This window comes from Lygodium microphyllum, chromosome 16, assembly GCF_053477565.2.
Source record: "Lygodium microphyllum isolate KBCC chromosome 16, Lygodium_microphyllum_v1.1.10, whole genome shotgun sequence".
In the NCBI taxonomy this organism is placed as follows: domain Eukaryota; kingdom Viridiplantae; phylum Streptophyta; class Polypodiopsida; order Schizaeales; family Lygodiaceae; genus Lygodium; species Lygodium microphyllum.
Window position 1 is genome coordinate 134,068,714 of NC_141150.1, and position 144,179 is coordinate 134,212,892.

At 41.6% G+C, this 144,179-nt stretch overlaps 1 protein-coding gene across 10 annotated transcripts; it reads left to right on the forward strand.

Annotated features, from left to right (window-relative positions):
* Positions 1-18,827: 18,827 nt before the first annotated feature.
* Positions 18,828-83,846, forward strand: LOC148023463 (type I inositol polyphosphate 5-phosphatase 2-like). 10 transcript variants are annotated; one of them, XM_087696431.1, is made up of 11 exons: positions 18,828-18,968; positions 20,336-20,483; positions 20,873-20,978; positions 21,079-21,183; positions 21,395-21,911; positions 22,094-22,315; positions 22,554-22,744; positions 22,835-22,943; positions 23,143-23,279; positions 23,505-23,656; positions 83,435-83,840. In XM_087696431.1, the coding sequence occupies exons 1-11, from the start codon at positions 18,939-18,941 to the stop codon at positions 83,512-83,514; spliced, it is 1,797 nt and encodes a 598-aa protein (XP_087552557.1). In that variant the 5' UTR covers positions 18,828-18,938; the 3' UTR covers positions 83,515-83,840. The 10 variants fall into 10 exon arrangements, with proteins under 10 accessions (XP_087552557.1, XP_087552561.1, XP_087552560.1 ...); XM_087696435.1 differs by lacking the exon at positions 18,828-18,968 and adding an exon at positions 19,658-20,123 and having other exon boundaries at positions 82,943-83,846; XM_087696434.1 differs by lacking the exons at positions 18,828-18,968; positions 83,435-83,840 and adding exons at positions 19,658-20,123; positions 82,723-82,926.
* The last annotated feature ends 60,333 nt before the right edge of the window (positions 83,847-144,179 follow it).

Below are 144,179 nucleotides of genomic sequence, written 5' to 3' on the forward strand. Positions count from 1 at the left end.
AGGGATTTAGCATTTTGTATATAAAGTTGAAAAGTGAATGAGAAGCTCATTCTTGTGTGTGGCCAAAAGTAGCTCTCCTCTTCTTCCCCTTCTTCTTCTTGTTCTTGCTTGCTTGAGCTTGTGCTTGAGAGAGGGAGTGTGAGAGTGTGAGAGAGTGAGTGTGTGAGGGTGAGGGACCGTGGTGGAGAAGCTCTCCATCTTCTCCTCTCTTCTTCTCTTCTCTTATCTTGCTCGCGGAAATGGAGCTTGGAGTGTGGAGCTTGAGGATCAAGCTCGCTTGAAGCTTGCACTTGGATCGTGCAGCTACCGAAGTGCTCGGGAGAGGAGGCAACTCGATCGAGCATGGAGGTAAGCTCACTACACTTGTAGAGAGAGATAGCCCGTCGGCTATGTGAGAGGTAGCCATTAGTGCTCGGATTGAAATGCTTGAAACAATAAGCGGTCTGTGGGTCTTGGCAGTTCGCCTCTACATTTTGGTTGTTATGTTGCCGGGACGAACGGATTCAAGCCTTGAGCGCTTGCGCATTTCGAATTGAGCATTGAAGTAGGGTTTTCGCCGAACCGGTGCTTGAGGTAGATAGGTAGGAAGCGAGGGAGTTTGAAGAGGTATTCGATCTCCTTAGCAAGTAGGTTTTTGATTTATTGGATTCGAAAAATTAGATCAGAGTAGTGCAGAGGTTTTCTTTGTGATTTGGATGCATTAGGTTAGGAAAAAACAAAGATAAGAAAGAAAAATAGGCACTGAGGTTTCTGATGTCATAATAGGGCAAGAGGGTTTGATTTGTTTGGCCGATTTGTATTTTGGAGTTTATTTGCTATTCTAGGTTTACACAATTCTTCATTAGGGTCTATTCTTACGTTCTGGAAGTTTATGCGACCCCTCATAACCAAAACTGTTAGAATCGAGTTGATTTTCGTCATCCCTAAAACTCGTCCACAAGAATTGGACATTGTTACCAGAGTCAGATTCTCAGAATCGAACTCGGACGATCCGATTCCCAGAATCGGACAGTCAGATTTTTGGACTTGGTTAAGCCCATCCTATTAGATTGAACATACCCTGTCTGATTTTAAAAATCGGACATCTCAGAATCAGACACACAAAAATCGGACCAACCAAAATTAGACACTCCAAAATCGGACATCCCAGAATCCAACGCTCAAAAATCAGACCAACCAAAATCGAACACACGAAGATTGGACATCCCATAATTGGATGTTTGATTCCCAAAATTGGACTCCTAGAATCGGACACACAAAAATTAGACCATCCAAAATCGAACACTCCAAAATTGAACGTTTGATTCCCAGAATGGGACGCACGAAAATAGGACCAACCCATAATCGGACCACTTGGACTCGAATTGTCCAATCGGCCGATTGAACCCACCTAGAATCGGACATCCGATTCTGATAATGGGACTCCTGAGAATTGGGCCTCTGAGAATTAGACAAAAAACTATCAAAATCGGACATGTGAATAGAATACAGATTTGACACATCTAAACCCTAAAACCTACCCAGAGACTAAATAGAGCCAAAAGCACATCATAGATCTATCACCGAGTTGAAATCTAGAGCAAGCAGTTCAAAACTTGGCTACGAACGATCCTTCAAATCGCGCATGTTGTTTAGCGTAACGGCCCTATGGGCCCCGTGGGGGGGGGGACTGCCTCCCCCCCCTAAGGACCCACGCAGAGGGGACTTTGCCTCCTCTGCACCTCCCCCAAGTAGGCTGGAGAGAAAATATGCCCGTGACAGGTCCTCCAAATTAGATCCTAGTGTAGTTATGGCTCTACATAAGCATAGATTCTCACTTGCAAAACGACAACCAAAATCCCATACCCGAACAAAGACAAACAGAGACCTTAGAACCTCAATGGGCCAATCCGGCCAACAAGGGCAAAAAGGCCACACCACAAAAACATGTATAGGTTGCATTTGGACTGCATCTAGTCAAAGCGAAACACAACAACATCAAGTGACAACTGCGAAGATGACTAGACATGACAGTCGTGACGATAAATGCATCTTGAACAGCACTGCATAGACGACCCAAGACATGAGTGGAGAATCCACATTTGGTTGTGCAGTTGGAGACTCAAACGCATGTATCAGAAGGCTTAAATTTATAAGCCAAGACTCGGAAGATGAAGGCATAATACCTCCTGCTTATCTTCAGGTCAAACTCACCGCAAAAAGGGAGCACTGTGTCGATGCTCTCATTGATGAACAAGCTGATTTTAATATCTTGACCTATGAAGCATGGACCCTACTAGGCCAACCAAAGCTCACACCAACTGATGTAACTCTTAATCCTTATGGGGGACACCCACAAGCACTTATAGGAAAGTGCAAAATCCTTGTAGCTATTGAAAACTGAAAGCTTGCCTATCATATTCCATGTTCCTCCAAATAGTGCTAATTATGGAAAGGAAACCCTCCTAGGATGACCCTTTAAAAGGGCGACGAAGTGTGAGGCCGATTACGTAGCATAGAGGATACACTTGACACTACTAGGTGTGAGGATAATCACAACCTTTAGTAAGGGTGACCTCATCAAACCTCGAGGGAAGAACAAGGAACATTTTGACATACTAGGCAAGTCTAGTGATGAGAGAAAGGACTTATTGAAAGAGTTGATACAAGCACATGTTGAGCAAAGAGAACCAGTGAGTGAGGCCATGCTTGAAACAAGAAGGTCAAAAGACAATGCTAAGGATAGGCTTTGGACTTATAAGTATCGTAGAAGACCACAAAAGAAGCCCAATTCCTATAGACGAAGGTATCGATGGAGAGCCAACACAACGCTGCGATGGATATCCAAAGCGTTGCTACGTGCTCAAGGGTATTACGTGGGTAACTGATGGATTTGGGTACCGAAACCCCCTGCTAAACCACCTCTATCAGCTGAAGGCCAAGACGTATCAAGAGCAAAGAATCCCAAGAGGAAATCTAAACGAAAAACCAAGTCTCGAGTCAAAAACATTGGAGTGACCGAGCCCCTCACGATTGAAATCAAGAAACCAAACGGGACTATTCAAAGGGTAGATCCTTAGCCTAGGGTGCTTAACAAGTGGATATCAAATGTAATCGTCGAGTGTGCATAAAAGCCACTAGTGCCCAAGGAGCATTTAACTTCCCAAGAGAATAATGAGCACCACAAGCACAATGTTGCTCATGATAAGGCTAATTTCTCAACAAAGCAAATGGCAAAATCATCTAACAACCATGAGCAAATCTTCCAGCCAGTGCCAAGTCCACCTAGGAGTCCCAATTCTCCTACACCCTCTTTTCCTAAATAGACACAGGAAGCACAACAACAGTCGTCGAGTGTAGCTGGTCAATCCCTATCTCAATCTCCATCTGAGCTTCCAAATGTCCAAGATGCGGGACATGACACCATCCCTAATTCTCAACCTAAGGATATGCCTGTGCAATCCACTGTGACTAGCTGATGCTCGATCTGCACCAGTGAATGCACAAAGGGAAACAAAAGGAAAGACCACTTTTGATTTTCTTAAGGACTTGATACCATAGTCTACCAATAGTGGCCAGTCCACTAAACTAGCTACTACTATTTCCAATTAGGAATCACAGCAGTCACAGCCTTTGGCCGTGATGATGCCCCTTGCAGAACGTGTCCTTAGCAATTCACATGTGGAAGAGGTGTCACAACCAACATCCTTGACACCTCCAGCACAAGCACCTAAAGCCTAGGCTTGAGGAGAAATCTCTTGAAGATTTGGCCAAGGAGATGGCGCATCTGACCAATGAACCAAATATGAAGTGCATGATGAAGCTTGATCAAAAGCTGACAACCATCACATGTGCATACGTCCATGTGGACATTGGAAGGCCAACACCAAAGTACACAAAGCTCATAGCCAAACCCATGACTTGAGATGGGCAACAATATGTTTGCTCCCGCTATGTAGCTATTGCTGAAGAAGTCATAAAGGATATTCGAAAGGCCATGGCTAGAGAATTGTAATTGATACCCTCACTCTATACTGCTCAATGTGAGAGAACAAGGAAAAGCTCGAAGCAATCAAACAAAAAGGGAAAGTACAAGGCAACTTTGTGTAGAAATAGTACTCCAGCTAGAGTTTGGCAGGCTGAAATTGGCCACCGACTAATGACACTCGTTGAGAAAAGGAAAGCCGTTTGGACATCACTACATGATCCCATGTATGTTTCCCCAACCTCATTAAGAGTGTTGGCAATGGTCCATGAGGTCCAACTTTTTGTCAATGTATAAAAACATCCTTTTTACGAAAAACTACTTCTAAAAGAAGATCTACACGTGGCTAGCAAGCTAGGAGTAGGGAGCATGGTACTTGATGTTAGCGCATATGTCTTCTTCCTCACTCAAGACTCTGCAATCCTAGATCTCTATGCTTCCCATCAATATAACTCTGACTTCTTCAGCTAGTTTCATCCAAGCTTACATGACAAGAATCAAAAACTGTCTCTTGGTTTTACAGTAGAGTCACCCGAACCTCCAAAGCAAGAGAAAAATAGTTCTAAACACAATACTTGCTCTGATAAGAAGCAATGGAGGCATTCTCCAACGGGTAAGTACAAGAGCTTGGAGCAAACACCCAACCAGGAGCAACTACTAATGCAATCATACAAGGGATCAAACATGGGAGAATTAGCTGAAGAGCTAGACTCTCCAAAAAGAGAGGCAATTGTACCCTCACAACCTAGCGAGGCTGTTCAACAGGCCATGGCTATGTCCCATGAGGACACACCAGAGAAAGAGAGGACCGAGGCCCAACCAAGATATCAACAAAACTAACCTAGTTCAGGGTCTTGAGTCTTTAAAGGATACACCTCAATCACTCAAGAAAAAGAGGAGAAAACAACAAAAACAATGGCAATTGCAAGTGGCTATAGATGCCAAGAAGATTGAGACCAAGAGTGCTGAAGAGCTTAGGAATAAAGCATTGAGCCCACCCACGAATGAACCCATTGCCATCCCTCTTAACAGTAGTGAAACCTCAAACACATCCGTGTGTTCTGATAAGTCAAAGCAACCATTACCATCAACGGTTGCTTGCAACACTCAATTCACCGACAACAGAACTTGCATTGACCAATCAAGAGTGGATAGAACACTATCACAACAGGTTGACAAAAGTATACAAGTCACATCCGAGGAGAACTATAAGACAATAGTAGCAAAGCCTCAAGAGAAACATTGACCAATCTTGCTCATCTAGGCCCAAGCCCCCAGCTATGCTAAAGCCTAGGGAAACTCCCAAAATTTTACATAAGATAGCTACCGAGCGAGCCTTCATAGAACATAGAAGTGTCACAGAGTGCTTGACTGAGTTGGGGGCTAAACTCAAATTATTCGCACGTGCTTACATCCTTGCAGATATGGGCACATTCCCTAGGGAGCAGCTTGAGGAATACTTGCCATATCCGTTATCCTACAAAGAGCAAGAATATCTTAATGATCACTATGACAAGCTCCTACATGAACGCATGCAACTCCTCTCTGACGAGGAGGTCGATAAACTACCCTTAACTGTGACATTCAACAAAGCACTTTGCCAACCAAATCTCTTAGAGATAGAGAAACTAAAGTGACAATCAGAGGATCAAAGTCAATTTGAAAAACATTGGTTTGAAAACCACGCTACAATGGCCGAACTTGGAGCTCAGACTATGACAGTCTTAGAGGAGCAATTGGCCAAATGATGGTCTCAAAGAGACCCGACCTATGTGGCGCCAACTTCCTTTCAAGTACTGACTGCCGTTCGGGGTATGGACTTAGCTGGAACTAGCCAAGAAAACTGTCTGATTGATAAAATTCTCAATGAGGAGGAGCTACATGTTGCAAATAGACTTGGTCAAGGTACCATGCTACTCGATGTTGCAAAATATCTATTGTTATTGAGTAGGCTGCCACGAGTACTAGATGGGTGTGCCACACTCTAGTACAATCCTCAGTTTTACAATTGGTTTTTATTCTCACGATGTGGCATGCATTTATAAACGTGTATATAAATAAACAATGTGTTTTGTGACTGTGTATAGATAATACAAAACAAAAAAAACAAACAAAGCCAGCACACACACAAGCAATGATAATCAAGCGCAGGTGATATGCATCGAATTCAATACCATGGGCTTCAGATAAGTGATGTCTCTTTGAGCTGCACCTGTTTATTATGGTTGAAGAATATGACTTGCATGTACTCTCACGAGTTGCCAAATGAATGCAGGATGGCATAGGTCTTTGTACAAAAGTGTTCAATGTCCAAGTCACCACAATACCACCAACCCTAAAAAGAGCCATTACAGAAAAAACAACAAAAATACTAAGAACAAAGAGCCATGATGGAAGCCCTATTGCTGAAAGAGAAAATCACCCCTATAGATAAAGCACACATTGCATTTGAACATGGCCCAAAGCATAGTCATTGGCTACTCTCTCTTTCTTGGCCAAACTCTACATCTGGCTCACTGCAATTGTTTACTACCTCAATTGTATCGATGTCTCACATGTGACAAAGAGGCTTGCAAAATCTCAAGTGTATCTCTCCATCTCAACAACTCTTCCTCTAGCATCGAGGCTAGTAACACAATCATCTTTGTAATATCCATTTTTCACAACCTTTGGATCTCGACATTTCCTAATCCAAATGAAAGGTTAATAGCCTCAACGTATTGCAATGGTTGTATTCATTTTATCCCAAAAAAAGAACAAAAAAATAAAATAAAAAGCACCCACGATCACAACACTGCACCTAGGGGTCCTCAAATTAGGTACGTCCAATGACCTTGGTCGACTGGCTCCGTCCCTAATCCCCTATCCCTTTTACACATCTCCCATAATTATTTAGGGCACATCAAGGGTAGGACATACCTAGGGAGCTTGTCTCGCGCCTATGGTTCGACTTGTCATCCTGAACCATTTGCACAATTCTTTTTCACACTCCATCTCAATGCCATTACAGTGGTAAGCAAGGCATGGAAGACCATGGAAAGGACTTTGTACTCTTCAACCACTACAAGTAGCCACTAGCTACCAAAGTTAAGGCATCAATGAGATCAATTATGCTACATCGTGTTGTCAAAATCACAAATGATGTCTCAAGAAGCCTTCAAGTGTTCTTCTCCTCAACATCGACAATTTTTTCCATCGAACCCTTGCTTCATCCACCCATTGCTACGAGGAACCAGACCAGCAGTCTTCTAACTATGTAATATCTAAGTATGCACGTGCACTCACATAATATCTGCACCACAATCTAGACATAGTTTGGGTCCTCAAGTGTAGGACAACACTCTCAGCTTGCTCAGAGCGACTTGTCTTCCAAACCAATCAAAATATGTCTTGTGCACAATAAGAAGACTAGCACTACCCCCAGGGAGAGACCACATATGAGAGGTTTTTCAATTGTAGGTATTGAAGAATCCAACGAAGGTACCGCCAGCTCTTCATCAACACTCAACTCTGAATCCTTATCCTTTATCATCTTGAAATCCCACCAAAGAATCCTCACCTACAGAATCCCCAGAACATCAACACCTGTGCCAACCCATGAGTGCACCTCCCAACCAAAACCAGCCCTATCACTACCTTCAACAACCCTATCACCGACCAATTAGGCCAACAACGTACCCCCAACGACCTTCATCCACACTATCACCAAAACTCCTCCCTGGCAAACAACAGATGTCCCTTCCACCCATGTCTTCAGTGCATGCCAAAGCCTGTTATTTACGATAATGAGTGCCATGGGACTGGCACTCATCTAGGAGGGGGGTAATGTTAACCCTCAGACGAACAAAGTGGAAAATCCATAAAATATAAAGGAAAAGACAAGGCCAAGGCAAAAGTGAAAAGGAAGACGAAAGTATGCCAAGAAAAATATGGAAACACAAGAAGTGTAGAAAAGTCCTAAATCAAGGAGAAATGTGCACAAGAAAAAGTGCAAGTCAATACTTTTGTAAAAGAGCACAAGGCACATCATGATTTATTTTAAGAGTGTCGGTCTCTCACCTCGTGCAAATTGTAAAGGTAGATGGGTGGTAGGAAGGAAGCTAGGAGGATAGGAGGACAATGGGAAAAAGGGCCTACGACTGGCCATGTAAAAAAGGGGATAAGGGGATTGTTAGATATGATCAATGCCCCACCCCTCATTAGGTGCTACCAATGATCCATGGTGCTCAAAGTTGTAAGGCCCCCATTATGAGGAGAAGCCAAATGTGAGCCCGGACATTGGTTGAGTCCTGACTTGTATATCAGATGAGGTCTATGTGACCGGATGGCAAAAAGGTGACTGTTGTGGGTCTAATCTTTGGGTTAGACGGAGTGGTTAAGCTGGTAGCAACTCGAGGCACATTGCATTGAGTTGCGTGGTAAGGGAGTTAAAAGGGGCCCTCGATGGTAAAGGGAATATTCCCTGGAATATTCCCTGGCCGACTAGTGGAGGCTCATATGGTAGGTCGGTCAGCAGGCCGACCTAACGACCTTCGCGGGCTATAAAAGCTAAACCCCTTCGCAGCCATCTGACACTCATCTTTCACCCAGTCAGAGTTGTTGTTCCAGCTAGCCTTAAGCTCTTCACCTATCTTCTGTCTAGATCGCCATCTAAGCTTCATTTAGTGGAAGCGCACGGGTGGACAGAGCCATCTTTGTATCAGTTGTTTGGAGTTAAAGAATTTTACTGATTCTCCTCTTATCTGTTGTGTACTCTCTATCTCTTTCTCAGATTCTGTTCGCTGCGCCGTGTAATATTTTACATGGTATCAGAGCCCAGGGGGCTCTAGAGATCGGAGAGCGTGCAAGAGGCAAAGGCTTCAACAGCAAAGAGAAACGATGTCGACTCCGGGAAGCAGTTCTGGCGCATCAGGAAGCGGTGCAGGAGGTGGTGCTGCTGTACCGGCTATTCAAACACTGAGGATTCGTCCACCAACCTTCAGCGAAGGCAAGTTAGATGGTACAAACTACACCTTGTGGAAGTTCAAAATTACAACTATCCTTGATTCTTATGAGCTTCTGGAGACTGTGCTGGGGACTGACGCAGAACCACAGCCTATCCCCGACCCATCAAATCCTAGTGTGATGATTCCTCCGAATGCAGATCTTCTACGAGCTTGGAAACGAAGGAATGCAGATGCATTGTGTGCCTTAGTTACAAGCTGTTCTGACAGTGTTTTGACTCTGATTCAGCATACAACCAAAGCGTCAGAGGCTTGGAATGTACTAAGGAGTCAGTATGAAACACGAAACCAAACAAGGATTCAAAACTTGGAGAATCAACTAGCAGCGGAGAAGTTTGCTGAAGGAGAGACGGTTGAAGCATTCATCACTCGGATTAAGAATCTGCGCGACCAGATGGCTGGCGCTGGGATACAAAAGACTAGCGAAGAGCTAGCTCGGAGGTGTCTTCGGATTTGTCCACAAAAGTTTGATGGACTAGTAACTGCCCTTAATACTCAGGTGAGACCTCAAGCTTTGACTTTTGAGGAGTTTTGTGCATTATTAATGGAGGAGGAGTTGAGGCTGAAAGCCCGAGAAGGAAGCAACAATGGAGATGCTGCATTCTCTGCCAATGCAAAAGGCAAAGGTGTTTCCTCCACCAAAAATGATGGTGACAAAAAGAAAAAGGGCGGCAAGAAGAAGTTTCAAGGAGAGTGCTTCTACTGTAAGAAGAAAGGACATGCGATTGCAGATTGTCGTGTCAAGAAGGCAGATGAAAAGAATGGTACCCTTAAAACTAAAGGGAAAGAGACAGCCAATACGGCTGAAGCAGAGTTGGAATTATTCATGGCGACCATTGAGGAAGTGTGCTCCTCGGCGCAAGAAGAATCTACCACTGACTCTTGGGTGTTGGATAGTGGGGCCTCCCGTCACATGACCAACAAGAAAGGTCTATACAGTTCTATGCAGCCTCTACAAGAATCCATCACTGTGACGGTTGGAAATGATGCTAAATGCCCTGCTGCGGGCACAGGTACTATTTCTTTTGTTGCTGCAAATGGTGAAGTCAAAAAGCTTTCAAATGTGTTGTATGTTCCCGAAATCAGGAGAAATCTCTTATCAGTTGCTGCCATAACTGATCTTGGTCATGAAGTGAGGTTCAAGAAGACAGGTGCAGAAATTATTGATAGTGCTGGCACAATTGTTGGCAAAGGAGAAAGAAGGAACAACCTGTATGAGCTAAGTGCTCTTACAGCCACCGCTGGAGTGGGCACAAGTAAGCTTTGGCATGAAAGGTTTGGACACATCGGATTTGCAGTATTGAAGGAGATGCAAAAGCAAGGTATGGTTGCTCACCTACCTACAATAACTGAATTGAAGGAACCATGTGAAGCTTGTATGATGGGCAAGCAACAGAGAAAGGCATTTCCACAAGAAAGCAAGAATAGAGCACATGCTCCTCTAGAGTTGGTGCATGCTGACTTGTGTGGTAAGATGCCTACACAGGCCTTGGGGGGATCTTCTTATTTTATGTTGATTGTCGACGACTACAGTAGGAAGATGTGGGTGTACTTCCTTCGTGATAAGGCTCAAGCTTTTGGTAAGTTTAAAGAATGGCTAATACTTGTTGAGAATGAAACAGGGAAAAGTGTGAAGAAATTTAGAACAGATGGTGGTGGTGAGTTCAACTCAAAGGAGTTTGAAGGCTTTTGCAAGAGCAAAGGGATCAAGCGTCAATTGACGACGCCTCACACACCTCAGCAGAATGGTGTTGTGGAACGCAGGAATCGTACCATTGTGGAGATGGCAAGATGCATGCTAAAGGGCAAGGGATTGCCTAACCATTTTTGGGCTGAAGCTGTTAATACTGCAGTCTACATTCTAAATCGGAGCTACACAAAGGCTCTCAAGGGAAAAACACCTCATGAGGCTTACACTGGTAAGAAACCATCTGTTTCACATTTCAGAATTTTTGGATGTGAATGTTATGCACATGTTCCAGATGAGAAGAGAAACAAGTTACAACCAAAAAGCAGAAAATGTATCTTCTTGGGTTATAGTGATGAGCAGAAGGCTTACAAGTTATATGACCAAGAGGCAAAGAAGATCATCGCGAGCCGTGATGTGGTGTTCAAGGAGGAGCCGCATACAGTGGAGGAGGAGAAGGCAAGGTCTTCCACTTTATCATCAAGCGAAGAAGTAGTCCACTATGAACCTGTCCCGAGAGCTATCCCTATCCTTAAGGAGGAGGAAGCATCATCTTCAGATGATGAGGAAAAAGTTCACCAACCTGACATCACCCCACCGGAAAAGCCATTGCCGCGCTGGGTGAAGCAGCTCTATGACCACAATAATCCTATGCCTGCATCTGTTGAGGAGAAGGCAGACGGACCAAGGAGGTCTCAGAGAATAGAGGAGCAAAGGAGGGCTTCTGCTCACATAGTCAACATGGCCTTGATGGTTGAGATTATGAGAGAAGTAAAGGAGCCAACTGACTTAGAAGAAGCACTTGCAGATCCATCATGGAAGGCTGCTATGCAGGCAGAGTATGACAGCATAATGAAGAATGACACTTGGGAGCTAGTGGATCGGCCAGCAAAGCGGAAGATTATTGGCACCAAGTGGATCTGGAAGGTAAAGTACAAGGCTGATGGTACCTTAGAAAAGTACAAAGCTAGACTAGTTGCCCAAGGATTTTCACAAGTTGAAGGGTTTGATTTTCAAGAGTCATTTGCCCCAACTGCCAGAATGACCACTATTCGCACGGTACTTGCAGTGGCTGCCCACAAGAAGTGGCCAGTGTACCAAATGGATGTTAAGTCAGCGTTCTTAAATGGTGACCTCAAGGAGGAGGTGTACGTGGCTCAGCCACCAGGGTTTGAGGCCCCCCATTCTGAGAACAAAGTGTGTAAACTGAAGAAGGCATTGTATGGGCTGAAACAAGCCCCCAGAGCATGGTACCAGCGGATAGATAGGTTCTTTTTAAACCTAAACTTCAAAAGATGTGCCTCAGATGCTAACTTGTATGTTTACAGGGATGGTAAAAAGTCTGTAGTGATTGTCCTATATGTGGACGACCTTCTTATTACAGGTGACTATGAAGATATGATCAACCAAACTCGAAAGGCTTTGAGTTTTGAGTTTGAAATGACAGACTTGGGCTTGCTGCACTATTGTTTGGGGATTGAAGTCTGGCAAGAGCCAGGAAAGATCTTCATCTCTCAAAAGAAGTATGCATGGGAGATCTTGAAGGCATTTGGCATGACCGAGTGCAAGGAGATAGCTACACCTATGGAGGTGAATGTAAAGTTATCCGTTGAGGATACATCAGCACTAGCAGACATTGGGAGGTATAGGAGGTTGGTCGGCAGTCTAATCTACTTGTGTAACACCAGACCAGATATCAGTTTTGCTGTTGGTGTTTTGAGCAGGTTCTCAAACAAACCTCATGAGAGTCATTGGAAGGCTGGGATGCGGGTGCTCAGATACTTGAAGAAAACTCTTGACTATGGTATCACATACAGTTTCGGAACTTCTCTTGTGGGGAACTATGACTCAGATTGGGCAGGAGACATTGATTCCAGGAAGTCAGTTTCTGGTTATTGTTTCTCTTTGGGTTCAGGAATTTTCTCTTGGATTAGTAAGAAGCAACCAACAGTGGCATTGTCTTCTACCGAAGCAGAGTACAAGGCAGCTTGTTTTGCTGCATGTGAGGCCGTATGGTTGAGAAGGATTCTATGGCATATGGGAGTGCAGGATGAAGAACCAACTGTGCTGAGATGTGACAATCAGAGTTGCATCGCCATTGCCAAAAATCCAGTGTTTCATGCACGCACCAAACATATAGAGATCCAGTATCACTATGTGCGTGATTTGATGGAGGATGGGATAGTGGAATTGGTCTACTGTCCAACAGAGGAGAATGGAGCAGATATCTTCACCAAAGCACTTACGAAGGATCTGCTTCAAGTTCATCTTCAGAGACTCGGCATTGGGCCGAGGAGATAGTTCACCTATGGGTGGACATTGAGGGGGGGTGTTAGATATGATCAATGCCCCACCCCTCATTAGGTGCTACCAATGATCCATGGTGCTCAAAGTTGTAAGGCCCCCATTATGAGGAGAAGCCAAATGTGAGCCCGGACATTGGTTGAGTCCTGACTTGTATATCAGATGAGGTCTATGTGACCGGATGGCAAAAAGGTGACTGTTGTGGGTCTAATCTTTGGGTTAGACGGAGTGGTTAAGCTGGTAGCAACTCGAGGCACATTGCATTGAGTTGCGTGGTAAGGGAGTTAAAAGGGGCCCTCGATGGTAAAGGGAATATTCCCTGGAATATTCCCTGGCCGACTAGTGGAGGCTCATATGGTAGGTCGGTCAGCAGGCCGACCTAACGACCTTCGCGGGCTATAAAAGCTAAACCCCTTCGCAGCCATCTGACACTCATCTTTCACCCAGTCAGAGTTGTTGTTCCAGCTAGCCTTAAGCTCTTCACCTATCTTCTGTCTAGATCGCCATCTAAGCTTCATTTAGTGGAAGCGCACGGGTGGACAGAGCCATCTTTGTATCAGTTGTTTGGAGTTAAAGAATTTTACTGATTCTCCTCTTATCTGTTGTGTACTCTCTATCTCTTTCTCAGATTCTGTTCGCTGCGCCGTGTAATATTTTACAGGGATGACCGCCCAAAAGGGATTTAGGGTTTTGTATATAAAGTTGAAAAGTGAATTAGAAGCTCATTTTTGTGTATGGCCAAAAGTAGCTCTCCTATTCTTCTTCTTCTTGCTTGCTTGAGCTTGTGCTTGAGAGAGGGAGTGTGAGGGAGTGAGTGTGTAAGGGTGAGGGACCGTGGTGGAGAAGCTCTCCTCTCCTCTCCTCTCCTCTCCTCTCTTCTCTTCTCTTCTCTTCTCTTCTCTTCTCTTCTCTTCTCTTCTCTTCTCTTGCTTGTGGCAATGGAGCTTGGAGCTTGAGTATGGAGCTTGGAGCATGGAGCAAAGAGTCAAGGAGCAAGAAGAACTCATTCAACATCTTCTTGCTGACTTAAGAAAAGAATAAGCTGGTAAAGGAAACCTTGGTCACAACAGAGACGAAGAGAAGGAAAAGATCTTTTGAAGATGACATTGGAGAATCTACTATTAGCACGTATTCAAGAAGGTGAAACTAAATGAGTTTAACGATAAAAAGAAGACAGGAGAAGATTTGGAAGCATGGCTTAAAGAGCTTGAACATTTCTTCACACTATGGGAATTTTTTGAAGAATCAAAAGCCAAGATTGCGATTCCATAACTATGCAATGTGGCAAAGCTATGGTGAAAGTCCTATATGCAAACTAGAACTCAAGTTGACCCTATCACATGGGAGGAGTTTTGTATGTAGGTGGAGAAGAGGTATTGTTCTCCTCACTACAATATGGAAAAAAAAGAAGGAATTTTATCATTTCAAGCAATTTGAAGAGGATAAGCATGATCTTTTTGTTGATGACTATTTAAAATTTTTCTTATAGCTCCATAAGTATGCTCTTGAAGTGACTAAAGATGCCCTGAAAAGCAAGTTCATTGAAGGATTGAAGGAGGACTTGGGAAATTAGGTCAAGGGATTAAGTTGTACTAATTTTCTTGATGCTATTGTAAAGGCAAAGAATTATGAAAAGATACAGAAATACAACAAAAGAAAAACAACGAATTTCTCTAGTCTATGGATTTTAACAATAGTAGAAGCCAGAATACGATGTAGAGAGGGCCTATACAAGGTTCTCAAAAAGAACCAATCTAGAATTAGAATATCTTCAACAATAATAATCAAAACAAGAGACAACCTCTTCAATGGTAGCAAGATTTTTATGTACTTGACATGGAAAAGAGATGTGATAATTGAAATGGATTGGTTAATAGAAAATTATGCCTTAATTGATTATGAAGAGAGATCTTTTAAAAAAATTTAAAAAGATAAAAAAATTCATAAAATTTAGGGAAGGGAGAGATATTGCAAATCTTTGATCATTTCAGCCACAAAACTTTTAAGGGGAATCAAACAAGGATGTGAGACCCTTTGCTAGAGAGTTAAAGCCAGATGAGATAGAGAGGGATCTTGAATATATAGAGAAATTGTTAGATGAATACAATGATGTTTTTTTAAATGATCTGCCATGTATGCCTCTAAACCAGTTGACCATGCTACAAAGTTGTATCCAAGAACAAAACCCTACTCTAGAGTACCTTATCAGTTCAATATAGAAGAGTTGAAGTAAACCGCAACTTGACGATCTCTTACGAAAGGGATTTATCAAACCCAATGTATCTCCTTGGGATGCTTTTGTATTGTTCCAAAAGAAGAAGGATGGGACATATAGACTTTGTATTGATTACAGAGGTCTTATTAAGCAACCATAAACAATAAATATCCCCTTCGATATATTGATGCTTTATTGAGCCAATTAAGTGGTGCAAAGTTTTTTTTAAAAATAGACTTATGATCGGGTTACCAAAAAATTCTTATAAAGTCCAAGGATATTCCAAATACAGTATCATTATACAAATTCATAGTTCTAGCTTTTGGACTAACTAATGCACCAACTACATTCATGTGTTTGATAAATAACATTTTTCATTCACATCTTGATGAACTCATTCTTGCATTCTTGGATGATATATTTGTATATTCTAAAGATCATCAAGAACATGAGATACATCTTAGAAAAACTCTCCAAATTTTAAGGGAACATAAACTTTGTTCTAAACAAAGTAAATGTTTCTTTGCAAGAGATAAGATTGTTTATTTAGGAAGAGTTATATCTAAAGAGAGAATTCATATAGATCTAGAGAAAGTAAAGACTATTGTTGATTTTCGCATGTATCAAAATGTGTGAGAGATGTGAGAAGCTTCTGAGAGAATTCATTTTCTATATTTTTCTAAAATAGATTGTACTTTAACTGAACTGACTAAGAAAACTAAACCTTTTGTTTGGTCACATGCATGATGGAAACCTTTGAAATGTTGAAACGGAAAGTGGTTGAAGGTTAGATATTAAAAATTCTTGAGATGGAAAAACCTTTTGTATTATCTTATAATGCCAATGGGGAGCAATTAGGATGTGTATTGACAAAAGAAGGGAGAGTAATAGCTTATGAGTCTTGGAAATTAAGGTGCCATGAGAGATGAACTATCATGTATATGACTTAGAACTTACTACTGTAGTTCATGCTCTAAAACATTGGAGACATTTATTACTTGGTATAAAATTTGAATTGAGAACTGATCATCAAAGTCTACAATACATTTTTACTCATCCTTTGCTAAATAGTTGACAAAAGAGATGGTTGCAATTGTTATGTGAATATGACTTTGATATTAAGTATGTATTTGGATAGGAAAACAATGTTGTTGATGCTTTAAGTTATAGATCTATGTGTAATAGTTTATCTATTATATGAAATGACTTGATTGATGATGTATGATTTGAAGTACAGGATGATCTTATGTATTCTAAAATCACGTTGTTCTTAAATAAAAATTTGGGATAAATGTATGATGGGACGTTTCATATACTTAAGGAAAATCTTTACTATATGAATCACTTGTGTATTCTTACAACTTCAAAATTTAAGAAAGAAATTCTTAGGGAATGCCATAACTTGTCTTTCTCTACTCATTCTAGATTTTCAAAGACTTACAACAAAGTCAAGAACTCATTGTTTTGGCCAGGGATGAAGAAGTACATTAAAACATGTGTGAAAAAATGTTTGAAGTGTCAACAACTAAAAGTTGAAGGGTGAAATGCAACCATTGGATATACTTGATCAAAAGTGGGAATCCATATCTATGGATTTTATCACTAAGCTACTTGTTGTTAGGGGAGGGTATGGCACTATCTTTGTGGTAGTGGATAGACTCACAAAAATGGCACATATCTTTCCCATGAAAAGATTGACATAGCTTTAAATGTAGCTAAATTGTTTGTGAAAGAAATCTTTTGTTTGCATGGCATGCCCGAAAGTATTGTTTCTGATAGAGATTCAAATTTTAGAGTCTAACTTTGGAAAGTCGCATTTAAAGCCATTGGAACTGGATTAAGGATGAGTGTTGCATTTCATTCACATGCTGATGGAGAGACAAAGAGAGTGAGCTAGGCTTTAGAGACATGCTTACAATGCATATAAATGAAAAACAAAACAACTTGACTGAATATTTGGCCTAAATTGAATTTGTATACAATAGTTCATGGCATGCATCGATTAAAATGACTCTCTTTGAAGCAATGTATAGTTACAATTGGGTGACTCATGTTCATTTCTTTGATGCTTTAAATAGAGTAGGAATTTCAAAATAAATACTTGACACAATGGATGAGGAATTAAAAAGAATGAAGAAACACATTAAAGCGGTATAACTAAGGCAAAATAAATATTGTGACAAGAAAAGGAGACCACTAGAGTTTATTTTGCAGGACCATTCAAAATTCTAAAGAAGATTGGTTAACTTATACATAAACTCGAATTGCCATCTCATGTCAAGGTTCATCTTGTTTTACAAGTGAGTTTATGGAAAACCATGTTGCTAACTCTAATCATGTTTTGCAAGATAAGTTTAGATTACAAGAATATGAAACATTGAAGCTTGAATCAAAATAAGTATTAGATCATAAAGTTAGACATCTTAGAGGTAGAGATATTGTGGAGGTGTTGGTGAAATGGGATACATATCCTATATAGGATGCAACTTGGGTTCATCTAGATAGTTTGAACTACAAGAATATCCATCTTTCCAACTCTGAGGATAGAGTTTTTGGGAGAAGAGAAGAAAATGATATGCCCTAATAAAGTCATATTGAACTTTTTTTTACATGTGTGTAGATAGTATTTGAAAATGATTTTTAGATTATTTTTTTTGTTTTGAAAAATGTTGGTAATGGTAAATTTTTGGTCAAATTTCTTCTAACTTTTAGACATAAGGCCTATTTTAGAAGCTAATTTTTTATCAGACAAAGTAGAATTTGGTCAAAGTTCCTTCCCACGAGGTTCAAAGAGGAGATCGAGGAGAATATTTTGTCATCTCACGAGCTCGATCCAATTCTTCATTGTTTTGGAGATTTGAGCCTTCGAAAATAAAAAATAAAAAAAAATTGATAGTTAAAAAAACATATTATTGTGCTTTTTGGTTTTTGGCATGTTTGTATACAAGTGATGATTTGGGAGGATCGTGTTAATTTTGGCACATGCTTTTCTTGGGAAACATGCTATTCTTGGAAAATCCTATTTTGGACATGTAAAGCCGTTTTGGTAGAAAAAGCTAAATGAATAGTCATATTCATTATCTTCATATTCTAAAATTTGAGATTGAAACTGTGAATGTGATTGCGATCAAGATTGTGAGTGAGAGTGAGATTATGATTCTTTTCATGTACATGAAATCAACTTGGGGGTGGTCGAGAGGTTCGAGCTCCGCATCGAAGTGTAATTTTTGATTGTGTTATCTATTGTTCCTTTGTTTCCTTCAAACTAAAATGCAGGTTTCTCTTTTTTTTGTCTTCTACTTACATCTCTCTTTTGAAAATTGTGTTGATTTTTATTAAATTATGATGACTAGTCGTGTTACATGATGGGTAGGAGTAACAAGGGTGGGCAGCCATGAAATCAATGAGTGCATAAGCATGAGGCATGCACATCAAGGGTGGGTGGGTGTGGAGGCAGAAAGTGAGTGGATACGAGAGGAATGAGTGGGCAAGGGCTTGTGGTAGTGATGAACTTCACACACACACACAAAAGGTGGGAGAGAGAGAGAGAGAGGGGGGGGGGGGTGAAAGAATTGCAAGAGAAAAAAGGTGCTAAAGAGATGGGATATAAATGGATAGAGTTAGGGGGGAGACAAAAGAGAAAAGAGAATCCTAATGTCCCCAAGTCTAATATGTGGGGTACAATTGACCTAGCATTCTTTGCATGTCAGTAATTTTTTTCTGAACACTTGGCACTTGTTAGAAAGAGTCTCTTTTTGCACGCAAATGGTACTACAATGGATGCGAGATAGTAGGGTAAGGGGGCCAACTATAGAACACCTAAGGAAAAAGATGTATTTTTTCAGGGGGGGATTTTCACATTTTGCAATGTTTTTGAGATTTGAATATATAAGCATGTAAGGGATATCAAGAGGAATTGAACAAGTCTAATATTGAATTTGTTATTATAAATATATTTTATATAATTTAAAAATATAATTATGGGATGTAAGAGTACACTTGAGAACAAGTAATGTAACACTTTTTTTCAAATCAATGAGTAACTACTAACACCTAACCAAGATTCTCAACATGTTCCTCTTTTTTTTATCACACATCACTAGTCCCAAAGTGTTTGCCTTTTAACACCGGTTTCAAAATTGGACCCCTTATCGTGGTAATGGGAGATTTTTGCACCGCCTTTAGTAACTTTCCTTCAATGTGCAAAGTTGAGAAGAAGAAACACATTTAAAACCGTGGGAAAAGGGGAAGTATGCCCGTGTAAAACCCTTTAAGCTTTCCAATGTGAAAGAATGGATAGACTCCAAATCCTTGTCCGGTCGTCAAAGGAGAGTTACTGGGCCCCGCCCCCCCGTCCCGCGTAAAATTACTCGTTTCCATCTCTCTCTCTCTCTCTCTCTCTCTCCTGCGCGCGCGCGCTTACCTTTTCTCAGTTCACGAAAGGCTGAGGCCGGCGCCATGCAATTTCCTTACAGCCTCTCTTACATGCATTTTAGGTGTAAAAGCATGTTTCTGTAGTTTGATCGACACAACTTTCAAACTTTCTCTTACATACTCCATCCTCCAACGTCCTCCTCACTCCATCACCCGCCACGCAATACACGTATCCCCCCTACCTCCTTCCTCTGTTTTTCCATCCCATTCTTCTCCCATTTGAACGCATACAGCTTACAACCGTGTATCTCACAACCCTTTATATGGCTAGCCTGCTGCTGCAAACCATCGTTTGCATCTGTCTTCTACTGTAGCCATTACAAAGTTCGTCGTACCCGTCTTATGTAGTGGCACCAGCTCGGGATTCACTCTAAATTAGCGGTGCGCCTTTAGGGTGCTAATCAATATCATATCGATAATTGATTGCAGTGCAACGCGCGCCCGCGAGAGAGAGAGAGAGAGAGAGAGAGATAGAGAGAGAGAATGAGGAAGATCCGAAACAAGAAACTGGCACAGGTAGAGAGTACTGCCTTATCGTTCGAAACATATGGGATAGTAATCTGTGCGCTCTAGACGTGTGACTTTATTGTAGACGTGTTATGTTCTGAGATAAGAAAAGGAGGCAAAAGCTTCTAAGTTCTATGTGTGTGTGTATGTGTTAGTGCGTGCGTCTGTGCGTGGCACACACACATATTAATTTCGGGAGATATTTCATTAATTTGTGACAGATTGGGCAGATCCTGTGGCCTGACAAGCTTAGAGTGATCAAGTGTGTCTCCTTCAACCGAGAGGATTTTAGTGCAGATGAGCTGGAAGAAGATTCCGATTCTAGTACGACAGACTCCTTAACGTCGAGATTCGAGAACAGCTGCGACTGTAAGTCTCTATAGTTGCTTATAGTGTGAGTCGTGACCTTGATTATTCAATCTTAGTCGGTCAGCTTTAATCAGAAGTCGTCATCTCATGGAGATGAGCTTTGATTTTTCAATCTTAGTCAGTAGGTTTTGATCACTGACTCATAATTTAGAGGAAATTAATCGTCCTGCTAGCGTTGATTAGCAAGCAAGACTTAAACTCACTTGATTAAGGAACTAATAAACTTGACACTCTATCGATTAAGCTTTGGGAAATGTTTGAAACTTGATCACTTCCTTGATTTCAGAATAAAGCAGCTTAAACGTATACAGTTGATCGAACATGTATTAGGCCAGCTCAAATCGAAAAACTTTTTAGAAGCTCAGCTCTGATTACGGCATAATTTGCAGCATCGCCTGAGATATCTTATGATCATAGAGAAGCTTCTGGGAAACCCTTAGAACGAGGACTGTCGGAAATCCTTCGATTGCATTGGACTCAAACACAAGAACTCAGGTCAGCCAATACGCATCCGATGCAGTGGAATTCATCTTCACACAAACTCTCAATTCACCATTCTTTGTTAAGCTGATCATTTGCACTCAATGATTGACAGATTAGCTGTGGGCACATGGAATGTAGCTGGGAAATTCCCACCTTCTAATTTGTCGTTGGATGATTGGCTTAAAATTGAAAATCCAGCAGATATTTATGTTATAGGGTATGCCGGATTCCCACTCACAGTATAACAACATGGAAGCATCATGTGGAAGCTGTTTTTGTTGATGTGGATAATTAATTCATGCCATTTCTTATACGTACTATAATAGTCAAGTGAGCTTGTTGGATTGCAACTTCGCTCTTGAGACTATGAATCTGTAATACTGCTTTCCTCATGGCCAACATATTATTGCTTACAATTTTTAATGCAGGTTTCAAGAGGTAGTCCCTTTGAATGCGGGCAATGTACTGGGTGCCGAGGACACACGCCCGACTGCCAAATGGGAGAGCTTGATACGCCAGACATTGAGCAAAGCACGAAACCCAGTTCATGCACAAACTTCCAAAATATGCCGAACCACTCCTTGCTCACCCTGCAACAGTTCAGTGCTCAGCTCACCAGAAGTCTCGCCCTTGAGGCATCGCAGCAATGCTTTGAGGAATCCCGTTCGAGACGAGGAAGAACATTCCATGGACAATTTATCAACCTTGCAACACTCTAGCTCTCAAGGTTCTTCATCAGTGCAGTCTCATGTGACCAACAGTAAGCAACAATTGAATCAAGTTTACAGCAATGGAGAACAACTAGGGCTGCACCGGTCCATAGACAGAACAGAGTCTCAACCAGCAAATCGGTTCACAAAGCTTGCAAACCCTCAAAATGGTGATGCCAGAGCTACACCTCAAGGGGTTCAGCTTCATGGAGCACTAGATACCAAATGTGTCGAAGTATGTAAGGACACATGTTAGTTTTTCTAGTTATAAGATATGCTGCTGAGCTTGGGATTGTCACTTAGCTTGAGGTTGTTTGCCTTTGTTTCGAAAAAAGAAATGCTTTATCATGCCTGCAACTACGTGTTTTGTCTGACCTAGTCTTGCCTTACTACTTCCGATACATTTGGGTGATGCAGCAGGAAACAGAAGTCGAACATTTCAGGTCTAAGCTATACCCCACAATATTGCTTGAGCGGAGCCGAAAGAAGCAAAAAGTTGAGGAGTATGTGAGGGTGGCAAGCAAGCAGATGGTGGGCATTCATGTATCAGTATGGCTGAGGAGAAAGTTCAGGCAGCATATAAGAAGCATTCGAGTTTCTACAGTTGGAATTGGCCTTATGGGCTACCTTGGAAACAAGGTACCACTTGATTCTTATTTATGTTTGTGATTCATCACATTAGATGATGAACATTTGATAAGATTGTGTGAAGAATACCAGTGAAAGCACATCTAAGCATTACTTTATCAAATACTGCAGATTTTTGATTGGCATGCCTACCAAAGGACTGGTACTGCATGGGCAAATAAGCTAATATAGACCTGATCAATTTACAGCCACTCACAAAAAATTGAAAGGTTTTCTTTTATTTTCACAGGGTGCTGTGTCAGTAAGTTTGATTCTTTACCAGACAGCCTTTTGCTTCATTTGCACGCATTTATCCCATGGGGGAAAAGAAGGGGATCAGCTGCGCCGGAATGTAGACGTGCTCGAAATACTTAAGCGCACACGCTTCTCTTCTTCAAAGGAGCATAATGAAATCTTACCCAAAACAATAGGGGAGCATGAGTAAGTCTTATATACTTTACTGATAATATATGTTTTTTAAACAACAGGTCGTGCTGTCAAACTCTTTGTAATGCATTTGAATGCTGACAGACATGTGATCATGCTGGGCGACTTGAATTACCGGATAAACTTGTCTGATGCAGAGGCTCGAATGCTTGTTACGCAAAGGAAATGGCAAACACTACTTCAAAGTGATCAGGTAACGGCATGATGAGTGATGGCTTTCACAACTCTTTTGAGTTTGTAACATGGTCCTTGCTGCTGCACGTACATATGCATTATATGAGCAACCTCAATTTCAAGAGGTCTAGATGCAGTATAAAAATGTAAGTCATGAAATTTTATAATTGAAGTTCTCAAGAAATCTCAACATAACTCTTACCATCCTTGTGGTGCAGCTCAAAAAGGAAATTCACCGAGGAAAAACATTCGAGGGATGGTTTGAAGGGCCTATTTGCTTTGGGCCAACCTACAAATTTGAGATCGATTCAGACAAGTACACAACTACTGGCGAGAACTCAAGGACACCTGCTTGGTAAGCCAGTCCTGATTCCTACAGGCTACTGCTCATATTATGTGAAAGTAGAGAATCATATTCTAACTGCATATTAATCCATTGTGTCATGTAGAAATAATGAAGCTACAACATATCCCGATTCTGATTCCCCATGACCTCTCTCTCACTTATCAAATTTAACATGCGCATGCCTGTACCTTACTGCCTTGCCACTCTTGAAAGTACATTTTTAATTATTGCCAGGTGTGATCGTATTCTTTGGTCTAGTAAAGGCCTCAAAATTCTTTCTTATGGGCGTACTCCCTCAACACTCTCTGATCACAAGCCTGTGAATGCTATGTTTCTAGCCCAAGTTGAAGTACTCTCAGAAAACAAGCTCATGAAAATGTTACAAGGTACCTACCAAACTTTTTCCAAAAAGGTAATAAGTGGGTTTTTAAAAAAACATAATCTATCGCGATTGCATACCAGAAAGCGATGTTCAGTAAATTTTGTTTTCTATTCATGGAAAGCAAAAGCTCAAATTCTGACAAAATGTTGGAAGATACAATGAGCATTCATGCTTCGAAAGGTTGCAGGAAGTCGGAAGTCATGGACCTATCATCTATGCATTCAAGTCACGAGTCCGCACATGTGACATTTTTTGATAGCTTGCATAGATTTTGGCCTAACGTGACCTGAACATGACCGCTGGTTTTCAGATTTCAAATGTTAAGACACATTTCCGGGATGCCATACTGGTTACCTCCAATTCTGAGAAATAATATGATATATAGTTGACGCCATTGATCAGTTTTACACATTGACATGTCTGGCTGCTGCTGTTACCTCACACTTTCACGTGCACGACCTGCTGGATGACCTTTTCGCATTTCAGGGTAAAATAGCCCACTGATTTAGAATATGTCTAATCTGATTCAATTCAAAAATCGGAGCCTGATTTCTGAGCCTTCAAAGTGCTTCTCCCTATTAATTCCCTTGTCCACTCTCTGATAAAAATCTTAAATAACCATAAAATGCCGAAGGTGATAAAATGGCCTCATTTGAGGCCTAAAAGCTCTTATCTGACCATAAAAGTGCTCGAACATGCAGGAAATGTGATAATCACAACCTATCCCATTAAGACTGCTGCCATCTCTAACTGGTCAAATTGTATCTGAAGATTGCTACTACGGAAGAGAGAGTGAAGAGGAACCTAGATAGGCTCTAAAAGCTGAGGAATGGCAAGGACTGTTGAAGGAGTATACTGCTGCTAGAAAGGATATTTGAACACTGAGAATCGCAAGGACCAATATAGAAGAGAAACCTATGAAGATATGCTAGGGTTTGTATTGAGGAAACACGGCATTTACGACCAAGTTTGAAACAAAAAGACTCAAATAGAGACAAGCAAAACTCAAACCCTAAACACAAAATGCAAAAATGAATGCCGTAAATGAATGTAAGAGTGTACATGATGCCTAAGGGTAGAGCTATGAAATGTAGGAGAGTGACGATCACGGAAGAGGGACCCCAAGTGCAATAATCACTAGTCAGAGATGAGAGAATGCTGAAAAGGGAAAGGCTAAGTGTGTGGCCTATGATGAGATACTCTAAATACTAAAACACAAAACCAATCCTATGACAAAGCACAAACTGATAACACAGAACATAGTTAGGGTTAGGGTAACTCACAGACAATGAACATAGATAATAATGAAATGAATGACTGTCAAATATATAATGCTTATGCCCCAAACACACTATGCAGAGTGAAGACTATACTACAAACTCTAATATCTTGACGATTAGGAAAGGGGCAATAAGCTGGAGAGTGTGTCGTACTCTGAATGGATCCTGAAATGGAGCAAGGCAGCCCTTGGATATCGAATACCAGCAAATGCAGCCAAGGAAGATTGGATTTGATACAGATGGTAGCACAAGGGAGCGAAAGACTAAAAACACAAGTGAGAAGAGAGAAAACTACAAAAACAATCCATTCAGGCTGGGCAACAGTTGCAAGGAGAGAAAATTGCCAAACACATCTAGCAAAGTTGGGCAACAGCCTACAAGAAAAGGCAATAGCTGAGGAGAGAAAAAATTGTACAGGCGATAGCTCTAGATAGCAAATGTTGGAAGGTTGAAAACATGCACCAGATTGTTGTAGATAGTAACGGACAGCATGGACCGCGATGTCCTCTACATTCAGGGTATGGGCAGCAAGCTAAAAGACTTAAAATTTGCAAAAACAAGATTGGGAAGAGTAGAGGATAGAGTGTCTATTTATAGAAAGTTTGAGAGTCCCCACTTAACTCTCTTAGACTGTCCTCCATTTAGGGTTTTAATTAAAATAAGCCTAAAATAGGTATTAAATAAGCTGTTTTGGGGCTGTCTAGGTAGCTAATGACATTTCTTAGCTCAACACCTCCTTATTGATTCAAAATTGGTCTAGAAAAGTGGGCCAACCTAAAGTTTTGTGTACCCTAAGGTGTCCCACACCAAAGCAACCACTAGGGCATCGAACAAAGGATGCACGTCGTCTGCCCAATGGCCTACCAAGACTACAAAGGTGATGGTTATCTTACCAAGGGAGCCCAAGTGATCACCCTAGAGAGACTATAGCATTAGACCAAGGGTGCACATCGATTGGCCCAAGGGCCTACCAAGTCCTGCAAAGGCAGATGGAATCAACAAAGGGCTTATGTTTTTGTTTTGTTTTTCTTTTTTGAAATACATAAGTAATGGAGGGGCGACGATCCATTAAGTATCAAATAGGGAACAAATACAATACCTAAAAAAACAAGCAAACCTATCCCACACTTTATTAGGATAAGTGCCTGAGGATAATGGAAGTGTGTGTGTGTGTGCCAATCATATGGGGAGTATGTGGGGAGGCAAAAAGGATGATGGTGAGCTTAGCAAGACAAGCAAGGCAAACAAGCAAGCATGGGAAAACTGTCGGGGAGAACTGCCATATGTGCAACGCAATTGATTTGCATAACCGCAAATGGCAAGCCATCTGAGCATGTTCCATTTGGTAATCCTTTATAGCTGAAAGTTCTCCCATGAATACGGTGGATCCAAAGGCGATCACTCATGAAAGGTTGAAAAGGGATAAATGTGCATATATGCACGTTTACATGAATAGAATGCAAATGTATGGGGTAATGCAAAGAAGTATGCAAGATTTCATGTGCATGAAAAATGCGATGTAAGGGTGCCATTGGACAATGTCCTCGCATGGGAATTGTTCACTTGTCCTAGTGTCCTTTTACAATCATGTCATCTTGATAGTGCAGATGAAGCTACAAATGTCCTTAAGTATAATACAAATAATAAATGGTTGAGATGTCTAAAGCTAAACTGCAAATGTTATCGCTGTCACACTGATCGAGAGGAAAAACCACCTCCTCTCAAATTGGAGGGAGAAGCAAGAGAGAAGCACCCTCTCCTTGTTAAGATGAAGAAGTAGAGGAGGGTGGTCCGAGGTAGAATGTACTGTAGGATCAATCAATTGATCGCTTTGGTCAAAATGTGTGAAAAATTATCACTTGAAGGCACAAACTCTAGGCGAATAGTGCCTGGCTCAACCTACTCTCTAGTGAAGTGGAATTGGACTCCCACATGCCACGTCTGAGGTGTGATGCCAGGTTGTTTGCAAGGGCAATGGCACTCTGGCTGTTGTAGTAGATAACTATATGAGAATCACAGGGGACCTGAAGCACATCCATCAACTCCTTAAGTAGATGGCCTTAATGGTACCATCAAAGAGAGTCCTGTACTCATCCTCCACTGTGGAAGCTGCCACCATCTCCTATTTACAGCTTGACCAAGAAATGGGATCTATGCCCAAGGAAAAGAGATAACCGCCATGGGAATGCCGGGTGTCATGATCTCCCATCTAGTCAGAATTGATGTAACCTTACAAGCATAAGTAATGTCCATAAGTCAATTCATAATGAAAAGTACATCGCAAATATCTCAACACATGAAGACAAGTAATCAAATGTAGCATCCTAAGTGCTGAAAAATACTAAGTACACTAATTGAGTATGCTAAGTCTAACCTAGTATGAATCAACCAAACAAGCTTCCCTACAACAAATCGATAGGTGTGTGCATTGAAGGGTTGACCTAGGGTATCCTTCAATAGATGAATAGTGGGATCAAGAGGTGTGGCCACAAGCCGTGTCTAATTTGTGTAATATTGTTCCACTACCTAAAGGGCAAACTTCTGTTGTGAGACACAAATACTTCTCCCAGAATGAATTACCTCCATTCCCAAGAAATAAAATAACAGACCAAGGTTAGCCATCTCAAAGGTAGAACAAAGCTTGGCCTTAATTTTCGCTATGGCAGTAGAATCAGAGCTAATGATAAGTAAATCATCTACATACAACAAGATGTAGCTGACCCCCGTGCATGTAGTGCGTATGTAGAGATTTGAATCATAGGGGGTAGAATGGTATCCATGATTTTGTAAGAACTCGTCCATCCTTTGGAACTAAGATCTGAAAGATTGCTTCAACCCATAAAGAGCTTTCCACAAACAAAATACCTTATCCAAACGGTTTGTAGAAGGAAACTTGGGTGGTTGCTCCAGATAGACTTCCTTCTCTAGACAACCATTTAGAATGGTGCTCTTTGACACAAGTCACAGATCTAGAGCATGGTAGATGCCTTGGCGGGTGGAAGATGAAGACCAAACTCATGATGACATAGATAAGTAGAGACAAATTGTTACACAAGTAAACTAGGTTCCAAGATGGTAGCTTGGACTCATAAACACAATCTTGTGTAGGACTAACAAAGACAATACACTTAACTGGAAGTACAAAGCATCATGACATTGTATTCATTCCATATGAAAGTGATAGTCAAGTACAATTCTTTATAGAAATTGGGTTTTTCACTCTCCTCATTGTGCATATGGGATTCAGGACAGCTCTTCCTGGGATCATACATCATTTGTCATTTCTCAACATCCCCCCTCAAATGACGAGTTCCTACCCTTGCTGGCTTTTGCCCCCCCTGCATGTAAACATGGACGAGGAGACTAGCTCTTTGGTAGCCTAGTCAAGTTAAGGCTTGAAACTTTACCACTTGGTAGGTTTTGTTACATAAGTAGATCCACTATGGGAACAAATTCCTTAGAACAATCTGTCAGAGTTGTTGATAGTTGCGGAAGCATCTTCTTCTTCTTCTTATTCTTCTTCTTTATTCATGAATTGGTTTTGGTGGTGGTTATTCTGCATCTATTGTGCTCTTCTCTTGTAAAAACATTCACTGGCAATATGGCCAATCTTACCACAATAATGACATGTCATTCGACTTTTGTTGTCAGTGTTGAATACTCGACCTCTTCCCTTAGGTCCAGTAGCTCCTCCTTTGGTGTATAAGAGTTTTTCCCTTGAGATGGTCTCTTTTACATCTTTTCTTTTAAATTTTCTTTTTCCATCAAGCAATGAGTGCTCAATATCTTTGAGTGAGAGACTGGGAACATTACTTAGTGTTGAAACAAGGTTCTCATATGGTTCATGATTAACATTGGCAAGTGGCATTGCTATTGCCTCATCGTCATCAATGTTTTTTTTAAGAGTTGCTAGCTGAGTTTTAAGGCTCTTGAACTTATTGATGTGTACAATCATAGATGAACTGTCTTTTACATCCAACTTATAAAACTACATAGGTAATTTTACATTTGAGTTCTTTGCTTGTGTACCAAAGATATTGTCAAGTTCTTCCCATGCCTTCTTTGCATCCCTAATGTCGAAGATGTGATGTAATACATCATCTGATAGACCCCAAGCAATAATACCTAGAGCTTTGTTGTTCATCTTCTTCCATGCCTTTGTTTTAGGCTGGTCTTCTGCAGTATCTTCTTTCTTGTCATCTACATCTTCTTCCTCATCTTCAAACAAGTCCCACAAGTCTTTCCACATAAGGTGGTACATGGTCTTCTCCTTCCAGGCATGAAAGCCTTCACCATTAAACTTTGCTATTTATTTCACTTCAGTCATCTTACTAGGAGGTCTTACCATGAGAAACTCTTGGACAGTGTCTATCCTTTTACAAGAAGATTGAGATTTACACTGGATTTTATCAATGTGACTTTAAATCATCACACAAACTAAGAATAATCTTTGGAGCATGAATCAGAAGGTGAGTTACTTCTTGAACATGCTATCAAGCACAAGTGAGGGGGCAATGTCAGATCCCACTATGTAGTATCAAAAGATACTATGGTTTTGAAGATGATGATTCTTATTGCTTGACGGTTGATGTTACCCCTTTAGTTTGAAACCCCTACTTGATGTTAAATCAATTAAATATTTGCTGGAAGACTGAGTGTTGTAGCAAATCTTGAATGGTAGGAACTCTACTTGACTGAAATTGAAGAGCTAACAGATTTGTAGTAGCAATGATGTTGTCTTGTTGAGCTTTGATTTCTCCAAATCTTCCAAAGTTTGATGATTGGTCGATGAAATATTTGCTAAACACTGAGTGATTCCTCAGTTCAGAGTGGTAGGAGCTTGAGTGTGCCAAGAGGAGTGAGAAAATGAAGAAAATGGAAGCTTTAAGTAATCTTGGCTATGGCTTCCTGGATTAGGGTTTTGACCCATGCTTGGTTTTTCGCTGATAGTGGATCATTTTGAAAACTTTTTTTATGGAAATGAAGCTCTCTTTATGCTCTATAAAATCTTCATGATCAACGTCTTGATCAATGTAGCTCGTCACATGCAGATTAAATAAACGTAGGCAGGCGCAATTTTAGACAGCAATGGCGAAGTTCAATAATGTTGGGCTAAAGCAGCATCAATGTCGAGACGTGATGTACCACAAAGGTACCTAAAGTCAGAGAAGATTCCCCTAGAAGGAATCATGATGAATAATGGCTTGTAGTGTGAGATCCAGGGGCTCCAAAGTGACTAGATACTGGCTGGCTATGGAGGCCACACATGACAAAATTTGAGAGAAAGGACAATGTTGAGTAGTAGATAGGGCAACACCAAGTTCTTATGTGATGCAAAGAAGCCTTGGGAGTCAAGGAATAAATCTTCAGAAGGGAGCTTGGAGAGATATGCCATGTAGAGAAAGTTATAGAAGCTTTAAAGAAGCTACATGCAGACCTGACTATGGCTGCCAAGGTGGAGCAAGTAGAGATGAGTTGAGAGATGAGCTCATTGAGCTAACTTGAGGTTAAGATGGACTAAGAGAGTAGAGAAGGGAGTCATGCCATGCCCGATGGGATCTGATGCCATGACACAAGTCGTAGATCTAGAGCATGGCAGATGCTATGGCAGGTGGAAGATGAAGACCAAACTCATGATGACATAGACAAGTAGAGACAAACTGTTACACAATTGAATTAGGTTCCAAGATGGCAGCTTGGACTCATAAACACAATTTTGTGTAGGACTGCAAATACAAGACACTTAACTAAAAGTACAAAGCATCATGACATTGTATTCATTCCATATGAAAGTGATAGTCAAGTATAATGCTTTATAGAAATTGGATTGTTCCACTCTCCTCATTGTGCATATGGGATTTAGGACAGCTCTTCTTGGAGCATACATCAATTGTCATTTCTCAACACTCTTGACATCCATCTGGAATAGCGGCCAATCGTGGTGAGCATTAAGTGCAACTAGCAAACGGAAAGATGTCATCCGAGCAGTGGGTGCGAAGGTCTCCTCATAATCAATGCCTTGCTTTTGACAAAAACCTTGCACTGCAAGGTGAGCCTTATACTTGTTAGAGTCTCATCAACCTTTAGCTTGGTCCTAAAAATCAACTTCGTCCCAATAACCTTATTGTGACTAGGATGATCCACCAAGGTCCAAGTCTCATTCCGGGCAATACTATCTAGTTCCTTCTCCATGGCCTCACACCACAGAGGGTCCTAGGGAGCCTCCTGCCAAATGTCCAGCTCAGAATGTGCAATGTAATCAGCCATGAAGACTAAAGCATATGGAGCATGAGGGACAAGTCGAGCAGATCTTCTAGGGCCCTTTGAAGAGTAATCTGGTGGAAGGATCCTTGAATTCTGTATAGTCTATTGATACCAACGAGGTAATAGGTCTCAAGGAGGGGGCTTCGAAGTAGTAGACCTGACTCAGAAGGCATAATGTTTGATGATGTGGACTAAGGTAAGGACTCGGAGTGTGGTGCATAAGATTGCACTATGTCCCCCTCATCAAAGATGACCTTCCTCCTAACGATCACCTTGTTTGCTTGAGGATCAAACAAATGATAAGATTTTGATTAGGAAGAATAACCCACAAAGATCAACTGATTAGCTTGAGGAGTGAGATTTTCTACCTTATCGTCATGCATGTACATGTGTGCATGACTTTCGAAGACTTTGAAGTGGGAAATAATAGACGTCTCGCCAAAGAATGCCTCATAGGGAGTCCATCGAGGGACTGTCACGGTTGGGCATTGGTTGAGGATGTGTAGTGCAGTGCTAACAGCCTCAACCCATAGATGATCAGGAAGCTATGCTACAAATAGCATAGAGCATGCCATGTTCAAGACTGTTCGATTCCTATGCTCTATGACTCCATCCTAGGGAAGGGAATTTGGTAGAGGTGAGTTGGCAAGAAATGCCATGCTTCTGAAGAAACTCAAAAGACTCGTGGGAGATAAACTTGCCACCACTATCACTCCTCATGGTACCTACACAATGTCCAGTTTGGTTATGAACCAGCAGCACCCAAGCATTGAAATAGGTGAAAGCATCAAACTTGTGCTTGAGAAAGTACACCCACATGTATCGAGAGAAATCATCCATTATAAAAAAGAAGCAAAGTGTTCCATTTAAGCTGGTAGTGGGCATCGGGCCACAAAGATCAACATGAATCAATCTCAATGGAGCCTTAGCTCTATGAGTGGATTATTGTGGGAATGGGGTACGGTGCTGCTTACCTAGTTGATATGCTTAACAGATCTCTTGAGATAGTTTTAGGTGGGAAATGCCATCAACCATCTCGCGATGCGACAACTCATAAAGAGAGTTGTATCCAATATGTCCTAAGCGGTAATGCCAGAGATACTCAGTGCTCAAAGGCTCACATGTAGTGGCTAAATCTTGGAAGCGATGGAACTTTGAGTTCTCGATTGTCGGCAACACAGTAAAAGGAAGTGCGACAGGTGATGGAGGCCATTAGGCTATGCCTTATCGCGAGCAATGACTAAACCAGTCTTGTTAGCAGAGTGACTTTGACTACAGTCGATGTAAAGAAGATTTCTCACCCCAACTAACAAAGTTGCTGAACAGACAATAAGTTCACCCCAAGCTGGGGGACATGATAAAAGTCATCCAGCATAGTGAGATCTTGGCCCGCATCAATGGCAAAACTGATGCAACCATAAGCTTGAATCTCGGCCAAGGAGTCGTTCCCTATTATGACTCTCCCACAGCTACATGATGTCTAGTGAGAAAAATGTCATCTGTGTAGGGGTCATGTGATGTGTAGCTTCACTGTTCACAATCCAAGTAGGAGCAGAAGTGCTCTACTGTGACAAGTGGGTCTCTCCAATTGTCTTCTCAGAAGGAAACTTACATATATGGATGAGGTTCGTATCTAATGTCTCTAAAGAGATGATGTGGGCTTCTGCAGACCAGTCTGACAAGCCCTATGGCATTGAGAATGTTGTTCACTGTGATGGTTTACCAGTGAGAGCGTGAGACTGAGCTTTCCATGGCCCCTAAGATTGGTTGCCATCACTCTGCTTCCCTTGCTAGGGGCTACCTTGCTGGGGTGTAGGGGTATGAGACTTTGATTTTGGTTATGTGCCTCTTACCTTTGATCGACACTCATCATCAAAATGGTCAGCCTTCTAACAATGTTTCTTCTTAGGTACATTCTACCACCCTAATTTAAGAGAGGATTGACTTTTCTCTTGGGTCTCACTAGATGAGATCTGAGTGGAATTTTGAGGTTTCTTACCCCTCCCCTTCTGAGAAGCGGCAACAAGGGTCTGTGCTACAGGAGATGCCCCATGAAACTAATCAAACAGTCTAGCATAACCCAAGAGGTGACACTCAAATTCATAGAATGTGGGCATAATGGTCTGTGAGATGACCTGCTGCACAAAGTTAAAGTATTTACTTGGAAGCTTGTTTACTACGAACAGTGTGACCTAGTCATCGAGGGACTTAAGAGCCGCTGTCGTAGAGAAATCAATGAGGAATCTCTGATACTCATAGAACTTGACCTTAAGGTCATCCTTATCATTAATGGTGAAAATTTGAAACTCATGGTCAAGATTAATGCGACGGTTGAGCCGCATAGTGGTCAGTCAAGTGTGCCCAATGCTCTGAGACTAAGTCAAAATGTTGAAGCTGAGAAATAAACTCTGGTAGTAAGCCTTGCATCAGCTCAACTATAGCAGAGACATTATAAGCCTTCCATGAGCGAACGATCTCGTATGAAACAAGTGCAAGATTGAGTTGGGATTCCAAACCTTGCAAAGATTCCGTAGGTTATGGGAGTCTAGGATATGCCTCATCAAATTAGACCAAGTGGTATAGTTAGACCCGTTGAAATGAGTCTTGTCATTGAATGAGTTCTTGGTAGATGAGGAGCTAGAACCATGAGGTGTTAGTGGAGGTGGATAAGTGTCATGAAGGAAAAATACAACATTAATATTTGCACCTTGGATTAATTCCAGCCTTTGTAAATTTAGCTTTAGCCTATATGTACATGTGTGAACAGCCCTTAAGTTTGGAAGAGGGTTAGAATAAAAGGGACTAGAGGCCAAAGGCAAGACATCTTTTTGGATCATTCAATAATCTTGGCTTTACCATTTTCTTGGAGTTAGCTTCTTTCTAGCCTATGAAGCACTCAGCCATGGCCGTCATGTATTCTTGAATCTCCAACCATTAATACATGATGAGGATGTCTTGGTGCAATAGATTTGTTAATTCTTTGTTGTAGCTTAGTTAATTTTCAATTTCAGTTAGATTTCATTCCATGGTTGATTTCTTTCATTACATTGGTATCAGAGCAGTAGCTTAGATCCTTGCAGAAGTCATTTTCAAGTACTAGATTCAGTTTCCTAGGCTAGAGAGAGCAAACCATAGTTAGGAATTTGAGTGACAGGACTTGACAGGACATGAAGATTTCAAACCGGAGTTATATGTGAAGGTCTGCTACAAACAAGGATGAAGATGGTGATTCTTGGCATTACCAAGGGAAGAAATGGAAGGCTCCAGCCAAAATAGCAGGACATGATCAAGATTGAGCCAAAATTTGGGGTAAGTGTACAAACAAATGGTTACAGGACATTTTAACTATGGTTACTTTTGAGAAGGAAGGGTTTCTTCTTCCCTTTCCTCATTTCTTCAAGCTTTCCACAAGAATCCATGGCCAAGACCACATTAGATCTTCTCCTTCTCACTTCTATCATGAGAATGGGTTGGATGACCTCTTCCCCTGCCTCAAGAGCTTCAAGAGGAGTAGCTTATGTAGCTACTTAGCACCATTGCTGATTTCCAGGACGTGAGTATGCACTCACGCTGTTTGCGCCATCTGAACATACTCCTATACTGCATGAGAAATTCAGATTGATGACCTTCTTGATGCATTGCTATTGATCTTCCAACCTTGGACAAGAGATATCTCACCAATTTCTTCAAGATCCTTATCAGTTTGGAGTGTTCCCTCTTCTTCAAAACCCTGGTTATGGAGTTTTATGACAGTTCTGGACAGCACTCAATTTTTTTTCAGATTTCTTCATCAAGATCAAAGGGTTTTTGTTCTATTATACTCCCTGAAGCCTCTACATACATCCTAGTACCAACATTGACCGATCTTGAAGCTTGAAGCTTTGTTGGAGCTTGGATATGGAGATTGCAAACTCTATGTGTAACAGTTTGGGACAGCATTAAAGATTCCTGAAATTTTTAAAGCAATTCATGGGGCTTTTGTGGGCAAAGCATCTCTGAAGCTTCCTCAACCATTCCCCCTCAAGAATCCATCAACATTGGACCGACATTGAAGTGATTGAAGCCAATGGAGGTCTAGGTGTTCAATGGATAGCCTGAAGCTTTTATGCCATTAAATTTTGGCATTCCCTCTCAAATTTCGGGATCTCTTGGACACATTGAAGCCCTCTCTAATACCTATTGCAACCTATTTCAAGTAGAGAAGGTAATTGGTCTTCATCAATCCACATTTGGAGCATTTATGGAGTCATGGAGCTTTCATGGGATTAATGGAGCTAAAGCTTATCAAGGAAGGGATTATCCTTGAATATTGAAGATCTCTTGGACTGATTTTAGTTGGATTATCAAGCTCAGCCCACCTATGTCAAGCATTATGGATTGAAGGTCATTCCATCAACAATGCTCTTCTCCAATCAATCAAATGAGGTACTCTAATCACTCTTAATTTCTCTTTACATCCAATTGTTGCTGATCTCATTTCCAATTGCTGAAGAGAAATAAGAGGATTAAATGAAGCTTTCATTCATAGCCTAATGCATTACATGAAGCCTATAGGTTATCTCAGTCATTGTCTTTACTAAACCTCTTCAATTTACTGGAATGGCTATCTCTAAATGTCTCAAACTCTTCCATAATGAATGAGCATTACCCATCTACTTCCATTCATTGAAATCAGTAATTTCTTGAGCTTCATTACTCAATCTTTTATTGCCTAACCCTGACATGAAATTGATTGCCTATTTTGCCTCTTGATCATAAGAAAATCATTACCCAATTGGTAAGTGAGAAAAACTTTGTAAGCAGTGAGTCACTGCTGAGGTAAATACCTCTCCACTTCTCATTTACATTTCAGCCTTTTCAATTTCAATCTTGCATATCATGAAAAAGGGCAAATGAAAGGCAATTGTATTTCCTTCCTATTCCATGCATATCATACTGATTTTTAGAGCTAGAATTCACTTGCCATGTACTTGCCCACGAGGAAAAAGTGGATGCCGGGCGAGTCGGTAGGACAATAGTGAGGTGACCCTCCCCTACCAACGAGGACCCTGAAGGGGAGCGCAACCCGGCCCGAGAGGGAACTTTGCAAACCCCTCGGGTCTCGGATCCCACGTATTTTCAAGTTTAGGTGCAGGTACAAATCTCAAAGGCATTTGAAATCAGCCTACAGCATGAGTTATGGACAGTGAGTTCTTGTGATATTGGCAAATGTATGGTATGGCAAATGTATGAAGACATATGGCTACAATAAAATGTATACATCCTATGGTAAAGATACTATGGTTCAGTCTGAAAGATTGGAACAGAGTATGTATACATACCCTCATTAAAGATTGCAGTCTACTTTGAGTCAGACAGCCATTTTACTGGTTACTGAGGTCATTTTCAGTATGGGCAGACGTATGAGACTCTCCTACAAGGTTATGAAGTTGGTACATGCTGGGTATTGATGGTACAAGCCATTAATTGACTAGAACAGGGTATTCACTGCCTGCAGAAATTTTCAGACAGCAACAGAAAATCCCTTACAGAAATTTATGTACTCATCCATTTTCTGCATTTGATAGATCATTGGATAGAGGGCTCTTCAAGCTTTGAACAGAGCCAGAGACCTCGTAATTTGGAGCTCTAGAAGTAAAGATAATCAAGTTTTTCTACTATAGAAATTCAGGACAGAAATCAACCCATGACTAGAAATAAGAAGAGAGACCCTGTTTTGGATACTATCAATGAAGAATTGAAGGAATATCAGCAGGATAGGGATGAACATCAACAGGAAAGGGGTGAACATCATGACACTTCTCAAGATGCCATTTATCAAATGCATTATGAGAACGATGAGGTCGATGCAAGCTCCACTCACTCCCCTACCAATCAACCCATAGAGACGTCTCATATCTCAATGAATTCAAACAGTTTTCAGCAATTGTCAAATGACATAAAGGATATGAAATCAGGTTTCGAGGGTATGAGGTTGGGTATTGACAAGCTTGTAGCACTTCTTGGTGAGAAAATGTTGCCTACAGCTGGTCTTAATATCCCACACCCGCATAGGGCTGAAGAACCACCTAAACCACTTACTCCTAAGGTGGTAGGTCAATTTGAAGTTGGAGAATCATCTAAAGCTAAGGATTTTGCTCATCCCACTTCACTTCAGCCACAATTCCATCAACAAAAGGGTCACTTTCAGCCACATGGGCAGGATCTTCAAGAAAGAGTGCAAACAAACTCAAAGCATGATGAAGACATCCATGGGTGCAACTCTTTCTACAAGCAATTTTACCCTCAAGCAAATGTTGGTGGTTATGAGCAAGTCCATATTAATTCAACCCCAAACTCTTATTGGGCAGCCACATGGACATGTGAATTCAGCCCCAAATGCTTTTGGACAGCCACAACATAATTTCTCTCCTCAAGTGCAGGCCAATAGGCCAAGTCCCATGTCAAATCATGGTTGGAATCAGCAAAATAATGGGCAGCAACCACCTTTCAATTCACCGATGCATGGACAACCTCCCAATGTGAGCAACACATACTTTCATCCTCAAGGACATTGTTTCCAGCCACAAAGTCATGGTATGCATTATGGACAGCAAACTCCTTATGCACAAGGGCATGGAAATAATGAATATCCTAGGCAAGGACCTTTTGGCAATTCTTTTGGGCCACAAAACCATAGTGGGCAGCAGCACCCTAATGGACAACCTCCTCAATACGAGAGAGAGTACAAGGAGAAAATAATTATCTCAAACTTCAAGGGAGAGAATCCTTCACCGATGGAGTTGAAGGAGTGGTTTGACAAGTTAGAGATGTATTTTTCTCTTTACCCAAGGCCCGAGAATGCCAAAGTAAAATTCGCAGCCCTTCATCTAGAAGGCTATGCTCACACTTGGTGGAGATATATGGCGAGGATGGGACATGACTTCTTGTCTTGGGATGCATTGAAAAATGCTATGATTGAAGTCTTTGTTTCCCCTATTGAAAAAGAGCGGTTAGAGAAAAAGTGGTATGCTCTTGAGCAACGTGGTCTCTCGGTTAGAGAGTACTCAAATCAGTTTTTGAACCTCTCGATGTATGTTCATGGGGTCTCCGATAGTGCCAAGTTGAATAAATACATATTTGGTTTGGAACCTATTCTTTCTTCTGAAGTTGGAGCCATGAATCCTACATCCCTACAAGCTGCCATTCAATTGGCTGAACGTTATGGGCAGAAATACAAGGGTTTTCAGCCAAAAACAAGGCATTCTTTTCAGCCTACGCAGTTCTCAAGGACATCAGGCCATTATGGGCATGCTAAAACTGATTTTCAGCATATTGGGAAGCCATCAAATACTTACAGCAATACCTACAGCAAGATACCCACTTTTCCTACTGTGTTTGGGTCAAAACAAAGCAGTAATTTCAGACCTAATGCTGAAAATAGATTTGATGGAAAGAGGACTGATATAAATGCCAAAACTTCAGTCTCTACTCAAGGCAAACATGTATCGAATGATAAGCTCAAAGATATGTATGCTAAAGGTCTATGCTACAAATGTGGAGAGAAATGGTCACCCGATCATAAGTCCAAATGCAAGGCCAAAAATATGAAGATTAGCATGATCATCGAGGATGATTCCGATGGTGAATCTATTGAAGGAAGCTTGGCTCAGCTTGATGTCACAACAACTCAAGAAGAGGCGCATGAAAATGAAGAGAATGGCCATGAAGAGTTCTATGATCCGATGGATGGGTTTCCTTTCGACCCGGGTGGTCATTATTTGGATGATTCATGGACTGATTTACATCCATCGCTATGTGCCATATCAAGTGATGCATGGAGTGGTTCAAGAGGGGATAATACCCTACGCCTTAAAGGTCAAATCAAGGGAAGGACCGCTCATATACTCATAGATACGGGAAGTACACATAGCTTCATTAATGCTAATTCACTCAATGGGCTGAAATTGAATACGCATGAAATGCCTACGTCACTCAAAATCCAAGTGGCAAATGGAAATTTTGAGATGAGCAATCAATGCTGTCCAAATGTACCTATCACTTTTTCTCCATTGTGCACTACATCAGTGAGTCTAATTGCATTAGAAATGGGTCCCATTGATATAATACTTGGCTGCAACTGGCTGAAATCTTTGGGCAGATTTACCATGGATCTCAACAACATGGAAATGGAGTTTAAATGGTGTGGACAACAAGTAACACTACATGGAGCTGAAAAGAAAAGAATGGAGATGATCAGTCCCAAGAAGGTTAAGAAAGAGATAAATGCAAAGGCATGTATGTTCACCATTCTTCTTTCCAAGATTGAAGAGGATCAGCCCTCTTCTCCTACCAACAATATGGACCCATGTCTTTGTAATTTGCTGAAAGAATATGATGATATTTTCCAGCCACCTACCTCTCTTCCTCCCAAAAGAGAAGTGGATCATCCCATTGACTTGCTGCCCAATACAAAGCCCATCAACAAACCACCATATCGCCTCTCCAAAGTGGAAAGAGAAGAGGTAGAACGCCAAGTCAAAGAGCTTTTGGAAATGGGTCTCATTAAGGCAAGCCAATCACCTTTTGCTTCTCCAGTCCTTCTTGTGAAGAAGAAAGATGGCTCCTTTCGAATGTGCATTGATTACCACGATCTCAACAAGGTCACTATCAAGAATAGGTATCCCATACCTAGAATAGATGATCTCTTAGATGAATTGAAGGATGCCAATGTGTTTTCAAAAATTGACTTGAGATCGGGATATCATCAAATACGCATGAAGGAAGGGGATGAATTCAAAACAGCCTTCAGGACGGAGAGGGGCCTTTATCAGTTTATGGTTATGCCTTTTGGGTTGTCAAATGCTCCAGCCACATTCCAGTCTCTCATGAATAAGATACTTCAGCCATTGCTCTTTAAAACAGTTTTGGTATTCTTTGATGACATTTTGATCTATAGCAAGAATAAAGAAGACCATTTGCAGCATGTAAAAGAGGTCTTTGACATATTGAGGATACACAAACTGTTTGCCAAGGCCACTAAATGCTCTTTTATGACAAAGGAAGTGGAGTACTTGGGTCATATAGTGGGAGAAGATGGAACCAAAGTGGATCCTAAGAAGGTTCAGTGCGTCAAAGAATGGCCTACACCAACCAATGCCACTTCATTAAGAGGGTTCCTTGGTTTGTCATCCTTTTACCGACGGTTTATGAAAAACTATGCTCATATTGCAGCTCCTCTTACCGATCGACTGAAAAAGGAGGCCTTCTTTTGGGATGAGATCGCGGACAAGAGCTTTAATGAGCTGAAGCAATTGCTTGTTTCAGCACCCATACTAGTTTGCCCTGATTTCTCCAAGACTTTTACCATTTATGCAGATGCCAGTGGTAGAGGTTTGGGAGCAGTTTTGGTATAGGAGCATGGTGTCATTGCATTTGAGAGCAGAAAATTTGATGACAAAGAGAGAGAGATGCATGTTTATGAGCAGGAGATGCTTGCTATTTTACATGCAATCAAGAAATGGCACCACTACCTCTATGGGACACACTTCAAAGTCAAAAGCGATCATAGGGTCTTGAGATATTTTCTCTCGCAGCCCAATCTTTCTCCCAAGCAAAAGAGATGGTTGGCTACTTTGCAATCATATGATTTTGAAATATCATACATGGCTGGCAAGGATAATGTGGTGGCTGATGTGTTATCAAGAATGTGGGCATGCAGTCTATCTACTGTGTCCACCATCTATAAGGAGTGGATTGAAGACATTCAAGAGGAATATGTGCTTGATGAGCATGCTGCCCATATTTTACAGAAATTACAGCAAGGGTGTGATGCTGAATTTCCAAATTTTAAAGTGCATAATGGCCTCTTATGGTTTAAAGGTAAAGTGTACTTGATTCCCAGCAGTAAATTCAAGCTGAAGGTGCTTCAAGAGATGCATTCATTCGCCAATGGCTGGTCACTTGGGCCTTTTCAAGACGTTTGATAGAGTTCATCAAAGTTTTTATTGGAAAGGTTTATGGAAAGATGTTAAAGAGTATGTATCTCAATGCTTGGAGTGTCAGCAAAATAAGGATTCCACTCTATTACCAGCTGGCTTACTTCAGCCTTTACCTATACCTACGGGCAAATGGACAGATATTTCCATGGACTTCATAACGGGATTGCCTACTACCAGTCATGGATGGAATAGTATCTATGTGGTAGTTGATAGATTGACCAAATCAGCCCACTTTATCCCAACTAAAGTCCAATATTCAGCAAGACAAGTCGCCAAGCAATTTATGGAAGGTGTGTTCAAACTACATGGTATGCCTATGAGAATAGTATCAGACCGTGATTCGAAGTTTATGGGAAAATTTTGGAAAAGTCTATTCTCCTCTATGGGTGCTTTCCTCACTCCTAGCACGGCCTATCACCCTCAGACTGATGGGCAAACGGAGAGAGTAAATCATTGGGTGGAAGTGTACCTTAGGCACTATTGTCATGACACACAAGCTTCATGGGATCGTTGGATCCACCTTGCTGAATTTTGCTATAATAACACGCATCACATGAGCATTGGGATGTCTCCGTTTGAAGCACTTTATGGGTATAAAGTTCAACTTCCATCAGTTTTATTTCATGAAGACATCAACCCACAAGCAAAGGAAGAGTTGGAAAGAATGGAGTTGCTCATGAGGCAATGCAAGGACAGCATAAGGAAAGCACAAGACGTAATGAAGGTCTATGCTGATGAGAAAAGAAGACATTTAGACTTCAAGGTTGGAGATTGGGTATTTCTCAAAGTGCCCAATACGCATTATGCTTCACTAAAGGGTGGGAATAACAAGCTTGCTCATAGGTTTTATGGACCATATTTGATTCTAGACAAAATTGGAGAGCTTGCTTATAAACTTCAGCTACCATCCTCCACTAGAATACATGATGTATTCCATATTTCACAGCTGAAGAAGTATGTTGGGCCCGATGTACAAGTATTGGAAGAGTTACCACCATTGGATGAGGCAGGACTGATCATATATGAACCTGAAAGCATTATTGGAAAGAGAGAGAAAGTTCTCAGAAATCGTATTCTCATTGAGTATCTTATTAAGTGGAAGAATTTGCCCATTGAAGAGTCTTCTTGGCAACCATCCACTTATGTCAGTAACTTTCCTTGGCTATTACAGGATGATATATGATGCAGTATGTAGTGACTGTGCAGAGACAGCTTGCTGTATGAAATTTTTGCAGACAATAAAACTGTCCTGACTTCATCAAAATTTGATTCTGATGTTATGGGGTGATGCTTGGGAGTGTATACTTCGTTTCCACACCTCGTACGCCATATTTGGACCAATATATCAAAAGTTATGGCAGTTTTAGTGAATCAGCCCTGTTTGGACAGCAGCCAGTTTTCTCACAGTTTGGTATGCAAAAGGTCTTCTTTTCATGGACAGTGCTTTCTTATCATTTGGAAGATGAATGGGCATGATTACTATTATTCTTGACTTGGATATAGGCCCTTACTTCTTGGTTTTGAGGACAAAACCATCTTCAGGAAGGGATGGTTTGTCATGAAGGAAAAATACAACATTAATATTTGCACCTTGGATTAATTCCAGCCTTTGTAAATTTAGCTTTAGCCTATATGTACATGTGTGAACAGCCCTTAAGTTTGGAAGAGGGTTAGAATAAAAGGGACTAGAGGCCAAAGGCAAGACATCTTTTTGGATCATTCAATAATCTTGGCTTTACCATTTTCTTGGAGTTAGCTTCTTTCTAGCCTATGAAGCACTCAGCCATGGCCGTCATGTATTCTTGAATCTCCAACCATTAATACATGATGAGGATGTCTTGGTGCAATAGATTTGTTAATTCTTTGTTGTAGCTTAGTTAATTTTCAATTTCAGTTAGATTTCATTCCATGGTTGATTGCTTTCATTACAATAAGTGTGATGTGGTGGTGGATATTGGAGGACAAGGAGGGGGATAAGAAATAGGATAGACAAAAATAGGCTGTTGATGTTCAATGAGTGCAGATTGTTGCGGCGGCATTGGAACAAAAGTGTTTCCATAAGGTGCCAAAGGTGGAGGTGGAGGCATTGGGACATGGTAGCCTTGTCTTAAAGTCGGTTGGGGCACACCAGAATGACCAAGTGGTCCACTAGGTAAATCCATAGATGCAAACTATGGTATCAAATGGTCCACACTTGAAGAATGTCGTAGAGGGGAAAAAATCGAAAGTGTGTGTATGGGAGATCTCCCATCACTGTTACACCACTTGAATAGGAGAAAGGAGTCCTAAGCTTGTGTCTAATGGAGAACCCCCTGGTGTGGTGTGTGGTGGAAACATGGGTGCACTTAATGGAGGCTAAAAGGAATGTGTAGCAGAAGATGAGGGAGGGATGGGTGGGAGCCCAAATGGATTTGTGATGGGTGAATATGAAACATCATTGGTTCCTTTTGTCCAGTAAATGCAACAAAATGAGATGTACCTACTTCAGTATGACCATGAGAAACAAAATTATTTGAAGGAAAAGGAAGAGAATGGATATTTACAAGTTCTTGCTTCTTTTTCTTACCTTGTCTAGAGTTTTCAAAGAAATATCTATCTTTCTCATTACTTCCAAACCAAAAAATGTTATGTACTACATATTCTTCAAGAGGATCTCCGAAACCATGAGGAATAAAAGAATCAGATACCACAGAATTAGAAACAAGATTGTGCATGCTTGGCACTAGAGAAAAGAAATAAGAAGGAAGTGGTGTGTAATCCGTGCTAGTTTCTACTTGAGGATGGCCAATCTGAAATGGAGATTCCATCATACCTGTATGGTCAATAGTTCTGTGCACCGAATCTAAAGGACGAAACTCAAGCTTCCCTTCAATTTTCTGCTGAGCATGATGCATAAGGATGAGATCATACTTAGCAGTTGAAATCTTGTACGATAGATGGACTGCATGGTAGTCCAAAGTTTCTCCACCCATCCTAGATCTAGGAGGGGCAAGTTGGGAGGCCCACTCCTACTCGTTTCTTAACATGCTTGGTTGTGGAGTCTAGAGCGGTGTGTCGGTGTTCAAAGTCATTCAAACCTTTTGTTGTTCTTGCTTCTGTGACAGCAGGTGAGCTCTCGAATCAAGTCCAATGTTTCTCAAAGAGAACTTGGCTGTGATACCATGTGACAAGATGCTCTAAACAAAAAAATACAATGCTAATTGTATGACAAAGCACAAATTGATAACACCAAATACAGTTAGGGTTAGGGTAACTTAGAGACAATGAATACAAATGTAATGAAATGAATGATTGTTGAATATACAATGCTCATGCAGCAAACACATGATGTAGAGAGTGAATAATGTACCACAAACTCCTATATCTCGAGGATTGGGGTAGGGAGAGTGTGTCGTACTTTGAATGGATCTCAAAATGTTTCAAGGTAGCCGCCGAATGCCAAACATCAGCAAATGTAGCCAAGGAAGGCTGGATCTGATGTGCTGACAGTAGTGTAGGATAGAGAAAGACTAAAAACGCAGGTGAAGAGAGAAAATAGCAAAACGTAGCATGTTTAGGTTGGGTGACACATGCAAGGAGAGAAAACTACCAAACATAGGCAACAACCTATAGGAGAGGATGATAGCTTAAGAGAGAGAAATTTGTGTAGGCGGCAACTCTATATAGCATAGGTAGGTTGATTGATGATGTGGCAAGTTGGCGATAGCACAGAAAACCAGTAGTAGTAGTCAACCCGTTGAAATCAACTCCGAAGAGTGGATGGAAGGTTGGAAATATGCACCAAACTATTGTAAACAACAATGGCTAGCTCAAACCGTGATGTCCTTTGCGCCCGAGGTGTGGACGTCAAGCTAAAAGACCTAAAATTTGCAAAAATAAGATTGGGAAGAGTGGAGGACAGATTGCTTGTTTGTAGAAAGTTTGAGAGTCCCCTACTTAACTCTCTTGGATCTCACCCCATTTTAGGGTTTTAAGTAAAATAAGCCTAAAATAGGCATTAAATAAGTTGTTTTGGGGTTGTTTAAGTGGCTAATGACATTTCTTAGCTCAACATGGCCACCATCACGTACACGATGAGGTGGGGAACTGGTCCTAGAAGGTGTAGTAGATACCCTAGGAATGAATGCATAAAGTGCAATAAGTGAGCCACTAGCAGACCAATCAGTCAATCCTTCAGGAGTAGTGAAGAAGATAGACTGTCGAGACTATCTGTGTGCCACATATCTAGTAGTCACTAGGATAGATAGTGAAGATGGTGCAGTAGTGGGAGGCGTAGCCCTATGGGACTGGCCAATCAAAGTGGAGGCAATTGCAACAGTCTACGATGGTTATCTAGGAGGAAGACCATGGGCCTTAGTACGACACTCCTTGTCCACATGGCTTGATCTATAGTAGTGTGTGCAAAACCTATTTGTCTTAGGAATTTGTTGTCAAAGGGGTCGTATTTCTTTGGTTCCATCAAAGGAAGTGGTGTCACCCTTGTTTTGACTTACTTTCACATCTTATGAGTTCTTGCCATTGGTGGTTTTTCCCCCCAAAGAAGAGGCGACCAACCCTCCCACCTCTGAATGGATGTGTGTGGAGGACTTCTTGTGGACTTAATCATGCAACCTTGCATAATGCAAGAACTGACACTCAATCTCGTAGAAGGTTGGCAATCTAGGGAGTGAAATAATGTGCTAGATAAAATGGAAGTATTTGTCGGGAAACTTGTTCAAGAAGAACATGACCTGTTGACTTTGGGGACCCAATAGTGGCAAACTCGATGAGTCACTATTGATGTTCGGCCAACTTGACTTTCAAATCATCCCCTTTCTTAATGGAAAACTCTTGAAGGTCAAAATTGAGCTTGATACATTGAGTGCAATGTCAAGCTGCATAGCAATCAATGAGATGACTCCAATGCTTAGATGCGAGGGAAAAATGTTGTAACTGAGAGTGGAATTCAGGAAGTAACCCCTGCATTAATTCAACATTTACTCAGTACCAATGATGAGGTCCCAAAGTCCTTGAGATTCAAGCACTTGTTGCAGGAAGTTTGACCAAGTGGGGAAATTTGATCCATTAAAACGAGTCTTATCCATGAAAGCATTCTTGGGCGTTGTAATAGGACTGGTAGTGCTAGGAGATAGAGAAGGTTTGTAATGAGAGTAGAGTGGATAGGGGGGAATAAGATGGGGGAGTGGAGTACACTTGGGAAGAAATTCCGAAGTGCCCACCATGCATACGAGAAGTGTGCATAGCGGATCCAAATGTGGGCAAGGGTAGATTGGGTATGCGTATGGTAATCGCATGTGGAGCTCAAGGTGGAGGGATAGGGACATGGAGAGTAGAGGATGGAAATCCTTGCGTAGGAGTGACCCAAGGGATGTGTGATGATAGTCCATAAGCAAATAATGGATATCCTTGTGTCTGAAAGGTCATGTGGGGGTTTGTGAGTGTTTGGGGATAGTGAGGGGGATGCCCATCATAGCCATCCTAGAGTGAAAGGATGTGGTAAAGTGGGGGTAAGTGGAAGGTATAGTGTTAAAGGGTGGCATTTCCCCTAATGATGCACCAAGAGGTGGAGTGAATGGAGGGTAGGTAGATGATGGGATGGAGAAAGAGAAAGTGTTAGAAGCAAAGATGGAAGATCCAACCCCTAGTATGCTTTGAGTGGAAGTGGAATGTAATCCAAGATTTTGGAATGAAGATGTGAGTAGATTAGAATGTGGAGAAGATGGTGGTGGTATGGGAGGGAGTTGAGAGGTGTGGTTTACTTACTCAAATGAAAGAGATGGCAGAGATATACTTGATGAAGGGTATCTGCTTTGAGAGCCTTCTCTATTAAAGTTAACATACTAAAAATCATGCGGATTGTGCATAACAAAAGAAGAAGCATGAGAGGGTTTTGGCTCATACAACTCAAAATGGTTATATAAACCTGACACAAGGCCTAGAGGAGATAAAAGAGGTTGTCAAACATGCCAAATGTCATAATCCCTCCAAGGTTAGAGAGATGGCTAGTCTCACCAATCAGTCCCAGATGGAGTAGTAGCACTTGTTGGAGGAGTGTAAACCAAACTATACGTGATGTGCAAGCGCTCCTCAAACTCTTCATTTGTACGATAGCCTAAATAAGAAGAAGATGATGGTAAAGGTGAAGGCATATCTACCTCCTCATTGAGACCATAGTGCCTTCTCAAAGCCTCCAATTATGGGGAAGCCTCATAGGGCGGCATTAGATCTGAGGAAGAAGGTGCCTGAGACATTATGAGTCAAAATCAAGTCGTGTGTGAGTCTCATAGAAAGACTAGTCTCCACAATCAATGCATGATACTCTTTAGAAGAGCACTAGCTCTGATACTGTGTGAAGATATGCTAGGGTTTGTACTGAGGGAACATAGCATATATGACCAAGACTAAAATACAAATTCTTAGACACAGACAAGAAAAACCCAAACCCTAAACACAATGCAAAACACAAAAAACCCAAAACTCAAACCTAGAGAGAAGAAACTTTGAAGTGAATGAATGTTGTAAATGAATGTAAGAGTGTACAAAATGTCCGAGGGTAGTGCAATGAAGTGTTGGAGAGTGACGTCCAACAGAGACGGATCCCAAGTGCAATAACCACTAGTTGGAGATAAGAGAGTGTTGAATAATGAAGAGCAACAAGCTGGTCACCAAAACACATCCATAGCAACATGTTTGGTCTAGGGGAAGGAGTTGATTTCTAGATTCTCTAGAATCTCTTGCCCCATGATCGAAAGGATCTGTGTGGCGATTGTTGTTTCCATTTGTCTGCTACTTGCATGATCCATCTAGGATTACTCTCTTCTAGGTTCTTCCGCTCTTGAACTTTGGCGAGAGGCAATCCTTTGTTGGTACTCCACTCTTTCCATGGTTTACCTCCCTACTACTATAAGCACTAGGCTTGTTGGCCTAGGCATGGAGTAATTGTGCAATTAATTTATCTCATGGGCTACGCATTGATGCCCTTTGATCCATGATCCGTGCTTCCCACGCATTTAAGCTGTCATTAAATGATGTTGCTCCTAGTATCCTAGCACTAGTGTAACACTAAGTGACACTAGGGCTAGGGTTTATTTTAGGGTTTCCTACAATGGTTAAGCCATTAGGGTTTCATATTTTATTATTTAAAGATAGTTTGTGCCTCATTTTGCACATGTGTGGCATTATTCAATGTGATTGTCTAGAGCATTGTACTCTCTCTCTCTCTCTCTCTCTCTCTCTCTCTCTCTCTCTCTCTCTCATTGATTCATTACTTCTCATTCGTGATTGAGGATTGTTGTGCATCGGTTAATTCTTTCATTCTCATTCCATTAAATTAATCACACAATTACTCCACTCTTGGGCCAATAGTGGTATCAGAGCTTAGGTTGTTGAGCTTGGGTGGCATTAGGACCTCAACCAAGGTGTGGGTTGTTGAGGGGGGGTGTTGGAAATCCAATCCACGCTTGCTAGAGAAAACTAGCTCACTATCGATGCAACGATGATGTGTTGAGACTAGGTTTGAATCTAGGAAAAATGGAGGAAGATTTCCATAATTGGATAGATCAAAGGTCATCCATCAACTTAAGGTTTTGGGGGCTAGTTTTCTAGCCCAATTATGGGAAAGTTCCAATTAAGCATGCACTGGCGTGAACAATACTGGGATGGTTGACCTCCCAAGAAGGGGAGATATAAGGGCCCCCACCCAATTTCTAACTAGGCCTTTCTTCCTTGAACCTCTCCATAGTCTTCCTCATCCATTTTGCTTCCTATTGGTTGAGTCCGAACTGTTCTTGAAGAGCTCTTGGTTGCTTGAACTACATAATCCTTGGATCCCAAGTGTGTCACTATGCAAAATCTCATGATCACTGCCCATGGTTCCAAAACTGTCATGTTCTTTAAGCCATTACAAAGATCATCTTTGTGCCTTGTTACTTAACGGCTCCAGGCCTGAAACCCCCTCCTTAACAATCCTTTGTTCCTAGGAAATTTCTAGCCATGCTCTTCTCTCCTCATATCTCCATATGAAATCCCTAATGTTAATCTCCCCAACCAAGATTCAATGAATACAAACATGGATGCCATATAAACATTGACAAGGCCAGGAATGTATGTGGTATCATTAGCTTCCCGGCCAGACCTGCAGTCACTCCATCCCATCTTCAAAACTTATTCTTCACCATGCTATGGAACCATTTGATTTTATCCTTCATTGTGACAACTACCCCAATGGATAGCCTAGGTATCTGAAGATAATGTTGGGCCCGCTTAATTTGAAATGAGGCCCAAGTATCCATTAACGGGGATCCTCCCAACCAAGGTAGATTTACTCTATTTTGGGAGAATTGATCTTTGATATTGAGAGCTTAGCAAAGTCATCATACACATTCTTTAACACCACTAGTAAATGCTCCCTCTAGAGCAATCACATTGAAGTTGTTGTCAGTGAACATTTGAGCCACGAACTTACACCCATCTAGAAGGGTATGGCATTCCAAGGAGTCTTGGACGGCATCGCTTAGAAGTATCTCTTGATGGATCACTAAAAATCATGCCATTGTGGGTTCCTCAATCAAGCATGTCATAGGCACATTGACCTTTAAGTGGGAGATTGCTGGGGTAAAGGCTAATGTGTTTAGCCATTCATCTTACTATAATAATCCTAACTACACATATACATAGTCATTCTTTATTCTTTGAGTCATAAGGAAATAAGGCGCTACCCACAAGAGAGCTATTGGAGGCACCACAAATATAACATCTTCTTTGTGTGTGTATGTACACGTGTGCATGCATGTGTGCATGCAATATTCATTCTCCTTGTAGCTTTATCATCACAAGAAATCTAATTAGATTACTTATCAATGTAATTGTGATTTTCTCATCGACTCATACATCTTGCTTACCCTTTATTATCAATTAAGTTGAGGTTTTTGGGCTAGCTTCATGTGTTGACAACAAAGGAGGAGAATAGCATATGGTTAGGTAAGTAGTGTCCTCTATTTTTCCATGCTTCAAAGATTAGGTTTTGAGGCAAATAGTGAGGAATATGAATCTCTCTCTCCGCACGCACGCACGCACGCACGCACGCATGCACGCACGCACGCACGCACGCACGCACGCACACACGCACACACGCACACACACACACACACACACACACACACACACACACACACACACACACACACACACACACACACACACACACACACACACACACACACACACACACACACACACACACACACACACACACACACACACACACACACACACACAAGTCCAAGTCATGAATTGCCTTCTTTATTGCAAGTAGACCTCATGTGCTCCCTAAAGGCTTTTCATGGAAATGTTATAATGCATGTCTTGCCTTTGAGAAGGGGTCTACTTTAAAAGTCTCTTTGATAGATTTTTGGATAGGTGTTTGCTATATGTAGGTCAATAGATGTAGTATTTTGATGTGAGGTAGGGTTCGATCAACAAGGAGATTGCAAAAGGGATTTCTTTTAAACATTTTGTGGAGATAGTGGATCTCAAACCAATCAACTCATCCCACACACTTTTTCCTTACACGTACAGAGTATGTTCTCAACATCTCTTTCTTTGCATGTAAAAATTGACCCTTTAGACCATTCTAGTGTAACTTATGTGTGTGGGTGCTCTCAAAGAAAAACTAAAACTATTGTTCCATGTTGAACATCAACACACCTATATTGAAGGTGGTGTATACAATTAGTTAAGGTTTGTTTTTTCGTGTAGGTCTTTCTTGAATCTCTTTTAGTACTATACTTCTAGAGTTAGGTTAAAGGGGCCAAAGCTATGGGGATGGGAGATGGTGAGTAAGTTTTGATAGTGCAAAGGTAGCCATCACTAACAATACTTTAAATGCAACTACTAGATGTGCTAGATGAGTGGTTGGGAAAACGGGTAGAAGCTCAAGGAAAAGGGATGGTAACAATGGTATTCCTTCTCCCTCAAGCAACAAGTTTGTTAAGAAGACTACTAGGGTTTGCATTGAGGACACACAGAGTGTACGACCACGACAGAAACATAAAGACACAGACACAAACACAGAGGGAAAAACTCAAACCCTAAATGCAAAACTCAAAACTCAAACCCTAAATGCAAAACTCAAAACTCAAGCATAAAAACTCAAACACAAATAGAAGAAGGGAGAGAGAGAACACAACTTTGAAGTGAATGAATGCTGTAAATGAATGTAAGAGTGTACAGTGTGCTCAAGGGCAGAGCAATGTCAGAGTGTGATGTCCATCAAAGACGGATCCCAAGTCTGTGACCACTAGTCGAAGTGTAGGAGTACTAAATAGTGAATGGCAGTAGGTTGGTCACCAAAACACAGCAGTCTGGAGGCTGAAAATTGGTAAACGCAGCAGTGTACCACCGATCGGGGGTTGGAAACTGTGCACAGTCTGCTGTGTAAACAGTGTCTGAGAGTGTTAGGGCCTGCAATGCTGAAAACTAAGGCTGGATGACCCTGGAGATGATAGATACTAGGCTGAACAGTAGTCTGGGACAGTTTGGAGTAGTCGCTCTAGCAGCTAAGAGCTATCGCCCCTACAGCAATGGACAAGCTGAAGATTATGTGGCTGCAGTCGATGATGGCTAGACAGTAGATGGAGGTAGGCTGCAGGCTAAAAATTGGGCACCAACAGTAGCAGAGGGTGTGTGGCCTGGTGTAACCTACAAAACAAGGATGATTGCTAAATTGGGGTAGCTTGTCTATTTATAGATGTGGAAGGGCGCCCCAAAAATTAGGGTTTTCACTAAACTTTCTCAAACCACTCCCCATTTTAGGGTTTCCACTGAACTCTCTCGAACCGCTCCCCATTTTAGGGTTTTACTCTAAAAGAGCATTTTTAGTGTGTTTTGGAGCTGTTTAAGAGGCTAATCAACAGTAATGCATATTTTAGCTCAACAAAAGTGAGATGTATGAGGTGCAAATTCTTTTTGTTCATTTTTATCATTTAAAGATTGAAAATGAAAGTGTGAAGATGATGATACACCATGTAATGAAGTGAAAGGAACACCAAATTCATTTTGATTATGTGAAGTAGACAGAAAAGAAGAAAGGACAGAAGAAGAGTTACCTAGCTTTTTCCTATAATCCCTACGACGTGTGTTAACATACAAGAATTGGTCCTCTAGAGAACCTTTTCCATAGTCAACAGACTAGACTCTTTCCTTCCACATGATCTCTACCAGTATATTGCAAAACAGAAGATATAAAAGAAGAAGGCACAAAAGACGAATCAAAAGTACATTGCACTGGAGAGGACGAAAGAGTCTGAAAAAATGAAACATACTCCGGATCTTGCTCTCCAAGAGGGGGCCCATCCCTGATGGAGGTCTCGACGACCCTGTAATATCATCAGACTTACGCGCAACATCTAAAGAGTGAAATCCATGCATACCTTCATTTAGAAGCTTTTCTTGAAGGGTAATCCTTCGGTCGAGCTCCTTAATCTTCTTTTGTCGATAGGCTATGATCAGTTTATATTCCTCAGAGGTCAGCTTGGCCTATCTTTTCTTAACATGGTAGCATAGCTTGGTACTCTTTGAGAAACCTAGGCCTTTGATCTGAAAGCTATTCACAAGAAACAAGAACAATAGTAGGTTCAAATGACTTCGAACACATCAACACCAATTCAGTCTCCAGATCAGCCAATGCCTAGAACCAAGTGACAGTGAGCTGATCAGCTTGCTCCACAAAGTTTTGACATGATGGGAGAAACATCTGCACTAAGGACACACAGAGTCTACGACCATGATAGAAACACAAAGACACAGACACAGACACAGAGGGCAAAACTCAAACCCTAAACGCAAAACTCAAAACTCAAACCCTAAACACAAAACTCAAAACTCAAAACTCAAACCCTAAGCGCAAAACTCAAAACTCAAACACAAACAGAAGAAGGGAGAGAGAGAACACAACTCTGAAGTGAATGAATGCTGTAAATGAATGTAAGAGTGTATAGTGTGATCAAGGGCAGAGCAATGTCAGAGTGTGATATCCATTGAAGACGGATCCCAAGTCTGTGACCACCAATCAGAGTGTAGGAGTGCTGAATAGTGAATGACAATAGACTGGTCACCAAAACGCAGCAGTCTGGAGGCTAGAAACTAGTAAACACAGCAGTTTACCACCGATCGGGGGCTAAAAACTGTCCACTGTCTACTATAAACAGCAGGCGGATACAATGTCTGAGAGTGTCAGGGCCTACAATGCTAAAAACGCAGGCTGGTTGACCCTGGAGATTATGGATAGCAGGCGAAACAGCAATCTGGGACAGTTTGGAGCAGTCGCCAGCAGCTAAGATCTGTCGCCTACAGCAATGGACATGCTGAAGATGATGTGGCTACAGTCGATGATGGCTGGACAGTAGATGGAGGCGGGCTGTAGGCTGAAAACTAGGCGCGAACAGAAGCAGAGGGTGTGTAAGATGGCCTTACTTGCAAAACAAGGATGATTGCTGAATGGGGACAGCTTGTCTATTTATAGATATGAAAGGGCGCCCCAAAAATTAGGGTTTTCACTAAACTTTCTCGAACCGCTCCCCGTTTTAGGATTTCCACTGAACTCTCTTGAACCGCTCCTCATTTTAGGGTTTTACTCTAAAAGTTTTGGGGCTGTTTTATAGGCTAATCAACAAGTAATGCATATTTTAGCTCAACAAAAGTGAGGTGTATGAGGTGTAGATTCTTTTTGTTCATTTTTATCATTTAAAGATCGAAAATGAAACTGTGAAGATGATGATACACCATGTAATGAAGTGAAAGAAACGCCAAATTCATTCTAATTATGTGAAGTAGATGGAGAAGAAGGAAGGATAGAAGAAGAGTTACTTGGCTTTTTCTTATAATCCCTGCGACGTGTGTTAACATACAAGAATTGGTCCTCTAGAGGACCTTTTCTCTAGTCAACAGACTGGACTCTTTCTTCCATATGATCTCTACCAGTATATTGCAAAATTGAAGATATAAAAGAAGAAGGTACAAAAGACGAATCAAAAGTAACTTGCACTGGAGAGGATGCAAGAGTCTGAAAAAATGGAACATACTCCGGATCTTGCTCTCCAAGAGGGGGGCCCATCCCTGATGGAGGTCTCGATGGCCCTGCAATATCATCAGACTTACGCTCAAAATTTGAAGGGTAAAATCCATGCATACCTTCATTTAGAAGCTTTTCTTGAAGGGCAATCCTTCAGTCGAGCTCCTCAATATTCTTTTGTCGATAGGCTATGATCAGTTTATATTCCTCAGAGGTCAGCTTGGCCTATCTTTTCTTAACATGGTATCTGAGCCTCTTTGAGAAACCTAGGCCTTTGATTTGAAAGCTCTTCGCAAGAAGCAAGAACAATAGTAGGTTCAAATGAATTCGAACACATCAACACCAATTCAGTCTCCAGATCAGCCTATGCAGAGAACTGAGCGATAGTAGGCCGATCAGCTTGCTCCACAAAATTCTGACATGGTGGGAGAAACATCTGCACTAAGGAGACATAGAGTGTACGACCACGACAGAAATACAAAGACACAGACACAAACACAAAGGGCAAAACTCAAAGCCTAAATGCAAAATTCAAAACTCAAACCCTAAGCGCAAAACTCAAAACTCAAACACAAACAAAAGAAGGGAGAGAGAGAATACAACTCTGAAGTGAATGAATGTTGTAAATGAATGTAAGAGTGTACAGTGTGCTCAAGGGCAGAGCAATGTCGAAGTGTGACATCCACCAAAGACGGATCCCACGTCTGTGACCACCAGTCAGAGTGTAGGAGTGCTGAATAGTGAATGACAGCAGGCTGGTCACCAAAACGCAGTAGTCTCGAGGCTAGAAACTGGTAAACACAGCGTGTACCACCGATCGGGTGCTAGAAATTGTACACAGTCTACTATAAACAGCAGGCTGAAACAGTGTCTAAGAATGTCAGAGCCTGCAATGCTGAAAACGCAGGCTAACTGACCCTGGAGATGATGGACAACAAGCTGAACAACAATCTAGGACAATTTAGAGCAGTCGCCACAACAGCTGAGAGTTGTTGCCTATAGCAATGGACAGGCTCAAGATGATGTGGCTACAGTCGATGATGGCTGGACAATAGATGGAGACGGACTGCAGGCTGAAAACTGGGTGCCAACAACAGCAGAGGGTGTATGGATTGGTGTAACATGCAAAACAAGGATGATTACTAAATGGAGGTAGCTTGTCTATTTATAGATGTGGAAGGGCGCCCCAAAAATTAGGGTTTCCACTAAACTTTCTCAAACCGCTCCCCGTTTTAGGGTTTCCATTGAACTCTCTAGAATCGCTCCCCGTTTTAGGGTTTTACTCTAAATGAGTATTTTTAGTGTGTTTTGGGACTGTTTAAGAGACTAATCAGCAAGTAATGCATATTTTAGCTCAATACCCCCTCTCAGGCCCAAAACTGAGTCGAAAGGTTAGGCCAGTCATTGTGATGTTGATGTATCCCAAGACATCCCACCCCAAAGCAGCCAAGGCATTGGACAAAGGGTACACGTCGACTGCCTAGTGGCCTACCAAGACTACAGAGGTGATGGCTATCTTACCAAGGGAATGCAAGTAGTCACCCTAGAGAGGACAGGGCATCAGGCAAAGGGTGCACGTCAACTGCCTAGTGGCCTACCAAGCCCTACAAAGGTGGATGAAACTACATGGAACTTTTGTGTGTTTTTTTTTTTGAATAAGTGTGGTAAATTTTATGGGATGCGGTAGATTGAGGAATAGTGACCCAAAAGATGGGAGTAGGGAGGATACACCCAACACATCACAAAATAGTACAAGCTAACCCATCCACTCAGGGTGTCGATGACAAGGAAAAGTTGGTGATGAGGTATCCATGTGATGAAGAAGGATGGTAGTGTGGTAACAATAGCCGCTGGTGGAAACAACTTAGGATCCACTCAAGTGGTGTTCTGCACAATGAGATGCAAAGTATGCTACATGCTGAAGAATGCTTATGTAGCAGGTGCCACTTGGACAGTGTCCCTCATGGGAAAATTGTTCACTTGCCCAAGCGCCCTAGTACAAAGATGATGAAATCATGCAATGCAAAGAGTAAGGTACAACAGGGGGAGAAGCTGATATCGAAGACAAAATGTTGAAGCCTATAGAATATCAAGAAGGGTAGGAACCCCCTCTCAACCTGGATGTAGATGCCGGAGAAGGAAGAGGAGCCTGATGTCGGTCTTCGTGTGGTGCTGAGAACCATAAGGAATGAAGAGGAGGAGGAAGCATCCCAACTGGAAGAGCTAGGTAGAAATCACCGCCATGATAGCATCAAGAGAGATACTGCATGATCCGCCTTGGGAGGGGAAGCCTCCATGTTGGTAGAAGAGCAAAACTCCAAGGATGATGAAACCATGAAGGAACGGTGCACATCCCAGTCTCTAGCCTAGGTAGGACTGGGCAAACTTGCATGTTAGCCCTACACTAAAAAAAAAACCTGCAAAGGAGATCAAAGTCTGCAATCACAGAGGTCAGTAGTGAGATACTCCAAAAACAAAACTAAACTAAAATGAAAAGCTAACCGAAGGAACAAGTGCAAAGATGCAAATGTGTATGTGTGTGTGAGTAAATGTAGCGGAATACTTAAAATTGAGAGACAAAAATCCTATGGGCCCGACTCTAAGAGTGCGAAAAATGAATGCTAGACTGACCTAGGGTATCCGAAAGGACCTAGAGACATTGTGGGAGCTTTCGCTCAACCGCTAAGACCCACGGACCGCTTATTGTTTCAAGCGTTCCAAGCAAGCTCTAATGGCTATCTCTCACCTAGCCAACGCGCCGTCGATCCTACAAGTGTAGTGAGCTTACCTTAGTGCCGATATGAGTTGCCTCCTCTCTTCCACACACCAGTAGCTCCATGATCCTAGATGCTAGCTCAAGCATCCTCAAGCCTCCTCCGCCTCCAAGCTCCATCCTCCATAGCCACGCATGCAAGAAGAGAGAAGGGAAGAGAAGAAGAAGAAGAGGAGATGGTGAAGAGCTTCACCCTTCGATCCCTCACTCTCTCACACACTCACTCCCTCACACTCTCACACACTCTCTCTCAAGGGCACACACAAGCAAGAAGGTGAGAAGGAGAGAAGAAGAAGAAGACTCCTTTTGCCACATACCAAAGAATGATCTCTTATTCACTTTTTGAACTTTATGTATACAAACCCTAAAATCCCATGGGCATCCATCCCTTTTTTACATGACCCGCCATTGTGGCAAGGTCCTTTTTCCATTTCCTCTTTTAGCCCCGTGCCTCTAGCCTACACTCGTCTAATATTTTACAATGGGCACAGGAGGGAGCCTGGTGCTCTTTTACAAAGATTTTTTGATTTTTTTGAGGCGTCTTTTTCTTTTAAGGTTGCGCTTTTTGCCATGGTCCATCTTTAGTGGCCGCTTGCGTGTCTTCGCTCTTTTTTCATCTTTCTTTTCTTTTTCTCCATCTTTCGCCCTCTTGCCTTGGGGTTAATATTACCCCCTCCTAGGCGAGTGCCAATCCCATGGCACTTTTGGCGTGGGTGTAAGGTTAAGGGCCACATGTAGACTCAGGGGTTTGTGGAAACTCAAAAACGACGGTCGTCAGAGCAGCTCAGTGGATTGCATGGGTGGACGAGGCCCTCCGAAGTTGGTGGTTGGGCAAAAGTGGTGTACCTGAAGAAGAAGGTGCGGTGCTCTACCTAGGGGGGTGCTGTCGTCAGCGTGCTCGTGCTAGTGAAATGAGAAAGTGGGTCTAATCGCAAGCAGACTCGGGTGATGTCCCACACTTGAGGATCCCATTTGTGCCAAGATGGAGTGGTGCTAGTGGCTTAGGGTGACAGGTCGAACCATAGGGGAGTGTTACTTCACTAGGTGTGTCCTGCCGTTGATGTGCCCTAAGCATGACGTGGGGGATAAAAAAGGGCTAGGGGGTTAGGAGTGGAGCCAGCCAACCGAGGTCACTGGACATGCCTAACTTAAGGACCCCTAGGTGCAATGATCGTTTTTTTTTTCATGTTGCGGGATAGTATTACATGAGGAGTAGGACAGCCAAGGCTAGCTTTCATTGTCAGAATGAGGGGGGGAGGGCGGGCGGATGGATTTGCGTAAAAACTGATGGCTCTGCATGTACTCTTTCAGGTTCATGCGGACATGGAGAGAGGTGGTGGATAGGAAGGGGTGGTTGCACCTAGTGAATTGGCTGTTGCTCATATCCTCTAGGAGCATTAGGCAAAATGAAGGTAGAAGGCTAGCCCACATCATTAAGCGGGTCATAGTGCAACTATCGATAGCGTTAGGATCAAAAAAGAGGGGAGGCAAGCTGCTTTCTTGCGGTGCCGGATCTTGCTTAAGTAGGAGTTTAAGGAGCCTAAGGTAATTATAGGTGGTTATGAATGCGGGATCTGGGCAGGAGGAGAACTCTGCAAGAAAACGCATCATGGAGGCGGGCAGCTTCCTAGATAAAAAAGTAGAGTGTTTTCAAAGGAAGTGGCATTGGCATTGTAGATAACTAGGAAGTTGTGCCTCCCATGGAGAGTGGCAACAAAATCCACACCTACCCTACAGGGATACGCCATAAATGTGGGGTCGTTCCGCTCGTGGGGTAGGGTGTTACAAAAAGCCATCCAGGCGAGCATGTTGGTATTACATATTCGCCTCCTCCAGAGGGGTTGGTAGTCATAGCCCCTTACCGTATGTGGCACATTGTAAATCTTGTCCTGCCAGAATTCGGCCTCTTCCATGCCCCACAAGGTGGGGTTTTTCGCCTTGTCCTGCAGCCATCTTTGGCCTAGTCGGCTGCTAGTTGCTATCACCTCCTTCATCGCCTTAATTGGCAGGACCCTTCTCATTCTATCAGGCATGAGGAAGCTAAAGGAGAAAGGGTCCTTTTCCAGTTCTTGCCATTCCCAGACCACTAGTTCTGTGTGGAATTGCATAGGTAGGTCTTTGGGGCATGGTGGGAGGGGAGCGGATGGTTGCATGATGGGCTTGGCCTGTAGTCATTTTCTGGCCTCTTCCACCAGCTTTTTCCGCCACTCTTTAAGGATGGCCTGTCTGTCCAGGGGCGGGTCGGGTTGTTGCTGAGATCTCGTTCATGCGGCGAGGGGGGCTGCGGGATTACATCTTCTCTGAATCTGTTCATATCAATTTTGAATTCGACTTCCTTCCCCTGCCAGTTTTCTTGTAGTGTTCTTTCCTCAAAGCCGAGGGCATCTGCCTCCTGGGGGGTTAGGGCGGTCAGTAGTAGATACTTCCGCTACTCCTCTAGGCCCAGTCTTACCTCTGCAGGTTGGGGTGGAATCTGCAGCCCCGCATGCAGAGCTCTACGTCCGATGCTTAATTTCTTCTTTACCACCTCCAACAGCTCTACTCCCTCTGGTTGAGTTGTATCCAACAACGTATTGAGGAAGGCTTGTTGTTGGGCGATGAAGGCTATCTGGATGGCTCTCGCTTTGCTTTCTACCAAGATTTTTCCCTTCTCCGCCAAGGCGAGGCGCAGCGACAGAGCCTTCACCCGCGCCTCATTCTGCGTAGCCCATTCCTCGGCCCTTTTTCTCATTCCTTCCATGCTCTCCCCCTACTTTTGAGCTAGGGTTACGAGCTTTTGCTCCTGGGCCCTGAGCTCTTTGCTCATGTTATCTTGTTCTGTCTTTCCGAGACGTAGCTGATCGGAGATGGACTCGATCTTCTTGCATTGTTGCTCCCTCTCTTGGCTCCTCTCCTCTTCCTTGGCATTCAACTCCTCCATCATCTGCTCAATGGTGGCGGTTTTGACTCCAGTTCCTTATACTTTGACTCCAGCTCCTTATATTGCATCAGGAGGAGCTTGTACTCCCGCTGCATTTGCACGAGTTCTTGATTCTCGTCCTCCAGCCGGCTGCTTGTAACTTTCTTCCTTATTCTCTTGGGCCTTCAACTCTTGCTTGAGTTTGAAGATTTGGCATTGCTGCATGGTGATGATGCGGGTTTTTTCCAATTGAAAAGCCACCACTGACTCTTTTTCTGCGATCAACTCAGCCCCACAGCCATCCTTTTCTCCTCCTTCTCTCGCTCCAGTTGGGAGAGCAGCTCAGCAAAGTATTCGTCGTAATCGGCTGCTGGTGGCGTCATTGTTGTGTGGGTGTGGGTGGTTGAGGCCTCCATGCGTGGGTGCTTTTGATCTTGCCTTGATTCAGCATCTGCAGCTAGCCTTTTTGGTCCCGTGGTCATCGTCTTCGTGCTTTTCCCTTGGGCCATTTCCTTGTGCTGATGAAGAATTGCATCCAGGCCACAGGTTGGACACTTCCAAGCTGGTGGGGATGCTAGGGGTGGGCGTAGTGGGTTCAGCGGGAGGCGCCATGAGGGTGGGGATGGGATGCAGGGGTGCTTTGCCTTTTCCTTCTGGAACTGTGGGGGGCGCAGGTTCTAGGGCCTCCATGTTGGAGTTAGGCCTCTCTTCCCTGGGCTGATTCCAGGCTTCTGGGTCATCTGCCCTGCACTGCTGCTTGATGGACCAGTGGGTAGCTTCTGCCAAGTCCTCCTCCTCCTTTCTTCTTAACTCCTCGTCCTCCTCCGCGACTCTTCTTTTCCTTTCCTCCTCGGCCTTTTTGCATTCTTCCTCTAGTTTTTCTTTTTCCTCCTGCTCTTCTTTTTTTCTCCTTTCGGCTTCTCGCTTGGACACCTTTTTAGCCTACCTTACTTGTTCCGTTGTCTCTTCTTCTTCCTTTCTCTCTCCTCTGCCTCCTTGAGAGATTGCCATTTCGCTTTCTCCAAGTCCTCCCTCTCCTTTCTACGGAATTCATCCTATTTCTTCTTCTTCTGTGCTGCTTTTTTCTTAGTCTCCTTAACCTGCTTTTTGTTCTTCTGCTCTTCCCCTTCTTCCTCTATCTTCGTCCTATCGCTAGACCTGTCGTGGTGTTGATGGGGCGGTGATCGGTCGGGTGTTTCTCCCTCCCCCTCTTCTACTTGCTTTATGGCCTCCTGGATCAACATCATTAAAATGCCCCTGTATGCGATGAATGAGGCTTTGGAGGAAGCCCTTTTTCTTTCTGCGGCCTTCGACATCGGTGATCCTCCTCCTGCTGGCAGGCTTCCTAATGCTAGAGCTCGGGCTGCTTGATCAATAGTCCTACGCACGTAGCCGTTCCAGTCAACTTCGTGTAGGGTCTAGGCCGCTACATTTTCCAGGATTGGTATGCTGATCCTGTGCATCAGCGCGTTATAGCGCTGGCTGGAGAAGAGCGCATGTACGAGTTTCGCTTGTAGCCTGGTCTCTACACTGGGGATGTCTTGGATACTAATGCCATTGTTCGTTAACACATCCTTCTTCCTCATCCCCAGCATGGCATACACGTCTCTCTTTTGCTTCTTTTCCACCTTCGGTTCCAGCCCCAATGCCTTCTCCACCAAGGCCGGGGTTAGATGGACCAGCACTTGCTTAGCATTTTGTCCTCTCCCCACTGTGACAGTGCCGCACTCTCCATCGGGATTGTAGGTCATGAGGAATTCCACACAACTCGTGTGTTCAGGTTCTCGTGAGAAACTTTCTTGATAATTTTTAAGGTTGCAACTTTTCATGATGCTCCTGGCCGCCTCTTCCTTGGCCACTAATTCTTCCAAATGGTGGATGGTTCGGAATTTCAGCTGATTATAGGCGCAGTTCTCCAAGTTGATGTTGTACCGCGTTCTCTCTTCCTCTGTGAAGGGGAGTAAGTGGGCTTTGTTTTTGCGAAATCTTTTTTTCCTGTCATAACCATAATTTTCGTTGGTGCTTACGACATAGTAATCGCTAAAACAAAAAAAAACTTTATGCTTCTGAATGAGCTCATTAAAATCTAGTGCAGGTTCACTTTTCAGACTTTAACTTTTTGCCTTTTAATTGAAAGTTTTTGTGTCCTCTTTCCTACCCCATCCATTTTTCACAATGTATGTCTACATACTTCATGGCTTTGATTTGCTTTATTACTTCTGATCTGATTCACCTTACCCCTTCCCCTTTTAGTCTGAGAAGAATCCTTCCTAGGATGAGGGTTAGAAGGTGTAGGTCTTTCGGCATGGACGACTACTTGTGAAGGAGCCAAGTATAGAAATTGGGGTTGTACTCCAAATGGGCTTCGCGGTCCAGGTCGGAGGGTTTAATCCCCACTTGAGTGATGTATGTGAGAACATCAGTTAGGAAGTCGCCCGAGTTGACTCGGCTAGCGATGTGTAACTTTTCTTCAGTCTCAATAGGCAGTCGAGGTAGGGGTATCCCTTGATGTGGTCTTCTATAGGACGGCCTCACAACATGGTTAACACTTGATATGATGTCAGTGCGACATATGTGGGGTCATACTCTGCCATTTTGATAGCGTGTCATTGCTCGGCGTTGGTCATTACTCGGCATCCTTCAACTTCCCATTGCAGTCTAAGATCATACCAATGCCTTGAGAACTGGGATTTTGTCTCAGCCAGTTTTGACAAGTCTGCCACTTCTTGGTCAGTGATGGTGGCGGAGGTGGTTCGCTGATCATACGATGTGATGAGGCGTTGTTTGATTGTCTACTCTTTTGAGATCTCACCGCTGAGCAACTTAGCAGTGGAGGTAGGGGCTTTTGCAAATGCAAATTCAAACGTTTCCCAAGAACAAGGCATCGTTTGAACTTCGGTCGCGAAGGATTCATCCAATAGGCCTAAGTCGAGGCGATTGTAGCTCAGAGCTAGCTACACAAAAGTAGCGTCCAGTCGCTTAATGCAATCCACCACATCATCCCCTGTTTCCTCAGCTAAATCAGCTGCTAGTGAGAGAAAGGATTTCCTTTCGTAAGAGGGCCTAAGGCTTGCGGGTGGTTGGGGTTTGGTAGGACTTGAGCCTTTGATGATGGGGAGTTGCTGTGGTAGTACTTCTGGAGCTTGTGATTGGGTCGCTAAGATGGAGGCTAGTTTACCAGCGGCCTCGAGTGATGGCCTATTACTTTCAAGATGGATTTGGAAACCTAGATAATTTCCTGCTTGTGATGATGCTCGAGCTGGCGGTTGTTGATTGGTCTGACAGGCTTGGGTGATTCGCGTAGGTTCACGCGTGGATGGACTCGATGGTTGCGGGTCGGGGAAGCTCTGCGGCTCATGGTTTTGAGGTCCTATAGTTTTTGGGATGATCGAGCTTGAGGTTGGCGTACGAGTGGTGCCTCTGGCCACGTGGGTTTTAGGTATCCATAGCCAAGCATTGCCCTCATAGTAGCCTTGTGCACACAAGAGAGCCTTGGGGACCCATCTCTGACTGGTTACACGTCTATTCCTGTGGCTGCGTTTGGGCCTCCTAGGTTTAGAGTTTCTGGTCTTCTGAGGGTAGGAGCATCGACTCCTAGGCGATTGTTGCGGTTTTTTAGGCACCCATTGGAGGCGAGATTGTGGGGCCTTAGCTTTGGCTGGTATGGGTTGCAGGCGATGAGACTCAGGGAGTGGCGGTCGTACCCTACCCCCTCCCTAGCATTGCCTACGGGTGTTTCTATCGGTGGTGGTTGGGTGGCCCGGGATGAGGTCGCGTAGCCCTTACTGAAGGATGTAACAATGCGAACGTTGCCTATTGCTAGGTGGATGCGCTACGACGCGTAGTCGACATTGCAGTGGGTCTTCTTTTTGAAGGTGTGCCCTAGCAGTGACTCTGTGCCTGCATTTTTAGCATTTGGCAGCACGTAGAAAAGCATTGGAACAGTCTTAGACTCGATAAAAATGACTACCTTGTACTTGCCGAGTAGTGCATAGGAATGAGCCCCATATGGGCTTAATTTTGCAGTGGTGGGTTGAAGTTGTGGCTGGCCAAGTTGAGTCCAATGATCATAGGTCAGGACGTTGAAGTCTGCTCCCTCATCGATCAAGGTGGTAAAAGCAAATGTTTGTTTGGCCGTGACCGTGATACGAAGATATATGGGCTCCACGGCTTCCTCGTCCTCGTCGTCGATTTCAATGATTGTGGCTACTCGGACCTTGACAGGCGGTTCTAACATCGGTGGTTCATGCAAAGGATGCATAGGAGGGTAGTACTTCTTGACACGACTGCCATTAAAGAAGCCTATTCCTTCACCGTTTAGGGTCTCGAGTTCGACATTGCCTGTTCGGCTAATTGCATGAATCTTGAATGGTCCAAGACCTCTAAATTTCATCTTTTGCTTATGCCCTTTAACTGAGTAGAGGAGCACTAAGTCACCCTGTTCGAACTCGCGTTGCTTGACGTGCTTGTCAAACCAGCTCTTGCGTCGGGCTTTTTCACAGATCAGTGCATGGGTGGCAAGAAGACGATTCTTTGAGAGATGTTCGAGCTCAACTAGTCACTACGTCCATGCCTCCTTTCTTTCCCATCGCTCTTGAAGCGCTATTCTCAGGCTAGGGACGAAGAACTCTACCGGTAGAATCACTTCTGTCCCATATGTTAGCCTAAAGGGGGTTCAACTGCCGACAACCGTTTTATAAGCGGTTTGGTAAGCCCACATAGCTGCCATCAACTCGTTGTCCCAGCCACTGCGTGAAGCAGAGATGACCTTGGTTAGGACATTGATGAGAACCTTATTTGTTGATTCAGCCTGGCCATTTGCCTGAGGGTAGTATAACGAGGCTTTGCAATGGATGATGAGGAAGGTAGATAGGAGGTGTGCGATCACTTCATTGATGAAGTGTGTGCCTTGGTCATTGACGAGTTCAATGGGGAAACCGCATCGTGAGATTACTTGCTCCCATAAGAACTTAGCCATCGTTTTAGCGTCGTTCTTTCATGTGGCTCGCGCTTCTGCCCACTTAGTGAGGTAATCTGTGGCTACAATGATGTACTTAGCCTGTGAATACTGGGTTGCAGGATTGACGGGCCCAATGAAATCAATTCTCCATTTTTCGAAGGGTTGTCAAGCAATAACCGGGGTTAATTCCATTTGATCTTTGCGAATTGGGACCTTCGTCCGCTGGCACTCGTCACAGTGCTTGACGAATTGTGCTGCGTCGCGGAAAAGCATAGGCCACCACAGTTGAGACTGCAACACTTTTCATGCTCTCGTGTCTCCACTAAAGTGCCCCCCGGCAATGCCGCCGTGCGCTTCTGAGAGCACATCGTGCATCTCATATTTGCACACGCATCTGCGCAACAATCCATCTTGTCCCAGCCTGTAGAGTTGGCCTGCAATTAGCTGATAGGGCTGGAACTTAAGGATGAATTGCCTAAGCCGGGCTTTTTCTATTGGTCGGTCAGGCAGTCCGTGCTCAAGCACTTGGACTATGTCATCTGCCCAATACGGTTTTAGATCAGCCTTGAACAGGTCTCTCTCACTGGAGAGGTTAAACAGATGGGCGTCGGGTAGTTCATCAATAACACCTTGTCCAGTGGCTTCTCCGGTGGGGACGCACGACATGTGATTAGCCACGTAATGTTGCTTTCCCTTCCGTACCACTACAGAGAAGTCAAACTCTAAAAGTAGAAGGAGCCATCGAGCTATGCGTCCTGTTGCACAAGGTTTGTTTACTAGATATAGCAAGGCTTGATGGTTCACAAAAAGTGAAGGGTATGGCCAAGAGGTAATGCCGGAATTTCTTCACTTCGAATACCATGGCTAGTCCTTCTCTTTTCGTTGTTGGGTAATTCATTTCTGTCTCAGTGAGTTGTCTACTAGCAAAGCTCACTGTATAGTCTAAATTGTGTTCGCCAGGCTCGCACAACACTAGCCCCATGGCAAACTTAGAAGCGTCGATATGCACGTGGAAGGTGATGGTCCAATCAGGGGCTTGTAGGATTGGTGCTGTGGTTAGAGCCTTCTTCAACTCCTCGTATGCCCTTTGGCATGCTTCAGTCCATTCGAAGACTATAAGCAGCTTGTACAATGGTCTAGCGATTAGCGTATAATTAAGTACAAACCACCGATAGTACCCGATATGGCCTAGGAAGCATTGAACTCCTTCGTAGTTGCTCAGGGGTGGAAGGTCAACAATGACCCTGACCTTCGAGAAGCTAGTGGCAATGACGTTCTTTGACACCACATGCCCTAGAATGCATCCATGCTTCACCCAAAACTGGCACTTTAAGGGGTTCAAGGAGAGGCGGTATAAACGACATCGCTTAAAGACTGCTCGGAGTTTTTTTAAGTGTTTGACCCATGTCGAGTGGACACAGAGGTCGTTGACAAAGACTTCTAACTCCTTGCGAAGCATGTCCCTAAAGATAGTGCACATGAAGCATTGGAAAGTGGTAGGGGCATTAGTCAACCCGAAGGGCATGACTATGTAAGCAAAGACACCCCACTCAGTGGCGAAGGTAGTCTTATGCCTATCCGTAGGATGCACTTGCACCTAGTTGTACCCTGAGAAGCCATCCAGGAAACTATAGGCTTCCTTGCCTACCACCCTCTCAAGCATGTGCTCGGTGTACATCAACGGATAGTTGTCCCTCTTGGTGGCAACGTTCACATTCTTGTAATTAATGCACACTCATATTTTTCCATTCTTCTTCATTACGATGACTATGGGCGATACCCAGTATGTGTGCTCAATTTCATAAATGAATCCTGCTCTCATCAGCTTATCAATCTCCTCCTTGATGGCATGAGCATGTTTAGGATTCATAGGGTACGATCACTGCTTGACCGGTATTGCATCCGGCGTCATGGGTATGTTGTGGGTCATGACACTTGGGTCTACCCCCTTAAGCTCTCCTAAGGACTAGGTGAACACATCTATGTACTCTCGCAAGAGAGCGACAAGACTCGTTTCTTCTTCATTAGTCAAGTCATTAGCAATGAAGACTGGCCGGGGTGGTTCCCCCCTCTTGGGCTAGGTCCATCTCCTTGACCCTGGCTGGTCCCTCTATTGGTTCACTTGTTTGTGCTTGACATTTAGCACCTAACAGCACTACCACCCTATTCCCCTTTTTGAATTTTGTGAATCGTTTAGGGAGATCCTATGGTTTTTGCTGTTCTTCTGTTCGAGCATCCCTAGGTTGTTTTGCCTTTTCCTGTCTCACTCGCCTGTGCCTCAGGTGGACCGGTAGGTCCCCCTTGGTGTGTTTGGTTGTGGGCGGCCTAGGGATCTCTGGATCACTATCTGAGCTAACCTCTGATTCAGAGTCGAATCTCCCTCCTTCTCTAGAAGAGGTGGTCTCTCCTGGTGGACACAGTTTAGATGGTGTTTCAGATCTAAACACCGACGTCATTCCTGGCTGGGCTAGTCCTGCTTGCTCGAGGTCTATGGCTCCCACGTGTTCCAGCCAAGCGCGGTCACATTCCATGCTCATGACTCATCGCTCCCTCCGAAAGATACTCTTTCTCTGCAGCTTGGAGTCCACTCATATTTGCTCTATTTCTTGTCCTTCAGTGTTGTATTCCACAGTATCTACCTCACCCTCACTTTCATCACTGAAGGACTGGCAGTCTTCGTATTCGTCGTTCGAATTTCCTTCATCAGACTGCTCATCATCTCCTAGGACTCGGTCTATCCTTAGTGGTTTGTTAGGCACCAGGGCCCAGTTATACATGAGGTTTAAGTCGTGCACTCTGGTCCATTGCCACTTGGGTTCATCTAAGAGATCCTAGAGTGGCTTGAGATTTGCAGTTGGATTGCCAGCTAGCTTGTCCAATAGATATTCCAGTACCTCCTGGAGTTCCCTTTTGTTGGTTGGAACATGGGAGTTGATGGGTTTCGGCTTCCCTTGAAGGCTTCCTACCATCATGCAGACTAGCATGGAGGATGTGTCGTCAGCCTTGCCAATTGTTTTGATGGCTTGCTCATATGCTTCGTGATCAGAGAACAGCAGGTCGATTGTAGCAAGGACATGCATCCAATCTCGCTCGTCCTCTCGGCATGGGATATACTTGGTCAAGGGCCTGTAGGGCTTCTTGGCTTGAGTATTACCCTTGAGCATAGCAGAGATGGCATCTAAGTCGATGGATGAGGTCTTTTAGGTGTCCATCTCTACTCTCACGGCGTCAGTCATATTGCCAAGGAAGATTAAGCCATTACCTCAATCTTCGATGACCCTAGCGTTGCGCATCCAGGGTTGGCCTAATAGGATGTCGTAATCCACTCCCTTCATGACTATAAAGTCAATGGAGAACTGGACACCTGCAATCTTCACTGGCCAATTCTTAAGCACCCCGAATGGCTTAACTCTCATACAGTTCGCTAGTGTGACATTAAACCTAGCAGTCTCAACAGGTGGGTTTCCCCAAGTCTGAAGGACTGTGTGGCTAAGTACACTAACTCCAACTCCCGTGTCTACGATTCCCTTCCTCGTTGTGTCGCCTAGGGCTAAAAGTAGCAAGACTGCATGCATCTCGGAGCCTTCCCAAAAGGCATTGATGTGCAAGGACTTAGGCGTAGTGTGCAATGTCAAACTCGGTATTTGTTTTTCTGCCTCCTGGTCATGAGGGTCTGTCGTGACCTACTCTTGTGTCCCTTCAACCCACTGCTTAAGGTCCTGCCATAGGGTGGGGTGCTACCTAAGCAAATCTCCCAGACTGAGTGTCACCGGGGTGGTCACTAGTGTGGTTAGGAGATCATTGGGTGTTCGTCTCTCTCCTAACCTGGATTGTCCTGTCCAGTGGCCGTGACTAAACCGTGGCCCTGTAGCAGCGCCGAGGCTTGGCCTTAGAGGTACCCCTTATGGTGCAGTTGCCTCTCTTAACTTTGGTTGTGGAAGTGAGGTCGGCGTACTTATGCTAGAGAGGTCATCAATCCCCTCCTCGATGATGGGCTCAGCATCCTTTAGGTGTTCTTGGGCTTCCTTCACCCATTCTCTCACCTTCTCTATGGCCTCTAATTGTCGCTTCGGTTGCGAGTGTTCCCCTACCTTAGCGCTTCCCTTTTCGGCCATCTTAGGAGCTGATGTCTATGCTTCTACGTCAAAGACCTTTCCAACGGGCAGAGTTGTAACACTCTCTGTCTTTAGTGCGATTTTAGCTTCCGACTTCCTCTTCCACCATCTACGGCTCTTCTTCCCTATCAAGGTTGCATTTAGATTGCTAGGTCCTAGCAGAGAGATGCCAGCTTGCTTCATTTGGGCACGGGTCATGACTCGCAATGGGATAGGCATGGCCTCCCCATCGTGGTTCTCGATACCGAATAGCCCCAATGGGACCGATGGCTCGTTGGCTAAGCTAGATGATGGTTTTCACCTTGGGCAGTCAATGAAAAGATGGGTGATTCCGCACTCAGCGCACTGTTGGTCAGCATTTTCTCTATTTTGCTGCTCCCTCTCAGGGCAGCGTGATGAGACATGACCTGGGTGGCCACAGGTCCAACAAGTGATTGGGTCTTGTGCCTGCCCTCCTAGGCCCTTACCTCATCCTCTACCTAACGCCATCACCGGGACTGGGCGATAGTCCATGAGGACAGCGTTGCCCTCGTCGTCATGCAAAACGTAAGGGCATATGTAAGCTTCCTCCTCGTTTGGTTCTTCCACATAGTGGACAGGAGTGTCACTCTATGGGTGGGTTACGTAATAACCAGGCAGCCTAGGAATGCCCATCGGATTTATTTCCATCCTAGGAACGGCTGGCTTAATGTTGTTGGGTGCAGGGAGGGTCAATGGGGCTCCCCTTCCGAAAAATGGCTACGGCCGGTTCACTAGGTAAGACTGGCCTATGGGTGTAAGTATGGAGGTCTCCTTGGCAGTCTACAATGCGCGACGTCATGACCGAACCTACCGCAGTTAGCGCAAGGTCGTGACCTAGAGTCTTGACACTCGGCTGGCAAGTGGTTTCCGCCACAGTACATGCATTGGATATGTGGACGCGTTGGTCGTCTCAACATATCTTGCAACTTGGCTAGTTCCATTCTAACATCAGCCAAGTCTTGATTCGTTTCGGTGGTTTTTCCCTTATCCTGGGGCTGATGGTACTGATCGCTCACTTGAGGTTGACACCCTCTCTGAGCTTCACGAAGTCGTCTCTTCTACATTTGCGCTTTTGGAGCTCCACTCCTTCAGTTGATCGTCCACTCGGATGGCCTTCTTAAAGACCCTAGCTAGCGCGTCCCCTGCAAGCTCGAATTGCTTGCCAAAGCCTTGTACAGTTCCTTGTTCTAAATTCCGCTGATGAATACAGTTGACACTGCTCTTTCAGTCGGTCGCTCTCCAATAGGGATTCTCTTGAAGAGACTCCATACATGGGTCACGTAATCGTGAATGTCCTCCTTCTCTTTCTGCTTGACATTCATCAAGCGTACGAGTAGATTATCGGAGTATCCAGGCTCAGCAAATCTCTTAATGAAGAGATCCTTGAGGCCATCGAAGTTGGCTCACTCTGTGTTATCTAAACTCGTATACCACATCCTACCCTTGTCGCCCAAGCAAAGCCCGAACGCTTGCGAGCGTTGAGTCAGGTCGTTGAGGCTGTTGGCTTCGCAGACTTGCTCGAATTGTTCGACAAAGTTGTAGAGATCATCATGGGGCTAGTACTTATCGAGTTGCTTGGCAACAATAGGGATTTTAGATTGGCTCTTTGAGCCTTGGTTTGCCCCTAATCCTGTGAGCAGCGATGTCGCTAGAGTCGTGGCACTTTGCTCTACAGCCGTGTTATCGAGCACTCGCTTCATCAGAAGCTCACTCAGCGTTAAGTCTCCTTCTAGTACCCTCTCATGGTCCATTCGATTCCTGCCAGCCAAGTTCAGTACCCGCTGCACCTCTCGCAACTCCATGCCTTGCCTTTGGTTCCTCGCCTTGCTTTGCAATGCCTTGTGGGCCAGCTTTCTCTCCTCCTCTAGATCTGCAATGATAGCGTTCGCCGTCCTACCACGGTGGTCGTACCGAGCATGAGCGTCATAACTACTGACCAGCTGCTGCTGCTGAACTGAATCTGGAAAGGCTCCTAAGTCGAATTCCTCATTGTACCTGTGGTTTGAACTTTCTTCTGCCATTTTCAAGTTGTCGTGCTCCACCAAGCTATCGATTAGGTTCAGTAGGCTCGTCAGATCCACTTCGTCGACGTCCCCTATCTCTGAGCATTGATGGTTTGTCTCTGTATTGGGTTCTCTCCTGTTGGTGGGTTCCTTGAGTGGTTTATTTGGGTGAGTTCCTTCAGTTATTTAATACAATCCTCAATTTATGGCCACTCAATGTGTCTTTCCTCGTGCACTTGTGCTCAATCAGGCTTTCAGTTTCCTTAAGTATACTTCAAGTGCAAAAATTCAGGGTGAGTGCAGCAATCCCTCCTAGTCGTCTTACACACTCTCGCGTTGTTTTGGGCCGAATAGGCTTGTTGGTCAACTTCTTGGCCATCTTGTCAGGGTTTAGGGTTTACCTAAGTTGTCGCCTCATCCGTTTTTGGTCCGATCAGGCCTTATGGCTCAGCGGGTCCCGTCTAAGCCTCTAGGTCTCGCAATTGCCCATGTCTAGCCGCTAAGCAGCGGCGCCCCCTATTTTTCCTATTCCGCGTTCCAGAATCAAGTTCTGAGCGCCCTACGGGCTTTCGACAGTCTGAACTGCTGAGTCCTAGCCTTGTCAGTCAATTTTCTGAAGATCTGGCAAAAATCTACACTCGGCCCAACTGGTCTGAATTGCAAGGTCCGAATGGGTTACTCGGACGGGCCGAGGCGCATGGGCCGAGGGCCGAATCCAGGGACTTGGACAGGGTGGACTCGGACGGGCCGAGCGGTTGACTCGGACAAGGCTGCTCGGACGGGCCAAGGCAAGTGGGCCAAGGGCCGAATTTGACACGTGGCCAAGGGCCGAGTCTGGGACTCGGCCCAGGAGTGGGCACTCAAACGGGTCGAGCATGGCGCACGTAAATAACGGAAACTCGATTTCGATCGTTTCTCGTGCTTCACTCAATCATACCAGGCATAACCTTCTAGATCCGACCTAGGGGAGTAAGAGAAGGGATTCATATATCTGGATGGAGTGACGGGCTCGTCGTTGGTGCGATCGAATCGAATCGGCCAGTAGCTCTCTCTCTCTCTCTCTCTCTCTTTCACACTGAATTGTTGCAAATGAGTGTTTCCTTGGCCTTTTGGCTCTTATACCCTTTCTCGGGTATGGTGTTGATGCCCCGAATCACTCACTTACAGCTCTTAAGCATCGCAAGTGAGCTTTTGCCATTTTTACACGATTTTTTGCCCTGTTTTGCAAATGTAAACCCTACCCTTCTTCGGTGCAATTTTCTAATCCTATCCTACTCTAAATGCAACTCGAATCGAAAGCAAAATACTGAACTGATTTCTCCATGTTTCCTAATCATCAAACAAACAAAATAACCCAAAATACTTACTTGTTTTGAAGATCAAAAACACCCAACTTCCTACCTATCTCAAGCTCCATTTCGGGGATGAATCCCTTACTTCGATGCCTCGATATGAGGCGCGCAAGTGCTCAAGCTTGAATCCGTTGGTCCCGGAAACGAAACCAAAATGTGGGAGCTTTCACTCAACTGCCAAGACCCACGGACCGCTTATTGTTTCAAGCGTTCCAAGCGAGCTCTAATGGCTATCTCTCGCCTAGCCGACGCGCCATTGATCCTACAAGTGTAGTGAGCTTACCTTAGTGCCAATATGTGTTGCCTCCTCTCTTCCACACACCGATAGCTCCATGATCCTAGATGCTAGCTCAAGCATCCTCAAACCTCCTCCGCCTCCAAGCTCCATCCTCCATAGCCGTGCGTGCAAGAAGAGAGAAGGGAAGAGATGAAGAAGAAGAGGAGACGGTGAAGAGCTTCACCCTACGATCCCTCACTCTCTCACACACTCGCTCCCTCACACTCTCACACTCCCTCTCTCAAGTGTACACACAAGTAAGAAGGTGAGAAGGAGAGAAGAAGAAGAAGACTCATTTTGCCACACACCAAAGAATGATCTCTTATTCGCTTTTTGAACTTTATATATACAAACCCTAAAATCCCATGGGCACCCATCCCTTTTTTACATGACCGTTCATTGTGGCAAGGTCCTTTTTCCATTTCCTCTTTTAGCCCCGTGCCTCTAGCCTACACCCGTCTAATATTTTACAATGGGCACAGGAGGGAGCCTAGCGCTCTTTTACAAAGATTTTTCGATTTTTTTGAGGCGCCTTTTTCTTTTAAGGTTGCGCTTTTTGCCCCGGTCTATCTTTAGGGGCCGCTTGCGTGTCTTCGCTCTTTTTTCATATTTCTTTGCTTTTTCTCCATCTTTCGCCCTCTTGCCTTGGGGTTAACAAACATGCTAGTCTAAGAAGGTGGCCACCATCACGTACGTCCAGTAGAAGGGCTCTGCCAAGGGAACGCTTGACGAGTTGGGGAGAAAGGTGAGATAAATGCATGAAGTGCAACATGATCGGAACCTACAGACCAATCAACCAATCCTTCAGGAGTAGAGAAGGATGGCCGATGAGGCTATCCGAGTGCCACATGTCTAGCAGACTGTGGGGGTTGGAGGAGCAAATGGGGCAGCAGTTGAACGCATAGCCCCATTGGACTAAGAAGTTGCAGTGGTCTGCTGAGGATTTTTAGGTGGAAGACCTTGGGCCTTGGAGGGACACTCCTCATCCACATGGTTTGCTCTCTGGCAATGTGTGCAAAATCGGTTTTTCTTAGGGAGTTGTTGCCATATAGGTCTTGATTCTTTGGTTCCATTGGAGGAAGAGGAGTCACCCTTCGATTGGCTTGCCTTCACATCTAGCGATTTCTTGCCAGTGGTGGTTTTCCCTCCCGAAGAAGAAGCAACCAACCCCCTCTACTTTGAATAAGACTGTGATGAGGATTTCTTGTGGACTTGATCATGCAGTCTTATGTAACATAAGAACTGGCACTCAAACTCGTAGGAGGTTGGCAATCGAGGTTGGGAGATGATGTGTTGAATGAAATTGAAGTATTTTGTGGGCAACTTATTCAAGAAGAATGTAACCTGATCATCTTCTAACTTTGGAGAGCCAGTAGTGGCAAACTCGGCCGCCTATAGTCAGTCAGCTTGACTTTTAGATCATCCCCTTCCTTAAGAGAGAACTCTTAAAGCTCAAAGTCAAGATTGATGCATCAAGTATGATCACGAGCTGCATAGTGGTCGAGAAGGTGACTCCAATGCTTTGACGCCAACGGGAAGTGCTGTAATTGAGAGTTAAACTCAGGAAGCAATCCCTGCATTAGCTCAACATCGGCTGTAGCATTGTGGACCCTCCATTGATGGATGTAGTCAGGGTGAGCTAGGCGAGGGTCTAGCATAGGCTATAGACCAATGACGAGGTCCCAGATGCTGAGACTCAAGCACTTGTTGCATGAAATTCGACCAAGTAGTGAAATTTGACCCATTAAAATGTGTCTTATCCATAAAGGCATTCTTGGCCGTTGCAACAGGAGTGGTAGTGCTCAGAGATGGATAGTGTGAAAAAGTGTAGTGGGGGTAGGATGGGGGAGTGGAGTACACTTGGGAATGGGCCCCAGAGTGCCCACCAGGCATGCAAATAGTGTGCAAGGTGGATCCATAGGTAGGGATGGGCTGACTAGGCATGGGCATGGTAGCCACATGAGGAACCCAAGGAGGCGGGATGGGAACATGGGGAGCAAAAGATGGGAATCCTTGCGTAGGTGTAACCCAAGGAGAGTGTGAAGATGCACCATAAGCTGAGGATGGAAACCCCTGCTGCGTATGAGTGGTCATGGGAGATGTGAAGCTGGGGATATGATGGGGATGCCCATCACACTCGACCCAGGAGTGATGGGTGTGCTCATTTGCTGAAAGGTGAGAGGCACTGTGTTAAAGGGTGGCATTCCCCCTAACGAAGTACCACGGTGCAAAGAGGTAGAGAATGGGGTGGAGAAGGAAAAGGTGCTAGGAGCGGAGATGGTAGATCCAACCCCTAGGGTGTGTGATGCAGATGTGGAGTGTAATCCAAGGTTTTGGAAAGATGATGAGAGGTGTGATATAGAAGAGGGCGGGATGGGAAGGAAGTGAGAAGTGTGTGTGATAGGCTCAAATGAAACAAAAGCTATAGATGTACCTGAATTTCGTCTGCTTCTTGAGCCCCCTCTATTGAAGTTCACATACGCAAAGCCATCCGAATCCTGTATCTCAAAAGAAGAAACAAGCGAGGGTTTTAATTCATGCAACACGAAAGAATTGTACAAACTTGACATTGGACCTGGCGGAGATGATGAAGATGGATCGCCAGACATTCCGAAAGCCGTATGTCCTCCATGATCAAAGAGGTGGCCAGCCTCACCAACCGGTCCAAATGTGGTAGCAAATTTGGTAGGAGGGGTGTAAACATCAACGTACTTGTTGCGATAGTACTCCTCAAAGTCCTCCTCTATCATGTTAGTGAAATCTGGTGAAGGTGGAGTGTTGTCCTCCTCACTGAGTCCGTAATGCTGTCTTAGGGTCTCCAATGATGGAGAAGCCTGATAAGACATCATAGGAACTGGAGAAGAAGGTGTTTGGGACATTGTGATTCAGTTAGAGTCGTATTGTGTGCCTTGCACAAAGACTAGCTCTCAAAAATATCCGCAGGATACTCTTTACAAGAGCATCAGCTCTGATACCATGTTAAGAAGACTATTAGGGTTGGCACTGAGGACACATAGAGTGTACGACCACGACAGAAACACAAAGACACAAACACAGACAACAAAGGGCAAACCTCAAACCCTAAACGCAAAACTCAAAAATCAAACCCTAAATGCAAAAACACAAACAGAAGAAGGGAGAGAGAGAACACAACTCTGAAGTGAATGAATGATGTAAATGAATGTAAGAGTGTACAGTGTGCTCAAGGGTAGAGCAATGTTAGAGTGTGACGTCCACTGAAGATAGATCCCAAGTCTGTGCCACTAATTGGAGTGTAGGAGTACTGAATAGTGAATGGCAACATGCTGGTCACCAAAATGCAATAGTCTGGAGGCTGGAAACTGGTAAACACAGCAGTATACCACTGATCAGGGGCTGGAAACCATGCACAGTCTGCTATAAACAACATGCTAAAATAGTGTCTAAGAGTGTCAGGGCCTGCAATGCTGAAAACACAAGTTGGCTGAACCTGGAGATGATGGACAGCAGGCTGAATAGCAATCTGGGACAGTTTGGAGCAATTGCCAGCAGCTGAGAGTTGTCGCCTACAGCAATGGACAGGTTGAAGATGATGTGGCTGTAGTTGATGATGGTTGGACATCATATGGATGCAGGCTACAGGCTAGAAACTAGGCACCAACAACAGTAGAGGGTGTGTGGATTGGTGTAACCCACAAAACAAGGATGATTGCTGAATGGGGGCAGACTGTCTATTTATAGATGTGAAAGTGCACCCCAAAAATTAGGGTTTTCACTAAACTTTCTCGAACTGCTCCCCGTTTTAGGGTTTCCATTGAACTCTCTTGAACCGCTCCCTGTTTTAGGGTTTTACTCTAAAAGAGCATTTTTAGTGTGTTTTGGGGCTGTTTAAGAAGCTAATCAGTAAGTAATGCATATTTTAGCTCAACAAAGTCTAGCATCTATGTGTGTGTGTGTAAAGTGGAGTGCTAATCAGATTAACGCAATAAGCAAGATATTCACACACACACACACACCCTGGGTAGTTCACTATATGTATACCCTCTATATCACGTGCATTCAAGGGCTATTTATAAATATCCTTATCTATGAATTTTTTCTTAATTAAACATAACCCTTTTCTATTCAATCTGTAAGTAATCCCTTCATATGGGACCCTTTTGTATGTAAAAAATGTGTAAAAATGATATTTAAATCCCTTATGTTGAACTCACATGATACATACATATATTTATGACTGATCTCCCCAGCGCGCGCGCGCGCACACACACACACACACACACACATGCATGCTCACACATCTATTCAAAGCTTGATATCTTCTGTAAACATCTAATTATAATGTTATTGTCTCTCTAACAATGCCATCTTAGCTTAACAATTTGAAGCCTATGTTAACATTCTCTCAATATTGCAATGAAGGAAAGGTAGTGCAAATGGGTTTCATGAGTGCCAAGTGAAGCAAAGTGTAGGCACTATTTTGTTTACACAAGGCTTAAAATAGTAGTGATGAAGAGAGAGTACATATGACTACTAGTGATGAAATATGGGGGCTTATCTATTGCATCATGACCTATTAACTACTTTTCAGGCACATATACAGATTGACTCTTTGAGTCATGTATATCTAACAATGCTCCTATTGCATGAAGTGTAGCTTAGTATATGAAGCACATTGTATTTTATGATACTATAAGAAACAACACGACCTAGGTGAGTAGTGTTTAGTCTATTCTATATATTACTCAAAGCCTTGCCTTAGGGATCCTAATAATGGAAAGGAAAGAGGTGAGCCTTGAAAAACTTTTACGTGACTTTCTCTCTCTCTCTCTCTCTCTCTCTCTCTCTCTCTCTCTCTCTCTCTCTCTCTCTCTCTCTCTCTCTCTCTCTCCCCCCTTTTTCTATAGAGAAGTTTGATATTCAAGAAATAAAGAGGGATTTCTTTTGAAGGGTAATATGATAATGAAAAGGGAAAAGACAAAGCTTTGAAAGTTGTTCATCTAGAGGTGAATCTTTGACAATTGTTCCTCTCTCTCTCTCTCTCTCTCTCTCTCTCTCTCTCTCTCTCTCTCTCTCTCTCTCTCTCTCTCTCTCTCTCTCTCTCTCTCTCTCTCTCTCTCTCTCTCTCTCTCTCTCTCTCTCTCTCTCTCTCTCTCTCTCTAACGATCATGATACTATGAAAAATTATTCCTTTAATTTAGAATGCTAATACTAACTTATCTATTACAATATAAAAACTATTATTACTATATTATACCATAAAAATTATTATATTAATTACACTAACATATTTATTAATCATAAACATTAAAATCACTATATTGTGTTATAGACATGTATACTAAATGTATAATAAATATTTAACAAAATTTTAAAGAATTGTTTAACTTCTTAAAAACACTTGATAAAAGAGTATAACATTTAATTTATACGCATGAAATTTTCACAAGTATTTATTATTGCTATTTTATTATAGTATTAATATTTTTTATTTATCAAGAACTCAATTTTTATTATAAACATTAGTTATGTGTGTTAAATATGGTTCTCATTAAATTTTTTATATTAATAACTTTAGTCTATTCTATACTATTTCAAAATATATAACTTTTATTATAATAATCATTAGTTCTGTTTAATAAAATAGTAAAATATATTTAATAAGTATTAGTTGTAATAAAATATTTTATTATAATAAACACGCGTGTACACACTCTCGTTTCCACCTTTCCCCCCTCATTCCCACTTACCGATCAACAATCTACGTGCCCATCCAATCTATATGCCCGCCACCCATCTCTTTTACACCCATTCATCCCTGCCATTGTTGCTACTTCTAGTTGTGGCTTTCACATTTTCCCCTGCATGTTGTGCTTGCTTTTACTACTTCTGGGCCCATGTGCTTATTGTAGTCACTCTTGCTTAGGGCTATTGCACCTACTCACAACCTATTGCAACCTTCCATCCTTACTTGCTATGCTCACCCATGGGCCCATTATTACTACATTGGCACCCACGCACACATGCACACACACATGTATGTATGTATGTATGTATGTATGTATGTATGTATGTATGTATGCATGTATGTATGTATGTATGCATGCATGCATGTATGTATGTATGTATGTATGTATGTATGTATGTATGTATGTATGTATGTATGTATGTATCCAAACACATTATTCACCTTACGCTCGTAAGCTCATGCGACCAATCTCATTAAGTTCAAGTTGCCCTCCTTGCTTGACAATGTGTACTACCCACTTGGTGGTCATTGCAAGAGAGAGAGAGACTATTATGTGCAAGAGGGAGAGTGTAGATGACCCACTAAGAGAAGTGATGCCACAATCTTAACCTCCTCCATCAGTCCTGTTGCCCAATCTTCTTTCTCCCAAGATATAGGCTTTGTTCTTCTTCATTGTGGCCTACTAACCCCTTGATATGTGCTCATCCCCTTGCCACTGACCTCACTAGCTACCCCATTGCCCACCTTCTCACTGTTGGCCTTGCCAACTATCCTATTGATGATGTGCTCACTATTACATGCCATGGGCATCCCTCTCATTTTGCTCTTGTTCCTTGTCTAGATGTGTATCATGATCAATGAGAGTGAGCACGTAGAAGAAAATATGCAAAGAGACAAATACCCTTTTTTATTATGAATGGAATGTTCTCATCCTCACCGTGTCCTTGTCTACACCCTCCTCATTGCATACATGTCCCCATCCAATGTACTCCCTTACACCCCCAATGACATTGATCATATTGAAAGCACTCTGTGTTTATATGTATTGAACAAGGAAGAAATATATAAAGGCTAAAGCTTTTAAGGTCAGGGGGGAGCAAGCAAGTATCTCTTTCAATGTAAGCTCGAATAGGCTTCTGTCTCAAAACCAACATGCTGCATGAATATGCATGTGTTGACTTTAATGTTGGAAATGAAAGTATTCAATATATTCTTGTTTGACACATCAAGAGAGAGGAATGATTACTAATGAGCAAGCTAAGGTCAAGGTTTCCCCTTTCGATGGAGCTTGCAAGCTATGGTGATAGCCAGAAAGAGAACCAAGAGGCAAGAGGAATAAAGGTTGGTTGGAGAGAAAACAATGAAATAAATTATTTCACTATGCATACACCTCTGTCTCCAAACATCAAGAAAAGGAGAGAGCACAAGGAGAGGGAAAAACATATTCTTGAATTACTCCTAACTTATCATCTCCAAACTTATTAGGTAGCTCGCAAAATGATTGCACTTTATAAGAGAATTTTTAAATATTAAAAAAAGAAGCATTCTTCCCTAGGTTTGGAAAATATTTTAGAGCTTCAAAAAAGAGGTGTGGTAAATTCATTTAATAGATAAAATAGATGAGATGAGGTATTTCAATGTGTAGATATAATGTGCATATACTCTAAAAAACCCACAAATTCGCATACACTATAAAAAATGAGAATTTAGAGAAATGAGATGATATTTTAATGGTTGAACATGTACATCTAATGAGTGCATATTCTACAAACACTGATAAATATGTATATACTATAAAAGCACACACAAAACATACATGCACACGTACACATATACGCATGCATACATGCTTGCATACTACACAATACGTCTTATTACATTATTAACATACATTATATATATATATATATATATATATATATATATAATATTAATTTATAATTTTAATAATATTATAATATTTATATATTATATATTATATATTATATATTAGCATATTCATACTATAAAATAATAATAGATATTATATTAATAATATATTAATTATTATATCATTAAAATATTATATTACATATTAATTATATGTATTGTATTAATATTATATTACTATTTATTTATTATAAAGTAAAAATTATTATATCAAAAATATATACTATGATAGTCATGTTTTATTATAAAATATATATGATGTATTATTATTATTATTATTATTTATATATTGTATTAACATATGATTTGTGTATTATGATATATCATACGTTATATATTATAAAATGTCTATATGCTATTGTAGGTTGTGTATACATACATACATACATACATACATACATACATACATACATATGTATGTATGTATGTATGTACACACACACACACACACACACACACACACACACACATAGAGAACCAAAGAGAAGAATGTTGCCCTCGAGAAAATGATAGAATCGGCTTGTAAGATTGGTATTTGTGAGGGCCAATTTTTGTAGCATTCTCAAGAGATTGTAGAGTCGCAAAAGAAGTTTATTGATAAACTTAATCAAAAAGTTGCCACTCTTTCTATTCCTCCTCTAGCTCCCATGATGTCTTTTTTGTTGTCTAAGGAAGAATTAGATCATTTGCAAAAAAGGCTAAATTGGGTGATGGATTTTCTACCAAGGTAGAGCACCTTCAGCATTGCATGAATTGTATCCACCAGGAAGATTTTGTCCATTATGCTTTATAGGTGTCACCTCCGTCATCCTTTTGGATTCAGTATCAACCACAACGCTTTGCGTTGTATATCTCCTTGAGTAATGTGGACTTAGAATTTCTAGAGGATGAGTGGCAGAATATGTGGTCAGTAGATTTACTCAAAGCAGTATTTGATAGATGTGTTGATGACTTGATCTCTCATGAAGCTCAACTCTTATATTTTATGTATCTCCGAGTAGATCTGCACATCCTTGATGAGGATATGAACCTTTATGTAGGATATGTAATTTTGAAGGCAGTCATATATGCCCATTCAATTGAAATGACTTTGATTTATGGCCTGAAGAATTATCATCAAGCAGACATTGTGGTGTAAAGGCTACACTTGGCATCCTCCTTTGGAGGATCCTTTGGAGGATGATGTTCTGGAGTCTTGCCATCGATGGAGTATATTTCACAAGTCAGATATTCAGCCCTTGAGATCCCAATTGTTGAACCGTATTGCTAATAATCCTTTATTCATTGAGGATTTCTTTTCAGCTTTTGATTTTCGATGTTTCATCTATTCTTATGATCCTCATGATATCCTATCGTATTCCTTAATCTTCCATCAATTACCCCTGTATATTGCCATCCTCTAGTCTAATTCAAATAGTATTCCTCTTTTATCTTTTACCCCTGCAGTTTTCCCTCACATTCTAGTTTTTACTACATATCCATTTATTGTCGATTCTATCCTCTTATTGAATCTACTTCTTTTGTTCAACCTATTCCTTCTGTTTTTACAACAAAATCCCTTCAAAATTTTCTACATTTTTTTCCACCCTCATTATCCCTTCAAATATCTTCATTCTATGATTTACCTTACCCCCCTCTTCATTGTTCTTCTATTATCCCTCTACCATCACCACTTGATTATATTAATCTTTCTTCCCAATCAACAATGGATACTCCTGGCTATGATAGTGATATCCTTCGTCGACGGCAGTGGACATTGAATGATTCTTTGACAATATCAATGTTTAATTGGTCTATCATTCTTGGTTCCGGGACACTTCCGCGCAATGTTTCACATCTTATCTGCAATTTTCCAAAGTATATGCTTGTTTTGAGGATATTTCTTTATGCTTGACATCTTATTTTTGCTGGTATATTGCTTTTATGCATTAGCAGTCTCACTTAGATACTAGGAAGAGTGTTTTGAACTTGATGATTAATCCAAATGAGGATATGACTGGTGCTCAGATGGATGTTATGTATTATTTTACACAAGGTTTTCCTATGAGGTTTATTATCCTATTGGAAAGGATGTGTTTCTTACAATTTCTTCAGAATATGCATGTACATTTTGTGGATGAGAGTAAGAGTTTGGAATGTCTTAAGTTGAGTATGAAGTTTAAGAAAAAATATCTTCATCCTACATAGCTTGTGGACACCTTCTTGGATATATTGATCCTTTTTAATAAAAATATTTCTCTTTGCTCTTCAATTTTTGAGAGCATGTGTCATTTAAACTATTGTTTTGTGTCCATGTGACTTTTGTATATGTTCTATGGTGTATATGTGGTATTTTATCCCTCTTACGTGGAGTTCAAGATGAAGATGACGCTAATTGAGAAGTTGACTGATGGTGATTCAAGATTTTGTCTTATGAATAGATGCTTATGGTGAAAGAAAACAAACCTCTTATATCCTTTAAAAGTTTATTATGCTTTTCTATGTCAAAGTTGTGATAATGGATAAACATGTTTTCCTTTCGTTGTAATTCCTTATTAGATACAAGTAATGAGTTGGGGTCGTGTTTGGATGGTATTTTTTGAAAATGATGAAGAAGATCGAGTTGAGCTATATTTTGAAATTGTATTCTCTTTTTTCTAGGTCATGAGGATGCTCTTTAATTAAGTGTGGAGATATGTTAAGGGTTGAAATGATTTGATTTTTTGACTAATTTTTGTTGTTTTTGTGGATTGAATGGGTTGATTTTTAATGGATTTTATATGATGGTTAGTTGTTTTGGAAGTGTTTGGGAGTGTTTTGGATGAGGGTGATTATGTTTTGGAAGCTCATGATGGTTTATAGTGGAGATATGATGTTCTAGCATGTTCTATTAGTGTTTGATTGGTTTTGTTTGAGTCTGTTGAGTTTCTCTTTTGCTTTGTTTTTCTTCTCTACGAGAGGTTGAAATAATGATTGATGGATTTTGAGAGTGTTTGGAAGCTTATTGATTGATTCTTTATGATTTTGAATTATTTAAGTTGAGATAAAGGCTTTTTGATGCCTTCTATTAACCCTCTGTTGAGCGCCTATAGAGCGTCTATCCCTGTTCTATTTTGTATCCCTCTGTAAGTGTGATGATGTATGAATGTGTAGCTTGGGGAAGTTTTCCAACCATGGGACGATATGAATACAAGTTCAAAATAGCTCAAAGAAGCGAAAGAAGTAGTTGTTGAAGACTTGAAGTAAATACATAAGTAATAGTGACAATAGTGAGCTCTCAACAGACACTGTAGTGGCTCTAGTAACCTTTTGTACTAGACATACCTCTTGGGAGGGGTATCCACGACCAAAGAGGGGTTATGGATGATTATTCTTGATTATATCATTTTACTATTGAGAGGGAGCATGTGAGAGAGCCAAATCTATGCAAAATAATGTATCTATGAGTGAGAGATTGTGAGAGAAAGCTATCGAACATTTGAAGAAGAATACTATGTGATGATTTTCACTCAAAGTGGTGTATTCTCTTATATCTTTGTGGTATCTTAATGAATTGTTCAAGTTAAAGTCGTGGGAGAATTGTTTCTATGAAGCTGTGTGAAGATTTCTTGTTCTTGGTGTTCTTTTCCTTGTTGTGGTTACACAAAATATAAAAAAGATGTTTGTTGATGATATAAGATAGATTTTCTTACAGTAGATTTTTCGTTTTCTTGGTGTTCTTCTTGGGGCTTCAATGACAAACAAGCTATTATTATGTTTACACAAAGCCACACACACACACATAAGCATAATGAAAAGCATGTGAAAATAGAGCACAAATAAAGCACATAGAGACAACAACTATGAAGATGAGAGAGACAGAGTAGACAAAGCTTGAATATATTGTTACTTGAGAGATACAAAGGCTTGAGAGTTTGCTTGACTTTGCCTTCATTATTCCCAATATTTCTCTTTGATAGGACATGTAATTATTTTGTATTGTGGAGAACATGTCAAAAGTATATAGACATATCTATAGTTACTTTAGCACATTTGTTGTTGGTACTTCTTCACAAAAAATAGCACCCTGATGGCCAAGGTCTAATGCATCTATATAGATGATTAAAGAATAGCCCATTAGGAGATGTAAAGAGAATAGCTATTATATTAAGGATTTTATTTGGTGAATAGTAGCAACTGAATGAAGTGGCTTCCATAGAAATTGATATTTTCGATGTAGAGGAATTGATCCAATTTAAGCATCCCAAGAGTTGTTGAAGTATTTTTACATTTTGCAGGGTGTTAGGAAATTCTAAAATCTTTTAAGAACATGATCCTAGAGTTCTTTCATACCATGATGGATTTGCAAACCTTAAAAATATACTTTGGTTACGAATCAAATGAACTTGGCAGAAGACAACACCATGCTTGCATCCTCTAGGGCTTTCATGAAAAGCTTTAGATGACCAAGATGTTTTTCAATGATTTCAGAAAACACTAAAATATCATCAATGTATATTAAACAAAATGAAAACTTTGAAAACACAAAGTTTGCTCACCCTTGGAAGTATGTAGAAGCTATTTTAATGCGAAAAGGAAAGAGTCTCCATTAATATACTTTGGTTACAAATAAAATGAACTTGGTAGAAGACAACACCATGCTTGCATCCTCTAGGGATTTTACGAAAAGCTTTAGACGATCAAGATGTTTTTTAATGATTTCAAAAAACACTAAAATATCATCAATGTATATTTTAAAAAATGAAAACTTTGAAAACACAAAGTTTGTGCACCCTTGGAAGTATGTAGAAGTCGTTTTAATGCCCAAAGGAAAGAGTCCACTAATACTGTCCATGGGAGACACTAAATATTGTTTTAAACATGTCTGTAGAGTGAGAATTGGTAACTACCAGAAATATGATTTGAGGTCAAACTTGGTAAAGATTAAATAGTTTTGCGGATCCTTTTGATAATATGAGGTGTCCGCTAGTCTCAATCCACGGCACACCTTTTAGTAGTCCATCAATAGATTTTTCGAAAATGATGCCACCCAGTGCTCCGTTGGAACATCACGGGGTTTGTCACTTAGTCCCTACTGAGTCTACTTCGCAACGAGAGACTTCCGTCCGAACCCACTAGGATCGACCTGAAGTTTTGGGTTCCTAAAATCAGATGGGTCTCCTAGCAGCCAGCTAGCGTTAGTAATTTTGAGTCCCACTTTTAGAGGATTACAGTGTCAGTAATTTCGAGTCCCACTTTTAGAGGATTACTCGATCTGAAGTGGACTTTCCATTGCACTTGGTTCAAAGAGAATGGGAGACGGAACCCTCCTGCCCATAAGGCAAAATCCCATTCTGGCCCCCTAAAACAATGCAAGTTGGTTCTACCTAGCGACTAGTTGGTCAATTTACCGTCTTCCTATTTCTATTGCCGATTTAGAAAAGCTCCCCACTAACCGGGACCACCCTACCATTGGATGGACCCGTTGGGGGTTATGCCCACCCACTTTCCTCTGATGATGGGTCATCTTTAGTTTTTTAATTACCTACAACACATTTATTGGAACATATACAACCAACTTCCTTAATTAGCCCATTAGGTCACATGTTCCTTCACATAATTTATCTCACCAACACGCATACAATTCGAACAGTAAAGCAAACTTCTTTATTATATTGGAAGCTTATTACAATTTCCATCTTTTCGTCCTAGTGGAAGATACATAGAATTCTATAAGGATATTCTGTCCACCAAGATTCCACCCTCATAACTAGTATTTAGGGTTCCAGGATCCCATCCTGGGCCACGAAGGGGCTCCTCAAATTCTTGGAACAATGCAAGATTTATAGCCAGAGCCCCCTCTGGCACCTACAATTCCTACTGTCCGAGACTATCTCTACTAACAGACTTTGTGAAGGGGGATCTTGGAAAGATCGGTGATCTGATGCTTAGATCATAAATCTAATGGTTCCATTAGCTCCAAAAGGGGGGTAAAACACCAAGACACTTGGTTAGAAAGCTCTCAATTCACTCCTCCTTCTTTTCTCTGTTTGAAGTGATGTCTCTACTGCCTGTAGACTGCGATCGCGACGCACGCGATTTCGCCAGTCACTTTTCTTTATTTTTTTAAAATAAAATCTTTAAACTAACTAACACATCACTTGTCTTTTCTTTTAAATGACATCCAGTTCTAGAAATCTCAATATCTCTCTTTTTTTAAATTTTAAAAGATAATATCTAAAATATTCTAGTCATGTCCAAAAGTCTAATATTCTTAGACCATCCTTACTATGCACATTAACATTAGTGATTAATATAGCTCATCTCTCTTATTCACGTTATAACTTCCATGAAGGGTGGCTACGGTCTTTGTTAATTCATAAGAAATATCGAGTTACGTCTCTCGGTTTTATTTATTCATTTATTTTTAATGTTAGTTAGTTATTAATGTTAGTTAATTTTTTTCACTTTAGTTAGTAACCTTACTAACTTATTAACTGACTAACTAACTTTTGAACTAACCAACTAACTTTTATTGCCTGAGAATATTACATCCTCCTCCCCTTAGAGAAATCGAGATGTCCTCATCTCAAGAGAAACCCTGGGTACTGTTGATGAAGAGTATCCTCATCTATCCATGAAGCATCTTCTTCATGATAATCCTTCCACTGGACAAGGTATTCTCTAAGGGTTCTACTCCTCAATTTTCCCTCCTTTACATCAATTACTTTGTCAAGTTGTAGTTCAAGGACTCCTTTGTTAGGTATTACAACTTGTTGATCATCAAGGATATGGTTAGGGTTAGCTACATATGCTTTCAATAAGCTAACATAAAATACATTGTGGATTTTTATATTCTCAGGGAGTTTTATCTTGTAAGCACTTGGTCCTAAGCACTTGAGAATCTTATAGGATCCACAATATCTTGGACTTAGCTTCTTAAATTCTCCTAAAGACAAAGAACTCTTTTCTGGATGGACACGGATGAAGACCATGTCTCCCTCTTTGAAGATTCGTTATTGCCTTCTTAGATCAGCATACGCCTTTTGTCAGTCCTTGGCAGCTTGAATATCCTGTCTGATAATCTCGATTTGATCATCCATTTCTTCTAATATTTTTCTTGAGGCTTCTACCCGTAGAGTAGGATCGGAAAAATTAAGTGGCATACGTCAATATTGACCGTATAGTGCCTGAAATGGAGTCATCTGAATACTTCGATGATAGGATGCATTATAGGAAAATTCCACTAAGGATAAATACTGAATCCACCTTTTAGGCTCCTTGTTGCAATATGCATGCAGAATATCCTCAATTACTTGATTAACTCATTCTGTCTGGCCATTAGTTTGTGGATGATAAGTAGTACTGAAACAAAGTTGGGTTCCAATGGCCTCAAATAAACTCTTCTAGAAATGTGATGTGAAAAGAGAATCATGATCATTGATGATCCTTTTAGGTAACCCATGTAGCCTAAAAATCTCTTTTACAAAAATTCTAGCAATATTTGAAGCTTTGTAATTGGTTTTTGTTGGGATAAGATGAGTGACCTTTGTTAGCATGCCTACTATCACCATTATTGAGTTATATCCTCCTTGTACAGAAGGTAACCCAACTACAAAGTCCATGCTAATAAATTCCCATTTCATCTGGGAAATGTCATGGCTGGAGTTTTTTTGGTAACTTGACACGTTCAGATTTTACCCTTTGGCAATTTAGACATTTAGTGACATAGTTAAGTACATTACCCTTGAGTTTTTGCTAGTAATAACTTTTCCTGACAGCATTAAGAGTTTTTGCATACCCTGGGTGTCCTAAAAAAGGAGAATCATGTGCTTCCCAAAGTATCCTTCTCTTGAGAGTCTGACTTGAGGGAATGCATAGTCTCATTCTGAAATAAACAAGTCCTTCGTCTTCATCTATAGAGAATTCCTGATACTTAGTCTTGAGTTTGGGATCTCTTTCCTTATTCTAGACTTCCCAAAACAATTGTTGATAGTCTGGGTCCTTATTTGCTTCATCCTTGGTCAACTAGATGATAGGATTAGTTGGCATTGATACCATTGTAGCCAGAGTTTCTGACCTAGATGGTTCTTCAGTGATAAGAGCATTAATGAAGGCTTTATGGCTAAGGGCATCTACTACTACATTTTCTTTACCAGGTCTGAACTTAATTTCAAAGTCATACTCTTATAGAACCTTGATCCAACGTCATTGCCCCATATTAAGATCAGAATGAGTAAAAATCCACTTAAGACTTTTATGATCTATGACTAAGGAAAACTTATTTCCAAGCAAGTAATGTCTCCATAATTTGAGAGCATGAATCACAGCTAATAACTTCAAGTCGTGAGTAGCATATTTTTGCTCATGGGTTTTCAATTTTCTTGAAGAGTAAGCTACAAGATGTCCTTCCTGCATTAGTACGCATCCCAATGCAAGAGAATTGGCATATGTGACAACTTCAAATTCCTTGCTTAAGTTAGGTAGCCTTAAGATAGGAGCAGTTACCAAACTATGCTTTAGTTGCTCAAAGCTAGACTATTCGATTGGCATCCAATTAATGGCAACTTGCTTCTTAAGTACGTTTGTAAGAGATGCTGCAATTTGAGCATAGTTTTTGATGAATACCCTATACCATCCCGTTAGACCTAGAAAACTTCTCACTTCCTTGATAGTGGTTGGGGATGGCCAATCTTGAACATCCTTGACTTTGGCAGGATCTACCGATATACCTTAAGCAGACACTATGCATCCCAAGTATTCAATCTTCCTTTTGAAGAATGCGCACTTCTTCTTCTTGGCATACAACTTGTGTGTTCTCATTGTCTCTAGAACAATGCGAAGATGTGGTTCATGATCTTCTTCCTCCTTAGAATAAGTTAGCACGTCATCAAAGAATACAAGAACAAAATCATTAAGATGAGGTCTAAAAATGTCATGCATTAACCTGTTGAAGATAGCTAAAGCATTCATCAACCCAAATGACATCACGATGAATTCGAAATGGTCGTATCTTATCTTGAAGGTGGTCTTTGGAATATCTTCATTCTTGACTCTAATCTGATAATACCCTGACCAAAATCAATCTTAGAAAAGATCTTTGCTCCTTGTAGACGATCAAGAAGCTCATCTATCCTCAAGATTGGGTACTTATTCTTTATTGTCACCTCGTTTAGCCCTCGGTAGTCGATACAAAGACAGAGAGTTCCATCTTTCTTCTTTTGGAATAATACTAGGGCTCCCTATGTTGAACTACTTGGTCGGATATACCCTTGTTCTAGCAATTGCTTGAGTTGCTCTTTTAGTTCGATGGCTTCAGGAATAGACATTTTGTAAGGTCTCTTTGCCACTGGAGCAGCTCCTAGAACAAGTTTGATCTCATGATCAACTTCTCTTTCCGGAGGTAACTCAGTTAGCTCTTCAGGAAATATGTCGGCGTACTCTTTTAACTAGGATAGTTCTTCTTCTATATGACCATCTTGATTTATCTTGTTAAGCTTGATCAAGTAAACAGGTAATCCTTTCTTCAAGCCTTTCACAATTCGGGAAGCTTTTGCTAATTGAACTTTAGGTTTCCCTATTTCACCTTGTGTAGTTGCTATTTCACCATTCAAATCCTAAAATGTGACTTGACCTTTTCCACAATGGATATGAGCATCATTGGGAATCAGCCAATCCATTCCTAGTAAACATTCATAGGCTCCTAAGTTCATTACTCTGAACCTCATACTTGAAAGGTTTTCTCCTAGGTTAAACTCTACCTTGGCAGTTTGCTGTGTAGAAAGTACTTCCTTTCCATTTACTAATTCCACAAGCAGTTTTGATGCATTTACTATATCTATTCCTATCTTCTTAGTACACTTGGGTGAAATAAATGAGTGTGTACTTCCACAGTCAATCAAAACTTTAAATGATTTACCTTGGTGACTAGCTAGCGTTTGTATTACCGAATATTGACGATTTGGTCATTTCCTATGGAATGCAGCATGAACAGTTGCTCTTTCAATATCTTCTTCCATAGTAGGGTCTTCCTCCTTATTAGTCTCTTTTAGGGTAATATTTGACATTCTTCCTCTTGCCATAGCTACTTGACCATGTCCTTGGGTAGCTCTGCCTTGACCTCGAAATTGGCCTTGGTGATGGTTCCTACCAAGCTTTGGACAATCCCTCCTGAAATGTCATGTCTCATTACAGTGGAAACACCTAAGACCATCCTTGTTTCCCTAGGTAGGAACAAAATTTCCAATTGCGTTGGATTTTTCCTTCTTCTTCTGTCCTTGGAAAAATTGGTCCGGGGTTCTTTTTGCTTGACCTTTGAATCCTCCTTGTTCTGGTTATTGTAGCTCCAGAACTTATTGTTGTTAGGCTTTGATTGTACTTCCCCCACAATAGGAGCAGCTCGAATCAAAGCATCCTGAAGATCTATGGGACGCATTGATTCCAAACGAGTGTTCAGAGGATAATTTAGCCCATTGCAAAACTTGGACACTTGTTGAACAGTATCCATGGGGGTGCATATTTAAGAAGAGAAACAAACTTGGAGTAGTATGCTTCCAAGGGTCCCATTTGCTTTAAATTGAAGAACTCGTTCATCTTTTGAGTGCAATAAGCTGGAGGTAAATACCTTCCTCTTACAACTTCTTTCAACAAATCCCAAGTAATGGTATTTTCAGGGACACCTTGATCTTGGCACCATCGCTTCCACCAAAGTCGAGCTTCGCTAATTAATTTTAGCTTAGCTATCATGGCTTGGTTGGCTGGGATAGTTCCAACAGCAGTAAAATAATATTCCATAGATTCGATCCAAATCTCTGCATCGACTTCCACATTTTCACCTTTCCCTTCAAACTCCTTTGACTTGCTTCAAAATATTCATTTTCTCTTGAGCTTCATTGGGAATTATTGTGGGTGCGAGATTCTGGAAAATTTCCAGCAATTCATAAGTTAACTTTACAAGTCTATATAGCGTCAATAATGGAGTTCAATACTCAAATTATCTCTTGCTTAGTTTATTGAAATAACTCTCAAATAAAACTCTCTTCCCATGCTAAAGTTAAATTGCAATTTCAGAGGTTTTAAAAAAATAAGGTTGCATTATTTCTCTGATTGATAAAGTATCAATCAATCTTTTATTACAATGGATATACAAGGTAATCAGATGGAAGGAAATACATTATTCAGATGGCTCATAGGCTCATCTTATTTTCTTTCAGGAAAGGATTCCATACTACAATCTAAGTATGACACTTTGATACATCCTTTTATGAAGTAACTTGGACTCGGAGAGTAAATATCTAGGAATCTATATTTTTGAGGAAGTTCAAGAAATCCGTCTTTTTTGTAGTTGCGGCAACTAGAGCGACCTATGACTTTTATTTTGTCAGCCAGAAGGATCTTTGTAACTTTCCTATATATATATTAGTTTAGTTTGATCTTCTTGCCTCTAGTATACAGGGTTGAGTTTACACTGACCTCATGAAATAGATAGATCTTGACAACTTTAAGATCTTCCATCCATTTTACCCTTTTTAGATTATTTTGAAGATAAGATAGACGGCTTGCATCAATATAGCAATATCCTCTACTAATCATCCACTGTCTTTCACGATATAGAGGCCAGGGGTTGTACAACTGATCTAGTACCTCGCATCATCTGAATTCTCGAGGCAAAACTCGATGAATGCATAGTTGACATAAACATTACTCAAAAGATCAAGAATCGCTACCAAGATTCGTTATTCTGCCATAATTCAAAACATACATTAATAAAGAGAAGAAAACATGTCCTAGGCTATGCTTAGAAAAAATATTTTTCTTAAGCTTAGGTCGTAATCTATACTAACGTGCGCTCTGATACCAACTCTGAGGTGTCTGCTAGTCTCAATCTGCAGCACACCTTTTAGTAGTCCATCAGTAGTTTTTTCAAAAATGATACCACTTGGTGCTCACTTGGAACATCACGAGGTTTGTTACTTAGTCCGTCTACTGAGTCTACTTCACAACGGGAGAGTTTTGGGTTCCTAAAATCGGATGGGTCTCCTAACAGCCAGCTAGCGTCAATAATTTTGAGTCTCACTTTTAGAGAATTACTCGATCTGAAGCGGACTTGCCATTGCACTTGGTTCAAAGAGAATGGGAGACGGAGGGGAGTGCAATACGTCAACCCTCCTACCCATAAGGCTAAATCCCATTCCGTCCCCCTAAAACAATGCAAGTTGGTTCTACCTAACGACTAGTTGGTCAATTTACCATCTTCCTATTTCTATTGCCGATTTAGAAGAGCTCCCAGCTAACCGAGACCACCCTACCATTGGACGGACCCGTCGCGGGTTATGTCCATCTGCTTTCCTCTGATGATGGGTCATCTTTAGTTTTTTAATTACCTACAACACATTTATTGGAACATATACAACCAGCTTCCTTAATTAGCCCATTAGGTCACATGTCCTTTACATAATTTATCTCATCAACACGCATACAATTCGAACAATAAAGCAAACTTCTTTATTATATTGGAAGCTTATTACAATTTCCATCTTTCCGTCCTAGCGGAAGATAAACAGAATTCCATAAGGATATTCTGTCCACCAAGATTCCACCCTCATAACTAGTATTTAGGGTTCCAGGATCCCATCCTGGGTCACGAAGGGGCTTGTCAAATTCTTGGAACAATGCAGGATTTACAGCCAAAGTCCCCTCTGGCACCTACAATTCCTACTATCCAAGACTATCCCTACTGTGACAGACCTTTTGCCTACAGAGCCGGTCCAAGCCTCTCGTAGCAATAATCATGACCCCCTTGAAGTAGGGTCTCGCCACTAGTTTGGGGGTAGCCTAGCGCAATCCTTCCTTTTATTCTATTTGACAATAATTTCAATCAGAGATCTAGATTCTAACGAATACAAATAGTCCTTTCAAATGTGTATCAAATGATGCAATGACAATCACCCCAACATGCAATTCACAGCTTCACATAGCCAAGGTAGACCTTATCCTAAGGTAACCTTACATTCTAATGAGCATTCTCCTCCCCATAAAGAAGTGTTGAGTACATCTCTTATAACATGTTAAGCAATGCATGAATTTCTCGTTTGGGCTCACTTATCCAACATAAGCAAAATTCCTTAAAGAAATATATTGTGTCAATAACTCAATGAGATGACCTATAGGACTCTTAAATAGACAATTAGTTTCTATAACCATCTCTAGTCAACTCTTAACCTTGCCGCATTTGACCATAACTATATCGAATGTGCATAAAGACATATGTACAATAACCTTTGGCAATTAATTATATCATGATTCTATGACTTAGAATCTCAATTAATCTAGCTGCAAATCATAGTGATTAATTGTTTATGCTTGTACTAATATGTTTTCTATATGAGTTATCAATTTGTGTAAGTGAAGAATATGGAAGCTTATATCTTATGTAATTATCTTATATATCAAAATAATAATCTAGTAATGAATAACTTGGTTTGGCAGCATGACGACATTAGGAACTTCGTCTTTACTCGCGCTCACATTAGCCACACCCGATGTTCCATTGGTAGTGGCAACTCTCGCAACCTCGGCCACTCTCGTATCATTGGCAATACCCGTTGCTTGACCGGTTGCGTTGGTCCCCATGGGTTTTTCACTTTGTCACTTTGGAGCCATCGTCCACGAGTGGTTCGAGAGATAGGGAAGGTGGAATAGATTTGAGATGAGAGAGCATAAGAGAATATGGCTTAGTTAAAGATCGAGATAAGATATTTGAGCTAACTCTCTTCCTCTCTCTCTCTCTCTCTCTCTCTCTCTCTCTCTCTCTCTCTCTCTCTCTCTCTCTCTAGCTTCTTCTCGTAGCTCTTGAAGGAGTATCCTTCTTCCTCTCTTTCTCTACCTCTCTCTTACAGCCTCTCGGGGTCTCCTTATGTCTCCCTAAATGCCCCCATGCCTCTTATTTATAGTGAATTAGAGAAGAAGGGTTGTGGCTGAGAAGAGGAGCTCTCTATGGAGAGGGATCTTGGAAAGATCAGTGATTTGATGCTCAGATCATAAATTTGATGGTTCCATTGGCTCCAAAAGGGGGGTAAAACACCAAGACACTTGGTTAGAAAGCTCTCAGTTCACTCCTTCTTCTTTTCTATGTTCGAAGTGTTGTCTACTGCCTGTAGACTGTGATCGCGATGCACGCGATTTTGCCAGTCACTTTTCTTTATTTTTTGATATAAAATCTTCAAACTAACTAACATATCACTTGTCTTTTCTTTTAAATGACATCTAGTTCTAGAAATCTCCATATCTCTCTTTTTTTAAAATTTTAAAAGATAATATCTAAAATATTCTAGTCTTGTCCAAAAGTCTAATATTCTTAGACCATCCTTACTACACACATTAACATTAGTGATTAATATAGCTCATCTCTCTTGTTCATGTTATAACTTCCATGAAGGGTGGCTACGGTCCTTGTTAATTCATAAGAAATATCGAGTTACAACTCTCGGTTTTATTTATTTATTTATTTTTAATGTTAGTTAGTTATTAATGTTTATTAATTTTTTTCACTTTAGTTAGTAACCTTACTAACTTATTAATTGACTAACTAACTTTTGAACTAACCAACTAATATTCTTAGACCATCCTTACTACGCACATTAACATTAGTGATTAATATAGCTCATCTCTCTTGTTCACGTTATAACTTCCATGAAGGGTGGCTACGTTCCTTGTTAATTCATACGAAATATCGAGTTACAACTCTCAATTTTATTTATTTATTTATTTTTAATGTTAGTTAGTTATTAATGTTAGTTAATTTTTTTTCACTTTAGTTAGTAACCTTACTAACTTATTAATTGACTAACTAACTTTTGAACTAACCAACTAACTTTTATTGCCTGGGAATATTACAAATAAGATCTTTAATAGGAATGGGATAACCATGCCCAATTAAATATTTGTTTAGAGGTTTGTAGTTAATTGCCAATCTTTTCCTTCCCTTGTTTTTCTCTGAATATTTATTCACATAAAATTCTTGGCACAACCATGGAGAATTAGTGAGTTCAATTAGCCCTTTTGTAATAGATAAAAAAATTTGTGTTTGCATAATTCTAGATCTTCCTCTTTCATACCCTTGGGAATTGCTTTGGTGGGTACAACATTGTCCTTGAGTGGGAGAGAAATAGCAAAGTTTTGGCATTTCTCTTTGAATAAGAGTGGATCTTCAGACATGAAGACCATCAACTCTTCTTGAACCTTTTTGGATTTTTGCTTGATGTTTTTGCACTTCGTGTTGAAGTTAATTTTTTGTATGTTCTATTTTGGTTTGATCCATAGGCTGAGAAATAGTATAGATGCTTTGGCCATATGCTCTTGAAGGTAGAAAGAGTTAGATGAGTCAAAGTAGGCGCATTCAAAAAGTTCTAATGCATTAAGAGAGTCTTCTGAAACTTCTAATTATAATTTTGAAGATTGATCGTCATTGCTAGACCATTCAAATACTATCTCTAAGGGTGGTTGATAATCCGAATCATACTCTTCATATAGGGAATAAATATTGCTTGTGTTGGAAAAAGAATCATCATCACATAACTAGTGATGAATATTCACATCCTGTTTTCCATCAACTTTGGATTAGTCTTTGCCTTCTTGTGGGCACTTTTTTGCCAAGTGGCCATAACACTTCACATTCTTTGATTTTTGATTTTTTTGAAAACTTTTGTTTGATATGGAATTATTATACATGTTATAGGAGTGTTTGTTGTTGCACCTCCTACAATAGTGGAAAGACTGACCATGATATCTATGATGCCTATTGGGGTGGGATCTAGATTTAGAGGAATCCCAAGGAGAACAATTACATTTCTCACATCCAAAGTCTTTATAGATCTTTGAGGCATGTTTACACATCTCGCTAGGAAACTTTTGCTATAATAAGATCAACTTTTGCTATTGATAGAGCTCTTTCACAATCTATTCTATTGTTTGGATAACTTGGCCCACATTTTCATTGAAGTCTCTATTTTAAGCTTGCATCTTCTGTTTGCAGAAGAATGGGATAGGTTCTATGAAATAACATACCAACACAACTACTCTTTCATGCTATTGTCCTGAGCACCCATGCCTAAGGTCACATATGTAAATCAAATATTCATTGTACTTTTGAGGATCACATAGTTTAGCTTTAAAGAAAGCTTCTCTTGCCTCCACTACTTCATCAAGTTTATTGCCAACAAGTTCTCCCAGCAATAACTCAAAGAGAGGGGTTACTAGATCTAGCTATGATGCAATCATTGCTTTCATCTGTGGATATATAGAAGTCCAACATTGCCTTAATCCACCTACAAAACTATGGGCCATAGCATTGAGGATATCTAACCTATTAACATTGGGTTTGTCAAGCAACTTCTATCCAACATATGCATACATAAAATATATTAGCATTTTGATTTCATTAGGAGTTTTGCCATCAATCGATCAAAGAGGAAATTTGCCAACTTTGGGAAGTACTTCCATTTTATCTGGTTTTAGTTTCTCATTATCACTAGCTTTACTAGAATGGACATTTACTAGACTAGATGTAACATTTGTAGATAAGTGAGCATTAATATACTCATGATCTTCTTATGAGGTACGATGAGGATTGATGAGTAAAAAGCTATCATCTATAACACTATCATTATCTTTACCTAAAGATGAGATGCTATAGATAGGTTGTTGTTGAGCATTAGTATCCATAATATACCATATATGAATATAAAAGATTAAAAAGGTTGTTCTAAGGATTCGCCCATAATCTTAGATTCATAGTTGTCTTGTACGTATCTCCCAATTTCATCTTTATCGACATACTCAAGGTTGATTTTAGAGGCATAGTTCGGAGTAGTCTATCTTCTCTTTCAATCACCATTTTGATTGCAAGTCTATCAACTTCATCAAATGATTTTTTGTAGTCTTCATCATTCTAATCATTAAAGGATTGGATCATTTCCATATCTTCATCTAGTTGCCGTTCTATAGGTTTAATATACCGCTTATTTAGTGACGTTGGTGTAGCTCTGCCAATGCAATATGAAGGTACGCTACTTGAAGAAGAAGGTCCTATGTCTAAATCATGTATAGCATGCACAAATTTAGATTGCATCAAAATCTCTTTGTCATCGAAATCCAAGGACACATAAGAATTTGCAAGCATTTATGGCACATAAATTTGTTGAATATCCAAGAGAATAGAGTATATTTTATGCTCATCAATTTCCTTGCCTTTCACATTATTCTAAATTTCAAAACGTACATTGGGAGTGCCTCTGGTAGGAGTCCCAAAAAGAGGAGTCCTCTTCAAGCCATTTTCTGAAAAGATTGTCCAATCACCAATAGGGGGAGCAAGTATAGCAGTTTTGGGTATGGATTTATCTAAGTAGAAGATTAAGGAACTAAAACACAAACTTATTATTGCGTTGGTTGTTCTTGAAGCTGCCTTATAGGAATGGCTTTCATAATCAAATTCAGTGATAGCATTTGATACATTTACTAAAGTAATTTCCATAAGTTTTTTGCAATGGGAGCAAGTTCTATTTGTGACAATTTGATGTGTACAATGAGATATTGACAAAATTTTTAAAGCCTTAGCCTTTTGAGAGGGGGATATCCATAGTATATGTTGTGGCTAAATACAATAATATCGGATTATTTCTGAGTAGAGAAGTATCCTAGGGAAGCACAATGGTTTTACCTTTGATATTGTGTGCTACCAACTCTTTTTTTGCAATGATTGGATGTTCAATTGCCATTCTTGGGAGAGAGTTATGTCTAACCAATTTACACATTATGGTAAGAATCTTTGAGTTGACTCATGCTTTCATAATGATTGTTTGCCCCTTATCCTTGTCACTATTTAATCCTAAAAATGTAGGGATAGTTAATGATATGTATTGAAATACCATGCGATATTGGATAGCTAGGTGAGCATAAATAGTATTTGTATTTAAACATGGTGTCTTAGTATTCAAAATGAGCAAATCACTTAAGTAAGAATCTTCTACAGAGATTACATAGTTCGAAAAAAGTTCAAAGAAAATAGGACCATTAGACAATGGAGATACAATCGCACCAACTATCATGTCCATTACTTCCTTATATCTCGTATCTAGGACTGCTGCCATACAAGAAACATTAAGACCTCTACATAAAGGAGGGATTATGCCAATAGCTATGTAACCAAGATGAAAATAGGGATATTTGTTTGTTTTTTGGATTTTATGCATAACAAAGAAAAAATATTAACTTGTTGGTCATTTGAAGCAGAGTCACCAATGGTAAGAATACCATGGTCTTCAACATATAAGGTAGAGGCTTGGAACTTGAAGACACTTGTTATCACTGTGTATGTTAACAACATATGATTTGTGGTAGAATTCACTTCAAACTTGGATTAGCCTCATCCATTATTATCATTGAATTTCTAGTGATTTGTAATGCTCCATAAGACTCTTAAAGTCAGAGGAGAAAGTATTCTGGGTTTTGGAAGCCATAGGATTTATTGGACTAAAGAGGATTTAGATACTCCTACACAAGCCAGCACCTTAAACACCTCATGCCTCACACACTTCATGGCAACATTGCAAGCAATAAATATAGCTACTTAGAGTCTAGCAACCTCACAGTATCACTTACAACCTTTCACAGCTTATGAAAAACACAAATACAAAGACTCCAATACCAAGGAAGTAATGCACATGATAGTTGGTACAATTATATTTCAATTGTTTAGTGGTCTTATTTTCTTTGAAGTTCACCCCAACTATGTAATCTCTATAGAAAATCCTTAAGTGATTTATTCATTTTGCATACTAGGACATCAGGTTTAAATATCAAAATTGCATCTGTTGACTTAGCCATCCAATATTGCATGACATTTCTATGCATGTCATTAGCTATCCCTAGAGTACTAGGAGTAAATAGTGATAATGATAAGAAGCAAACAATCATGATGAAAGCAAATGAGTCAGCTCAAATATTCTTCTCATAATGCATAAATCGATCAAACATAACTCTCCCCCAAGAATGACAATTGGACATCCAATCATTACAATTTGGTTCCTCCCAAACCTTTGATAGGGCACAATATCAAAGATAAAACTATTGTGCTTCCCTAGGATACTCCTCTACTCCAAAAATCATCCGATACTATTGTATTACAACCACAACCTACACTAAGGGCATCTCCCTCTGAGAAGGCTAATGCTTTAAAATTTTTCTCCAATGCTTATTGTGCACATCAAATTGTCTCAAATGGAACTTTCTCCCGTTGCAAAAAAATTATTAAAAGCACTTTAATAAAGATGTTGAATGCTATCACAAAATTTGACTATTAAGGCCATCCCTATAAGGCAACTCCATACTTACTTCCAAAAGATGGTTCAACATGGTCTCTTGAACTGCAAAGTATGAATTGGAATCATTTGCTCTAAATTGGACTCGTCTTGCCCTTACAAACATGATTGAACATCTAGAAAGACTCTATGTTCTATGTGAAAAGCTTTGAACAAATTGCATAAGTTGGATCTTAAGCTTCAACAACAACTAGTGCAATAGAAAGTTTATTCTTTAGTTTCTTTACCTTCTTCTCAAACTAAATCCATAGCCAAAACTGCTATACTTACTCCCTCTATTGTTGATTGGAAAACCTTTTCAAAAAAGAGATTGAAGAAAGGATGCAGTCCTCTTTTTGGGACTCCTACCCGAGGCACTCTCAATGTATATTCTGTCATTCAAAATAATGTGAAAAGTAAGGAAATTGATGAGTATGAAATGGACTCTACTCTCCTGGATATTCAACACATTTATGTGCCACAAATACTTACAAATTCTAATGTGTCCCTAGATTTTGATGATGAACAGATTTTGATACAGCCTAAATTTGTGCCTATTACACATGATTCAAAAGTAGGACCCTCAGAAGTAGGACCTTCTTCTTCACTAGCCTGCCTCTAGATTGAATTGGCAAAGCTATCATAGTACCACTAACTAAGAGGTATGCTAAACCTACAGAATAGCAACTAGATGAAGATATGGAAATGATCCAATCCTTTAATAATTGGATTGATGAAGATCACAAAAAAGCATTTGATGAAGACAACAAACTTGCAATCAAAATGGTGTGACTGAAAGAGAAGATAGACTACTCTGAGCTATGCCTCTAAAATCAACCTTGAGTATGTCGACAAAGATAAAATTGGGAGGTATGTACAATAAAACTATGAATCTAGGATTATGGGTGAATAACTAGAACCAGCTTTTACCTCTTATATTCATGTATGGTATATAATGGCTACTAATGCTCAACAATAGCTTATCTATTGCATCTCATCTTCAAGTAAAGATAATGACAGTGTTATAGATAATAGCTTTGTGCCCATCAACCCTCATTGCACCTCAAAAGAAGACCATGAGTATATTAATGCTCACTTATCTACAAATGCTACATCTAGTTTACTAAATGCCCATGGAAGTAGCTACCAAAGTTGGTAATTTTCCTAATTAATCTACTAATGGCCAAACCCTTGATGAAATCAAAATGCTCATATATTTGATGTATGCATATATTGGACAAAAGTTGCTTAACAAACCCAATGCTAACATGTTAGATATCCTCAATGCTATGATCCATGGTTTTGTAGGTGGATTAATAAGGCAATTGTGGACTTCTATACATCCACAAATCAAAGAAATGATTGCATTACAACCAAATCTAGTAACCCTTGAAGTCATTGAGTTACTATTGGGAGAACTTGTCAGTAATAAACTTGATGAAGTACTGGAGGCAAGAGAAGCTTTCTTTAAAGCTAAACTATGTGATCCTTGAAAGTATAGGGAATATTTGATTTACATGCATGACCCTTTGTATGAAGGCATGGGTGCTCATGGCAATAGCATAAAAAAGTAGTTGTTGGTATGTTCTTTCCTAAAACCCATCCCATTCTTCTGTAAACAGAACAAATTGTGAAAGAGATATGCCAGTGGCAAAAGTTGATCTCATTACAACAAAAGTTTCCTAGTGAGGTGTACAAACATGCCTTAAAGTTCTATAAAGACTTTGGATGTGAGAAATGTAAGTGTTCTCCTTGGTATTCCTCTAAATCTAGATGGTGGACAAAATCTAGATCCCGCTCCAATAGGTGCCATAGATATCATGATCAGTCTTTTCGCTATCATAGCAAGCGCAACAATAGACACTCCTATATATATATTAATTCGAGATCAAATACAAAGTTTTCAAAAATGAAAAAATCAAAGCATGTGAAGTATGTATTTGTGAAAATTCAATCCAAAAGGCAAAGACCAATCCATAGTTATGGAAAACAAAATGTGAATATTCATCACTAGTTGTGTAATGATGATTCTTCTTCCAACACAAGCAATATTTATTCCCTATATAAAGAGTATGATTTAGATTATCAATCCTCAGAGATTGTTTCTGAATGGTCTATCAATGATGATTGGTCTTCAAAATCAACATCAGAAGTTTTAGAAGACTCTCTTAATGCATTAGAACATTTTGAATTTGCCTACTCCAACTCATCAAACTCAAAGTGGTCAGAAGACTCTAGTAGTATTCCACATAAATATGACTCTAGTTATGAAGCTGATTTCTCTTTTGATGATAATGATGATGAGATTGCTAGGAATTCTTCCTTCCATTCTACTTTTGCCAGTTCTCATTGGAAAGAAGATCAAAGTGATGATAATGAATATCTGGATAGAATCTAGACTATTAATGCACACTTCTCCTCTAACCCTAAAGGAAAAGGAAAATATTTACCTTCTACCTCTAGATGTCCCCCTGGACTCCATATCATGGACACAAAAAAAGATAAGTCCCAACCATATTTCTTCCTTTGATGATGATTTTGACAACAATGATGCAGCTTCTACTTTTGAAGATTCTTTTGCAAAAAGGAAAGATAAAAAAGAAACAAAAATAAAAAATCACAAAAGAATTGTTTTCTGATCCCCATGACTTTCCAAGGATAGAAACACTAACCAAAGATACTTTGAAGAAGGCTAACATTTTTATTCCTCATAAGCTTTAATAGATTCAAAGCACAACACACTCTCCAATAATTTGTGGATGAATTCAAAATACTTCTACATCGACGTCTAGAGAGCTCATCACAGAAGCATTTTAGGTAATGCAACTTCAACTACATTCTTAATGCAAGGGTTTCGAAAGATCCTTGAGAGCTCAAAAACATATTGCACAAGCAACAACTGAGGTATTACATGAATTAACTACTTCCCTTCCTCAATCTCTTGAGTGAAGTTCTTGCCAATGACACTAGCCCTTCCACCATGAAGACAATTAACTAGATTAGAGCCTTAAGAAAATCTGACAAACATTGACTCAATGTGAATGCTCTTGAAGGTGGTGGTCCAATTCTAATGATTTGTGTTAAACTCCGATCTTCAAGAAAGTTCAACTTTTTTATAGATAGTTTAGTGGATACACCTTCCAGTTTAACAATAGCTCCATAATATGAGCTCTTTCCACCAAATGTGGTGGAATACAACAATCCCGTTATAGTGCAATTATATAATAATAAGAAAATATTTATTTTCACTATAATCAAGGCTTTTCTCTGCTTGGGAGAAATCAAACTCCCTATTGAGATTTAGTTGATGAAAAAGATGGGAATGACTTGCTTCTTGGCACTAATGTGCCTCAACATTTAGTCCCTTACACTTTTTGGTTTGAACATGTTTCCTTTTCCTACTTGGGAAAAAGGATTAGCATTCCTTTGCTAGAAAAAGTTGTCCAAAGCATCTACACTATTCATCAACCTACTTCTCAAACCAAAATAGAGCACCCATAAAATTGGCTTCAATAGGAATTGTAAAAACATTAAGCAAAAATCCAAAAGAATCAAGAAGACTTCAAGGACTTTGTCTGAAGATTCACTCTTATTCAAAGAAAAATGCTAGAAGTTTGCTCTTTCTCTCCCACTCAATGACAATGCCATATCCACCAAAGCAGTTCATAAGGGTATGAAAGAGGAAGATCTAGAATTGTAGAAACACAAAATTTTTGGTCTATTGCAAAAGGGGTTAATTAAACCCACTAATTCTCCATAGTCCTGCTAGGCATTTAATGTGAATAAACATTTTAAGCAAAACAAGGGAAGAAAAAGATTGGTAATCAACTACAAACCTCTAACCAAATATTTAGTTAGCCATGGTAATCCCATTCATATTAAAGATCTTCTTATCAAAAAGATCCACAAAGCTAAAATTTCTAGCAAGTTTGACCTAAAATCAGATTTTTGGCAATTACCAATTTTGGCTACTATGGACAAGTTGAAAACAACATTTTGTGTCTCCCATGGACACTACCAATATGTGGACAGTCGTGCCTTTTGGCATCAAAACGTCTCCTACATACTTTCAAGGGTGAAAAAACTTGGTGTTTTTAAATTTTTCATTTTGTTTAGTATATATTGATGATATCTTAGTGGTTTTTGAGACTGTTAAAGAACATCTTGGTCATCTAAAGCTTTTCATGAAAGTCATAGAGGATGCAAGAAAGGTGTTATCCCCTACCAAATCCATTTTATTTGTAATCAAAGTAGATTTTTTAGATTTGTAAATCCATCATGGTATGGTAGAACTTCAACATCATGTTCTTGAAAAGATTTTAGAATTTCCTGACACCATGCGAAATGTAAAAATACTTCAACAACTCTTAGGATGCAAAAATTGGGTCAATTCCTCTACTTTAAATCTAGCTTTGTACACTAGACATCTTTATCCTCTACTCTGAAAAGATTAATTTCTATGGAAGCCTCTTCATTCAGCTTCCCTTCGCCAAATAAAATCCTTGATACAACATCTACCCCCTTTACATATCCCAATAGCCTATCCTTCAATCATCTACATACATGCATCAAACCTTGGTTGGGCTGTTGTTCTCTATGAAGGAGTACTAGTAACAAATGTGCTAAGGCAACTACGGATATGCTGCTATGCTTCCAACATATTCTCCATAACACAAAAAATTACATGTCCTATCAAAGAGAAATTTTGAAAATAATTAACACTTTTTGGATTTTTGAGGAATTTGTGTCTTTCACTATATACACACAAACCTTCAGTATATGCATGGATATCTTACTAAAAAAGCACTTATAGAAATCGAAAACAAAAGGCTTCTTCAATGGTCCCTCTTTTTTTATGAGTTAGATGTCACTTTTGAGCATATTCTTGGGAAGGATAATGTGTTGGAACACTTACTTTCCCGAAGACTCGTGTCTCATCACCCACTTAGCACTTTTATCATTATGTGGTGTATATTATTGTTCCTCCACTAACAAAGTGCTCATTCCACTAACGAAATGTTGTATGACTCACACCACAATTTTATTCTAACCCTTATAACTTTATATAAGAAGATCCTAACTCACAATTAGATAGGCGGAAGTCAAGAAAAATCTCAATCCTTTGTATCTCTCAAGCAACAATATATTCAAGCTTTGTATACTTTTCAGCTCTCGTCTTCATAGTTGTTGTCTCTTAGTGCTTTGTTTGTGCTCTATTTGTACACATTTTTCACTTCTCTCTCTCTCTCTCTCTCTCTCTCTCTCTCTCTCTCTCTATATATATATATATATATATATATATATATATATATATATATATATATATAGTGTAAATGCTCTATAACTGTGTGGTTGAGAGTTGAGTGCACATATTGAAATACTATTTTGATCATGTAAACAATGAATGAAAAACCCTATGAATTACTGTTAAATCCTAAGGTTTATCCAGCTTAGACCTAGAAATTATATGTGATACCTAGACTCATGCCTAGTCTTACGAGCATGCAAACCTGTTTAATAATTTATTGTTCATCACTTTGAGGCTTCAAGGCCTCATAGGAGGTTACCTAGTATATCTCAATATAGACATGGAAGAGAGGATGGGAAGACAACATAATAAATAAAGAGCACTTAGTCCTCATTAACTAGTGGTGAATGTGGGTATGGGTGGTTCTCCCATGAGACTCAAGCTTAGAAGGGCCTATTTGAGGTTGCTACATGTGCTATTGGGGAGCAAGGTAATGGTGCTCCTAAGGTCTAGAAGCCCCTACAAAGAGGATGAATCGATTATGTGGAGGTAGTGTGTTGTATCCAGGTCAACATGCTAGAAGTGAAGGCAATCTCAGAGAGGACCTCAAAACCTTGGAGGTGTGAAAGAAGACCTTGTAGGATTAAGACAAGAAGGTTGCACATACCCATGCTACAAAGGTTGTGCGTAACTTTTCTACATTCTCCTTGGGCCGACTCAAACAAAGCTATTCTTCTTATGCTATTATTAGTGATTTATTGTACTTAATGGCTAAAGTCCACATAAAGAGGGAGTTTGAGTGTTGGTTTGCTACCATCTTTGAGGCTAGGGCTTTCCTTAATTTGGATTCGTTGGAAAGGTGTTCTATTTTATGTTGTTTGGTTCCCTTATTGAAATGGAACTTCTCCTTTGTAGTGTGCTTGGATACAATGGTGGCATTCTGTATTTGCTCCCATGGATGGCACACTTCAATCCAAAGGAAATTCTTGTGTACTCGCTACCATGGGCAGCACACTTCAAGCCAAAAATAAGCCCATTTATTCAATTCATTTCTTTTTCTTAATTCCGTCTGGTTTCACACTTACAACCCCAAAAAGGGCAGGCACTGGGCCATTCTAGGTAGCCACTTGAGACACCTTAGTACACTTATAAATAGGGTACACGTTTTGTCATCATCTATCATTCATCTCTTCTCTCCCTAGCCTCTCCGCTACTATTCACACCTCGACTGAGGATATTATGATCATTCTTCATTGCTGCCAACCACCGTGTCTCCAATCGATCATGCTATGTTTTAGGGCAAATCAAGTCGCCCAGTTGTCTACTCTCTTAAGGCTGATTGGCAACTGTCATCTCCCTACTATTGGTGATTGCTTCCCTCTTCCAGGTGACCATTTTGTGGCTTGTTTCTACCTGCATTTTGCTACACAACCCATCTCTTGCATTGTTTGTGGCTCTTAAACATTGGGCAGACTTGTGTTTTACTGTTGGCCATCATCCTACAATTGCATTTCAGCTCGCTGCAAGCCACCCTAGTGTCCTACATCATTCGGAGGAGCTGGTGGTTGTGGTGATTTGCTTTTTTCTCTCTGATAGCACTTGAGGACAGCATTCTGCTCCCTCTACATTTGTCCTTCATCATTCAACATACATACACATGCACAGATATGAGATGAAGATAAGATATGATAAAGAGAGAAAGAAAGGAGATAATAAAAATGATGAGAGGGACAAAGAGGATACATATTTATGAGACCACACAAATACACACACACACACACAAGAATAGGAAAAAATAAAAAATAAATGCATATGTGTGTGTATCATTCATACACCCCCCCATACCAACATACGCACACATTGATTATGTATTAATAACTAACTATTAATTGTTACAATATAAATTATACTTAACCTATAATCAATAAGTATATGTATATGTGATATTTATATTACATATTGATACTTAATTACTATGTATAACTATCATTAATATATATATAAAAGCAATAAATTAATGATAGTTATACATAGTAATTAAGTATCAATATGTAATATAAATATCACATATACATATACTTATTGATTATAGGTTAAGTATAATTTATATATATATATATATATATATATATATATATATATATATATATATATAATATGTATAATATAAATAATAATAACAATACATATGATATAATACATATTAATTAAATATTATATGCATTAATTATAGTTATTAATACATTTATATAATTGATTATATATTAATTAATTATTGATAAAAGATATATACTTATGTGTTATGCATATAGTCTAATATTAATTAACTTATTATTATTATTATTATTATTATTATTATTATAACTAATAATTATTATATATACTTATCTTTTATGTATTATTTATATTCATGATAATTCTAGTATACATACTATAACTATCGATAATTTTATGTAATTGAAGGGATATCAGTAATTTCAATCAACATATTACACATATATAATTATGTCATATTTATTTTTAATTTTGTGTGTGTGTGTGTGTGTGTGTGTGTGTGTGTGTGTGTGTGTGTGTGTGTGTGTGTGTGTGTGACATAGAAAGAGACAGAGAGAAGAAGAAGAAGAAGAAGAAGAAGAAGAAGAAGAAGAAGAAGAACGAGGAGGAGGAGGAGGAGGAGGAGGAGGAGGAGAAGGAGGAGGAGGAGGAAGAAGAAGAAGAAGAAGAAGAAGAAGAAGAAGAAGAAGAAAAGTAATTCTCAATATAGTTTATGGGTTGTCAAATCCATGTGATGTTATTGGCTCAATGTGTGAGAATAATATACATGCTAAGATTGGCTCAATATGAATAGAAATCACTATTAAATGTATTGATCTTTGACAAACTTTGAGAAATGGTCATAATGTTTTGTTGAAGATTTATTTTAGGCTTGATCCCGTTAATGTTGGTCTTTTGCTCCATATACATTAGTGAGTGCCACATTCCCATATATTGCATTTTCATGCATTCAGCATTGTATTAGTCTAAGTTGCCAAAGCTTTCAAAGTTTGGATTTTATTTATTATATCAACCTCCCATGCACCCTCTTGCCACATGAAACATGCTTTCAAACCTTGATGAGAAGCACCATAGAACATCAACACAAAGTGCTAGGAGAATCTAGGCATGGAGCGCCTAGTTTAGTGCAATGAACACCACCACATTGAAGCAATGAGGATATATCTCAAGTCGAGCTGGACACTTGAAGGGGAAGCACCCTCTTTAAGGGAATAATCGAGCAAAATAAACACAAAGTGTACAACAAAACACCATGATATAAACATTAGAACTCAAAGGTGAAAAGTAACGTAGAGAGAATGAGAATGACTGATGAAAACACACTATGCTAAGTTAATACAATGACCTGGAATCTCCGTGTCTCAGGCAGAGGCTAGAGGTGAGCTAAAGAGAGTGTGTCATACTTTGAACGAATCTCAAAAGCCTTAAATGGAAAAGTGACTAGCTGGTGTCAATGGCAGAAAACAATAGGGCAGCGTGCACTGGTGGCTGAAGCTGAAGGTGACTGATTTGAAGTAGAGTGCATCGCTTCCAACTTAAGTGAGGGGACAACTCCCAGATGACGTGGATGAGTTGGGCGGCACGTATAGATACCAAACACAGGCTGGCAAGTACATTCAACAAGTCAGATGATGGCATTAGCTGCTGTACGATTAGAGGACACTGAAAATGCAGCCATTAAAGGTGTTGGCAGCTGCCAGATGCTCCGGATGTGCAGTAGACAGGTTGACTACAGCAAAAGCAGGCTGGAGAAGAAGGCTGATCAGGTTGCGTGGCTGTAGGAGAGGTTGGACAGCACCACGAACCGAGATATCCACTAGTGAGGGGTATGGTCAGCTGTGGAATAGGGCGCTAGCAGCTAGCTGAAGAGGAGAGAAAATCTGTGAAATAGGATTGACTGAATGGCTCGGCTGTCAGAATAGGGGGCAGCAATGGATCAAGAGATGCTGCTGTAATAGACTGCAAGAACACAAATAAAGAAGAACACTGCAAAGGACACAAGAACTCAAACAATGATCAAACAGGCAATGGAATAATCCATAGCACAGTACAGGAGATGTACCGTATAAACCACATCGGTGAATGACACATGTATTGACCAGTAGTAGCTCTAGACTCCCTCCCACCGAGTGGATGTGATCCAATCTTGCAAGAATGGACTGGAATATAGATAGACATTGAGGAGAGACCCGGGACAGATCAAGAAGCCCCAAAATAGGTTGCTCAACTGTCCATAAGGTGCCCAAACCAAGCCTAATAAATGCCTAGACACCCAAGAAATTTACATTGCTAACACCCTCTCTCACACCATGGGTGATTAGTACAATAAAAAATACAATGATGGGGAACAAGCCCCTAGGAACCATCATCATGTCCCAAAGCAATGATAATACATATATCAATGACAAGATGCTCAAAGAAGACACTTGAAGTATTCAAACCATTAGAAATACGCCAAGACTCCAAATTTGGGTCATGACTGAAACCGGCCTTTTGGTAGATAACTTGATTTAACACAATCCACAAATTTGGAATTTAATATTTACCAATCAATCTTGGACAACTTACATTTAATGGGCCCCAATAGTTCAAGCCCCTTACGATATTTCTTTATCGTGTATTACACAAAGATGGAAGTACATTGAGATTTTGGGCTGATCTCTTTCAATCTTCAATTCATTAGGTAGTCTTGAATGACTAGCAACAACCATGAACAATTTGGGCCTTCCCTTGGCTTCAAATTTGGGCACAATTCAATTATTGGGCATGGATCTCGAGGTGGTCGAGGAATCCTAATTGTTGTTGTAAGTTGGGGTTTCAGCAATAAAAATTGTTGCTGCTCTTCACCAAGTCTAGAATATACTGAGAATTGGCGAGGGAATGAGAAAGAAAATCAATCAAAGAGACACTACAAGGGAATGGGGCAATAGCGACGCCGATTAGCGACGCCGATATCCGGCGTCGCTATAGGTGTCGCTATATGCGTCGCTATTTGCGACGCAAATAGCAACGCATATAGCGATGCCAATTGCGACGCCGCAGGGAAAAAAAGCGCGACCGAAACCAAAGCTCCGTTTTCATTTTCTTTTCTTCGCCTTTTGAGAGCGAGAGCGAGGGAGAGAGCGAGGGAGAGAGCCAAGGCTTTGTGAGAGAAGAGGAGGAAGAGACTTGCCACCGCTGCCGCCGCCGCCACCGCCACCGCCGTTGTTCACGAAGGAGAGGAGGAACCCTCGTTGCAAAGAGAAGCCGCCCACGCTCGCCATATCTCATTGGTGAGTCTCCCTCTCTCTTTCTTTTTCTTGTTGAAGGTTTAAATCGTTCTCTTTTGTTTGTTTAGGAGAGGAAATGAAAGAGAAGGAGAGGGAGAGGGAGAGAGAGGGAGAGGGAGAGGGAGAGGGAGAGGGAGAGGGAGAGGGAGAGGGAGAGGGAGAGAAAGAGAGGGAGAGTGCATTCTCTCTCTCTCTCTCCCTTTTGCTTGTTTAATGTTTAAATTACTTTCTTTTTTTCTTGTTTAGGAGAGGAAACGAGAGAGTAAGAGAGAAAGAGAGGGAGAGGGAGAGGGAGAGGGAAAGAAAGAGAAAGAGAAATAGAGGGAGAGGGAGAGGGAGAGGGAGGGGGAGGAAATAGGAGAGGGAGAGAAAGAGAAAGAGAGGGATGGTGAAGAGAGTGCATTCTCTCTCTCCCTCCCTCTCCCTTTTGCTTGTTTAATGTTTGAATCACTTTATTTTTTGCTTGTTTAGGAGAGGAAATGAGAGAGAAAGAGAGTGAGAGGGAGAGGAAGGGGAAGGAAATGAGAGAGGGATAGAAAGAGAAAGAGAGGGAGAGTGCATTGTATCTCTCCCTCTCCCTTTTGCTTGGAGGATGTTTAAATCACTTTTTTTTTGCTTGTTTAGGAAATGAGAGAGAAAGAGAGATAGAGAGGGAGAGGGAGAAAAAGAGAAAGAGAGAGAGAGGGAGAGGGAGGGGGAGAGGGAGGGGGAGGGGAAGGAAATGAGAGAGGGAGAGAAAGAGGGAGGGGGAGGGAGAGGGAGGGAGGGAGAGGGAGAGGGAGAAAGAGGGAGGGAGAGGGAGAGGGAGGGGGAGGGAGGAAATGAAAGAGGGAGAGAAAGAGAACGAGAGGGAGAGGGAGAGGGTGAGAGAAAGAGAGGAAGAGAGGGAGAAGGAGAGGGAGAGAAAGAGAGGGAGAGGGAGGGGAAGGAAATTTAAGATAATATACGTATTGATAATGGTATGCAATGTGCTTTGCATACGGCCACGTACTTCATCAAAATGAACCCAAAATTATTGTTATAGAAGAAGAAACCCTTAAATTGAGTATAGGATAATTTCTCTCAGGTCTTATGACTATGAGTAGAATTGATTGAAATAAATTTTATTACTATAGTTATAAAATTTCATAGATGGTGCGCATTAATTTTAAAATGGATTACTTATACTCAAAGCCGAGATATAACAAAAAATTATCTACCGGGACAAACAAATCGTTGAGCATGATACAAGGCCGAGATATAACATCGGAAAATCTCTCGACTACTATATACAATGCAAGGTTTATGGTCAACTTGCAACTTGACGTACATCTCCATAAAGCTATCCATTTAAGCCTCGTTTGCTGTAATGTAGATAAGATGGCAAACGAAGAAGGTCCTATTGTTCAAGACCGCGAGTCGTATCTTAATCAGCGTGTCCCATGTCCTTGCTCTCAATGCAAGTTGGCAATTAGATGAAAACACCGATTGTCTATAGAACACGTACGACGATTTGGCGAGTTTCAATCTGAGATCATTGATCAGGCAATTGCAAATTTTCAGCAAACGGTAATTTGAAGTTAACATTTTTCATGCATTGTACTCTCAAGCTAATTGAAAACCATACACAATAAGATTGGGTCTTGTTGGCAAATTTTGTATCCAGGGGGTGATGTCTCGACCCAAGGGGGAGTGTACCCTTTGCGACCAATTAGAAGAGTTCGTGGACATGCGATGGATGGATTGCAGGAGCTAATCGACCACTCGTAAGGCCCATCTATACCGTCAATGCCAGAGGAGTTCTCGAGGGGATGTAGTCCAAAGGTAATGAGGGATTTAGAATGTGTCGTATCTAAATTTGCTTGCTACATCTAATTTGAGTGTTTCAATGTGTAGTACAAAATATATAGTGCAGCTGGTCTTGCGGACGGCATTTTCAGGTGGAGCGTCTTGACCAAATGCGCTCCACAATGGACTATGGTGTCATGGCAAGGTTTGAGCAAGAGAGCCGGCGACGAGCAACGGATCCAAACACGGTTGTGGATGAGATGGAGTATCTTGGGAACTTGCAAAGTATTATTACGGTGGATTACCGTAGCTTCTCCATGATAATATTCGATGTGCAGTGGTTCAAAGTGGTACTTGGAGGAGCTGGCGCAACAGTTCGACGAGGTCCATCTGGATTTCTCGAAATAGATTCCGAAAAAAAATGGATGGATTTGCGCGACACCTTTGTGTTGCCGGCCCATTGTGAACAGGTACAAATAGTCATTTGCTTGCTAATTGTAATACGACATGGTTTATGTCACAATGGTTTGAAGCCACTTTGTAAGTGTTTGTGAACAGGTAATCTTTTATCCAAATCCCCGACAACCTCGATGGTGGTATGTTATACCTTCAACTCCTCGAGGTGCGAGAGTATATGATCAAAGCGATGTTCCAGGCGTAGATAAAGAAAATATGCAAATAGAGGGATCGAAATTACAAGGGGTGGAGGCCACTGCAAGCTTGGAGCCCGCATTGGCTAACAATGATGGAAATACAGAAGTCGTAGAATTTTTTGAGAACGAGGCAGACTTGTTCTTTTGTGGTGACATGTCTATCGACCTTCCAGTGTATGCAGAGTTGTGTTAGGAGATTAACATGGGACCATAGAATACTTCATTCTTGGAGAATTGTATTACTCAATTCGTTGTTTAGATCTTCCATAAAGGTAGATAAGATATGCATTTTAAGAGGGATTTTTCAAAAATGATTTATATTAATGTGCTTTGTATAGTTTAAATTAATTATTCTAACATTATTTTTTATCTGTGTAGGTATCGACATTTTCAGGATGAGTCAAGGGATGAGCGATGAGGAGTTTCAAGAGATGATGGCACGTATGTCTCCAGATCAGCTCGCGAGATTCAGAGAGATGGCAGATCAGGAGCTGTCTCATTCTTCGTCAGGGCGCTCTACTAGATCAGCTTCAGCGCGATCAGATGCTTCAGCTTCGAGCAGACGATCTCGACGCTCGTGACTTGGGCCAGAGGGAGGGACTGTGACTGCAGGAGGATCAGGGGGGTGCTGCTGTGGAGACACAGACGCGGTGTCTCCGTCTCGTCGTTCAGCTGGAGCTCGATCACCTCCAGGATTTGTCGCACCTGTGGGGACGTCCACTCCAGTTACTCCGTCTTTTGCACAGCCGTCAGCAGATGTCACGCCTTTTGGTGGCACTCCTTTTGGTGGCACCCCCTTTGGTGGTACCCCTTTGAGTGGCACTCCGGGAGAGGGTACCCCCGTCGGTACACCGGATATACAGGGGTCTCCTGGATATGCCTAGGAGCGTGGACGGAGATGGGAGAGGGCCCATACAAGGCACACTCCTAGGGATTATGGATACCTAGTGGATGGCAGGTCAGGAGCCATCATCATGAATGATGAGGGGAGGAGGGTGATGGCTCGCATGAGGGAGTTGTGCCAACAAGTTTTTCGGCACAACGTCTTGGATCATTGGAGGAACATACCGGAGGGGAGCAAGGAGTACATAGTAGCATCCTTGCACGAGGAGTTCCCGGTGCCAGCCGCAATGGATAGATTCTCTACGGGCTGGATGATGGATTGCATGCGTGCATACATGTCACATAGACGATCCGACGCACGCAAGGCAATCAAGAGTGGGGCTCCAAAGCCCAAGTGGTGAGATGCAGACGACTGGCGCCGACTGAGGGAGGAGGCTACAAATTCGCCAGGACGTTGGAGTCAGCAGCGGGAGGTGGCGAGGGCACGAATCGAGGCCGGATCGGTACATCATCTTGGGAGTGGCGGCCACAGGACATATTTGGAGGACTTTGTAAGTTTCTCTTTTGTTTTGCTTATTTGTTTTTTTGAGATATTCTTTGTACTGACAATCATGTTTCTAACAGTTAGCATTTTGTTTTCTTTGCAGCACTCCATTACAAATCGCGATCCGCAAGACCTTGAGACTCGATATGCAGAGAGGCACGGTCTCAGATCATTGATCGACCGATTGTATAGACGCGGCGGCCCAGTAAGTCACTCATCTTTCTTGTCCGTAGTTACCATGAGATATTTGAATGCATTATTGTATGGTGGATTGATATGTTGTTTCTTTTTCTGTAGAATCCGTTTGATGCTCCTTTGCAGCGGGAAAAGCTTTCGGGGGACGACGATTTGTAGCTCGCCCTTGGATCCTTAGAGCTCACATACCTTTAGTTTTTAGTCGCCCGATCTATGTAGACATTTTCTATGTATTAGTGATATTGTTTTATGATTGTACCAATCGCATTTTATGCGATATCATGTATTTATTTCATCTATCAGTTTTATGATTTCAGTATACATTCTTTTTGTTTGCAAACGCTTTGTATGTAGCAGTGCAGAAACTATTTTGTATGGCTCTCATACAGCACACAGTGCTATATGTGGCAGGGCAGCTTGCTGCCCTGCCACAAATTTTTTTTTTCTCTGTTACCGTCGCTATTTGCGTCGCAAATTTACTGCACGCATCGCTATTATCGTCGCTATCAGCGTCGCAAATTCTCTGTAACCGTCGCTTTAAACATCGCTATAAGGTCTATATCTTGTAGTGAGAGTATCTATTGAATGGTAGTTCGAATGGCGATTTTGATGGTGCCAACAACTTCAAAAGGGGTCTAGAACCCTAGTGCAACTCCTCTTCTACTGCCACCTCTCACTAAGGCGGAGAAGAAAACTTGTTACCCCTATCCTATCATGTTGTGTGATCAGTTGTTGCTTGTCTCGGAGCTAATCCAATAGCCCTAGCATGCAAGCACCAACATCTGTCAACCTGGTTGGAATTGTCCTTCCTTAGCCTCTCAATGGCTGCCTCTACACTTCGCTAGCCCCAAACTGTAAAATATTACACGGCGCAGCGAACAGAATCTGAGAAAGAGATAGAGAGTACACAACAGATAAGAGGAGAATCAGTAAAATTCTTTAACTCCAAACAACTGATACAAAGATGGCTCTGTCCACCCGTGCGCTTCCACTGTGTGAAGCTTAGATGGCGATCTAGACAGAAGATAGGTGAAGAGCTTAAGGCTAGCTGGAACAACAACTCTGACTGGGTGAAAGATAAGTGTATGATGGCCGCGAAGGGGTTTAGCTTTTATAGCCCGCGAAGGTCGTTAGGTCGGCCTGCTGACCGACCTACCATATGAGCCTCCACTAGTCGGCCAGGGAATATTCCAGGGAATATTCCCTTTACCATCGGGCCGGGGGCGCTGCCCCCGGACCCCCGCCAGGGGGGCCGCTGGCCCCCCTGGGACCCCCCAGCCAGGGGCCGCTTCCGCGGCCCCCGGACCCCACAATAGGGGCCCCTTTTAACTCCCTTACCACGCAACTCAATGCAATGTGCCTCGAGTTGCTACTAGCTTAACCACTCCGTCTAACCCAAAGATTAGACCCACAACAGTCACCTTTTTGCCATCCGGTCACATAGACCTCATCTGATATACAAGTCAGGACTCAACCAATGTCCGGGCTCACATTTGGCTTCTCCTCATAATGGGGGCCTTACAACTTTGAGCACCATGGATCATTGGTAGTACCTAATGAGGGTGGGGCATTGATCATATCTAACACCCCCCCTCAATGTCCACCCATAGGTGAACTATCTCCTCGGCCCAATGCCGAGTCTCTGAAGATGAACTTGAAGCAGATCCTTCGTAAGTGCTTTGGTGAAGATATCTGCTCCATTCTCCTCTGTTGGACAGTAGACCAATTCCACTATCCCATCCTCCATCAAATCACGCACATAGTGATACTGGATCTCTATATGTTTGGTGCGTGCATGAAACACTGGATTTTTGGCAATGGCGATGCAACTCTGATTGTCACATCTCAGCACAGTTGGTTCTTCATCCTGCACTCCCATATGCCATAGAATCCTTCTCAACCATACGGCCTCACATGCAGCAAAACAAGCTGCCTTGTACTCTGCTTCGGTAGAAGACAATGCCACTGTTGGTTGCTTCTTACTAATCCAAGAGAAAATTCCTGAACCCAAAGAGAAACAATAACCAGAAACTGACTTCCTGGAATCAATGTCTCCTGCCCAATCTGAGTCACAGTTCCCCACAAGAGAAGTTCTGAAACTGTATGTGATACCATAGTCAAGAGTTTTCTTCAAGTATCTGAGCACCCGCATCCCAGCCTTCCAATGACTCTCATGAGGTTTGTTTGAGAACCTGCTCAAAACACCAACAGCAAAACTGATATCTGGTCTGGTGTTACACAAGTAGATTAGACTGCCGACCAACCTCCTATACCTCCCAATGTCTGCTAGTGCTGATGTATCCTCAACGGATAACTTTACATTCACCTCCATAGGTGTAGCTATCTCCTTGCACTCGGTCATGCCAAATGCCTTCAAGATCTCCCATGCATACTTCTTCTGAGAGATGAAGATCTTTCCTGGCTCTTGCCAGACTTCAATCCCCAAACAATAGTGCAGCAAGCCCAAGTCTGTCATTTCAAACTCAAAACTCAAAGCCTTTCGAGTTTGGTTGATCATATCTTCATAGTCACCTGTAATAAGAAGGTCGTCCACATATAGGACAATCACTACAGACTTTTTACCATCCCTGTAAACATACAAGTTAGCATCTGAGGCACATCTTTTGAAGTTTAGGTTTAAAAAGAACCTATCTATCCGCTGGTACCATGCTTTGGGGGCTTGTTTCAGCCCATACAATGCCTTCTTCAGTTTACACACTTTGTTCTCAGAATGGGGGGCCTCAAACCCTGGTGGCTGAGCCACGTACACCTCCTCCTTGAGGTCACCATTTAAGAACGCTGACTTAACATCCATTTGGTACACTGGCCACTTCTTGTGGGCAGCCACTGCAAGTACCGTGCGAATAGTGGTCATTCTGGCAGTTGGGGCAAATGACTCTTGAAAATCAAACCCTTCAACTTGTGAAAATCCTTGGGCAACCAGTCTAGCTTTGTACTTTTCTAAGGTACCATCAGCCTTGTACTTTACCTTCCAGATCCACTTGGTGCCAATAATCTTCCGCTTTGCTGGCCGATCCACTAGCTCCCAAGTGTCATTCTTCATTATGCTGTCATACTCCGCCTGCATAGCAGCCTTCCATGATGGATCTGCAAGTGCTTCTTCTAAGTCAGTTGGCTCCTTTACTTCTCTCATAATCTCAACCATCAAGGCCATGTTGACTATGTGAGCAGAAGCCCTCCTTTGCTCCTCTATTCTCTGAGACCTCCTTGGTCCGTCTGCCTTCTCCTCAACAGATGCAGGCATAGGATTATTGTGGTCATAGAGCTGCTTCACCCAGCGCGGCAATGGCTTTTCCGGTGGGGTGATGTCAGGTTGGTGAACTTTTTCCTCATCATCTGAAGATGATGCTTCCTCCTCCTTAAGGATAGGGATAGCTCTCGGGACAGGTTCATAGTGGACTACTTCTTCGCTTGATGATAAAGTGGAAGACCTTGCCTTCTCCTCCTCCACTGTATGCAGCTCCTCCTTGAACACCACATCACGGCTCGCGATGATCTTCTTTGCCTCTTGGTCATATAACTTGTAAGCCTTCTGCTCATCACTATAACCCAAGAAGATACATTTTCTGCTTTTTGGTTGTAACTTGTTTCTCTTCTCATCTGGAACATGTGCATAACATTCACATCCAAAAATTCTGAAATGTGAAACAGATGGTTTCTTACCAGTGTAAGCCTCATGAGGTGTTTTTCCCTTGAGAGCCTTTGTGTAGCTCCGATTTAGAATGTAGACTGCAGTATTAACAGCTTCAGCCCAAAAATGGTTAGGCAATCCCTTGCCCTTTAGCATGCATCTTGCCATCTCCACAATGGTACGATTCCTGCGTTCCACAACACCATTCTGCTGAGGTGTGTGAGGCGTCGTCAATTGACGCTTGATCCCTTTGCTCTTGCAAAAGCCTTCAAACTCCTTTGAGTTGAACTCACCACCACCATCTGTTCTAAATTTCTTCACACTTTTCCCTGTTTCATTCTCAACAAGTATTAGCCATTCTTTAAACTTACCAAAAGCTTGAGCCTTATCACGAAGGAAGTACACCCACATCTTCCTACTGTAGTCATCGACAATCAACATAAAATAAGAAGATCCCCCCAAGGCCTGTGTAGGCATCTTACCACACAAGTCAGCATGCACCAACTCTAGAGGAGCATGTGCTCTATTCTTGCTTTCTTGTGGAAATGCCTTTCTCTGTTGCTTGCCCATCATACAAGCTTCACATGGTTCCTTCAATTCAGTTATTGTAGGTAGGTGAGCAACCATACCTTGCTTTTGCATCTCCTTCAATACTGCAAATCCGATGTGTCCAAACCTTTCATGCCAAAGCTTACTTGTGCCCACTCCAGCGGTGGCTGTAAGAGCACTTAGCTCATACAGGTTGTTCCTCCTTTCTCCTTTGCCAACAATTGTGCCAGCACTATCAATAATTTCTGCACCTGTCTTCTTGAACCTTACTTCATGACCAAGATCAGTTATGGCAGCAACTGATAAGAGATTTCTTCTGATTTCGGGAACATACAACACATTTGAAAGCTTTTTGACTTCACCATTTGCAGCAACAAAAGAAATAGTACCTGTGCCCGCAGCAGGGCATTTAGCATCATTTCCAACCGTCACAGTGATGGATTCTTGTAGAGGCTGCATAGAACTGTATAGACCTTTCTTGTTGGTCATGTGACGGGAGGCCCCACTATCCAACACCCAAGAGTCAGTGGTAGATTCTTCTTGCGCCGAGGAGCACACTTCCTCAATGGTCGCCATGAATAATTCCAACTCTGCTTCAGCCGTATTGGCTGTCTCTTTCCCTTTAGTTTTAAGGGTACCATTCTTTTCATCTGCCTTCTTGACACGACAATCTGCAATTGCATGTCCTTTCTTCTTACAGTAGAAGCACTCTCCTTGAAACTTCTTCTTGCCGCCCTTTTTCTTTTTGTCACCATCATTTTTGGTGGAGGAAACACCTTTGCCTTTTGCATTGGCAGAGAATGCAGCATCTCCATTGTTGCTTCCTTCTCGGGCTTTCAGCCTCAACTCCTCCTCCATTAATAATGCACAAAACTCCTCAAAAGTCAAAGCTTGAGGTCTCACCTGAGTATTAAGGGCAGTTACTAGTCCATCAAACTTTTGTGGACAAATCCGAAGACACCTCCGAGCTAGCTCTTCGCTAGTCTTTTGTATCCCAGCGCCAGCCATCTGGTCGCGCAGATTCTTAATCCGAGTGATGAATGCTTCAATCGTCTCTCCTTCAGCAAACTTCTCCGCTGCTAGTTGATTCTCCAAGTTTTGAATCCTTGTTTGGTTTCGTGTTTCATACTGACTCCTTAGTACATTCCAAGCCTCTGACGCTTTGGTTGTATGCTGAATCAGAGTCAAAACACTGTCAGAACAGCTTGTAACTAAGGCACACAATGCATCTGCATTCCTTCGTTTCCAAGCTCGTAGGAGATCTGCATTCGGAGGAATCATCACACTAGGATTTGATGGGTCGGGGGTAGGCTGTGGTTCTGCGTCAGTCCCCAGCACAGTCTCCAGAAGCTCATAAGAATCAAGGATAGTAGTAATTTTGAACTTCCACAAGGTGTAGTTTGTACCATCTAACTTGCCTTCGCTGAAGGTTGGTGGACGAATCCTCAGTGTTTGAATAGCCGGTACAGCAGCACCACCTCCTGCACCGCTTCCTGATGCGCCAGAACTGCTTCCCGGAGTCGACATCGTTTCTCTTTGCTGTTGAAGCCTTTGCCTCTTGCACTCTCTCCGATCTCTAGAGCCCCCTGGGCTCTGATACCATGTAAAATATTACACGGCGCAGCGAACAGAATCTGAGAAAGAGATAGAGAGTACACAACAGATAAGAGGAGAATCAGTAAAATTCTTTAACTCCAAACAACTGATACAAAGATGGCTCTGTCCACCCGTGCGCTTCCACTGTGTGAAGCTTAGATGGCGATCTAGACAGAAGATAGGTGAAGAGCTTAAGGCTAGCTGGAACAACAACTCTGACTGGGTGAAAGATAAGTGTATGATGGCCGCGAAGGGGTTTAGCTTTTATAGCCCGCGAAGGTCGTTAGGTCGGCCTGCTGACCGACCTACCATATGAGCCTCCACTAGTCGGCCAGGGAATATTCCAGGGAATATTCCCTTTACCATCGGGCCGGGGGCGCTGCCCCCGGACCCCCCCTTACCACGCAACTCAATGCAATGTGCCTCGAGTTGCTACTAGCTTAACCACTCCGTCTAACCCAAAGATTAGACCCACAACAGTCACCTTTTTGCCATCCGGTCACATAGACCTCATCTGATATACAAGTCAGGACTCAACCAATGTCCGGGCTCACATTTGGCTTCTCCTCATAATGGGGGCCTTACAACTTTGAGCACCATGGATCATTGGTAGTACCTAATGAGGGTGGGGCATTGATCATATCTAACACCCCCCCTCAACCTTATCTCAAATTGCACGGGCAAGTTTTGCCAAGTGGCAAACTTCCAAAAGCAATGTTCAACATTAATTAATTAATTTTCAAGGATAAATTTCTAAAAATCAATTGATTATCCATTCGACCTTGCCCAATAATTGGTTGGTGCCCATACACATTTAATATACTAACCCCTTTCGAACTTTAAGTTGTTCTAAACATTAAAGGGCCCTAGACTAGCATTAATTTATTTATTAATGCCCAATCCTAATGTCAACATAGGACATTTTAGAGACCCAATTAACATCCTAGTACCCACAAGTAACTTATCCAACATAATGTAATACAACTTTTGCCGTCACCCAATGAATACTTAGGGTACCTAGACCATCACCATGGCTTAACTGACTTGCTCTTTACATGTGCACCTCACATGTGTGCAATGTAATAATACTAAAGCTAAGCATTAAAACACACATTTCCATGACAATGATTCCCAATTCAAAAGGTATCTAAGAAGCATCCAAGTTGATGTCAACCATACTCAAACATTGATCACCGAAAAAAATAGATGAATCTTTGTATGTCACTAGTGCCCTACAAAAACACACTATGACCATGGATTCCCAGCCTTTAACCAGATCGTTAAACTAGGTCCTCATGTGAGCTTAGACTATGAGCACATACCACTCTTTGTCAAACAAACCACCTCATCATGAACTTGGATGTCAATGCTAGCTCTAGGATTTGAATAATCAAACTATGTTAAAGAATGTAGAAAATCTCCAACATGATCCACTTCATCATATGAAATGTAATGCAAACATAAGCTTGTTTGCATTCAGACTGCTTTCCTCTCACAATCACCCCTCTCTGGCATGGGGATACATGAGAAGCATCTCTCCACCATTATAGGACAAGAAAATCATCTCTCCCTGCCATGTCATGCATAGGAGAATATGTGTCATGGTAGAGGAGATCAGGGAATTCCATACCCTACATAAGCAAACATGCTATGCACTAGTCCAATCCAACCATGTCGTAGAAGTTGACTACCTTCCCTACACAGAGCCACCATTTGAGTTAGTCCAAGGATTTGAGAGTCAATGTGAGTAGCCACTTGTTTAAGAGCTGAATAACCGAGGCACCAAAGAACACGGGAACCATCTTTGGATCGGTCACCATCGTCGATTGGTTAAGTATGATCACCATTGAAGAAATATGACATCATCTCATTTGGATGGCATAGAGATGGGGCCACCAAATTCACCAAAAAGCAAGCACAATAGAACTTGGTGAAGCATGCCATAAACTGCTATCCTTTGAAGAAAGCATAGGTCCCAATACTCAACTTCGACAATGGAGACAACAACCATCTCTTGTTTGTGGCTTGACCAAAGAATATGAGCCGTGTCTAAAGAGAGCATGTAGCCACCATGGGAATGTTGGGTGCCAAGATCTCCTACCCAATTAGAGTTAGTGCAAGCTTGCAAAATCAAACCTTGACCAAAGCATAAGCCAGAAGAATAGGTGCATTTAACATATCTCAACCCACACAAACATGCAATCCAATGTGATAGTTTCGATGTATTGAGAACAATATTAACTAAGCAATGATACTGAATATGCAGGATGGCCTAGAGTGAACCAATCATAAGAGCTTTCCCACCACAATTCGAGAGATGGGCCCATCAAAGAGAGCTTTTCCACCACAAATCAAGAGCTGTGCTCATCGAAGGTTGTGGATGAGAATCCTTACATAGCTTCAGAGTGGGATCTAAGGTGTGAAGATCGACCGTGCCTGATTTTAATCCACTAAATGAAGTGCATATTTCTACTTGGATACAAAGATCCCATCTCCATGATGGACAACCTCTACGCCCAAGAAGCATGATAGCTGTCCAAGATCAATCATTTAAAAAGTAGAGTGGAATTTGAATTTTATATTTGCTATAGTGGTAGAATCTAAGACAATGATCAATAGATCATCAATATAAAGAAGAATGTATCTAACCCCCTTTGAAGTAGTTTTGATGTACAAGTTTGAGTCATGAGGAGTAGAATGGGATTTGAGAAACTAGTTCATTCTATGGATCCAAGAATGCAATGCTTACTACATACTTCAGTCTATAGAGGGATCTCTGTAAATGAAAGACCTTATCTTGTGGTTTGTAAGAGAAAACTCCAAAGGTTGCTCAACATAGAATTTCTCCTCTATACAACCATTTAGAATGCACTTCTGACGTCCATCCGATAGATGGACCAACCTTGGTAAAGCAACCAAGGTAACTAACAAACAAAAGAATGTCAACTATGTTGTAGGTGCAAAGGTTTCTTCATAGTCAATGCCTTGCTTTTGTTGAAACCCTTGTACCAATAAAGGCAAGCCTTCTATTTATTCAAAGTTCCATTAGCTTCTAGTTTAGTGCAAAATATCCATTGTGTCCCAATGACCTTATGGCTTGGATAATCCACCAAAGTTGAGGTTTCATTGCCATAAATGCTCTCAGACTCTTTTTCCATGGCCTCTCACCATTGGGGATGCTTTATAGCCACTTGCCAATTGTTTGGCTTAGAATGCTCTATGTAATTTGTTGTAAAGATAGTTTGATAGAGATACAAATAAAGTCATGGGCTTAGAATCCTCAACCTACACTTCCTAAGGGATAGACTTAGAGGACTTGGATGGTCCAGAGTACTCCATGATGTCCCTCTCGTCAAATATAGCATCTCTTCTCGTTATGATACCTTTTTTTTAAGGATCAAATAATTGATATGCAATAGCTTCAAAAGAGTAGCCTACAAAAACCAAGAGCCTTTGCCAGGGCATGAACTTATCTATCTTATCATCGGGAATATACGTGTACACACAACTCCTTAAAGACTCAAAGGTTAGAAATGATCAATTTAGTGCCATGGAAGGCCTCAAAGGGGGTATTACAAGGGATCACCACAATGGGATGCTAGTTAAGGATGTACATTGAAGTGTTAATAGCCTTTGAACATAGGCACTTAGAGAGCTCTGCTTCAAATAGCATAGAGCAAGCCATGATCATCATTGTCTGTTCCTACACTCTCAATGACTTCATTCTGAGAGAGGAGTTGATAGAGGTGAATTAGCATTGAATGCCATGCTCCTATAATAACTCAGAGAAAGTGAGAGACAAACACTCCACCATTGTGACGCCTTAGTTTTCCAATACAGACATCCATCTAATTTTTCGCTAATTGCATTCTCGAAAAAGTATACTTACATATATCTTGACCAGTCACCCACTAATAGAAAGAAGTACACCATGCCATTTAAGGGAACTGTGGATGCTAACCCACTAAGATCAACGTGAATCAATTGAAGGAATCCCTTAGCTCTATGTGTGACCGGTCTATTAAGGGTATGGTGTGCGATGTTGTTTCCCCCATTGCAACAGCCTTTATAAACATTCTTAGAGAATTCTAGACATGCATGGCTTGCAACCATTTGATGGTGTGACAACTCATAAAGGGAGTCATACCCAAGGTGACATCCTAATTGGTAATGCCAAAGACACTTCTCATTCATATATTCCTAGTAGGAGCTAAACCATGAAGTCTATGGAATTTGGAGATCTTAGCCGTTAGGTGGATAGAAACTATGATATTAGATAGAGGCCATTAGGTTGTACCTCACCACAAGCAATCACTAAACAACTACATGAAGTACCTCGACTATGATCAGTATTAAGAAAACAGTTCTCCCCAAGCAGCAAAGTTGATGTATGGATAAAAGATTCACCCTGAGCCAGGAGACATAGTACACATTGTCCATTGAAGCAAGATTTAACCCTTTATCAGTATTAAACTTGATGTGATCATGTTCTAAATGCTTGGCAAGGTATTGTTATCACATCAAACATTCCCAACCATAGGATTGTGGAAGAGAAATGTCATTGAGTAGAGTCATGTGTGTTGAGATATCGAGCTCCACTCGTGATTCGCCAGGGTGACCGTTGTGTATTTATGTCACCGACTTGTCAGTTGCAGACGCGGTTGGGACACCGCCCATGAATAATAGCTACATGATAGCTATCCTTATCTACTCTAGTTCGTGGCTCAGTTAGTATGCCACCTTAGTTAGTTGAGTTTGGTTTGAGACCCATATATAGGGTTCTTCTATTTCTTTGTACTTGAGTTCTTTTGGCTTACACAACTAAGAAGAGGAAAATTGTTTTCAGCCTCCGCCCTTGTGTGTATTCCCCCATTGTGCAAGCAAGAAAGCTTCAAGTGAGACTCCTTCCTTCTCTCCCACAATCTTGACATGGTATCAGAGCCTTGTTCGTGGTAAGGAGCTCAAGAAAGCAAGCCAAGCTCGCGGTGTTCTGGTAAGAGGAGCAGTGTTGCTTTCATTTTCTGTTTTGGGAGCAGATCTCTGCAGGTAGCACAGTCGGAAAGTGCAGGAGTGCATTGTCTCAGGTTGAGATGCCCTTCGCGGTGAACCAAGAGGGCAGTATATGCTGTGGGTAAGGGCTTCAGCCCTTGGCGACCTTGTTTTTTTTATTTGAGGCCATTTCGGGGCCTGTTTTGGAGGCGGAAGTTTTCTGCACGCACTCAAGAAGAGGCCCAGTTTTATGCTGTACAGCCACTGTTCTACAGGTTGGTGAAAAGTTACTGTAGAAATTGCATCGTATGCTTGTGTGCAGAGACATTGGGAGTTACAGAATCATCCCTGTTGCCTATTGATGCAAAAGCGTTACTAGAAAGTGACTGTGTGGTCAAATACCACTTTCGTCAGTTTTGCAGATTTGCCTTTGTGAGGCTGAAGCTGTGTTCTTTGCAGTGACAGAATTTTTTGCAGCGTTCTATAATGGCGTCTGATTCTCTCTCACAGATTGTCCGTGAAAAGCTTGACAAGAACAACTTCCAAGCATGGAAGTTTAGAATGACGAATTTCCTTATGGGAAAAGGATATTGGGAATTTGTTGCAGGAAATAAAGAAGAACCAGTTCTTCCTTATGTTCCCAATCAACAGCAAATGCAGGCATTTAAAGCATGGCATGAGAGAGCCAGGAAAGTTATGTACTGGCTGTCTATCAGCATTTCAGACTCTATGATTATGCATATTCAAGATGCAAGTACGCCAAAGGAGGCATGGAATACTTTGTCAAAAATGTATAGCACAAATATGCAAGCTAGGAAAATGCAGCTCAAGTAAGAGTTGCATAATGTGCAAAGAGAAAATATGAGCATCAATGACTACCACATGAAGGTGAAGAAGATTGCAGATGCACTTGCTTCCATTGGGTCGCCAGTGGAAGATGATGATTTAGTTTCTATGACCTTGAATGGTCTAGGAAAGGATTATGCACAGTTCCGAACATCCATTTCCGTCCGTGAAAGATTTCCTGATTTTGAGGAGTTGATTTCTCTTCTAATTTCTGAGGAGCAGAGAAATGGTGGTGCATCTTCTTCAAGAGGAACTTCAAAAGAAGCTGTCTTCTACTCAAATGCTGGAAGAGGTAGTGGCAGAGGTAGAGGAGGCCGATATGGAGGCCGTGGTAGAAATCAAAATATGCAGCAAACTCAAGAAAACTAGTCCTATGGAGGAGGACGTGGTAACTCTAGAGGCAGGGGGAGCCAAAGAGGTCGTGGTGGATGGCAAAGAGGCCAAAATGCAAACAGTAATGTTGAATGCTACTACTGTGGTAAAATGGGTCATATGGCTAAAGACTGCTATAAAAAGAAGAATGACATCATGAATGGAAAACTGCAACAAGGGAATTATGCATCTTCTAGTAGACAGGGTGATGACAGAAATGAGCACTTGTTTATGGTGCAGCACATGAACAATTCTGTCACAAGTGTAGAAAAAAGCAATGATGTATGGTATGTTGACTCAGGTGCATCAAACCACATGACAGGTCATGCAGAATGGATGGAGGATGCAAGAAAAATGGAAAAACCAGGATTTGTGGAGACTGGTGATGATACTACACATCCTATTGTGCAGATTGAAAAAATTCCTTTGTCTATGCAGGATGGAAAAAAGAAATATATGTCCGATGTATTTCATGTCCCGAATATCACCAAGAATCTGGTTTCTGTTGGTCAAATGGTTGAGTAGGGCTTGCAGGTTAGATTTAATCCTCATGGATGCTTTGTTGAGGATATGAAAAATAAAGGTCGCTTGATAGCAAAAGGAAAGAAGAAGGGTAGAATGTTTACATTGGATGCAGACATGTCTGAATTGAGTGCAGCAATGTTTGCACATGGGACCGGTGTAGTTGCAGATATTGATATCTGGCATAAACTCATTGGTCATGTTAATGTACATCGACTTAAATCAATGCAGGCCCAAAATATTGTTGCAGGTTTACCAAAATTCAAGGTTGCAGAAATGCATAAGGTATGTGAAGCCTGTCAGTTTGGAAAACAAGCAAGGAAACCATTTCCTAGACATGTTCAAGAGAGTAAGAAGCCATTGGAATTAATCCACTCTGATGTGTGGACAACTAAAGCTGCATCTCTTGGAGGCTGTCATTATTTTGTCAGTTTTATTGATGACTATAGCAGAAAAGTTTGGGTGTATTTTATGAAAAAGAAAAGTGAAGTTTTTGGGCATTTCAAAACTCTTAAAGCGATGGTTGAAAAAGAAACAGGCCTGCAGATAAAATGCCTAAGGTCAGATGGAGGGGGAGAGTACCTCTCAAATGAGTTTGCAAGGTTCCTGCAGGAGCATGGCATAAAGCAGCAATATTCATGCAGTCATACCCCACAACAAAATGGAATTGCAGAAAGGAAAAATAGGCATATTGGAGAGGTATCTCGTGCCATGCTCAATGAAAAAGACTTGCCAGATTTTTATTGGGCTGAAGCAATTGCTACAGCAGTCTACATAATGAACAGGACTCCCACTGCAGCAATACATGGAATGACTCCAGAGGAGAGGTATACTGGTAGGAAACCAGATATTTCTCATTTGAAAATTTTTGGTTGCATTGCCTATGTACATGTGCCAGATGAGTTGAGATCCAAGTTCGATCCAAAAGCTGAGAAGTGCATCTTCATTGGTTACTCTCTGTAGCAAAAAGGGCATAGATGCTATAACCCTTCTACTCGTAAGTTTATAGTGAGCAGAGATGTTGTTTTTGATGAGATGAGTAGCTCGTATAAACTAGTAAATGTGATTGATGATGTAGATGCACAAAATGGTAATGCTGCACAGAATTCACAGTAGCAGTCACAAAATATTAGTGGACCTGGAGCGTCCTCTAGCAGTGGTTCACATTCTTCACCATGGACATGCAGATTGAGATCAGGAGAATCTTCTCAAAGTAATGTAGACAGTGGTATGCAGGTATCACGAAAAGGAAAAGAGAAGGTTGATCAGCCCATGTTTGATGTGAATGCAGGTCACTCTTATGTGGATGGTGAATCCAGTGGCTCAGAACAGAGCATTGATGATGAGTTGGGTATTCCTTCTATTGTTACACGTGGATTAAGGAAGACCTGGGATGTTTTGAGAGCACCTGGGAGTGAACCTACTTTGCGCAGGTCTACGAGAGCTAGGTATCCTGTGGATAGGCTGAAATATGATGGATTTACAGCCATTCACTATGCATATATGGTCAAAGTGATACAAGAACCATAACCCACTTCTTTTGAGCAAGCCATGGGAAAAGAAAAATGGGAGAAAGCCATAGATGAAGAAATGGATGCCTTGGAAGCAAATGCTACATGGAAATTGGTACCTTTGCCTAAAGGTAAAAATGCAATTGGCTGTAAGTGGGTTTATAAGGTGAAGCACAATGCAGATGGTTCTATGAACAGATACAAGGCAAGATTAGTAGTCAAGGGGTATGCACAAACATATGGCATTGACTATGAAGAAACATTCAGTCCGGTTGCAAGGATGGCAACCGTAAGAGCAATCATTGCTATGGCTGCATCAAAGGGATGGTCTTTACATTAGATGGATGTAAAGAATGCCTTCTTGCATGGTGATTTGCAAGAAGAGGTCTATATGGAGCAGCCACCAGGTTATGTGCATGCTGTTCATCCTGAGTTTGTTTGCAGGTTGAAGAAAGCCTTGTATGGCTTGAAGCAAGCACCTAGAGCATGGTCTGACAAGATAGGACAGTATCTTGTCACTATTGGCTTTCAAATTTCGAAGGAAGATTTCTCACTTTATGTGAGAAAAACAGAGAAATGTATTATGCTACTTGTCATTTATGTTGATGATTTGATTATGACAGGTGACAGTGATGAAGATATCCTTCATGTGAAAATGCTATTGAAGCAGAAGTTTGAGATGAAGGATTTGGGAGAGCTGCGTTATTTCTTGGGCATTGAGGTGATTAGATCACCAAGTGGGATACAGCTCTTGCAAAGGCAGTATGGATTGGACATGCTGTTCAAATATGGGATGACAGGCTGTAAGCCTATTTCAGTTCCTTTGGAGCAGAATGTGAAGCTGAGCACAGATGCAGTTGAGCTTCTAGAAGACCCTACTATGTACACACGCATAGTAGGAAGTTTGATTTATATGACTATTACCAGGCCAGATTTGAGCTATGCTGTTGGATTGGTAAGTCAGTTTACGCAGGCTCCAAGGAAGCCACATTTGGATGCGGCTAGACGCATACTCAGGCATGTAAAGTCCACATTGCAGTATGGACTATTTTATGAGACTGGGGTTCAGATATAGTTGCATGGATACACTGATGCTGATTGGGCAGGTAGTATTTCTGATAGACGATCTACCAGTGGATATGTGTTCTCTTTTGGGAGTGCTGCAGTCACTTGGAGCAGCAAGAAACAGCCTATAGTTGCCTTGTCGAGCACAGAGGCTGAGTACAGGGGTGCAGCAATGGCTGCATGTGAGGTAGCTTGGTTGCATAAGCTACTTTATGATATGCATCAGTCTACAGATGGGCCAGTTGTCATTTATTGTGACAACATGAGTAGTATACACTTGGCAAATAACCCAGTCTATCATGCTAGAACAAAGCACATTGAGGTGCATTATCACTATGTGCGAGAGAGGGTTTTACTAGGTCTTATTGATCTAGTTTATGTCAGCACAGAGGATCAGGTAGCTGACATATTCATGAAGGCATTGGGCGCAAAGAAGCTGCGCAAGTTCAGAGACCTGCTTGGTGTGCAGGAATTGGGATTGAGCTCGAGGGGGAGTGTTGAGATATCGAGCTCCACTCGTGATTCGCCAGGGTGACCGTTGTGTATTTATGTCACCGACTTGTCAATTGCAGACGCGGTTGGGACACCGCCCATGAATAATAGCTACATGATAGCTATCCTTATCTACTCTAGTTCGTGGCTCAGTTAGTATGCCACCTTAGTTAGTTGAGTTTGGTTTGAGACCCATATATAGGGTTCTTCTATTTCTTTGTACTTGAGTTCTTTTGGCTTACACAGCTAAGAAGAGGAAAACTGTTTTCAGCCTCCACCCTTGTGTGTATTCCCCCATTGTGCAAGCAAGAAAGCTTCAAGTGAGACTCCTTCCTTCTCTCCCACAATGTTGACAATGTGATGTCTGGCACCATTGGTCACAATCCAAGTGGTTATATGGCCACAAGGTCATGTAGGGCGGGCCTTTGCAGTACCCTCATCTGTTGGCAACTCGCATATGTGGACCAAGCTCTCATTGTTGGACGTCTCTACAAAAATGAGGTGGGCTTGAGGACCAAAGTCCATCATTGGTCCAATAGATTTTCTGACATCCGTTTGTGAGTCTAATAAAGGTGTAGTGATGGTTGACCAGTGGCAGAGTGATTGTGAGATCTCCACTGCCCCTAATTTTTTTGGTTGCCACCACATTGCCTCCATTGTGGAGTGTTACATGACGATGGTGGGATGGATATCCAAGCAATGGGGGGGGTTAGGTTGGGTGCTATTTGTGTTTGATCAATATGCATCATCAAAATGGCCAAACTTTTGACAATGTTGGCAATACCTATTTTACTTGTTACATTGTGTCATCTCAGTTTGAGTTGTGATTGGGTGTTTCCTTGTGACTCACTAGATTTTTTATCTTAATTTTGGTCTTTCTTGTCCTTGCTCTTCCCCCTTCGAGAAGTGCAAATAAGGTCCCCCTATAAAGGTATGAGAGAGATATTCTCATGGAGTTGGTTAAACAACCATGTGTATTGTAATAGATCGTACTCAAACTCATAGAAAGTAGGCCTAATAGGCTGTGAGATCTCTTATTGAGAAAAATTGAGGTATTTATGTGGAAGTTTGTTAAGGAATAATGTGACCTAGTCATGAAGGGACTTAAGAAGCCACATAATGTCAAACTTAGTGACTAAATACTGGTACTCTGCTAAATTGACCTTAAGGTTATCTAGGTTTATGATTTTGAACTCTTGGAGATCATGATCAAGATTGATACAACAAGTCCTATTCTGAACTGCATAGTGGTTAGTCAAGTGTTTCCATTGCTCAAAGTTAGGTCAAAGTGTTACAATTGGGAGTAAAATTGTGGTAAAAGACCTTGCATCAACCCAATCATAGTGGAAGCATTCTGTTCTTTCCAAGATTGGACAACCTTTGGAGGAGCTGAGTGGGGATCTGGTTCGGATTTCAATCCTTGAGCTAGGTCCCATAAGTTCTTAGAGTCTAAGATATGCCTCATGATATTTGACCAAGTAGTGTAGTTAGACCTATTAAAATGAGTCTTGTTAGTGAAAGCATTCTTTGCAAAGGTGGATAAAGAATAAGAACTTTGAGGTGTTTGATAAGAGGAGTAGAATGAGAAGACAAAAATAGAGCTAGGTATACCAAACAATGCCAAAGGAGGAGCCATTGAACTCGAGGCTCTTGCACAACTATAGGTTGAGTAATTGGACAATAGCCAAAAGGTTCACTTTGTAAAGACATATTTGCAAATTGTGATATCAAATGGACAACACTAGGAGGTGAGTATGCTTGGGCAAGTAATCCTTGGAAATAGAACCTTGAATATGCTTGGTTTGGGGATAAGTCCCCCATCACTAGTGCACTTCCACTGTCCGATTGTGCAAAAGTAGATGGCCTGGAAAAGTAAGATATGTCTAAGGTCCCATTGATGTGATGTGTGGTGCAATAGATGAAGGCACAAATGAAGGTGCAACAAAAGGAAAGGGTGGGATTTGAAATTGAGGTGTGGATAAAAGTGAAGTGTATGAATTTGGAAGATTTTATGAATTAAATGGAAGTGTTGGAAATTGAAAGGTTGATGATGGATTTTGTGATTTAGAAGATGAGACACCAAAACCAAACCGACTTGTAAAAGGAGAACTTCAAGAATATATATCCGCAACTTTTTCTTATAATCACCTCTTGTTGGGTTAACATACTAGTAGGGATCTTCTTCATGACTTACCTCAATATCTTATATAATAGAAGGAGCAATGGAGAAAGAACTAAAACAATCAAATTGTTTACCTTTTATTGATTAGATGAAATTGAAGAATAGTATGTAATCCACATGTTCTCCTCTAATTGGGAGATCTGATCCAAGATGTGGCTCAGGAAGTCCTGCAAGTTGATAGCATGTAAAAAAATACTCAAGCAAAGAAGATAAACACAAAGTGTACAATAAAACACAATGATAAATAGTAGAACTCAAAGGTGAAAAGAAACTTAGAGAAAATGATAATGAATGATGAAAACACACTATGCTTAAGTGAATACAATAACCTCAAACCTCTGTGTCTTGGTGTGGAACGTGGTAGAGTGTGTCTACTTTGAATGGATTCCAAAATGCAATAGAAAGCATCTAGATGAGTGACTAGCTGCTATAAATGGAAAAAAATAGTAGGGTAGCTAGCATGACTAGAAAATGCAGGGTTGAAGTAGGAGATGGTTGATCTAAAGTAGAATTTAGCACTCCCAGGGTAGGCAACAACTCCTGGATGACATGGATGAAGCTAGGTAGTAGGTGTATATAGCAAACATAGGCTAGAAAAGTGCAGTCGACAAGTTAGATGATTATGTCAGCTGCTGTTGTACAACCAACGAAGACTAAACATGCAGGGTACTAAAGGTGTTGCCAGTTGTTGGATGCTTCGGACGTGCAGTAGACATGTCGACAACAAAGCAAGCCTAAAGAATAAGGCTGATCAAGGTGCTTATAGGAGAGGCTAGACATCACCACAAATGGAGATATCCACCAATGAGAGGTATGGTCAGCAGTGGAATAGGGCACTAGTTGAAGGAGAGAGAAAATGTGCAAAACAAGATTGATTGAATGGCTAGGCAACCTCTCTATTTATAGACATAGATCCAGCCAACATTTGGGTGTTTGCTTATGGGACATAGAAACTTGTAACCTTTTAAGTTTTGGGGCTATTTAAAATGATTTAATCAAGGTTTAAATTGAAATGCAAATTTTTAAGCTTAACACCCTCATAGTGTGGAAGCACTCAAGTCTAAATGTCAAACAAATGCAATAATGATGATTGTTGACAAAAAGGGTAGGGGACACAAATATGATAAACCATAGAAGGCGCTTTTACTAATCAAATAGCAATTATTGTTGAAGAAGATCCCAAGGTAGATGAAGATTATGGGCCATAGCCTTGGACAATTCTCTCAATGTTTTGCAAGAGTAGATCTTAGTCAATGAAACCATATTGCTAGCAAGGCCCTCTATCAAGGAAAAATTTGTTTTGTGATGAGGTTGAAAAGAGGAAAATCACATGGTTCAGATGGTATACCAGTATAGTGCATCTATGATATGATAGCATTTCCTTCACCAAAAAAACACTTTTTGGCAATAAAAAGAGCTAGAATCTTGCTAGAAAAGCTCTTAGACCATGGGCACATGTTGAGTGTTGAAATGACTTGTTTTTTGGCTGATTTTTGTTGTTTGTGAGAGCTGAATGGTTGATTTTATGAGATGATTGATTGGTTTGGAAGTGGTTTGAGAGTGTTTTGGATGATATTGATTTTTTTTGGAAGTTCATGATGTTTATTAGTAGAGATGTGATGTTCTGATAGGTTCTGATAGATTTTGTATACCTTCTGTATAGCTTCTGTTTTGTTTTGTTTTATTTAGATTGTCTTCTGTAAGGAGGGATGGAGTATTGATTGATGAAGATTGAGATCTTGTGAAAGCTTATTGAATAGTTTGTGAGAGTTTGTAATGGTTTGAGTATGAGTTATGAGGTTTTGATGATCTTCTGTGACCTTCTGTAACCTTCTGTAGGTCTTCTGTAGAGCTTCTGTCTCTGTTCTGTTCTGTACTGTAGCTATTCTGGTACTGTTCTATGACTGTTCTGTATGCTTCTGTATGTGTTCTGATGGATGAGAGTGTAGCTTGGGAAAGTTTTCTAGCCTTGGAAAGAGGTGAATACAAGTGCAAAAGAGCTAAAAGAAGTGAAAGAAGTAGCTGCTGAAGACTCAAGTGAAGACTGAAGTGAAGTGACAGTAGTGAGCTATGAAAAGACACTGTAGTGGCTTTGGTGACTCTTCATATCAGACATACCTCTTAGGAGGGGTATCCACCACCTAAGAAGGATTATTGAGAGTGATTTTTGAGAGATTGTAGTGAGGAGATGATTTATTATTGATGGAGAGAGAGAGAGAGAGAGAGAGTCAGAGATAGCCAATTCTACAAAAACAGAGTGATTGTATATGAGAGATTGAGAGAGAAGACTATGAAGATATTGAAGATGAATACTATGTGATGTATTTCCATTCAAAGATAGTATATTCCTTTGCTTTCTTTGTTATATTGATGGATTTTGTGAAGATATTGAAGAATATGGTTGATTCTATCAAATCCGTGGGAGATCTACATGATGCTGCATGAAGATTTGTTATGCATGGTGTTCTTTTCTTCATTGTGATCATATGAAACATAATAAACAAGCTTGTTGATATTACAAGATAGATTTTCTTGCAAGATAATTCCCTTTTCCTTGGTGTTCCTCTTGGGGCTCCATGTTTTTGGTGCGCAGCTGGGGAAACTTGACATCAACAAGCACTAGAAGAAACTGAAAATGAAAGAAATGGCATTGCCAAGAAGAGAAGAATTCAATGGATGTTGTAAAGTTCCTTCTTCCACTGAAGAGTTGGAATTTCTCATAATCAAAGCCACTTTCCACAAGAAGTTCATCCCACAATGGCGGAAACACATCACCATCATGATGCATGCTCTGTGTGGTGGACAGTTTCCTCTTCCTGTTGAAGCAGCAGAAACTTGCATCTTGGTGGCAAACTGTTTGGGAACAAACTGAAGAGCAGAAACAGAGAGAATGACCATCCATGGAAGATTTGGCATTCATTAAGTTTCCAGACATCATCAAGTGGGAGATTGTGAAGAAGCTTCATGAGTCTTGGTCTGTAGAGGTTCACAAAGACAAGAAGGAAAAGAGTTGGAATTTGTTCGTAGATGCTCAGCAGCAAGATACATGGGATGCTTGGTGTACTGATAATCTTCTGTTTGTTCAATTAGCAACCCATTGGAAGTTGGTAGACAGAGTGTTCTTTACAACATACACTGTTGAAACCATCAGAAGCTGGCATTACTATGATGATGGCACCACCACAATGCTTAGACGTATGCATTTTGACACCTTCAGAACCGAATACCTTCCTCTGTGCAGTGGCATGAAAGCAGAATTCAGAGACGTTGAAAAGGAAGAAGTAGAAGAAATGTTGGCAAGAGAGTCCTTCAGAGACTGAAGCCTTCTGTTAACCCTCTGTGGAGCACTAACAACTTAGTGGAGCCAACCCCCTGATGAATGACGCAATAAAGAGGCAAGCGTTAGAACGAGTCCAGAGGTACGTGAGAAGAGAGAAAGCAAAAATCAAGGCTGAGAATGAGCTCGCAGCAGAAGCCGCCTTTGACGCCCTTGCGGAACTATTTACAGAAGTCCCAATGGCACATCAAGCCCTTCCTCCTCCTGCTGGAGGTCCACTTCCAAGCCAGATCCGTCCTGGAAATATTGATGATAGGCCAGCGAATGTAGTCCCATTGCCAGTTTTTAAGAGAGAGTACAATGAAGACCCCAATCTTCATGTAGCAGAGTTTATGGTAGCATGTATGGCTAACAATGCCAGAACCCCTGAGCATTGGTTGGCAATATTCCCCGCCACTTTCAAGGGCGTGGCGTTTCAATGGTATGAGAGACAAGTAGCAGGAACTTTTGGCACATGGGATGACCTGAAGTTGGCCTTCCTCACTAAATTCAGGCGTGAAGGTTTTGAAGAGCGGATGCGAGAGGAATTTATGAATTTAAGTCAGTCCTCGGGAGAAAGAGTAGAAGCTTATGTCTCACGAATGGAATCCATCCTGAAGAAATGGACTAACCATAATCTAGATGATGGCATTCAGAAGGGGGTGTTTCTCAGAGGATTACAACTAGAAGTCCGTAAGTTTGTGGAGCTGCAAAGACCAGCCACACTGCAAACTGCAACAGAAGGTGCAAGACTGTACGATGAAGTGGAAGCTAGATTGGCGATGAATCCAGCAAGAGGAGTCCTACCTCCTCTAATGCCAGGAATGATGTACCCACCAAATGCAGTCCCAGGGACTGTCCCCTACCCTTACCCACAGATGCCCCCAGTATCACAGTACAGTGCACCAAATCCATAGTGGCCACAATCAATGCCTCAAATGATGGTTCAACCACAACAACACTTGTCCCAACCAATTTCCCCAATGCCAAATCAGCAGCAGCAGTGGAACCCTACTAACTGGAGCCAACAGCCAACAGTTCAAACAGGAGCTCTGAATCAGAATCAGAACAGAGATCCCTCTGCACCAACCCAACCTGTTTATGCAGTGACTATAGAGACTCCTCAAAACCCTCCTGCCAGTGCCTCAGGAGGAGAAAGCTTGAAGGTTTACTTATCCAACTCAGTTGCAAATATCAAAAAGGAGTTGATGGATGTGATTACAGAGCAGCTACAGATGCTGAAAGTGAATACCGCTAGCATATCCAACGTTGTAGGAGCAAAAAGAGATGTGATGCGGTCAAATACTTGGTGTGGTAAGTGTCATCAAGCAGGCCATTTAGCCACTGAATGTACACGAAAACCAACCATCCTTGGAGCCTTCTGGTCCTACTGTTTGCGGAAGAACCATACAGAGGACATTTGCTCTCTGAAGGAGATGCATGATAGGAGAAGGAAGGAAGAAGACGCAAGATTCAACTTGCTGGAATCCAAAATGACAACACAGGATATTGGACCCAAGCCTAGAGAGTTTGGTCCTAATTTCGGACCCAGAAGATTTCCCTCTCAAAATTACAGAGGAAGACAGTCTGGTGGTGGTCAGAGATCAGAAGTGGAGTGTTATAGATGTGGAGAAAAGGGACACATCTCACCAAATTGTCCAAATCCCAGAAGGTCAGTGGATTACAAGCCCTTATGCAGTCGATGCAAAGGAGAAGTCCACACTGCAAAAGATTGTCCAAGCCCAGCCCCAGTGAAAAGCAGTGCTACTGATAGTCCGGACAAGGCCCAAGAGCCTATCTCCAATTTAGTGGAATTGGAAGTTGCTGCCATCACACTTACAAAGAAGAAGGAACCACCTATCCAGAAAGAAAATAATCCTCCTACCAGAACAGTGAAGTTCAATCTTCCACCAGAAGAACAGAACAGAACAAAGCCTGACAGTGCCGTACAGAGCACTACAGTGCCACAGGGAGTTACAGAGACAGGACCAGAGGTCCAGGAGATAGAAGAGGAGGAAGTGCCCAAGGGGCAGAAGAAGTTCCCATGATTCCTCGGTTGGAAGAAAGAGGGAAAATGAAAATGAGTATTGCCCCATTCCCTAACCGATTAGAGAAGCCAGTGGATCCTATTAAGGAATACGATATGGTTAGAGATCTAGATACCTTTAAACCAAACCTCACATTCTGACAATTATTGATGTTGTCTCCCAATTGCCGAAAAAGGTTCAAAAGTATACTGACAAGAGGACGTGGCTTAAGAATTGCTCCTTCAACAGCAACAAAGTCCAACAAAGCTCCAGAGCCTGTAAAAGAAGTGGATGTGGCTAACGCCTTCCTAGATCTGGGTACCCCAGAGACTGGCATGTGGATAGAAGGTTGCTCTATTGCAAATGCACTGATTGATGGTGGTTCATCAGTGAACATTATGACGGATGTGACAATGAAGGATCTAGGCCTACAAGGTGTGCAACCCACCCAATGGCTCATCAGACTGGCGGATTAGAGAAAAATCAAGCCTTTGGGCATTCTCCCATATGTGAAGACTACAGTGGCTGGAAAAGATTATTGTCTAACCTATCTAGTGGTGAAGCCAAACTCTTATGGTACATCCTACCCTCTGTTATTGGGCAGACCATGGCTTTTGAAGCATCAAAAGTAGACGAGCTCATGCTATGGGACAGAATGGCGATGGTACCATTTGGTCTGGTAAACGGATCTTCTCATATGCAAAATCTTTATAAGAAATGGATTAAGAAGAATAAGCCGTCTTTCAGTAGTGGCTCTTGCCGTCCTCACCCATCCTTGCCAAAGAAAGATGATGATGATGCACCGTGCCAACAAGCACCAGTCCCACAAACCTAACAAAAATCAGAGGGTCCCTGTTATGTGACGTTCCTGGATGTGTCATCAGAAGATGAGTCTTCAAGCCAAGAGGTAACTAATCTTGAAACCAAGCCCGAAATGGCTCTAATCCCCTTCCAACATCTCAAGGAGAAAATTAAGTCTCCATCAAAAGAAGAAGTTGGTTCTAGTGGGACATCAGAAGAGGACATTACTCCTTTGAAGGAGTCAGATCTGTACCCAGAAGCAGTCCGCGGGATCTTCATGCGTGAAGTAGAAGGTGAAAGGCAGTTAACCTTTGTGGATGCAAAAGGCATTGAACACCACTTGAAGGTGGGTAGCAGCCTACGAGAAGAGGAGTTGTCAACCTTGTACAACTTGTTGAAAGAGAATTTGGACGTATTTGCATGGTCCTACAAAGACCTAAAGGGGATTGATCCCACAATATGTCAGCATCATATTGACTTGGAGCTTGATGCCAAGCCAGTACGGCAACGACAGACGCGAATGAACCCGAATTATTCCACATTGGTGAAAGCAGAGCTACTGAAGCTTTTGGAAGCCGAGTTCATTTATCCAGTGGCAAATAGTGAATGGGTTTCACCCAGCGTGGTTGTACCCAAGAAGAATGGCAAGCTTCGTATATGTGTGGACTTCCACAAGTTGAATTCCAAAACGAAGAAGGATCACTTCCCGATTCCTTTCACAGACCAACTGTTGGGCACAGTGGCAGGACATGAGCTTTACTCCCTTTTGGATGGATTCAGTGGATACAACCAAGTGCAGATAGCAGAAGAGGACCAATCCAAAACAACCTTCACCACAGAATGGGGGACCTATGCTTACCGAGTGATGCCATTTGGACTCTGCAATGCCCCTGCTACTTTCCAGCAAGTCATGATGGCCGCCTTCCAAAATCATCTGCACGACTTTATTGAGGTGTATTTCGATGACTTTTGTGTCTATAGTTTGATCCGTGAACACTAGGGACATTTGGAACAACGCTTTGACCGATGCCGGGAGTATGGGATTTCCCTCAACCCCGAAAAATGCATCTTTGGGGTCTCTTCTGGAGTTCTGTTGGGCCACATTGTCTCTGCACAAGGGATATCAACAGACCCTGCAAAAATCGAAAAGATTGCAGCTCTGACAGCACCCACCAACCTCAAACAGTTGAGGGGATTCCTAGGCCATGTGGGTTACTACAGAAGGTTCATAGCTCATTTTGCAACAAAGGCAACCTCCTTGCACAAACTTCTGAGGAAAGATGCAGAGTTTACTTGGACAGAAGAATGTGACAAAGCCTTCACCACTCTGAAGCAATGTTTGATTGAGGCACCCATTCTGCAACCTCCTGATGATTGGACGAAAGAGTTCCATGTACACACTGATGCATCCATTGAAGGCTTAGGCACTGTCCTATGCCAAAAGGGCTCCTCCAAGCTGGATCAACCAATCTATTATGCAAGCCAAAAAGTCACTGATAGGGAATGGAACTATACAGTGACAGAGCTGGAGTGCTTGGCAATGGTGTTTGCCCTAGAGAAGTTTCGCCACTACCTCCTATCTACCCACTTTAAATTTTATGTGGATCATGAGGCCCTATCCTTCCTAATGAACAAAGCAGATGTGAAAGGACGAATGATGAAATGGCTCCTTCTATTCCAGGAGTTCGACTTTGAGGTGATTACTAAACCTGGTCGTTCCCATGTTCTGGCTTATCATCTGTCGCATATCCCACAAACTGTAGACGAGGAGCAGGATGATCCAGACCTCCCTGATGCTTCCCTATTCCTGGTAGAAACTGTGACCCCCTAGTATGCAGATATTGCCAATCTGCTGGCAACCCAACAGTACCCTCCTGGCATTTCTAGTCAGGAAAGGAAGAAGCTCATGTTAGAATCAGCCCCCTACACCGTGCTAGGCGGTGCACTGTACAAGAAAGGCAAAGATGAAGTGCTTTGAAGATGTGTTGCAAGAGATGAGATTGGGATTGTTCTGAAGGCTTGCCATGACGAGCCATGTGGAGGTCACTTTGCAGGAGAAGCTACAGCCAGGAAGGCTATGCTAGCAGGTTACTGATGGCCTACCATTCATAAGGATGCCTATGATTACTGTAAAAGATGTGATGCTTGTCAGAGAATGGGGAAACCCACCAAGACAACTGCCATGCCACTGCAGCCTATCCTTCCCTTAGAGCCGTTTAAGAAGTGGGGCATTGACTTCGTAGGTCCGATCGATCCTCCCACCAGAAGGAAGCAGAACTGATACATCCTCATATGCACGGATTATGTTACAAAGTGGTGTGAAGCTAAAGCCCTAAAGCAAGATGATGGTAACAGCATGGCCCTATTCATGTACAAGAATATCATCACTCGTTTTGGCAGTCCCTTAGAGCTGGTAAGTGACAGAGGCACTCATTTCCTTAACAAAGTCATGGAAGAGTTGACAGAGTTGTATAAGATCCGCCATCGCAAGTCCACTCCTTATTACCCCAGAGCCAACGGCCAAGTCGAAGTCACCAATCGCATCCTCTGCTCGATTCTAACAAGAACGATTACCGCACATCGTCGTGATTGGGACGATCGACTTACAGAGACCCTCTAGGCGTATAGAACCTCCCATAAAGCAGCAACAGGACAGACACCCTTCCAACTGGTGTATGGTACAGAAGCTATTTTCCCTGTTGAACTGGAATTACCCTCTTTGAGAGTGGCTATCAAAGAGCGTTTGGGGGACGATGATTCACTGCAACGCCGTCTCCTGCACCTGGAATGTTTGGACGAAATTCGCAGAATGGCTCTACAGTGCATGGAAGTCATGCAAGCTCGACGCAAGGCTTACCATGATAGCTTCATCAAGCACAAGGAGTTCAAGGAAGGTGATTTGGTCCTAGCCTATGATTCACGATTTGGCAAGTTTCCTGGCAAGCTCCAATAGTGGTGGATGGGCCCCTATAAGGTACTTGTCGTCAACCCTAATGGCTCTGTCCAAGTGCAAACCGTTGATGCCTCTGATGATCCCTTCCTGATCAATGGATATCGCCTGAAGAAGTACTTTCTTCCTTGGGGATCTTGACAATCACAGTCACTTAATCCTTTCCCTCGTTGGCGTGGCACTGTACTTCTTATGATGCTAATTCAGACAGCCGTTCTTCAGCCACTCCTGATGAGGTGAACGCAGCCCTCTGTCCCCTCAACCCTACCTTCCAGCCTTGATCTCTTATCCTCTATTTTCCACCAGCGACAGTGGCAAGGTTGGTTCTGATACATGGTCCTTCTACCATTCCTTTGCTTAATTCGAAAAAAAAAAGAAAAAGAAAAAATATATACATATCAGTCATGGGAGAAAAGAACTTAGGTCCTTGTCATGCCGACCTATTCTTCGAGAAAAGGTGGAACCACCCTCGGGAATAGGGGAAAACAAGAAAAAAAGAAGAAGAAAAAAAACAAGAAAAAAAAAACTGTTATGGGAGAAAAGGAAGCAATTCCCTGTCATAGCAGGCCTCGTTCCAAGAAAAGGTGGCAAACACCCTTGGGTGAGAAGCTGGCTGTGGAAAAGGTGGCAACACCTAGCAGTCCAGAAAGTGGATTTATTCATTGATATCCCCAGGATCCAATTCCGAAGCTGCCTCCTTTGGTACGCTATGTCCTGGGTCTCTTTGCAGAGCGTCTAACTGTCCTCTAGCAAACGACATGTCCTATCCCACACAACGTTCGATTTGATGGCTACCTCCCTAGGTACGCCTCTTCAACAACTGATGAAGCAATCTTCATCGACAAACAATAGAGTGACGCGAGCTTTCATCCTAACCGGATGGGGAAGTGAGTATGGATTGCCCTCTGTAACTATCAACAGAGAGTGAGACAGAGGGTGGGGCAAGAGACCAGTCTTTTCCCTTCAAATCAAATGAGAGGTGAGTAGTGTGAATGAAGCGTTGCACGCACAGGATGGGCCTCTCAATGCACAAAGCACAATTTGTTTTTGTGCACTGCACCATAAGGCTTCCTGGCCTTCCTTCTCGCACTGTATGCCGGCACAGGGCGGGATGCACAGTTGCACCATCGAATGTGCACAAGGCATACAACCTTTGCACACGTGACTATGAGGATTACATCAATGGGTTTCAGGAAATGGTTGCCCTCCTGTATCTCTCAACAGAGTGTGAGACAGAGGATGGGCTGAGTGTGACTGGAGTTTCTTCAATCAATTACCGAGAGATGATATTGAGGGACGTTACGAAATTTGGAGTCAGGTATGTTTCTTTTTCCCTATGCACCCACGGGATGGGTCTCTACCGTCAACACAGGACACGTCACCCTGTTCTTTACACTGCACTGTAAGGTTCCCTTGCCTTCCTCCTTGCACTTATGCCAGATGGGTTCGACGTACTAATGCACCATCAACTGTGCACCCTGGCATACTCCTTCTGCACCATTCCCCCTTGTCGATTCCTCAACCGGGTACGAGATATGGGTTTCAATCATTCTTCCTCGAGTGATATTAGTCATGGGGCAAGTGACAGTTCTTTCATTCCATTTGAGTGATTGTGAGTTGAGTGTAATATCCCTTATCATCGACGAATTTCCTACGATCCCTTCAATCAGCCACCTCCCTGGGTACTGCTGCGTGGTCCCTGCCATGACGGATGTGTGTTGTGAAGATGCCTTGGTACCTCCAGCACAGCCGACAACGACACAGGATGTGCCATTGACAATCAACCTTGATCCTCAATAATATGGGCCAAGTTTTTCTAACCCTACACCTTCTGTTTCTTAGTGACGTTCATGTTTTAAGTGTGGGGACGTTAGTGGATGGTCTGTGGCATGGTCCTAGGTCCCTGTTGCTCGGTTAACCCTATCTGTTAAGGTCTTAAGTGTGGGGACACGTCCCTGCGCGTTTACATTGCCTACCCCTCTGCATATGCCTTAACCTGCTAATGCATCTATGCCATGACTTGCTGTTATCCTAATGGGGTCCCTTCCCACCCAACAGTTCATGTTCCACCCACCCTTGGGGCTGTTTCCTTGTAGTTTTCCTTCATTTCCTGATTTTGAGGTCCTGCCATGTGAATGCACCCTACGTTCACCGAAGTCCAAATCCAACCTTATAACCATATTCCTCCCTTTGAACTGACCATTTTTTCCTTTTTACCTACCCCTATTCCGGTGCACGGTTTTCGAGTTATTAATTTTTGAAGCATTTTACGCAAATTAGCCGGTTTTCCATGTGAACGCGCTTTTCTTGCTTCGGAACCATGATCTGATATCATAGCCCTGACAACCACTTTTTCTCTGATATTTTTCATTTTTACTCTGAGTCACTTCGATGCACGGTTTGTCCAAAATTAATTTTTCGGTTTTTTAAGACTTTTTCGTACGTCTTTTTAACATTTTTCCATGTGAGCTTGCCCTGTTTGCATCGGAATTCCAGTTTGATTTGAAAACCGCCTCCCCCGTGTCTTCCCCCACCTTTTTCCTTTTTCCTTCACCCTCTTTCGACTTCTGGATTTTTAATTATTAATTTTTAAATGTGTTTTCGGGTGTATTTTTGGTGTTTTTTGCATGTGAACCCCTCCTACTTCCATCGGAACTGCGGTTTAACGTGACAACCCTCTGCCACTCCTTCCTGCGGACATTTTTCCTTCTTACTGCATGTCATTCCGGCGAACGGTTCGGCCAATATTAATTTCCGATCCCATTTTCGATTTTTTTTTTGGGTTTTTCCCACGTGAACGCATCTTATCTCAGTCGGAACTATGTTTTGATGTGATAGGATTGTTGGGCACGTCTTTCTGCACAGTTTTCCTTTTTCCTGCACCTTGTTTCGATGCACGGATCTTCTGATATTAATTTTTAATTGCGTTTTTTGATACGTTTTTTGTGTTTTTTGCACGTGACCGCGTTGCATATTTTCCCTATCTTCCCCTTGTCGTCCTTCCCACTTTTTATTTTTACGTCATTTTGTTTTGACGTCCGGATTGGGAGTTATTAATTTTTCTTTATTTTTATGAGTTTTTACGCGCCCCGTCCCGCGCGTAAATGCGCCCTTTTTCAA

What these genes read in the sequence shown, in the direction of transcription:
- LOC148023463 (XM_087696429.1), top strand. Translation starts at nt 20,091, where the DNA reads ATGAGGAAGATCCGAAACAAGAAACTGGCACAG. An exon ending in ATTCGAGAACAGCTGCGACT is followed by an intron (nt 20,484 to 20,872) that starts GTAAGTCTCTAT and finishes CATAATTTGCAG; the next exon opens with CATCGCCTGAGATATCTTAT. An exon ending in TGGGCTACCTTGGAAACAAG is followed by an intron (nt 22,316 to 22,553) that starts GTACCACTTGAT and finishes TTATTTTCACAG; the next exon opens with GGTGCTGTGTCAGTAAGTTT.